At 39.9% G+C, this 118,687-nt stretch overlaps 9 protein-coding genes and 1 long non-coding RNA gene across 23 annotated transcripts; 5 read left to right on the top strand and 5 right to left on the bottom strand.

Moving 5' to 3' along the window:
- Positions 1–1,334: 1,334 nt before the first annotated feature.
- Positions 1,335–16,191, bottom strand: LOC117568951 (tyrosine-protein kinase receptor). Of its 5 annotated transcripts, none has more exons than XM_052004331.1 (9): positions 16,118–16,191; positions 7,473–8,622; positions 6,708–7,404; positions 6,146–6,638; positions 5,899–6,086; positions 5,285–5,462; positions 4,188–5,221; positions 3,916–4,123; positions 1,335–3,846 (listed from the first exon to the last, which is right to left on the bottom strand). In XM_052004331.1, exons 2-9 carry the CDS (start codon positions 8,268–8,270, stop codon positions 2,193–2,195), a joined length of 5,250 nt encoding a protein of 1,749 aa, XP_051860291.1. In that variant the 5' UTR covers positions 8,271–8,622; positions 16,118–16,191; the 3' UTR covers positions 1,335–2,192. The 5 variants fall into 5 exon arrangements, with proteins under 5 accessions (XP_051860291.1, XP_034105782.1, XP_051860290.1 ...); XM_034249891.2 differs by lacking the exon at positions 16,118–16,191 and adding an exon at positions 15,852–16,090; XM_052004330.1 differs by lacking the exon at positions 16,118–16,191 and adding an exon at positions 13,076–13,215.
- Positions 16,192–18,397: 2,206 nt separating this feature from the next.
- LOC117568686 (serine-enriched protein) lies at positions 18,398–28,931 on the top strand. Of its 5 annotated transcripts, XM_052004473.1 has the most exons (10): positions 18,398–19,246; positions 19,391–19,496; positions 20,531–20,710; positions 20,883–21,041; positions 21,516–21,554; positions 22,633–22,750; positions 22,811–23,142; positions 23,208–23,348; positions 23,525–23,575; positions 23,753–28,931. In XM_052004473.1, exons 3-10 carry the CDS (start codon positions 20,540–20,542, stop codon positions 26,696–26,698), a joined length of 3,957 nt encoding a protein of 1,318 aa, XP_051860433.1. In that variant the 5' UTR covers positions 18,398–19,246; positions 19,391–19,496; positions 20,531–20,539; the 3' UTR covers positions 26,699–28,931. The 5 variants fall into 5 exon arrangements, with proteins under 5 accessions (XP_051860433.1, XP_051860431.1, XP_034105384.1 ...); XM_052004471.1 differs by having other exon boundaries at positions 18,403–18,953; positions 23,525–23,802; XM_034249493.2 differs by lacking the exon at positions 19,391–19,496 and having other exon boundaries at positions 18,403–18,953; positions 23,525–23,802.
- Positions 28,932–29,057: 126 nt separating this feature from the next.
- Positions 29,058–31,203, bottom strand: LOC117568685 (alpha-amylase-related protein). Its single transcript, XM_034249492.2, has 2 exons — positions 30,251–31,203; positions 29,058–30,197 (listed from the first exon to the last, which is right to left on the bottom strand). The coding sequence occupies exons 1-2, from the start codon at positions 31,007–31,009 to the stop codon at positions 29,370–29,372; spliced, it is 1,587 nt and encodes a 528-aa protein (XP_034105383.1). The 5' UTR covers positions 31,010–31,203; the 3' UTR covers positions 29,058–29,369.
- A 342-nt stretch (positions 31,204–31,545) lies between these two features.
- LOC117566795 (sodium channel protein Nach) lies at positions 31,546–33,662 on the bottom strand. The gene is given in 6 exon segments (XM_034246338.2): positions 31,546–31,917; positions 31,976–32,079; positions 32,138–32,264; positions 32,321–32,774; positions 32,776–33,118; positions 33,172–33,662. Coding segments are annotated over 6 exon segments (1,626 nt in total). The 5' UTR covers positions 33,534–33,662; the 3' UTR covers positions 31,546–31,681.
- Positions 33,663–33,754: 92 nt separating this feature from the next.
- LOC117567168 (putative inorganic phosphate cotransporter) lies at positions 33,755–47,965 on the bottom strand. 2 transcript variants are annotated; one of them, XM_034246983.2, is made up of 6 exons: positions 47,798–47,965; positions 42,863–43,655; positions 35,818–35,987; positions 35,140–35,703; positions 34,547–35,071; positions 33,755–34,477 (listed from the first exon to the last, which is right to left on the bottom strand). In XM_034246983.2, exons 2-6 carry the CDS (start codon positions 42,924–42,926, stop codon positions 34,259–34,261), a joined length of 1,542 nt encoding a protein of 513 aa, XP_034102874.1. In that variant the 5' UTR covers positions 42,927–43,655; positions 47,798–47,965; the 3' UTR covers positions 33,755–34,258. The 2 variants fall into 2 exon arrangements, with proteins under 2 accessions (XP_034102874.1, XP_034102873.1); XM_034246982.2 differs by lacking the exons at positions 42,863–43,655; positions 47,798–47,965 and adding an exon at positions 37,424–37,972.
- Positions 39,101–51,244, top strand: LOC127565434 (uncharacterized). Of its 3 annotated transcripts, XR_007954724.1 has the most exons (4): positions 39,101–39,320; positions 49,793–49,937; positions 50,949–51,051; positions 51,171–51,244. It is a non-coding gene; the product is annotated as an uncharacterized LOC127565434 (long non-coding RNA). The 3 variants fall into 3 exon arrangements; XR_007954725.1 differs by lacking the exon at positions 49,793–49,937; XR_007954726.1 differs by lacking the exons at positions 39,101–39,320; positions 49,793–49,937 and adding an exon at positions 44,083–44,362.
- Positions 51,245–51,357: 113 nt separating this feature from the next.
- On the top strand, positions 51,358–52,617 carry LOC117567169 (cilia- and flagella-associated protein 161). Its single transcript, XM_034246984.2, has 4 exons — positions 51,358–51,552; positions 51,610–52,125; positions 52,184–52,288; positions 52,362–52,617. The coding sequence occupies exons 1-4, from the start codon at positions 51,457–51,459 to the stop codon at positions 52,551–52,553; spliced, it is 909 nt and encodes a 302-aa protein (XP_034102875.1). The 5' UTR covers positions 51,358–51,456; the 3' UTR covers positions 52,554–52,617.
- Positions 52,618–52,721: 104 nt separating this feature from the next.
- On the top strand, positions 52,722–53,730 carry LOC117569222 (trypsin-1). The gene has a single exon (XM_034250299.2). The coding sequence runs from the start codon at positions 52,926–52,928 to the stop codon at positions 53,685–53,687; it is 762 nt and encodes a 253-aa protein (XP_034106190.1). The 5' UTR covers positions 52,722–52,925; the 3' UTR covers positions 53,688–53,730.
- Positions 53,731–54,412: 682 nt separating this feature from the next.
- LOC117572410 (putative polypeptide N-acetylgalactosaminyltransferase 9) lies at positions 54,413–117,893 on the bottom strand. Of its 3 annotated transcripts, none has more exons than XM_034255192.2 (12): positions 117,206–117,893; positions 100,598–100,678; positions 90,096–91,170; positions 84,314–84,682; positions 84,090–84,254; positions 82,139–82,332; positions 62,279–62,497; positions 60,687–60,829; positions 60,534–60,624; positions 60,180–60,290; positions 56,532–56,639; positions 54,413–56,470 (listed from the first exon to the last, which is right to left on the bottom strand). In XM_034255192.2, exons 3-12 carry the CDS (start codon positions 90,502–90,504, stop codon positions 56,309–56,311), a joined length of 1,971 nt encoding a protein of 656 aa, XP_034111083.1. In that variant the 5' UTR covers positions 90,505–91,170; positions 100,598–100,678; positions 117,206–117,893; the 3' UTR covers positions 54,413–56,308. The 3 variants fall into 3 exon arrangements, with proteins under 3 accessions (XP_034111083.1, XP_034111085.1, XP_034111084.1); XM_034255194.2 differs by lacking the exon at positions 60,180–60,290 and adding an exon at positions 59,745–59,846; XM_034255193.2 differs by lacking the exon at positions 100,598–100,678.
- LOC117572411 (imaginal disk growth factor 6) lies at positions 74,349–76,234 on the top strand. The gene is made up of 3 exons (XM_034255195.2): positions 74,349–74,571; positions 74,854–75,429; positions 75,487–76,234. Exons 1-3 carry the CDS (start codon positions 74,436–74,438, stop codon positions 76,137–76,139), a joined length of 1,365 nt encoding a protein of 454 aa, XP_034111086.1. The 5' UTR covers positions 74,349–74,435; the 3' UTR covers positions 76,140–76,234.
- Positions 117,894–118,687: the final 794 nt, after the last annotated feature.

Raw genomic sequence — 118,687 nt, 5'->3', positions numbered from 1 at the left:
CATTATCATTATCATTATCATTATCATTATCATTATCATTATCATTATCATTATCATTATCATTATCATTATCATTATATCATTATCATTATCATTATCATTATCATTATCATTATCATTATCATTATCATTATCATTATCATTATCATTATCATTATCATTATCATTATCATTATCATTATCATTATCATTATCATTATCATTATCATTATCATTATCATTATCATTATCATTATCATTATCATTATCATTATCATTATCATTATCATTATCATTATCATTATCATTATCATTATCATCATTATCATTATCATTATCATTATCATTATCATTATCATTATCATTATCATTATCATTATCATTATCATTATCATTATCATTATCATTATCATTATCATTATCATTATCATCATTTATTATTTTTTTTGTATGCACTTATTTATGTATGTATGTATGTACACATTCATACATTTATATATATGTATGTTTATAGTATAACTCACACTGAACATGATTACATTTAGTATACGCTCATAAACATCATATACATTAAATGTTTCGTTAATATTTTTTCTAAGCTTATCCCACAAATTTGCCATGTTAAATTTACTTTTTGTGTGTATTGTATAATTTATTAATTTTTTTTTTATATTTTTTATTCTTTAACGCATACATTCTTTTCTTCTTGTTAAATATAAGTATGCGTCTTATTTGTTTTTTGTATATTTCATGCCATGTGTATATATATTTTTATAAAAATTATATAATTTAAAGCTTGTTTGTTTCGTCTGAACTAAATGTAAACATTTGAATTACGCCTCGATCATCGATATTCAATCGGCAACCTTTGACCTTTGGATGCATCGCAATTTAACACATACAGCAACAACAGTATATTCCTTAATTATTTAAACAAATGCGAGTTGCATAATTAAAGCTTCGGCTTCGGTTGCTCGCTTTGGTATTGTTTTATCTTTTGTTGGTCAACGCAAAAAATTTGAAATTATTTTTCAACAATTTTCTCGCACACGCTATAATATATAATTTTTTGGTTTCAAATTTCTTCATTTTGTGTGTGGCTTTAATTTAAAAATTATGGATCCCAACTAAAGAAAGACAAAATATTGTTTTTTCTGGTTTTCTAAATTGTTAATACTAATTTGTTTTCGTTTTTTAAACATACAACTGAATTTTTATAAAAATCACCCTGTAAATTGTAGTTTTGTTTTCATTTCAATATTTCAATATGGTTTATATATATATATATATATATATATATATATATATATATATATATATATATTTTATATATATATATATATATATATATTTTACATTCTAAATTAAGCTTAGACATTAAATACATAAGTTCATATACTACGACGGAAGCCTTTATTTACAGGTTAAAATGATAAATTTCAATAAAATTTCAGACTAAATAAATTAAAAATATTTAAAATTCAAATTTTGCATTTTATTGTATATGGACTATTCGTAACATTTAAAATAATACAGAAATATTTAACAAGAAATGAGAACTAAATTAAAAACTACTATGATCTGGTATATTTTGGTTTGATTGTTTGTTTTTGTTGTGTTGTGTGATGCTGTTATTAGATTGGACTGCATATGTATAAAACATGAATTTAATTGGTTGGTTTTTAGGAATATTGTTTAGCATTTCAGTCATTAGCTTAAATTAACATAAATAATAAAAAAAAAATTAAAACTAAATATGCAAATTGACAACTAATCTTGAAATTACAATACTTATGTACAACCTCTGGCAATTGTTAAACTAATCGTTTTTAAAACTAAAATAATTTTAAAATTGTATAATTAATAGCAATGCGCATAGAAATTTAGATTAATTTTAGAGTACATTACAATTTTTGTGAACTTCTCACTCGATTTTGTATTGTTTTGTTTTTGTGATCTCGTTTTTGTTTATTTTCGCATTTCCAATAAACATTATTATTATTATATTAAACTGCGCTTTTTAACGCCAAAAACAAATCATGACTGGGACGAAGCCCTGAAGCCTAATGTACACATCACTATCTCACAAGCGTTGAACTGTTTCGACAATTCAAGACTTGTATTCATGGATTCATTTCGGGATTCAGCAAACTTTGAGTTTGCGGCCGAAAAGGACACACAAAATGCTGCACAATGACCTTGGCTGATGGACACTAACAACTAATTTCGGAATGATTATTGTTGTCCTTATAGCGTTCCGCGTATCCTTGGATGGTGAAAGGTGAATCATTTGCCGATATCTTGCCGCCTGCAGTCTCTCCATTGAGAATGATTCCATTGCCTGTAGGTAAACCACCGTTAAGCTTGTTGTTGCATTCTCTGTCCGGATCAGACTTCATTTGAACCTGCACATTGGCGTAGGACTGCTTGACGCTTCCATTGGGTGTGCTTCCATTGGTCAGACTCTTTGATAACGCTGCTGGATCGAGTGTAATGCCATCCAGTTGGGAGGCAAACGACAACGGCGGTTGTATGGTCGTCGGCGTCGGCTGCGGTGTATCCAAACTAATCAGTTTGGCCTCATCGCTATGCGTGGGCGACCGCAATATGGGGGTAGCATGGGCTGAGGCCGCAGCCATAGCGGCCGCGGCTTGCAGATTTCGCTGGGAATCGCCATTGGCCATAGTGGTGATGGCACTGGCACTGAGCAGCGGCTGGTCGCTCTTCGAGTTTGGTAATATGAACGAAGTTTCCCAGCAATCGCCGCCGACTAGACCAGCTGCGGCTGCAGCATCCTCCAAAGTGTCCGGCATTGTTGGCTTTGGTGCGGCGGGTGAGGTAACAGCTGGGGGAGTGCATGTGTTTTGCTGTCTCTGAGCGGTTGGTGCATATGCTACGCCACCGGGAGCATGTGGTGCTCCATTGCCGGGCAGCGGCACCAGATAATCAGGCACGGCTAGACAGAACTCCTCGCCGTTGGGTGGCCGGATGACAGTTTCATCGCGTTCCGATGCCGTGGGTCCCAGTATATTGGGCAACGGTGCATTCATAATGCTGGCATCCTGCGTGCATGTGGTTAAATGCTCCAACAGGCTTGTGAAAGTTGGCCGATCCTCGGGCGTGGGATTCCAGCAGTCGGCCATAATCTTGTATATGGACACAGGGCATTCGGTGGGCGAACCAAGACGACCGCCACGCACCACCAGCTCCATTACCTGGGTATTATGCTGGCCGGGATAGGGCGAGCGACCCAGACTGAACACTTCCCAGAGCAGTATGCCAAACGACCAGACGTCCGTCTTGGATGTAAAAATACCATCGAGGAACGCCTCTGGAGGCATCCATTTAATCGGCAACATTGCCTTGCCACCCTTGCGATAATAGTCTGATCTGTAGATGTCACGAGACATACCAAAGTCCGCAATCTTCACCACACGTCCCGGTCCCTTGCTGCTCAGGAGACAATTACGCGCGGCAATATCGCGATGAATAAAGCGCTTGCTTTCCATGTAGCGACAGCCTTTGGCCACGTCTAGAGCGCAGAAAAGTAGATCCTTCATGGTCAGTAGAGAAGGACGCTCCGGTGTGTTACGATTCTCGCGCAGAAACTTTTGCAGATCTCCGCCAGCCAGCAGTTCGAGGACAATGTAGTAGGGCTGACGATCGAAGCAGACGCCAATGAGATGCACCATATTTGGATGATTGAATTTAGCCATTATAGCGGCCTCCTTCAAGAAATCCTCCTCCTTCTCACGCTTGGGATCCTCGCGTAAGGTTTTCACAGCCACTGGCATTTCGACCGCATCACCATCGCGATGTCGGTATAACGCCAGATAGACCTCACCAAAGGCACCCTTGCCCAGTGCACTGTGTGTTGAGAAAAGGAATGTTAATTATCCCGTGAAGGTTAAAAGTAAATTCAAGAGAGGTGCTTACTTGACAAGCTGGAGACTTTCGCGTGCCACCTGCGGCAAACTGTTGACATCAATGTGGCCATTGAGTATGCCATCACAGCCATAGTTGGGATTGAAGTTATTCAGATTAGAGTCATCAATATTATGACGAAGTCGACTAAGCTGCAGATCCTGCTCCGCCAGCATCTTATGCCGCAGCTTTGCCTGCTTTTTGCGTTGATAACGATTATCTGAAATGATAGTAAGGAATTAGAGCTCGAATGGTATTATAATGCAAGGAATTTCACAACTTACATAGCATAAATATAAGTGCCGCAATGCTGATGAAGAGCACGGCAAGCGAAAACATGAGGCCGGATACCAAATACTGATAGGAGGATTTGCCCGCCTCTTCCTGCCGTTCGCAGGCCGTGTTATTGTCCCGCTTTAGACTCCAACCCTCTGGGCAAATGCAACGCACCTTGGACCTAAACTCATCCAAAGCTACACAACGATAGTCACAGCCACAGCCCTCAATAGCTGGAATGATGATGATGGCACCTGCACCGCTGCTTGCTCCAGCATGAACTTCACTGGTGTCTCTCAGGCTGCGGCTGCTGCTTATGTAGGAGCTGCCGCCTTCGCCATTGGACTCATTAAGGTAGACATCGCCGCCAGCATAACCGCCACCACCGCCTCCAGTATTGCAACCACCGCCGCCACCACCAAATCCGCCTTGTCCATGCCTGTGAACAGACGTGCCATTGTCGGCCAGCTCTACATAGCAGGAGTGACCACCACGTCCGCCTTGGAGCAGCGCTGCTCCATAGGTCGGGCTAAGGGCCTGATCTTCCTTGGCACGCCACCCACCTCCAGGGCCAGCGGTCTTTTTGTTGAGTGGTTCGCCATTGATCTGACCGCTTTCGGGTGCCTGCAGTGGCTTGGCTTTCTGGCCGTGTTGGAAATCCTCGTCAATGTACTGCCCAATACCCAGACCACCGCCTCCACCGGCAACCAGCAATGGCACGGCCTCGTTCTTGGCCTGGTTTAGAAGGAAAACAAAGGATCCTCCGCCACCGCCGCCAGCGCCATTTTCAATATATATGTTTTTCACCATGTCCTGCTTGGAGCGAAAACTATACTGCCCCAAATCCAGATTGTGCTCTGTGCCACAGCCGGCTTCCTTATGAATGCTCATTGATTTGATGCAGGCGTTCTCGCCCTGCTGTCCCACCAGAAAATAGAGCTCTTCATTCTTGTGGAGCTCTAGTACAGCGACGGCAACAGAACCGCGAGAGCTGCCCACCCCACCGGATCCAAGACCACCGCTCGCGCCTTTGGCAATGATTCTACAAACAGGAATAAACTCATGTTAATTGAAGTGTTTGTAGGCATTAGGAAGTGTTACTCACGTGTAGTGACCCTCGTTGGGCACCTTCCACTTTTGCATGCCTTTGTAGGTGCTTTGATCCTCGACGACATGAACCTCGCGAAGCACATGCGACTGATTCTGCTCTCTGTAGGCGCTTTCGCATTGCGATTGTGTCGGTCCTATCATACCTCTAGTATCGCAGCTTGTGAGCTCTAAGTCTGGAAGAGAAAAGTTTGAGAAGAGCTTAATATTTAGCTAGCTAATAAAGAACAAAATATTTTGGGGTAATGAAATTTGCTGTTAAGTATAAAAGTATAAACTCGGTCTATTAAGAGGACACTATAGACTGAGAGGATAATTCACAGATTAGGTACATTGCCACTTTTGTAATAATGAGACCCTATGAACATATGTAAAGTACCAGAATGCCTTGCTTGGACTAGGAAATGAAGAAAGATCTAAGGGACATGAAAATAAAATAACTTTATTCTTATACGAAGTATGGATTTTTGAAGAGCTGTAGACTCAGTAGGGGTACAATGATCTTTTTGGTTTTATAATTTTTTTATCTCCAAAAAATAATAAATTTAAGAACTGAATAAAGTGTGGCTATTAAGTTTAAATTACAAAATTAATTGTAGTTAAGGTACTTACAGTTCGTGTGATCAAAGTCATGATGCGTAGGACTTTTTTGATTGTATCTGACGTCCCAATAATTGTAGCCATTAAGATGTTCTTCTGGTATGTTTAGACCAAAGCATTCGGGACTGAGCGAAAAGTCATCCACAGCCACGTCCGAAAAGATGCGCATGCCCATGCGGGCTTCAAACTGTAGATAGTATCTGAAAGAATATGCATGGAATCATTTGGAATTCCAGAGAAGTAGTGCAAGACTACTTACTTCGAGGTAATGTTGGGTAGCACGTACTCGGCGCGTAGCCAATCACTGCCCTGGTTCTTGGTGCTCCACCAGAGAGTAGTTGTAATATTCTCCTTCTCCTTCATCTCCACAACAGATAGATTAATGCTGCCCGGATTTTTGCCGAATTGATGAATATAAAAACGCACCACACATGAATTCCGGTAGGGTGAGTCGGGATTACCATGAACCGAAGGTGGCGGGTTAAATGTTTTGCTTAACATTATGGCATTGCTGGCAAAGCCAATGATAGAGTTCTTCTCCGAGTTGTTGATATGCTGATTCATGTTGACAAGCATGTAGTAGCCACCAGTGGCGTTGAGCAGATGTTGCTGTGTGTGATCGCCATCGGGGCCAGTGTCATGGGTGGGAGAAGAACCCGTGTGACGGGACCAAGTCAGTGTTGTCTTGCCAGAGTCCCGCCAGCCGCACCAATCCTCCTCAAAGTCACAGCGTCCGCCAAAGGGTATCTTGTCTGTATATAAGAATTTATTATTATTTGTAGATACGAACAGAGCATGAGAAGAAAGTCAAAAGAGCATACCGCATGACTGCAACTCGTCTTCGGCATCGTCGCAATCGCGAGTGATGTCACAGATACGCGGCAATGGAATACAGACGGGCACTTTGTTCATCATGCACTTGACCTGCGAGGTGCTGCACTTTTCCGATTTGGTGCCCTCGGGAAAACAGTTAACCATGCGTAGATTATCGAGCGCCACATGCGCTTTCTGACCCTGCTTAAGATCCGGCACAATCTCGAACACAATTCGAAAGTCTCGCGAAATACGACCAAGACGAAATAATCGATGTGTCCAGGAGCGAAAGTTGTCGCCTTGAATTTCCGCAGGCACCCAGCTGCTCTCCTGCGGATGTAGTGGCTCCACAACCACCCGAGACAGTCCGTGACTCATGTCGCTCTGGTGCATATACACCTCCAAGATGCATTTCTCTAGTGTGGTGCTAAACCAGGGTGAAGTCAGGTTCAACTGCTTCGTTGCGGGCTGTACTCGAGCATAAAGAAAGTGACCATTGGCATCGTCAATGCTATCGGCCACGGGTCCAGGCATCAGACCAGTCATATTCTTCTTCGCGAGCTCTGTGCCGCTAATCACTTGGAAACCATCCATCAGATTCTTTGTCCAGACCCAGGCGCAAGAGGTCTCGAAATTACACTTGACGCCTAGCAAATCTTCCATTTCCGACGAAGGTGTCGACTCCGTATGCGGTGCGTAGGTGTTCTAGTTAAAAAAGTGAGAGGAATTAAGTGAGGAGCAATGGTGGGAGATTATGGGAGTTGACTACTTACGGGCTTGGGCGCTGTATCTCGTATGCGTTCCTTAATCTGCTGTATGGGATCGATTTGGTCGCCATCAATGTCAGTATCACCTTCCATATTGCCGTGTGTGACGCCACCAGCCGGCTCATCAGCCTGATTGAAGCTCTTCTTTAGTTTACGCAATTCGTTAAGGGGATTCTTGCGCGGATACGAGCGAATGGGCAGATTATCGGAGCCCGCTGTCGGCTGACGTAATTTTTCGCCATAACGATCCGCTGAGCCAATAGCGCCCTGGCCATCGATCTTGCCGATGGACGAGGTGCCCGAATAGGAGGCATAGCCGGCGCTGCTGCCGGATATGCCGCCGCCGGGGCCACCCACTGAAGGTTTTAGCAGCTCCTTACGCAGCGACTCAATACCCCGCTGTCCATTGCCACGTTCAGGTCGTGGTATACCGCCTGCGCCTACTTGTGACAAGTTCTGGCGACGTCTTGTATCCCGTCGACTACCCGGCGGTGGACGCGAGCCAAAGGTGCCCTGACTGCCCTCGCCCTCGTAGTCATCATAGACATGCACGGGCTGCGCCAGGCCGGGCAAAGTGGGCAGCGGCAACGGTTGGGGCTGCTCATGGAGGCGGCCGTTGCGCAGCTGCTTGTTTGGGCCCTGATAGTTGTAGTTGTTGTAGCTGTTGCTCTGATGCTGCGACATCGGCAGCGAGTTGAAGGTATGGTTCAGAAGTGGACGCTGTGCCAGCACCAGACCGCCCAGCACGCTGAGCAGGCTGAACAGCAGCAGCGGCAGCGGCGGTAGTGGGCGTGGGCGTGGCATGCTGCCCCTAACAGCGCGATGACTTAAAGTGAGTGCGTGGTGAGAGTGTTAAGATGTATGAGTCGATACTCTGTGTATGTTTTTACTGAAATTAGTAGACTGGGTTTTCAAGCCCTTCAATTGATTTGCTGCCTAATTTAACTCTTGTGGCACGTGGACAAAGTGTTCACTGACCGCTCGGTGGGCACACGAATCGCGCATTTAAAGTTCTTCAGATGCAGGCAGCACATTACTGTAGCCGTTGCAATATCGTATGTGAGTTTGTGGATGTGTGTGGGTGTATGTTTGTGTGGGTTTGCACTGTTGCTTTGTTTGAATAATCGTTGATGTTCTTGTTATTATTGTTGACAATCTGAAAGAATAAGAGAGGAACAGAATATGCAAATTAATAATGCTCTTTGACTTTTGACTTTTAATATGCCAATGGAAACACTCATGAATCGAAGCGGCCCACGTAATGGCATTTCATTCATGTAATTGCCATGCATTTATTAACCCATCTAACATCCTGTTGCCTATTCAATATCTACGCAAACATCAGAATTGAAAGATTTTGAAACCATTTCACTGCATTGCATTGCCAAAAACTACTTTGAGCCTCTGAACCTCAAGCAAAATTTGTGTGCAATTTTCACATTGTGCTACACGAAACTGCAATAAGGGAAGCTAAATTCCAGAAGATGAAGAAGATGGGCCACCAGCCCAGCCCATGGGTAAATACTATCAATGTTGTTCCCCAAAAAATCGATGTCTACTTTGCTTGTCTGACATTTATACGAGTGCAGTTTTCGATTTGTCCTTTACAACTGTTGCCAGAATTGCTGATGGCACAGCTTACACACAAATGGGTCAATTGTCGGATGTAATTTATTAGAGTGAATGAAAAATCGAGTGGAATAAATTAATTAATTACTCAGAACTTAAGTACAGACTCCGTAAAGAATATTCATATCGAAAAGTTATGTTCGACTGGAAGTAATTGAACAAATAAATATATAAGTAAACTTTAATTTATAATCATCTTTCTTTATAGCATTCTTTATAAACATTTACTGACGTTTCTAAATACATACATATATGCATTGTCCATCGTATAACTATAAGACTTCATCCATTTTATCGTTTTAAGTATGCTTTAGTTTTTGGTCCGTCAGTACACAAAAAGAATAATAAGTGTAATTTTGAGGTTAAATTCTTAAATTTTGAATATACAATATTATGAACATTTTTAATGATTCCTGAGAATTTGATGATGATCAGAGAAAAAACAGAAAAACTTTTGTATGGGCATTAGTTATATTCAAATATAGTTTCTTTATTTTTATCGCAATCTAACTGTGCATTCAATATTTTTAGCTCTAAAGTATGATACTTTGAATGTAATCATACAGCGTTATATCAAATAAACTTTTTGGTACTATATTACAATAGTTTCAGTATATTTGTGTTTAGTTTTTCCTTGTCGAGTCAATTTTTTATATATAATATCTTTCTATACAAATATTTAGTTCCAGTGATCACAATATTCAAAGAAAGCCATATCGAAATGCCTAAGATTGCTGTCGCGTTTCCTTAAAGTCTTCGGTATTTATTTATTATTTTTCTGTTACTTCTTAATAATAATAATATAATTTTAACTCTGATAATCAATAACGAATTTGGTTTTTGTTCAAAAGCAGACTTGAGTGTAGCATTTTCACAGGTTTTAAATCAACTTTTTGCGCTTTTATAATTGATGGAAATAATAATTGCCGGAAAATATTTCTTAAGCTCGTGGATAAATTAGGTAAATACGATTTCTAAAAATCGAATCCATTTATTGTCTAATTAAATATGAAGGCATGTGTGTTCTATGTATATGCAAATTAACTCAATATTGAAATAATATATACGCATTTGTCTATAATTGGCAATTTGATTGTTTGCCAACAATTTCTGAGAAATTTCTGTTCTTGTGGTAAGCACTGCATCTGGCGTAAAAAGAAATATACTTGGAAATAGGACTGTACAATTACAATTATTATTTTTTTTTATTTTGAGAAACTATTCCGCTGCTATATTGAAATTCTGTGAATACTCGATCATACATAGAATATATTACGGATTCGTAGAATGAATTAATCCAAATTTATTCAAGTTGAGTATCAGCAGCTACTCGCTACAAATATTATATACGAGTGTGTATGTTTTCTAAGGCGTCGCACAATTTCACTTTTAGTACTTCGTTTTTTTGGACATGTACTAAGTCGCACACACAGGAGCACTATAATATTGAATTTTACTACAACGCCATTTTCTCGCGTTTTCGATATACAAGAGCTTGTTGACAGTTTGGAAGGAGAGGGAGGGAGCTAAGAGACAGAAATGCATTTGTGGATGGAATTGAAATTTTGGCCATCATCTTAGTGCGGTTCTTTATGAATTCAGCTATGGTTGTTGTTGCTGTATGTATTGGCTAACTGTTGTCGTTCGTCCTTTGACATTCGTTGCTTTTGGCAAGGGAAGCCAGAACCAGCAGAAAAAAAAAACTGGGAAATTCTATGCCAGAATTTTTGCCAAAAAAAATGAGAAAAACAATATTGCAAACAGCGAATCGCACACACACAAACTCACTTTCCATTCTACGTGTGTGTGTGTGTGTAGCTTCATAGTACGTTAGGTATGATATACAAAATGGCTGCCGCAGTTGTACTACCAGCAGCGCAACGAAAACAACAACAAAACAGAATCGTAAATATACACACATAGCGAGTTAGTTGTCTAGTAAAATCTAAATATGGGAAGGGGGAGAGAGAAAATACAGAGAGAATGTAGGGGCTCTGTGAGAGGTAATGTAAAAATCAGCGAGTTGAGCACCAGACTCTCGACTCAACTCAACTTAACTCGACTCGACTCGACTCGACTCGGTTGCACATCGCGTATACGCAACTCGCAAAGACTATAGCGAGTGCAAAACGGAAACGCAATTGAAGCTGAAAGTTATACGAGTAGCAGAGTTGGGAGCAGTAAAATGACCTGCCATGACAAAAATGTAGCTAACTGGCCAAACCGAAGCTGGCAATAAACTACATACATTTGAATATACATACATATATACTCGTATGCATGTCAAACATGGTCGTGGTACAAGTGGAGACTGAGACGGATGCAGAAAGATAAAGAGGGAGATAGACTGGGAGGCACACACTGGGTTCAAAATACGTAGAAGTGCATACGACTAGAGACATGATGTTGTTGCCTCATGCTGACGCTCTGAAGTGGAACAGGAGATCATCAACCAGGCCACAGGAACTGCGGGAAATATGTCAATTTTCGGCCGAAAACTGAGGGAAACAATATTAGTTGCATTAAAGGAATATTGGGGAGCGTCCAAGGAGTGCAACGTCAGTTTATCCGAAGTTGCTACTTGGCGCAGATTGTGAGAGAAATTTTTATAGCTCATATTAATTAAACTTTCTATGAAAATCAAGTCGATTGCTAGCAAGCAATTTAATGACTTTATATGTCCATATTGTTTAATCAATTGCTGTTGAAAAGGACTTAAATTTGACTACTAAATAGGGACATTTCTAGGGTACATATCTATTTGTAATATAAATATTCATTAAATATGCTATTCGATACTATTCAGTAATTGCTCTAATAGTTGATGATACAGATAGCGTCATTAAATTGTAAACACAACTTTAAAAAGTCTTGCGGAATATTTTCTATACATTACTACATATTTGTAGAAAATCATTGGCGTTCTTCTAGTCCTGTGAAGTTGTGTGTATTGGCAAATTTCCACATTTATAAACATCTAACTAAATCATATATTTTATCTAATGGAAAGCTTCTCACCCTTTTAACTTTCGAATGCAATTCAAAGTTCAGAATTTTAATTATTGCAATTCGTTGCAATTTAATTTGAAGCAAATAATAACTGTAGCCAAAAATTCAACGAGCTTAGATATATTGCTATCAGTATTTGTGAGCGTATTTTGCAGATACACACACAGCGTGAACAATAACAACAACAACAGCAGCAACAGCAGCAGCGACGAGTTGAAGCTGCGTCAACGCCGCAAATGTTGCGCTACTGCCTGCTCTAGCTACTGTTGTTGCTGCGGCTGCTGTTGTTTGTGGTGGTGATGGGGGTGGTGTTGAGGGTGGTGCTGCTAGTACTAGTGTCGGTGGTGTCTCCTGTAGGGCTCCAAGGCTGTCGACCATCACCAGCCCCAATGCGAAAAGGCATCTACAGCTTCGTCAGCGTCGTCTGCTGTGCGCAGGATATACACATACACATACTCTCACAAACACACTTACATTAGCACGCATATGTGTGTGCGAAAGTGAAGAGGAACGTTCGCTACTAATGGCGCAGACAAATTGTTTTACGTATCTCACAGATACATAGATACAGAGGCGCACAAAAGATACTACACACAAAAACACACCATATACCATATACCACACACAAATATGCACGCACACACACACGCGCGTAGGCAAAGTAATGAAATTTTTCTAGGAGAATTTGCACAATTTTTCATCGTTTTCAACATTTTGAGGATCTTATTTACGCACAATTTTCGTAGCAACATTTTATTGTATTGGTTTTTTCAATTAATTTTCATTTCATTACATGTATCACAAATAATTTTCGATTACCATAACGTTCACTTTTTTGCCAGTTTCTCAGTTGAGTCTTAACATATTTCTAGCATTATCTTTTTCGTTTCGAGTTGTATATTTGAAAACACTTGCAGCTTTCACATTTCTTGGCATTTTCACAATTCATATTTTTCACTGAACCAACATACAGAATTTTTTTTCTCTTACAGCTGAAAAACTTGCTCGTTGTTGTTGCAGTTTTTGTGTGTAAAATGCTGCGCTGTAGCAGTCGATGTATCCGTATCTGTTGGATACTTGTGCGCACGACACTCGGCAAACGAAGACTGAAATTGGGAAATTCTCGTACAGCAGCCCGCACAGCATCCAGAAGCAGCCCAGAGGCGACATCGGCATCGGCATCGGCATCGTCATCGGCATCAACATCGGCGTCGTCGCGACTTCGACAGCAAACAGCAACAGCAACTTCGACATCGTCTGCGTCTCTCGCTCTCGTCGCTCAAAGTTGGGGCGCAGGTTAAACGAATATCCTGCGCTGAAATCGAGCTGCGTAGCACGACGCCGGACATAGAGCAATATACAGAGACACAGAGCCACAGACACACACGAAAGGAAATTTTTTACTCGTTGCGAAAGTCTCGCTACTGCTAAAGTAATGGCGGCAAAAGCTGTTGCTGTTGCTGATGCCATTTCTGTTTTCTGCGCTCTATAGCTGGTGCCACTGATTGGATATGCTGGTGTCTAAGGTTAGGGAAGCAGTTCGAGGAGGAGGCCAAGTATGGGGCTCAGTGGCGCGCTCTGTCGGTCGGCATTTGGAAAATTAATGCAAACTGTCTGGAAATTTCATTTAGCTGCCTATGCATAGGTTAAGGGGAGCTGCTGTTGCATTCGCTGTTGCTGCTGCTGCTGCTGCCTCAGACTTTGGCATGCTGTGCGTTTCCTTTTTCAATTTTCCCGGCGAATGCGCTCAAGTGCAAGTGGAGTCCTGGCAATAGACCCTGCTCATGGCTGCCTCAGCCATAATGTTGACAGTATTGGATTTATGCTTATGTCCTCGCTTCTTCAGCGGAGGCGCGTGCGTCTGTAATTTCATCTAATCAGTTGCACGGATGTGGCACAAATGCATTTATCATGCTCCTCTTGTCGAGGATGCCCGATAAACGCAAGGATTATCAGCGACCGCAGCTCAGCAGCTGTTATATCCTGTTCCTTGAATTTGATTGATTTAGCAATGAGTTGATCTGAGTTTGTCATAAATATGCTATATGCTATGTTAAGCCTAACTTTACTACATATCACAGTATTCATTTCAAAATTGTTTAGCATATCAATAGCATATTTCAAGTTGAACTTATTTGTCCTTACTGAATGCCACATTCAATGACTGAATTATTACGACTAGCCAAAACTGTAGCAACTAGGAAGCTGTTGTTATTATACAAGATTGTTTACATACATTGATCGAACCATCACTAACTTAAATCACTCACTATAATTAGTATGTAAAGCTCTTACGTTTAACTTTCGTTTTGATATTTTATTTAAGTACGCAGCAGATATTATTTGTTGTTATCAGAACTGCTCAATGTATCACTAAGTGGCTAAAGCCAAGTTTATAAGCCGACGGTAACTAAACTATCAATTTTTGTTCATATGTATCTTGTAATTGCACAGGTACATGTATATAATACCATAACATCATATTATAGAAAACTTGTAATTTTGTAAAACCTATTAATCAACAGAAAAATAGGATTGCTGTAAATTGCAATGCAAAATTAATAATTATTTCAGCACGAACTATTTAAAATTGATTCATATTTAAGCCTATGATATCTTTGTAATAAATTAAGTGAACTCATGTCTGTATTATAAGTAAAGAATATGTAAACTAAAAAGAAAATTGCGATTGATTAGAGACTTTAAGTTTAATGAACAGGACGAATTGATTACCTAATCTACAAGCGGATATATTAGTAATTTTCAGATTGTGTTTGTTCTATTCGACAGACATATGAACGAAACCTTATCGAACTTTAGTGGAATATAAATATAAATTACCATAATTTTGAATTGAGAAAAGCTCAAATATATTTTATTCTTCGTAATTTAAATAATTTGATAGAATTCATAATAAAACATGTATCTGTTATATCACTGCTTATGGTAAAACAAAATATATAAATCACTTAAAATTTTTATCCTAAAATAAGTACAGACGAAAAGACATAAAGTAAGAGCACTCTTTGGGGGATCCGCAAAAACCATTCGAGTATTTCATATTGCTAATAAAAGCAAACCCCAATCCAACACAATTTCAAATGGCAAATGGCAATAAGTCAAAATGCGAAAACAATAAAAGCAAAAACAACATCATCAACAAGAAGAACGATCTCAACAAACGGAAATGAGGGGCCCACATACAAGCATACTTAGATAAGTTCGTGTACGAGGAGAATATTTATATAGAATCGCGTGTATATGCAACGTACTATATCTATGTATAATACCCACATACGTAAATATACTTATTTAGAGACCGCGACAGTCGCAACAAGACAAGAAAAGCGGCTACAGCAAGATCAACAAGAATAACGTCAAGTTGACGACGTCAAAGACCGATCACAAGGGAACTTTGCTTGTACTCTTAAGATACATTTTCTGTGTGTCGTCTTCGTTTTGTTATTTTGTCAAAAGATTTTCATATTTATAAATTTGTGTTTTGATTTTGGTTTCTGGTCTGGCCCAACAAGAATTGCGACAGTAAACGGGGCGTAAAATGTTTAGAGCTGCGCAAATTGCGAATATATGAAAATTGCACATAAAAGCATCACTAGATTCAGTTTGTTGCCGTTGCCGTTGCGGTGTCGTGTATTTCATGGATACAACATTTGGCACTTGCAGCATTCGTCGCCAAAAATAAAACACAGTCTTCTTGTTTTCGAGATTATTTATAAACACACTCACACTCGAATGGGTTGAGATGTTAACTCTCTCTCTCTCTCTCTCTCTCTCTCTCTCTCTCTCTCTCTCTCTCTCTCTCTCTCTGTATGCCACACAGCGGCATGCGACGCGTGCCTGCCACGCGTGCCCTTCAATCGGAGTGGAGTCTAGAGTCTATTGCAAATCCAAAGCAGCTGCGCTATATCTATGTATAGTATATGTATCTCTTGCTATATTCGTAAATGTATCTTGCACTTTTCATTCAATTATAGTCACTTAAATTCGCGTACGCAGTCAATGGCTCTCGATAAGAACTTTTTTTATATAGTTTGTTGACGATAAACGTTGAGAAAAAAACGCGACCGTCCACTGGCGACTGGCGGCGGGCAACTGACGAGCCGAACACATCGCGATCGACCCAAGACGACCGACAAAACAATTTGGTGTTTCAGACTTCGTCGGCATATTGCTTTTCGTTTGTCGCTTTTCTCATGGCGTTGCACCAGAGGATCCTTGTCTTCGGTTTGGCCTGTTGTTGTTGTATCAACATTACGACCCGACAGATTTGTTTGTTTGTTTTTTTTGGTTTCACAGGCGTCGCCTCAAGTGGATTCAACGCAATTGACTTGCGTGTGCCCCTGTCGCACACACAGCGGGTGAGCGGGGTTGTTGTTGTGCGGCAGCCTTAATAACTGTCTGTTCTGTGGAATACCGTATATCCTGGCTACCTGACAGACTTGGCTACGATTTGAGACATTCAATTGCATTCCTCCTGTCTGTCCGATCAAAGCAATCCCCCAAAAGATTTATGTGCAGTTGCAACTGTCGGGCCACTGATAGTCACAGGCTCAGCCTCTGCTCTGAGTTATTTTTAGTCACATGTTGCGGCGAGTTTGCGACCTTATTTCTTGGGGTAGCTACAAACAAAATTAATGAGCTGTTGCATCAGCATCGTCACAGTGATTACTGCGACTTCATTGACTTTAACTCCTAAAGCGGAAGTGAATTCAAACTGAAGATCAACAAGAGAGAGCAATCGCCTCTAAGCTGTTGAAATAAAATTGTAATAAGGGCTATTGGATATTTTTGCTTATCTAAAATTGTATGTTATGTATAATAAGGTAAGATAGAAGACCAGATAGAAATTTTAGAAATTATTTAAGAAATAATTTAGCCTTCGGTATATTTTAGTATGTTGCATTTCTTACTTGTTTTTAATAAGTTAATCTGTTTAAATAGAAAATTCAAAATCGGAATATAGTCCTTTAAAAAAGTGCATATGAAAACATCAATACACATTTTCTAATAAAAGTGTTCGAACAATAAATAAATACAATATTTTACATGTTTTTTGAGTATTATATTTATGCTGGTGCAATTTGTATTTTGAAAGGTATTTTATACTACGTCAAAAAGTAAAAGTGGAGATCAAGCTGAAGATCAACAAGAGACAGACATGTAAAAATAAATTATTAATATTTAATAGTTCTTTATTTTAATATAAGTATTATAAATATTTTATTTATTTGTCTATTTAAAAATTAATTAATTTAGTACAAATATAATATATTAAAGTACAAATATAATATTTGTAAATATAATATGAAACAAAATATAATTATATAGTAAATAAATTGTATAATGAAATAGGATTAAGAATTAAATTAAAAGATTAACCAAACCCAGCATTCACTGCTGGATTTGATTTGATTATTAAGAAAATAACAGATTTGTTTATACTCCTAATTACTCGTATACTTTTTGTGAAGTTTATTTTTAATTTATTGTTTGTTTTATGTGAGTTTTATTCCTTCATTAGTGGCACATTATTTGTAATTGTTGGCCTATATAATTATTTAAGTATTTTCCAGCAATTAGCGACCACTGTGCCAGCAGATCGCTGGCTAATGTTTCCTTTTGTGTGGTCTGTCTCGCTTTGACTCTGTGGGACTTTTCCGTTTCCGTCTGCAACCTACGACCCATTTCAAGTAGCCGCTATCTCAAGAGTTTGTCAGAGTTGTCACCACAATTTGTTTGTTTACTTTTCGAGCCCTGGTTATGAGGTTATCGTAATTCGATGAGGCGCCACCGAATGCTGAAAATGAGATGCGCAGGGCGCATGTCAAGTAGTCAATGGTAACGTGAACATCGTCTGTATCCTTGGTGCCATCAACAACAACCGAGCAACGGCACACTTTCGTCTGTCATCTGTCAAAATGTGCTTTGTTTACGTTTTGCGGTATCTCGCTCCTGCGCAGTGAGCACATAAACAAGCCGAGCAGTCGAGTTGTCGAGAGTCGAGCTGTTGAGCAGCAGGCTGTACCAAACACTGCGAATGCTAACAAGTGGCTGCTGTGTTTTTGGGACCGAGAAGCGCCAATGTGCCACGAAAGGAACACGCGACAAACTGTTGCCGGAATTGGCGTCGGGGATGTCAGGATATATCGATTGGTGTTGGACATGCGCAATGCCAACGCTGCGAATGCTGCTGACTGCTGCCTTCTGCTGCTGCTGCTGCTGGCTGACATATCGAAGGAAACTCCTTTTGATGTAGACACAATAATTACGAGTACAGCATGAACGGGGCATGCGAATGAAAAAGTATCTGCTGCGTCTGCAGAACGTTCCCGTGCCTTGTGCGAAACGGTTCATTAAATTTCATCGCGTTCCACCAAAAAAGCACTGTGTGTGTGTGTGCCTGTTACTGTAAATGTGATTGCGTGTGTGTGTGTGTCAATTTCAGCTGAATAGTTAGAAATTGTTTGATTTCATCATTTGTAGTTGCTTTTTGAAATCGAGCGAGCACACAACATACTTACGAGTAGTGATTATTGCTTTGGCTTTTTGCATTTTCAAATTTGATTTGGGAGCCTTCTCCCAGTTTGATGCGAGTGTGTGTTTGCGTGTGTGCGTTGCTTTCTTTGCTTCTTTCGTTGTTTAGCAAATACCCACGTACACGTTACGTATACGCTACGTACACGGACACGTCCACGTACACAAACACAAATACATACACGCGCATTGTGAAAAGTGAAAGTGACGCCCCAAACAGCGTTTGGAGCATTTCAGAAGAGAACAAGAAGAACTTTCGCATTTTTTACATATCGCTCGCAACGCTTTAGCAAAGTAATTTTCCTTTTACTTCGTATACAAAAGTTTTATCCACAAAATTTTGCGCAACTTGCTAAAATCGTTTTTCTAATTTAATTTTGATGCCAACCAGGCCAACCTTCACCCCACATCACGTTCTCTCCCCCTCTCTTTCTCACTCTGTCTCCTCTCTCTTTCTCTCTCGATGTCTATCGTATTTCTCTCTTTCCTCTGCTCGGCGTCTTCTAATTTATGCGTAGCACATACCAATTTTGCACACACTTATACACAGCACATTTTGGAACGTCTCCCCTTGCCCCTCGCATGCTGTAAATTCAATAGCTAAATGTTTTCTTACATTTCCGTGACTCATTTTGTACAATTGTTTTTATCGAGAATTAATAATTTATCTCGAACTTTTATTCCGAACTTTCCTTTTTGATATTATAATAATTTTAATACCGATTTGACAGTCAACATGATTTAATATTAAGCTGAAAAACGGATTTCGAAATCCGTTTCAAAAACTTAATAGCCATTTTTGTACTGAGGCCAGAACATATATTAACTTTGCAACAGGTAAGTAAAGTGCATTTTTCATGTTTATTCATTTATTCTTTAAATTTTCTGTGAGTCAGCGAGTTTGCTCCCAATTCGCATGGTTTGAGACATAATAACGAAAGTCATTTCTTAATAGTCACAAACTTGGTAAAATTGAAGTTCAATACAGAATATTTATGTAATTCAATAAGGTTTCTGAACAAAATTTCTTAAATCTGAAATCAGGTAACATTTGCAATATTTTGAAAGTAATTCCTTTTTTATTTCCAAGTTTTCTAATTGTATTCAAAGTAATTTTCGATTTGGTCCTTAATTCTGCATGCTTTACCTTGGTTAATAACTCGATTTCGTAACCTCCCTAAAGGAATATACTCGAATTGCTGACCCGTGGCCAGACTCGTATAATGAAAGTCAACCCAGCATCCAATCACAGACTGACTGTACATATTTTGAACGTATTATTGTTGTTTTATTTCGTTTCATTTTTTTGCTGTTTCCATGTGGTTACTGTTCTGTAATATTACTGTTGTTGTGGTCCTTGTCTCGTGGCATTTCTCGCCATTGTAATTGTAATTTATATGCTCCATGCTCCGCTCTATTCAAGGCCATATCCAATGCAGGTGCTACACGCACGGCTACCCACAGACTGTTGCACAGACAGTCACAGCCACCGACACAGACAGTGAGTGTGTGTGCGTGTGTGTGTGAGTGTCTGCGAGTGTGAATGTATGGGTGTATTTATGTGTGTTTGCGAGTGGGAACTGGAAAGTGTTTGTTGGCATTGTTCTTTCTGTGCGCCAGAATTACAATTTAATTACTTGGGAGTCCTTGCAGTATTAAAGGATCAACACACAAGCGAGCAGCATCAATGCGTATATTTATAGCACTTTTCAATTAAGTTCCGTTGGCTCAACCAAAGCTGCTGACATCCTAAAGTATCCCCTCCCTTACTCTATCTCTCTTCTACGTGTATACGCGACAAGCGACACTCTCTCTTCCCCAATTAGTCGGACAAACAATGCTTAAATGTCAAGTTGCGCGTATCGTTACAGTAAACCCACATGCCCGAGGCATTGATACTACCCGGCATGGCTGACGCAGAGCCGGACCTATCAACGTTCGAGAATAAAACTGGACTTGCCGAGGATATGAAGTTCCTGGCGTCCATGCCCGAGCTATGCGACGTTACCTTCCTCGTCGGTGACACCCGCGAGCCAGTTTGCGCCGTCAAGGTAGGCAATGTGTGTGCGTTTGCCTGTGTGTTACTGTGTGTCACAGGGCATAACGCCCATGTGTGTGCTAAAATCAGGTCACTGCGTAATCGACGCAGCATCAAACCAAACCCTCAATCAACTCTCCCTCTCTTACTCTCTCTTTCTTTCTCTCGGTCTGTTTGTTTCTCAGGCTGTGCTTGCGTCGCGTTCCCGCGTGTTTGCCAAAATGCTCTATGCTGCCCCATCGCCGCAGCGGAAGAGGGAGACCACCACCAAGGAGAATAAGCTGCGACTCTTCCTCAAACGCTCCTCGGAACCCCTGCTGAATCTACAGAATGCTGCACAACAGGTTCGTATTTATAATCGATTAATAGGGTAGAGGCCTTTCGATACTACAATATGGAAATATCAATATGTGGATATCTGTATGTGGAAGTGGTCAAAAGGGACTGGCAATGGGAATGGGAATGTGTATGCGTATGTGTGTATCTGTGTGCGTTTCGATGTGCGTATTCGGGCAGCGTGTATGTGTATTGGTACGAGTGTATAAGTATTGGGGAATACTACTATGTTATGTATTTCTTTCAGTTTCTTCTTAATCAATACCTTTGTTTTCTTTTCTGTTTTCATTTCCAGCATACTGTTTTTTTTTTTTGTAAATTTTTTGTAAATATTTCAATGACAAAATAAAGATATCGATATACTTGAAATACATTTTAATAATATCAATGTTACTTTTTGTGTATTCTCCGTTCTCTGTTGTGACTTCATTCCCAAACCATCCAATATATATCAATAAATTTCATAAAAACTAAACAAATAGAGAACCGGTTTCACCCAACAATTAGCTCCGATACCCGAGGTAAACGCTTAGTACCCAAGCGACTAATGTTGTGTATGTGTATGTTGTGTACGTGTGTGCGTGTGTGTATCCGCCTCTCTATGCGGCAATGTAATTAGTTATAGCTATGTAATGTTGTGTGTCCTAGTTAATCTAATAATAAATACTACTAACCTATATGTTGTACGAGAATGTGTGAAGTTGCATTCAAGGGAACAATTTTTGCCAATGGCGAAAGTCTGTGCTTCGAAGCTGCATCAAAAACAAGATATTTCCCTCCAACTGAATGCCTTTCTGAATATTACACTTTTCTAATTTTATGCTTTCCTATTCGACTTAATTGAATGCATACCGTAAAGCTATATCTATAAACTTAATGTACTTTTGGTTCAGTTAAGCAAGAATAAACTTTAGCAGAATCATCTTCCGACAAGACGGCAACATTCATGACAATGATACTCTTATCATATTGTAACTACCACTTATAAATCTTAAGAGCATCATTTCAATATCTTTAACAAAAATGAAGTTCTTTAAATAATCATTTCGGACTGATTTTGCCAATACATGTTATATTATATATTTAATTCAGCATTATGGTGTTTAGACTATCTATTTCTAAATTTAATACAACAGTCTTTGTCCGATCTAACCAATTCCTACCTAAGAACGATGAACGACAACTTGATTAATTTTGCTAAAATTAGGTTGCGACATAATATCAATACTGTTTGCTTGAATGTGTATTTCATCTAAGATGTGGCTTTTACCCCTTTTCCTATTTCAAAATTAAATTTGACTTTTGTCTGCCCAACTATAATACTCTACTGGAATGTATATTTTAATTGGCTTTATTCTTCCACTTTCGCTAAGTGTGCGTTAAATCCCTATACGTTTATTTTTGTAATTAATACTCGTAATCTTCTTATAATTAATATTTTCATGTATGCATCTCATTACTGTCTTATTAAAGCTCGAATTTGGAATATGTTATTTCATTGTTATGATCGTGCTAGCTGTCTTATAAGTATTTAGTTAGCTGTAGTTAATATTCAATTACCTTCTACAACATTTACTAATTCGATTGTTTTATTTATAGCCCTCAGGTCAACAGCACCAAACGTTGATCATTGAAGAGTTCGAACCGGATGTCTTCCGCCAACTCATTGAGTACATCCACACGGGCTGTGTGACCCTACAACCTCGCACCCTTTTGGGTAAGAACTGGTCTAACTTAATTGAGAGCACCTTATTCTAATTAGCTCTTAATCGATCAGGTGTCATGAATGCTGCTGATTACTATGGCCTGGAGGAACTGCGACGTGCCTGTGCTGGCTTTGTGCAGTGTTGCATCAATGTGGACACTGTGTGCGCTCTACTTGCCTCCGCAGAGAGATACATTCAGTACAAGTGCACCAAAACCTTGGTGCAGAAGGTGCTCGAGTTTGTAGACGAACATGGCAATGAGGTACTGAATCTGGGCAGTTTCACGCTCTTGCCGCAGCATGTCGTGCGCCTGATACTGGCGAGGGAGGAGCTGAGAGCCGATGAGTTCACCAAGTTTCAAGCGGCTCTTATGTGGAGTAAAAAGTACTATGATAACAATCCAGTAAGTTTAATTGTTCAATTGTTCCTCTTAGTTTTCTAATTGCTTACCCCATTTGTTTCTTTCAGAACATTGACATTAAAGAAATATTGGGCACTTTTCTGGAGTACATTCAATTCCACAAGATACCCGCCAATGTGCTAATGCGAGAGATTCATCCATTGAATCTCGTGCCTTACGCCATCATCATGAATGCGCTGGCCTACCAGGTGGGTTGTGTGTGCTTTGATTGCCTAAATGTTGTTTGGCTTCTTTGGTGTTTAACTCAGTATCATTCATGCCACATCACCCATCTATATCTGTCTATCTATTTATCCATCTGTCGTCCATCGTCCATGCTATCCATCCTGTTGTCCCCCTTTATGTCTGATTCTACAACTTGCAGGCAGACCCAGAAAGCATCGACCCCGGAAAGCTGTCTCCCAACTCTAGCCGAGTAAGACGTGCCCGCCAGAATCAGGGCAGATCGATGTCCGTGCAAAGCTCCCTGGATCCTTATGGCTCCAACACCACGCTCAGTTCCAGCGGCAGCAGCGACCCCACCAGTGGTGCCCATCATAGCAACTAACATAAGTTGAACGGCCCCTCCTCCTCCTCCTCGTCCCATAACCAGCAGAACCGCCATCGCCACCACCACCAATCCCTCCCCAAGATACGCAAGGCCAAGTCACAATCCTTCCGTACTCGCCGCAGTCCCTCCGAGCGACGCAGTCCCAATGCTCCCGCTCTCACCCTCAACACTAGTGCTGCCAATGGCGAGAAAAAGCGTAGTCCGTTGACACCCAAGAGCCCAGTGCTCCCGCAACCCGAATCAAAGAGTCCCGGCAGCAGCTCCCAGAAGACGCCCACATCGCTGTCACGCCAGGGCACGCTACGTACCTCCAGTCGACGCAAGAACAGCGGCCAGTTGACCATATCACTGAGTGCCCAGAACCAAGGTCGTCGCAGTCCAGTGGGACTCAATGATCGCAGTCCGCAGGGACGACGTAGTCCACTGTTTCCCAGTAGCGGCCTGAGATCGCCCAATGATCAGCCTAGTCCAACGGCCAGAAGTCCAACGGGTGATTCACAGCGTCGCAGTCCAACATTCAGTATTCAGCTCCAGGAACGCCGCTCGCCGCTGGGTTCAGTGGCGCCATCGGACTTTAGTTGCCAGGCGGGCACATCCGGAACAAGACGCAGTCCCACTTCCACGGTGCATGTGCAGGACATGGCCACCGAGCCCGAAGAGGCTGGATTCGTAGGCCTGAAGCGGCCATCGATTAATCTCTTCACGCCCATCTATTTCGCCAGTGAGAAGCGCAGTCCCATGGGTCCCATACCACCCATAACTGTATCCAATCCCGCCGAGACGTACAAGAGCGCCGAGCGTGAACGCGAGGCAGCAGAGGCAGCGGCTCGGGAGCGGGAGAAAGAAGCAGCTCAGTCACAGCCGCCGCAAGAGAAGAAGAGTGTGATGCGGGAGATTCTGGCGTTTGTGCGAAAGCCTTCCAAGCACATATCCACACGTACCAATCGCTTTGCAAATGCATTTACAAGAGCCGAGTCAGGATCCTCCAGCGGTCCTCTGATACGTCAGAGCACGTTCTCCGCTAGTCCGGCAGCTTCGTCGACGGCCGCCAAAAGTGCTGTACAAAAACAAATGTCTGAGGTCGGATTTGAACCAAAGATGTCGCTGAAATTTGCACACTACACGAAGATGTCGTTAAAGCTACGCCGCTCGGCACGACGGGAGGAGGAGGAGAAACAGCAACAGCAGCAGCAGAGGGCATCAGCAGTGAACTCAGCGGCAGGCTCTAAACGAGCTAGCGCGGACTCGAATGCAGGCATACAGGATCAGGTAGGTGGATCCGGAGCTGAGGAGAATCTGCCATTCGAGCTGGCGAATGTGCACTTTGAGAAGGTAGGTGAGTCCTATATCAAGCATGAGCGACTTCGCGAATTGGTCGAACCCGAACCGGAACCGGATACCCCAGCGGAGACACCAGCAGACAATGAACCCGAGCCAGCAGATGCAGCTATGGCACAGTTCGTTGAGGAAGTCACCAACTCCCTTAAAGTGGTGGCACTCAATGGAGAGTCAGGTGTGCCGGCCGTGCATCATTTCACCCGACGTTCGGAAAGTCGGGAGCCGATTGAGCCGCGAATTAGTGAGGAGCGTGAATCGGACTCCAATGATCTGATAATACCCGAAGAGCTGCGGGCGGAGCTTGTAGAGATTTTGAAAGCCTATGCACCAGAGCCAGTTTATGTTAATCTGCAGGCGTTGCGGCGCGAAACGGAGGAGGCGGAGGCGGTGGCACGTGCCGTTGCGGAGGCAGCTGCTGCTGTTGCTGCCGCCGCCGCTGCCACAGCAGTGTTACCGCCACCGCCGGAGAAGCTACCGCTGCAGTGTCCTACTATTGAGTTTGAGCCGCCCTCACGTCGCTCGTCCTTTGATCCGCCGCGTTCACCGTTCCTGGAGCAGCTGCGCAGCCCGGGCGTCGATACCGACACCGATCTTATCAATCTGCAGCGCCTGGACTCGGGTGGCGACAGTTTTGAGATGGTCGATGGTGATCGCAAATCTAGTCGGGCCGAATCCAGCTTCGATTGTCCCTATTCCTCGCGTGACACCAGCTTCGATGTATCGATCTCACGCTATCAGTCCACCAGCTATGAGGATCAAACCTCTAGTTTTGAGATCGTCGACACTGATGATCGTCGTCGGCACATTGATCTTCGCAAGAGCTCTATTGAGTTGGTCGATGCGGAGACCTTTCAACGCTCCGGCTCTTCATGTGGCCGCAAATCGTCGCTTGAGACGCACTTTGACTACACGCCTTCGGAGACGAGCGGTATGACACCCGCCCGTTCCCCCAATTTCCCAATGACCAAGAAGCAGAAAGCAGAACACTTTCGGCAGCTGCACATATCGCCCTTCAGTGCCTTTTCGCGGGCACGCAGCCCGCTCTCCCAGCAGACCTCCTCGAATTACAGCTCGCGCGATAGCTACGACTCCAGCTCATCCTATCCGCATGGCCATGAGCCGCAGCGTAGTCCATATGCTGATCCCAGCAAAAAGCATTTCCCGCTCACCATTAAGCAACGCGAGGAGGAGGTCAAAACCTTTTTGTGTACCGATCTGCGCTGTGCATCGATATTTGAGCCACGGCCCAGCTCGGTGCTTACCCAACAGCTATCCACGGGCTCTATGTCAACGCCCTCGGCATCGGGTTACAGTGCACCCCGCGTTCCTGGCAGCATGGGGAGTGCTGTTGCCATGCCCAGTGGCGGCGGCATTGGAGTTGGCATCACTGTCAGTGCTGGCCCAGCACATGCAAATGCTTCGCTTGGCTCCTGCGGCTTCTCCAGTGGCAGTGAGTTTGAGCCGCCATCACCGAGACGTGCTGCCAGCGCCTCGCCTAAGCACACCTTTACATTTCGCATAGTTATGAAAAAGGTGGATAGCTCACCGGAAGCATTGTGCCCGGAACGGCATCGATCGCGCATTATCGATCGTTATCGTCGTCGGGACAGTCGACGCAAACGCATCCACGATGCGGGCAAAAGTTTCTAGGTGTCAGTTGAAGGCATGGATGCAGACAGCAGTCCACGCACAGGCAGAGGCCAAATCAAGCAACAACCGCGACTATCTTTAGGAAAGCAATCTATAATACTAGTTTAGCGCAGGTAAACAAATTAATTGTTCCAACCTCACATGTATCTTATGATCATCTATTTAAATCCCAATAAGGATTGATGATATTTTTTCAAAAAGGAATACAATTTTTGACAATCTATGTGTTTATTCAATCCAAAGTTTTGCTATGTACATCTCTATACAAACTCTAATGAAATAATATCCCCAGTTTTATACAAAAACTTCCAGCAAACTAATTGTAACTTAAGAAAACATCTGAGGAACTCAATGCGAATATCAAACTTTATAAAATGGTTCTGGTTTTAGGCCGTTTCAAAGCTCTATATGATAGGTCACAATTGTAATATATACATATATTCTTGAATTTCTATAATATAGAATAAGACAGACGAATTCCACATTATAGATAATAAATCATACATAACATAGATGGGTATCTCATACAGTAAACTTGGGTCATGCTTGCAAGGTACAAACTAAAATTTACATGGAAATAAATCACAAAAAATTGTTTTTCAAACATACGAAAAAATAAGATAAATGCAAAAAAGGTACTCGTAAATGAAATATTCTAAAGATCTACAAATATATGTGAAACAATAATTCCTCCCACGATTTACCTGATTACTAATTAAACAATAGAGCGTAAACGATGTACTTATATACTTATACATGAATATACACAGATGTATGTAACATATGTATGTATAAGCCTACATTAATGTTATTATTATATTATAACTAAATGTTGTAATATTTGTTTGCAATAAAAAACAAATATTACGAGTGTGTACGCATTTTACGTGGTTCCTGTTATATACATATTTACATATATTACGTATTACAAATTTTTGATGGACTAGCGTAATATGTTACATACCTAATAATAACATTACTTGAACGAAACGATTAATTTATATTGTTCAAAGACACAAATCATACGCATAAAAATGATCAATTCTAAATGTAAAATGATGATATTGCTAGGGACTCCGTTTTGCTTACTTTTAAGACTCGATAACTAGTATAATTCGGACAAAATTATTCTTAGTCATAACTTATACTTATATTTGTATATCGCATTATACTCGTATGTATTTATGTAAATATGAATATGATGTGTATGTACATATAAAGCTGGATTTGGGGCCGTACTTAAATCTTAAATTAAAACTTTTGTGCCGAAAATTATTAAGAAGATAAACTGTACTTAAAAAACGAAAAAAACCATATATTCATAAAAAAAAACAAACAAATTAAACTAATAACTAATGTTTAATGTTGTTCGAACAGTTTTTTGGACTCTGTGTTTGTTTGTTAAATGAAAATCTTAATTTTAAGCAATCTATGTGGTGTCTATAGATCATTAGTTCTTAACTATTGTCATCTGTCATAATGATTTATGAAAGCATTAAGAGAACTTACAAAGAAAAAAGAAAGAAAATCTAAAAATATCAACATTTTACAGGTATTTACGCATATTAAGCATTTAATTATATATAGTTATTACCATTACATTGATATAGATATATGTATGTACGTATTTACACGATATTTCACAATATTGACAACTCCTGACACAACCCAAACAAAAAAAAGAAAGAAACATAAACAACAACAGCCATAACAGAACAAGAGCCACAGATGTATGTATGATGAACTACCTATATACGGTTGCATCGATTGTGAACGGATCTTAGAATAATTTGTATAACTAACATGAATGCAAGTAGTTGAGACGTTGCTATTTTGATTTGTAGTTGCTTGTTTTTCACAACTAAAAAAAAAAAAAAAGAAAACTAATCAAAAACAATAATTTGAATTCAAACCGCTTGATAATTAGTAGTAATCAAGAGCGATCGATATCGGATTTTGATTTGCCTGTGAATGCTTGAAAGGATTAGCCAAAAGCTGAAGGTAGCTCGAAACACTCAACTACAATTTCACAAATGCGACTTTCTTCTATTTCCAGACATGTTTTCTAGCGGACTCGTTGAAGACGCTTTTTTTGATCTACCCTCTCTAATCACAAGATCTATCAATCGGATGTGGGATATAACTTTCGTACACATGTGGCCAACGGCATTTTAATCAAACAAATAATAATCAAATTGACATTTGTATATCGATTTATAAAGGCACATACACATATTCATATATATATATATATATATATATATATATATATATATATATATATATATATATATATATATATATATATATATATATATATATATATATATATATAAATATATATATATATTGAATTGGTTTGGCATAGAGACTATTTGTTAGAAAAACCAAATCCACACTTCCAGTTTGCAGTTAGAATCAAGTTTAAAAGAAAATGTGTATACTTTCCATTTGTATCGTTTTTGTCGTTATCGTTATCGTTGCAGTTATCGATCTATCGAACTATAATAAGTATGTATGTGTATTTGAGGGCGATGAATTCGTTTTAGCCAAATTATTATATTACTTTATGTGCGATTTATTGTAATTTGTGAAATAAAAGCAAAATCAATGTCGTTGTTTGAAATTATTCCGACTACGACTATCGATTCTCGATTCCTAGTCTTCCATTCTACAATCGGGCGTTTGAGTGCAGTGCCAGCACACCATCGAACTCATCAGAACCAATGCTAATGTAGCCATAGCCAAAGTTATCTACGGTCACAGACTTTCCAGTGCACTGACCATCAATCAGGTTACCAGAGATTACATCACAGTACACGCCAGCTGCCAAACAAGTTTGCAGATTCTCGGATAGATTGTACTGATTATTGTTGAAGGCGACGAAACCCTTGTTTCCACGACAGAAAGCGATCTGATTGTCGCCGTTGTCCCACCAGTTAGACAGCTCAGTGCCACGCACGGCATTCTTAAAGCCAACCATGTTGTATATTTGGCGCCAGCGATGCTCACAGATCCAGCCGTTAGTGCATCCGCCATCGGCATCAAAAATGGGTGAAATGATGCGCTCCTGGGCATCTTGTGGAGGCGCCTGGTCACGATCTTCAAAGCCAAATGAGCTCATCACCTGACTGATGCCGTAGGGGTAGGCCAAATGGAAGGCAGTGGCCATTTTGTATTGTTTAGCTGACTTGTAGTTCAATTCCTGACCACCATCACGCTGGTTATCATGGTTGTCTACAAAGGTCAACGCCTGCTCGGAGGGCAGGAAACCCCATGCAGTGCCCCAGCTTTGCAGCCACTTCAATGCATTGTTGCCACGGAAGGCCTTGCCGATTTCCTCAGAGAAGCGGAACTCTGTGACAGCGCCAAGACTTGTGTACTCGTCACGGGAGACAGTTTCGTGGCCATGATCGATGACCTCCTGGTAGATAAAAGGCCTAGCGTTGTGGGGGAAGCCGTGGTCAGTGTTGAGATCTCGCATATTGCTGAAAATATACTGGCAGAACAACATTAGGACTGCGCGTAGATGAAAATAATCGATTCACTTACATCAAGATCATCAGCGGCCATGTGCTTGGCGGCATCCACACGAAATCCAGCAACACCCAATGTGATTAAATGATCCAGGACTTCAATGAGTTGTGTGCGCACATAGTCGCTGCTTTGATCCAAATCTTTAAGACCCACCAGCTCGCACTCCTGCACTTGGAAACGATCGTTCCAATCGTAGATCTCGCAGCTGGGATGGAAGTCCTGGGCTGTGTATGGCACAGCTGGGAAGGATTTGGAACGGGGTTCGGCCACAGAGCCACCAGTGCCGCTGGCCGTGCCATCAAAGTCGCCAGACATGTGATTCAGCAGGACATCAACATAAATGCGAACGCCCACATCGTTGCAGCGGCGTACCATGGATGCGAACTCTAACTCATTGCCAGAGCGTGTTATCAACTTGTAGGAGATGGGCTGATAACGTTCCCACCATGGACGCCCCTCCGAAATGATGTTCTCAGCCACAGGGCTCACCTGCACGCCTGCATAGCCTCGGGGAGCTAGGAAATCCTCACATTCCTGTGCAATATCGTCCCATTTCCATTCAAACAAATGCACAATCGTATTGCGATTTCCCCACCAATGTGGATTGTGCTGCGCCAGCGCCGTGCCCAGCAAACAGAGTAACGTCAACTTGAACATTTCAAAGAACTGTGGGAATATACCATGCCACACTCCACTTTTATATGAACGTCCTAATCTAATCGTTGCTTGACGTGGGATTTGCGAGCTTCGCGTGGTGCCAAAATTTACAGCCATCCCGATGGCGATTTTGTGGTGCGAATTTATGGTGGCATCGCTTAACTGACGTGTTGACCTATGGTAACAGCTATGACCAGATATCAAGATTCTTGAGTTCCGTATAAAAACAATACTCTAGCATGAAGAAGACGGTAATATTTGTTTGACTACAAATTGATACAAACATTGAATTGTGCGCTATACGATTTGCTTGGAATTTTATCGATATTTTCGGGTAGTCGATGTTTTTTACACGCAGCCGTACGATATTCAGTGATTTATTTCGCGATACTATGATAACAATTGACTTATGTTTCCTAAAAATCAATGTTATATATTTAATATAATTTTTAATAATAAAATAGGATACATCAATTTAAATGTAAGAGTAGAATTTAATTTTTAAGATACTTTCATTGCTTACGAAAGTGTGGCCGTTGTGCACAAAAAAAAAGCAGAGAGCTACAAATGTTGATGAGTTAAAATGTTGCCAAGCCGAAATGTTGATGAGCAAAGTAGAATGTTGCTGTGTTCAATTAAATGTGTTGCTAATGTATTATGGACGATGAACAAATAATTGTATTGAAGTGTATTTAAACTTCGCAGCAATTGAAATTGCTTTAATTCGTTATTTATTTGTCTATTACAATTTATGACAGTATTTCAAACTTGTTATCACCAAACAACTGATTAGTTATGACCTGCGATATAGAAAACAGATTTCTGCTGATTGCTGTTCTTGTCACCTGCGCGCTTAGCTGGCGGCCAGGCAAAGTTCGGGCGTCGGTGTGACATTTGAAGTTTCTGTCGGGCCCGACATTCCTGAACGTAATTTCGGCGCAGTATTATAGAAAAATAGTAGAATATCTCCACTAGAGACAACATGCTCATGCCCACAAACAGACTGAAGGCACTTCCAAGATTTGCTATCAAATGGTTAATCAAAATAATTAAAGTCAAACCAAGTCAACAACTTTTACTTACAGACCAAAGTAACCATATTGGAAAGCAGATCCACACGCACCCGTCGATAAACCTGAGAGTTGACAAAGATATGGACGATGGCATCATTCTCTTCGATACCATTGCTATCGAATTAAAGATTACGATATAGTTTTCTTGACATGGATTTATCTTTGAACTTACTAGAATGGATCAATGACAGGCATGTTTAGTTGTAACCCAGAGTTCGAGATCTGCACATCGTAATCGTAGTGTTCACAGGTCAAAGGACAGTTACACTGCGTCTTCCTTTGACGTGTGATGATGGCAGCTGTGAGTGAGATGCTTGTACTCGCAGTACACAAAAGAAATGTTAAGGATACCTACGAAAGTTATCCACAAGGCATGGAATATCACGAAAGGAGCAAATGCGTTCCCTGGTGCGATTAAAGTCAAAGAAATAGGTGTGACAGCCACAGAATTTGATCATGTTGCTGACCCGACAGTTCAGCTCACAGTTGGGATACACATAATCCGAAAAGTAGCGCATTTGAAACTCATCCCGGAAAATGCAATTCCGTTGTTCAATCGATAATGCCTTGACCGCCTCTGAGCAGAAAGTCTGCTCGATGCGAAGAGTGGCAAATGATTCAGTATTGAGACCGAGAAACTTGCAGATGGCATGTGCACTGGGAAAGGCATCAGTCTCTTGAATCAGAAGCTTGAAGCCATGTGAATAGGATTTAAGTGCATCGTAGTTCTCGTCCTTGTAACGCAGTATCAACGACAAGCCATTGTCTAGACCACCAGCCGCTTGTTGGGCAGTGAAATTGATGCTGAAATAAAGTTATACTATAATATATATAGACTTGATTATACCCGGCTCTAGTCCACCCGCGTTGACGAAGGTTGAAGGAGCAGCAGTGGCCGAAGAAGGTCTTCGACAGCTGAAAGAGTTGATTGCAATTAATAATATCGCCGTGAAAGCGACAGCGATAAAGCAACTCATCGCAGTCCCAACGCAGACGATCCACAAATTGATGCATGGTCAGATTGTTATGCAGCAGTAAGGACTCCATAATCTCGATCTCCTCCTGCGAGAAACGTTCATCGTCCAGCATGAAGCCATAGAATATGTGCAAGTGCTGCAACACATCAGCGACTTGAACGTCATCGGTCATGTTCCTGAAAGTACAGATGTGAAATTAAGCTATCCCAGCGCCAAGTTCTGCTCTCACAGTGTTTCAATGAATGCCTTGGACTTGGCCATGTTGAACAACACCTCGGGGCAGATGGTAACGGGCGGAAAGAAGAGTTTGCTCACGGGCGTGTGGTCGCTTTCCACATTCATGCGCGTCGGGCTTCGTCGATAGTCCGCGTAGAAGGTCTGCGCCATGACAAAGGCGCAGATGAACATTACCACCGAGATGAGTATCCAGACAAAGTGCACCATGCGATTAGTGTCCTTGTCTCGGGTATACTTGAGGCCATGTATGCTGCTTGTGGCACAGAAATCGTTCCAAGTGCGTTCGACAGCGCCGCGTAATGCTGACTTTTTTGGATCGATTTCCTCGGGATTCAGCTCCTCCTCGTGACCCATTGTCAAGACTACAACTCGAATTGGAATGTGTTCAGCCTGCTCGGTTGTTCGTTCTTTTATAAGGACATCAATGGGTGTGGCTGATGTGCGATTGGCAGGCGTACAACTAATTATTAATATTCACTTAAATCAGACCCGTTTCCTCCTCCAAAGGCATGTTCAATTACTTACATATTTTATTATTAATATCCCCACAATTATAGAAGTAAAAGAGGCGAAGCTTGGCTTTTAGCAGGTATAAAATTTATTTGCAAACTTTTTGTGTCTTTTGAGTTCAATTTTAAATTGTTTGCATTCAATCATGGTTCGTTTTATACAGAGTTACTTCTAATTGATTTCAATTGTATTGATAAACTATAAAGAAAACTAAACTCTTGGCTATCACAATAGGAAACTACACATTTTAAATGGTAGATACTTGATTATATCTCATTTTTCTTTCTTACTAGAAGTGTTTGACAATGTTTTTGCGAAATGTGACTTTTAATTTGTGCTCTTGCTTACAGGAAAACAATGGAGGTCTTGAGTGTACCGGACTTGTACAACGATTTATCTACGATTATTGTCTTTTATTCTGATTGGGATTGGTCTGGTTTTTTTTCGGAGGCACTAATAACAACTTTTGGTTTAACTTATAATAAACTAAAATAATAACTTAAACTATCTTGTGTGTAGTAGTAGTAGTATTACGTAGTTATGGTTAATAATAACAGCAAGCGGAAGTGTTACTGCCTTGACTCGCTGGCGGTAATGGCCAACGGAGGTGAACTGCCATTGCTCAGACTTGCAGGTGTGTTGTTCCCCAGACTTGGCTTCTGCTCGTCGTTCTCGGGATTGTCCCAGAACTGGCGCTCTCCAGAGCCGAAGATGTTGTAGAATGTGCCGCAAATGATGTACACAAATGCGGCAATGAAGAACACAATCTGCCACTGACCCATCGAAGGCTAAAAGAGAAAAAAATAAAATTAGTATGCTAGGCATATTTCTGATATAAGAATTTGTTGCCAACTTACGTTATCGTTGATCAAATTGCCCGCGGCGATGGGAGCAAGCAGACCAGCCAAATTCGCCAAGCAGTTCGTGATGGCCATAAGGAAGCCAGCGAAACGAGGAGTCAGATCCAAGTGATTGATCTTAAAGCCCGAGTAGATGCCACCATTGAGGCCGACGCCAATGGTGAGAATAGCTAAGGTCAAAGCACGATCACAGCCAGTGTAGGAGGCGGCAATGAGAGCCAGGCCAGGACCATACTGGCCAATACTGTTGATGATCTTCCTGGTGACTGTCAGTGAGAAACGCTTCGAGGTAATCATCCAATCGGCCACCACCGAAATGAACATGGAGAACAGCCACATCGCCAGGTAGGGTAGCGAGCTGAGCAGACCATTGGACTTTAGGGAGAAGCGGAGCACCTGCTTCATGTAAGTGGGCAACTCTGTCATCAGTGTTTCATAGCCATAGTTGTGACCCATGTGAGCGAACAGAATGGCATAGAAGGGCAGCGATTTCAAGATGGACTTGAAAGGAATTGGAGGGCTCTAAAAGAAATTAAATATAAAGAGAGATTAGCATTCAGAATTGCTGAAGCGAAACTTCCACTGCTTACCTTGACAACATCAGTGCCCCAGAGCGAGTCGTTAATGTAACGCTTCTCACGCTCATCAATGCGAGGATGCACCGAGGGATCCTCAAAGACCAGAATGAGGAAGGCAATCGACCACAGTGTTCCGACAATGCCAAACACATAGAAGATTGATGGCCAACCACCAGAGAAACCATATTCAGCCAGCAGTCCGGAGAGCGGCATAGAGATGATAGTGCCAAACTGTGCTCCAGCATAGACGGCGGCACCCATACGTGAACGTTCATTGGGCGGAATCCATTTGGCCAGCAGCGCATGGGTGCAGGGCACAATGGGTCCTTCGCCAAGTCCCTGAATGAAACGGATGGCACACAGACCATAGACGCCACCCTCGCGGGCTGCGATGGGCACCAGGAAGGCAAACACCGAGTTGATGAGCATGCCCCAGCCCAGGAAGCGCATGGCACCGTATTTCTTGGCCAATATTCCGAATGGAATCTGGGTGATCACATAGCCATAGAAGAAGGACGAGAGAATGTAGCCTTGCAGACTGGAGTTCCAAGCAAACTCGCCATCCTCGCCATTGTCCTGTGGAGAAATTAAATTTAAAACGCATTATAGATAGTCCGATTTAATTAAGTCACCAGTATCTCACTTTAAAGCAAGGCATATGAGAATTTAAATGCATTAAAATATACTTACAACTTCAAGCTCTCGATCACCGCACTCGTCGTCCAATATCTCCTCCGTTTGAATTGCCGTATGGTTGACCATGGCCACAATTGCCACCGACATGTTGGTGCGCATCACATAGGCATTGGCCATGCCCAAAAAGAGCATGAACGTGACAAAGTAGCGGGTGGTTGCCCAGCCTGCAAAGAGTAATGCAAATAAGAGCGTGTTTAGAGCACATTTCAAAAGAGAGACAGAATGGGAAAGAGAGAACAAGATTGGATCATCGTTTAATTACATCTAATTAATGTGCAAAATCTGTTGGCACTAATTTGCGAGAAGGTTTTTTGCGACACATCTCGCCGATCAAAACGAATGTGAATGTCTGCGGAAATGACTAAAGAGACCAAATAAAATAGTAGAATATGTATAAGCGCAACGAGGTCAAATCTGTGACGCGATAAGACACAGAATAGTTGGCTAAAGGTTTACATGGTATTCAGATAAGATTATAGCGATGACTCAATGCCGAGCAGCAGACAGACTCCCTCCACATTTAACTGCAGTGAATTGCCTCACGCTGAAGTCATTTGATTCATCTCTAGCGATCTAATTCGAGACATTTCATTCGGTATTATTCGCTACTGTTGTTATTATTAGTGCTGTTTTCTCATTTTTTGCTAATTGTTTATTTTGACATGTCATTCGACAACGCAACGCACGGGCGAACAACACGTGATGTGTCAGGCAATTCATTGCACGATTGTGGAAACTTTCATGTATACAGACAGTTTGCGGCGACTTTAATGGCTCTCGCTTTGGGCATGGCCCAGAGGCTTAGAAGCAAAATGGGTGACACATGTGGTCAAGGGGTGAGGGCAGAGCTCGAGGGAAGGCAGCTCCTCTGAATGAGCTAACGCTTATTGCGTTGAACATTGACCAGTCTGGGTACAGTCGACTCTTCAAATTGCCTTTGGGCACTTTAGAGAACACAAACAGAAAACAAAACATGAGGCGGCAGTCCCATTTGGAATTTGAACTTAAAACTGTTTCATTCTTTCCCCTTGTTCGATTCAGCAGACCGGCAAATTTTGCTTAATTTTCGAAATGTTCTTTTGGTTTGTTTTTTTTTTACAAAATATGACACAAAGTTCGGCGTAAAAACCAAAGCAGAAACAGAGTCATAGAATTGCAGAGTTGAAATAATTACGTACCGGGAGGAAAATAAACATAATATAAGTATAAAACTGAAAGCAGAAAACCAAAAACGAAAAAAAGAAAAGAATTTGTGAACGTTGGCTTTTTATTTGTGCGCACGCAGCGTTAAATCGTGCGATTCACTCGCACAGCCGACGCCCCTTTCACCACGCCCCTCTAACCAAGAGAGTCTGTTGTACAATTGCTGATGGTGGCACGTGTATATCGTGTGTAAGCAAACACACCACAGACGTTGACTCGTGCATGTCGTCGATGACTATTTCTGCACTATGAACGAATCTTGCTATTAATATTACGTATACGCAATGGCTGCTGCTAGCAGCTGTACAGTCCGCTACCCACTCATTGCATTGCTAGACCTAATTGATTAAGTGATCAGCTATTGGAATAGTTTAGTAATTGTGTGGTTGCTGCTTACCCCTTGGCCTGTCCTGGAGATTGTTTTGCTCCCACACCAGGACATGACCATCACGATGGCGATGATTAATCTTGCTGCGTCGAAAGGGCATTATGAATGCTTATATGAACCTTTCTTGAGGTTTCGCGTTGTATAAATAAACTAGAGTAATTTAAACTATATATTCGAATCGGATTTGCACTCTCTGCATGCGGCTTGTTGGCTTGTGAAATTCTGAAGTTCTGCTTTCGCATACAGTAAACAAATTGTTGATGTGTTTGGTGTTTCACTTTAACTTTTTGCGCACTCGTTTAAACCATTTCATTGTCTATCTGTAGAGTGGGCCGGGCCAGAACATGTCGCGGGTCAAGATATTACAGTTGCGCTTCGAAAATACGGAATATAGCGTAACAAAGCTCTACTATAGTTGAGGAGGTCGATGCGACGACGACTATGACTGCGACTGTGACTGCCGACTACCGACTGAGCTGATGCCCGAATAGGTCTCTCTCAGTGGGGCTCGGTCGGTTTAATGTTCAGCTGTTGCTCTTGGCTCTGTGGGCACCTCTGCCACAACTGAGCGCCAACTGTTGCGCTATGTGGCTATATAAACTGGGCGAAATCGCTGGATGTACTCGAGGCGTCTGCGCCGTCGCTGGCGACATAAGCGCAGCAGGGTGCAAGAGAGACAGACATAGGGAGAGTGAGCAAGAATGAGAAAGAGAGAGCGAAATATAGAAATGCTGAGTGCTCACATGTGATTACATCAACATTTGGGAACGTGCCTGCAAGTGGTCAGTGATTTGGTCAAGGCATATGCTTGCCACAAAACTTAGACATCAAGTGTGGCTGAACTAATGCCGATTGATGTCAATTGGTGTCTTATATTAGAGTATACACTGATCTATTTATAGCTCTCGTTAGACGCACATCGAACATCTCGTGACCAAACAGCAAATGGATTATTCTGCGAACACAAAAAAAAATAGAAACTCATGTTCTAAACACAATTGAAATGTTCAAACAAATGGTATTGAACAAATGCGTTGCCAGGCCGTGAAGCTTGCGTAAAATTATTGAGAAAAATGTTTAGAACACGCCGAAACCATAGAAATGTGAGACGTTCGTCGTGGCAGTGCAAAAAGAAGCATATTCGACTGGCGCCATAAGCGAGGAGAGTTAGCTGATGGAGGTTTGAGGGTGTTCGCTAAGTGCTGCTAAGTGGACCGCACTACTATTGCTGTACCTTAGCTCCCTCTCATATAATTAGCAATTAGGCACAGAATTCGGAGCATTATAAAAGCAATTCATTCCATGTCGGCCACTGTAATGTTCGCGAAATTTGTGGAAGGCATTAAATATTCGCAACGCAAAAACATGAACATGTTGAACACAATTTCTAAATACCCTTTATGTCAGTCGAGGGTATCATTATTGTGTATGTATATGTCTCCCTTATGTAAGATAAAAAAAAGTTAATTTCTTTAAAGGCTCTTCATTTTTTAATTTATTTCCATTGTTCGTAATCAAACAAAATCTTGTTCTGTATTACGGTTCTGCTTAAGTTTCATAGCAAATATATCTTCAGTTAGTGTATGCAAAGCGTAACTTTACACGCACATACACACTCGCATACATAAAAATCATGCAGTCATAAATTCACAGCCACATGTCGAAGTCTCGAGTCTCGAGTTGGCCTTAGGCTACTGTGAAAGAATCGTTTGCCGGCAAGCGGCAGTTGCACGTGTTTCTCGCCTGATTTTCGTTCATTTTAAATTCGCTCGCGAATTAAACAAGTTTCTGAAAGAGAGCAGCACGAGCTGACTGACAGCGAGAGAGGCGTTCTATTGTTCTCTAAGCTTTGTCTTTGAGGAATGAAACCATTCGATTTTTGAATTCACCGAAAGTGCCGACAACTGTAATTGTTATTGTTATTGTGGTTTTTGCAAGCAAAACGCGACAAAAAAATTCAATAAAACGGGGAATTCGCGTGTTTCTTACGGAGAAGGGGGAAACATGACGTATTGTCGTGTTATGAGTTTCTTATTATTTTTTTGGCAAACCCTCAATGGAAATTTTTTCTTTTCAGACGGTACAGTCTTGCACGAGTTGAATATATGAATGCGGTGAAATTTGTGGAATAAGTATTATTAGTAAAAATCTCACGAGTGACTAATCCGCCTAAAATTACCTAGAACTTCAACAGTACAGTACTAACAATTGCCTATTTGCATTAAGTCTACATTTGTTCTATTTCCGTTCATTAAGTTGACATGTAAAACCAAACAACAATAGAACAAAAACTACGCTGTCATTGTTATTATTTAATAACTCTCATTAGCAGCAGCACGTGAATCATAAAAGCTTATGCATAAACTTCGCGAAAGCTTTAATGTGCAGCTTTTGTCTGGTTTAAGTGCTGGCTAAAAAGTGCTGCCTACTTTCGGGCTGCGCTTTAAAAGCCCGCAAGCCAAGGGCTTACGAAAAACGTAATAAATGCCAGTGACATAACGTAACAGCGTAACGCATTGTGCTTTTGCTATTGCAATAATCTATGTGTTATCTGCGAAATTGCTATATGTTTATTGTATGAGAGTGAGGCGAGGCCCATTGATATTGATATTCTCAGATAATTAAACAACTATCTGTTCAGATTTAATTTTCATTCGCATGTATGGGAATATGAGAAACACCATTCAAAGCATACTAAGAAAATGTTGTGATTATTATAATTGTAATTCTATGCTATTCACTGTCTACAGCGACTAGTAAAGGATTTCCCAGTGTACGCCTCATGTCAGACAACAACTGGACCTTTTGTTTATCTAATTTTAATAAAGACATCAACAGGGGATTTACGGGCTAGTTTGTACTTGGGACTCATAATTTCTGCGAAGTCGATATGGAGCATTGACAGGTGCAAAAGAGTTGAGTAAATAGTATTTGCAAATACTAAAGACGTTGATTACACCCCAACTGATATGTGTGATGCTCTTTTGTGGGCCAAACAAAAGCGTTAAAGTTGAGGTGGGTTGACTGGCAATGATGTCATATGACAACGTCGGTATAATGATTAGTGGAATGTTCATACCACGAATCAGACAAGTGCTCAGGGACGATACTATATATGCTTTTCGATTTACCCATCATATCTGAGCTACAGTTTGCCTCTGCTCTGTTTACAGTGGGCGCAATTAAATTGTTCTAAAAACGTTGTGTATCTCATCCTCATCAGGTGAATTGTTCATTCATTTGACTGACGCTGTCGCAGTTGCCGATATTCATTGAATTTGTTTTGCTTTTTTTTTTTAACAGAGGGAACGCTTTGTGCTATTTAAGGTTGTCAAATTGTGCACGCGTACAATGAATAAAAATAACATGTGCTTTTTAGAGAGAAATGAGTAATTTGACAAAATTTGTGAGCAATGTTATGTATTCAACCGTCAATGAATGAAAAATTCAACTGTCAAAGGAATTTTGACAATAACATAGTTTGATAGGTGCCCCGTAATCTGTTACTGTTTGTTCGTCTTTCTGAGAACAGCACGTAGTTCTGTATTACTCACTCAATTTACCATAACTTAAGTAGAAGCCCGGCAATTTTCTAATTTAACTGGTGCAACTGTCTGGCCTGTAAATTGCATTACACATATGACACAACGTTGAGAATAGCAAGTACTCTGAGCAAATATAGTGCTTACGATCTCTTTACAAAAGCCATTTAAGAGGGCGTTGAGCAATAAATACATTCGTTAATGTTTCGTTTCGGGTGAAAGCGAAAAGGAATTCGTGTGAAAATTAACGCGCATTTGCGAACGCAAGCTGTGGCGCACATCTTTCTATTCAATAATCATGTAATATAAGTTGACATGCCAAAAGAAAATTGATCAAAATCAGACTGAAAATGCAATGTCAATGTCGAGGCCAAAAGCCTGTGACATCAATTTTTTTTTTTCTAAATTGTCAAACTGCCAAAAGACAAATAAGTATTATGCGAATAAAGTGTAAGCTAATAGGCTGCACAAGCCAAGTCAAGGCTAAAAATATATTTCATATAAATTCTTATAAATTTAATATTTATATCTACTCAATTAATAATTTAATAGAACATTTCACTCTCTCTCACAAGCGAAAGTAAAAGATTTACAATTAACTCTTTAGTATGTTTGGAATTCCAAGGTTCTTGACACTGCCGCCAATGCAAGTTTATTCATCGTTCTTGACCTTAACACTGAGAGTGTAACGAAAGTCAGTGGCAAGCCTCAGACTTGCACGAAAACTAGTTTTGTTTTATTGTTATTGTTGAATTGTTAATTTGCATAGCCATAACATGTATGTATGTATGTATCATATGTATGTTCAATTGCCTTCTTCGGTTTCTGTTTTTGGCTTTTGCTCGTATTGCCGGTGACCGGTTTTAACTGCACATGAAGCCGTTCCCCAAAAATGGCCAAAATGAAAGACCGCAAAAAAATTGACGGGGAACTGGCCCATAAACTGTGTCATTCGATCGCAGATCATCGTTCTCAAGCTATGGCAAAGTAGGAAGACAAAGCGACAGCCAAAAACAGTCAATTGAGGCAAATAATATATCAGTTGTTGTCACATTACGAGGTAAGATTCACAGTTGTGTGTGTTGCTGTGCGTATACGTATTTTTTGTGTCAACAAACTATTCACGGATTCAATTCGGATCCAAACTGATCATCGGTTGCACCGTTTCATGATGTTTGTGAATTTGCCTCACGCGTTGGCGACAATAAAGGCGTCTGTCTCTCTTTTATGTTTTATTTTTGTTTATTAATGAAATTTTCGAGACATCGCATAACAAATAACTTCCGTTTTGCGGTTCGCCGTAAAAGCGCCTGGAGAGGTCGCCCGATTCAAATCAAATCAAATCGAATTAGTTGAAGTAGAAGCTACCTAATTGAATCAGTGCCAAGAGACCCTCCATTTGCTGTAATTTCATATATTGTTGACTTTCGTAACTTAAGACAGTTGCGAAATGAGATGGGGGATTCACAAGATGGGGAGAGGAAATGGGACGCCAAATGAGAAGGCGGAGTCGAAGCGTTTGCTAATTTATTATTATTAGTAATTTCACTCAATTATCTGTATGACTGTCGTTTTTTCTATTTTAAATTACGTAGTTTCATTATAAAAAAAAAAAAAATAAAAAAATAAATAAATGCTTTTGCAATTCGAATCAAAATCTATATCTATTGCACTTGGAGAAAATTGGTAGCAACTATTCGAAGCTGAATGTCAGCTACATTTTCTTTACGAGCTATTAGCTTAATTTCAAGTTTTAGAGATAAGCTTGAAGGTTTGAAATGCCGTGCTAATAATCATATTAATACTTAATTCAATAATAATTTGCATTAGCTTAATACGCTTAAAGTATGCAAGCATTTCATTAATGAAACGAATTACAATTTACAAATGTTGGAAGTTTGCTTACCTAATTGTGGCTTCTCGGGCTCCTTTTCGGAAGTGGAGCAAATCGCTTCCTTAGATGCTGACATTTTGTTTGTATTGGTTTTTGGTTATATTAGGTTAATAATTTACGGTTATAGGTTTTAAGTTGTAATCTTTATAGATTACACACGTTGGCTCTGACTGAGTGTTGTTTGCGATTACAACAACAGGGCGGATTGCATAAGAAGAAGTCAAAAGCAGGGCGAGGATTTTGCAAGGTTCGTGTGACGAATCGAAATAAAAATAAATGTAAGAATACGAAATTCTTTTGAACAGAGGGCAAGCACGTCGCTTGGCGCTTTAACACATTTTCGACAATCACTTTTATTATTATTTGGCTGTTATTGTTTAATTTTAACTTTTGCGGTTTTGTGTATTGTGATCACTCGCGTTGCTACACGCTGGGCAGCTTAAAGTGTTCTGAACGATTAACAGCAAGACGCGTTGCCTTTAAATAAGCTGCAACTTGAACTGAGAAGCTGAGAGCTGAGGCGCTGAGCTGCTGCTGCGTTTGCTGAGTTGCTGAGTTGTTATTTACACGATTTATTTAGTTGTGTTTAGTTTATTGGATTGAGTTGTTGACTTGATCTCGGCAGATCTGCGCAAGCGTCTCGCTTCCGATTCTCCGCCTCGGATTGCACGTCAGGGGTTTTGCACGTTCCGCCGCCTTTACTTTGCCTTTGCCGGTTTGCCGCTTTGCTGCTTGCTTCTTGCTGCTGTCGTGCTGCCGTTTTACCGCTCGGCCGATCCAGTTGACGGGGGCCAGACACGATAATCTGTAAGGAGAGTATAGCAAATTAGTACGATAAATTTAGCAAGTCAATCAATACGATAGATGCGCTAGGGGTCTAAATTGATCTGGCAAACGCGAAAAGTAAACCCAAACCGATTTGAAACTGGCTCACGAGTTTGTCTCTCCCTACACACGTTTCCATAGTTAACGCCGATCGGCGATCGACGATCGACGACGGCAAATATTTGTGACAAGTGTTTGCGATGAATTGCCAAATTTTGGTCGAAAATTTGTGTGGGCGCTTTGATTTTCTATAATTATAACAAACATTGATCTCATACGCGTATTTTCATAATAATTATATCAAAATGAAATAGTCTCGTTTCTTTGGGTACAGTTTTGTCTAGTTTACTTAGTCGGTTCCGTCACCTGTGTGCTTGCTTGTCACAAGAACAAGTTAATTACGTATCAATTGTATATACAAATCAGTCCATAATAAATTTACATAATTATCAATAGTCGTGGCTTTGGCTCTGGCTCTGGCTCAATGCGATTTGGCTCTAACATTTGCAAACTCAGCTGTTTTTATTTTCTTGTTGTAATTTTTCTACACTTTTCGAAAGTGTTTGTAATTTTCGGGCTACGTCGATGATGTAATTTGTTTACCGCTTTAAAGCGATTACAAAGCATTTCTTTGTTGTAAAGTTGCCCAAAAATAAACCCAAACTGGTCACAAACGAATTCGCACAGGTAAATCAATTATAATTCAGCTTCTGTTTACGCGTAATTCTATTGAAACACTTTAAAAATATGTGTTTTTATTTGTATTTATTTTTTACTACGTTGTGAGTGGAATTTCAATAAGTGGTTGGCTGCGTCAGAGCCCCCAAAATTTATTTAGAAAGTATCGTAAGCACCACTTAAGGTTGAGATTCAATCGGATTCGTATTCGAATTCGGATTCGGACTCGGAGTTTCAGTGCCCTCTGGAAACCTGAATTCTTTGTTTTGTTTGTTTGTTTGTTGTGGGTGTTGGCAATTTCTAAGAATTTTTATTTTTATCGCAAACATTTTAGCAGACTCAATTAATTGACTTTCAGCATTCGCAATTAAACTCCACAATGATCAGGAACGGGTTTTATATAATAAGATTAATAAAAGAAATAATCAATTTATATTATTAACAAGTTCCGGACAATTTGTTACTAACTGATCGTTAGGCTTAATACTCTGCTCCTCCAATTGTAGAGCATTTTTGTCAACAGTTTTGTTATCGGCTCATGCAATTAGCGAGTTTTTCATTTAGTATCAATACTAAATGGTGGTGACAAGCACTTTGCCAAAAGTAAAAATTTTCAAAATGATTTTGCATTTTGAAGTTGCTAAACCAGAGTAGCACGTTTCAGTCTGAAGATGTCGATCAGGTGCTTCGGAAGGCCAACTCATGTTCATAGCATGCATAACATTGCCAGAGTAAGCTAATGATTGTTAATTTTGTTAACCAAAAATCTATTAATAGGCATTCGAAATATGCAGAAAAATGTCAAATGCTTATAAAGTTATTATTCTGATCCCTAAATTTGTTGAAGTAAAATAAAACAAATTATTCACACTTTCTGTCAGCTACTAAATCATGGAGGTCAACTTGCTTCATCATTAACCGCTTTGATAATTGCTACTGGTTTTTGAGCAACGACCAGTCCAATTATTAACTTGAATTTCAAATTAATTTCGGTTTATATTTCGCAAATAAAATAATGTCGTGAGTAGCCAATAGATTGCGAGCAAACAGTTTAGCTTTCGGATTTTCCTATGAAAAAGTTTCGCATATTTGTAGGCTAGTGTGATTCGGTTGTCGGTAAGTTATATAAACCCGGCGAACGGCTGAAAAAGCACCGACAACCTAATGATTATACAAGCCCTTGCTTTGCATCTGTGTAAATAGAATATAAAAATGCTTGAATTAATATATTGTATAAAGAATATACGCAGAAGCCTTTAATCTGGGAATTACAAAAATAGTTATAAATACTAAATGTAGTTTCAATTGCGGAACCAGTTTCCATTTATGGCGCAATTGTGAAATGTATTATATGATGATTAAAAGAACAATAAGCGGACTTGGCTTATTTGTTCATTTATCATGCATTAAATCTTCATTTTCTAATTTATGGAACCTTAACTTGGCTAATACCGGAGTGTAAATATATATATATATATATATATTAGAGGAAATTGTTAAAATAAATTTATGGCCAATATCAGACAAAGTCTATGGCTGAAGCGTGTGTCCAGCGAAAATTTAAGTGTTTTGATATAGCATCATAAACATTTACGACTGTTTGCAGCTATTTATTGTCAACAATCACCATTGCTTAATTTCATTTTTCGATAATTTCAGGACGTGCGCTATTCTTGGCAGCCAACAGATTTACAAACAATTCACAAGATCTATGAAACACATCCAAGTAAATAACAACTTGTTAGTTACCGCTGACAATAATAGTAATTGAAGTTGTCAAGGAGGCTTTTTTGGCGGGCTTATCGAAAACCCATAAATCAAGCACACTTATCTAGCCGAGAGTTACGGATTGACGTACTGTACTTATGTGCTAGTTAGTACCCGTGCCCAACGATAGATTAAACCCCCCAACAACCAACAACTACACGGATGTACAAATTCCAGCATTTCCTATGCGCCACGACTTTTGCCTAATGTGTTGGCAGCAATTCGAGTGATTATTATAATTTTTACATATCATCTTAGATTATATAGTTCGTCTCGATTTTTATGGATCTGTATTTCTGCAGTCACAGCTAACCATTTAACAAAAATATGACTGCTAAGTGTCTGCAATAAACGATATATGGAGGTCGTGTTAGCTTAATTATAAAACCATCAAGTTTATCGCAGACTCGTAAAAGTCGGGCCCTCCGGTTCTGGTTTTTTTTGTTTTGGCTGGCCGAAGTCGTCATCTACAATATACGTCAGACTGTCATTAACCGTTAACACTTATGGTCCCAGTAATACTTCAAAAATTTTCCACATGTGCTTCACAATAAATTTCGCATCAACAAGCGTTTCACGTGCAACAATTCCTCTCTATTCGTGTGTCGCACAGTGTTTTGAGACTGTCGTTGTATGCGGCGAATTTCTATTTCATTTAAATACCCGCAATTTATTTTAATTTTATTCGCACGATAATTGCAGTATCATTTTATTTTTTTCAGCTAGATTTTAATTGAATTTCGCATTGTGACGATTTTAATGGCGCCTGTTTTGAAGTTCAAGTGCAGATGCGGGCCTCTGCGATATACGCGTAGTACCTATTCATAGAGAGACCACAATGCATCGCAGCGAACCGCGCACATGATTCGATTCGATTCGAATCGCTTTGGTATCGTTTCGGCCGAGTGGCTCTTGATGCTCTATTGTCGATTGTGATTGCAGGGTATGTGTTTGTTGGAGTGTTGATTATATTATTTGGTGAATTGCTTGACTTTGACAAGTATTAGCTTATCGACCGGAATCGTCTTGTTAACATTACTCGGCGCATTTTTGCACTCGAAACCAGCTTTAATGATCTCAGTTGTGTTAAACTGTTTCGATTGTGCCCTCTTCAGTGGGTAGCCATGCGCTTATGCTGAAGCTTACTTTCACGACCATGGAGTTACACTGTTGTACAATCGATTAATTGAAATCTATCATTATACAGCGAGAAGTGTGCAAGAAGCTAATGACACTCAACAGCAGTAGAAGGGTAAGGGAAGGGCAGCACTTTAACATGACTAATAGAGATAAAATTCGTAAGGCTGCCCTCCTAAAATCATTTGCATAAAGTACGCAACTAATTAATTGCAATTCAGGCGAGTTTCATATGAAACTCACTCACCTTTGCGAAACGAAACAAAAATGAATGGAAACGAAGCAACAAATTGAAACAGACTCGCATCAGCTGTTTTCAATTTTCAGTTTTAAGTTTTGTTTTTTTTTTTCACTCGAATTCAATTCATTGCCGTCAACATCAGACATAAACAGAGAGCGGACTGAAACTCGTTAAACAGAAGCAACGATAACCGATTGCAACGTTGCAGAAATTCGCTTGTGTAATTTAAATTAACTACTTGCTTATGATAAGAAGTCTTTAGACATACTATACTCCGAAACGTATAAGCAGACACTCACGAGCTAGATTTTCCAATTTGTAAGCACTTCTTTTGTTCGCGATCAATTTTCACCACGCGCACACTGTAACTTTCTTATTTGCCAGGGAGTTGATGTTGCTGTCGCTGCTGCTGCGGCTGCTGCTCCGTCTTCGTCGTCGCTGTCGTCGTCGTCTTTAGTGGCAGAGAAGCGGCCTGGCCGAACGCTGGCGCTGTAATGACTTACTACCTGAGCTAATTGAACGTTTTTATAATTCTGTTTCTGTTTGTGTTTCAGTCGCGTTGAAACAAAGCCGCAGGTGGGAGGCAGTAATCAAAAAACAAAAAAACAAAAACAAAAAACCGACAGCACTCAACTTGATTCATCAGTTGAGCCGAATAAACCCGAACACTCTTCGTCTTGTTACTCTGTGTGTTAGCTGCTGATAGTGATAATGACAACGTTTATTGCTCAAGTTGTAAACTATTAAATGATGTTTTTATTGCTATTTTAGCCTGCGGCAATTGCAGCCTAATATACAAAGCTTTTACTGTCACTATTCACTATTTCTCTGACTGCAAGCTCAGCACGTGAGCTTAGGTCGTACTCTATGGGCTTGTTTTTTTTCTTTTGTTTTTTGTTGTGCTTTCGTTTGTCGGCTCACTTGCTTATGAGCGAAGCTTATGAGCAAATCAAGTGGTAGAGCAACAACAACAATAACAACAACAGAGTGAACCGGTTACTGCTCTCTCAGCAAAATTGCAGACTGCAGCTTGCGAACTTCAAGAGCCGTTATTCCACACTCTACTCGATATGTCTCTTTCGCTTTCGCTCATTTTCGCTCTCTACTGCCCCTGACATTCACGTGCTCACGAGCACATTCTGGAGCCAGCTGCATTGTGCAGTGTTGTTGTGGACTGCGTGAGGAACTCGTGTGGGACATAATAAAAGCATTGGCCTGCGGTGCACTTGAGTGATAAGTTGGCATTGAGCAATTGAAGCATCTTTTACAATATTGACATCGCACAGTTAACACATTTATATAAAGTTATTGACGTGGGCTCAGAGCGGACGTTGCCAACTTATCAGAAATGCAAATTTATCATTCGGTGCAACGACTTGGCGGCCCTAGGAATACGTGTAATATTTTGACATTCTCAGTTAACGAGCACTGAATATGAATTCAATGTGATTATAGAAATATGAGCACAACTTCTTTTAATTTTCAAAAGAGGAAATGAGAAGAGCGAATGAGAGAGAGAGAGAGAGAGATAAAGAGAGCTTTTGGGCGATATCAAAGCAAAAATTTTGCACCATAAAAAAGCCGACGAACAGTAGCACTTGAACTCTAGATTTGGCCTTTATGAATGGAAGCTAGTGTAAAATTAAGCTGTCACATGATTCGAATTACGACTTTAATCGTCTACAATAGTACATATTGAAGATATAGCTAAGCAACAAGGTTCTCTTGATCGCGATGCTTATCGGCCCGATTATTTGACAACTTCAAGTGTGTTATACAATTTGGAATAACCAACGCAATTAGATTATTTGTAGCTCTTATAGCGCCAGCTTAAGACCCAATTTAATGCTTAACTAAATCAATGTTGACACTATCATTTCGGATAATCATATACGATTTTTATTTAACATCCAATTTCCATGACTTATGATGGTCCTTCTGAAAGAGCAAAAACCAGGTCATAAATATTTCATCCCAAGTGAATTAAACAGCAGTAAACTCAATTTAGAACGATATCTTGAGATGATATCATTTCAATTGTGAATGCTTTATAAATCAAGGGCCACCAAATATTTATGTCAATCTAATTGACGATAAGTTAATAAGTATTTATGTAGCTCACGTCTCGGATAAGGGCAACATTTCCAATGACGCCATCAATATTTAATGGAGTCACTGTGGCACCTTCTAATCATCTGTGGGGTCTATCTTTTATCATTTACGCAAGTCCATCAAGTGCTTGGCGCGTGCTGATGGTCAATAATACATTGAGATACTTTTTGTTATTTTCGCAGTCTGGAATATATTGGATTAAACATTGCCAGATAATTGCAGCGCCATTTAATCATCGTTTGACGCAATTTACTGATTGATGTCTCTGCTACATGGGTAGATAAAGTAATTCGGCCACTTGATCAATACAAAAAACATATGGATAAGGTAATTCTTCGAAGAGTCTTAAGCGTTATCAAGGCAGACTTCAATTCAACTTATCAAGAGTACCGAGACTCAACAAAGAAAAGTTCCTAGATACAATCACGCAATAGAAAGTGGGTGTGTTTCAATAACAATCGCATAAAAGTTATTAGATGTTTATGGATAGTCTGTTACGTAGCTTAAATATTGCATCACGCCCTTTAATGCCCTTATTTCATTGCGTTTTTAGTTTGGGTAATCTCATTTACAAGTTAAATTGCTAAACAATGATATAATCTATTGCTTTTTAAGTTCTCGAAATTGTAATGTCATTTTTCTGCACTTACAAATCTATCTGTAAAAGTTTATGAAGCTTTGTTTACTTCAAAAACCTACTTCAGGACGTCGATTAAAAAAAAATTCAGTCAAGCGGATGGAATTTTATTGTGAAAATCAAAATTAATCGGCGGACTATTATTAGTCATTTAGCGGTGTAGATTTACGGTTTGGATTAGAAAGTGGAGTTTTTTCCATTGATAAAGTGAAAATTATGGAAGCTATAAATGTTTAGAGTGCAAACTAATTGAAATAAATCAGTGCCGCTCTCTGATAACCGATTATGATAATGGCAGGCAAATATTATAGCAAACGAGCCTGGCAAATATGTGTATGTCCCATATAACCGGCAAATGCCTCCGCCCATCGTAAAAGTCCCCCCGTCTAATTGAGTGACATTCGTTTTAGTCAACGATAGGTTTTGATAAGGAACGTGCTGTGGATCGGCCGAGTGAGGCGATCACGTTCACGTGAAGTGCACGCCGCGTTCCAGATAGCCGATAGAAGAGCAATGGGCCAACAACTCAAATGCCAACAGAGCGCCAACGCTGGCAATTAAGTCATGTTGATACAAAGTGCTTATCTGACTAATGAATAATATCTAGGCAGGCAACAAGCACAGCGGCCACCTCTCGTACCTTGCCGCTTCCTGCGAATCGCTGCTGCTGCTGATCACATTGTTGTTATTTGCTATTTCAGGCACACCCATCGTATTACACACTCCAACGTTGTCATATAAATGCCTAACGGTATAATCCACTTGACAACATGACGAAAACTGAGCCAGACACTCGAAATAAATGTGAGTAGATGTAAATAACAAACAGTTTAATATAAATAAAAAGATTTCAAATGTACATATTTAAATTTGTATTGCATTACACATACGACGTGTGGTCAACAACTAATTTCAAATGACAGCCAAAAGTATGCAACGGATTTATGTGGATTCATATCATGGCAGCCAAAAGTATGCAATAGTTTTGAACCAAAGCAATAAATGCAGTGAACAGCGTTAGTTTAACGCTATAAAGTGGGCTTGGATTACGGAAGATTAACAATGTCAACACAAATAATATAATATGTTTATCTATTCGTGCTTTGCCATACTATTCAAAGGTGTATAATTCAGAGTCAAATAAATTTTGAGAGCAACAATAATACCCGAGAGTCATTTCAACACACATTCATTAACAAATCCTTCGCCATGCCTTGCTCAGTCTCAAATTTTGAATCGGGCTCAAACCGTTATCGTTCCAATGTGCGCATTGGCAATTGGTTCGAAGACCATTGCTTGGAGGAGGTAAGTCTATCACGTTTTCCGGGAAAAACTCACAACTGAAAAATTAATTCAATTTAGGATAAGATGAGCAGCTTCAGAAAGATGCGTGACCGTGGAGAGCTGCTGGTCGAGAAGGCACGCACACTCTTCGACAATTTTCAGAAAGAGGTTCAGCTGGCAGCTCCCAAGCATGACATTATGATTGGCGCTGTGATTCAGCTGATGCCCATCTACATGAATATTGCAGATATGGATACGTCCGAGTTGCATCCCGCTTTATCCGTGGTCATTAACGAGCATGCCATACGATCCAGCCAAACCATTAACGAGAATTGCGAACTTACCGTTGCTCCCTCGGAGCGTCCTTGTGTGCGCAACTCTTTTCGCATCGTTAGCGGCGATGAGCAGGATCGCACAGGGGAGAGACTAAAGTATGGTCAGCGCTTTCGATTGGAGTGTGTGGAGTCACCCGATGATCCCATTTTGTTGTACAGCGCTCCCAAGCTGACCAATCTGTCTCAATCTATTTCGACATCATTCAACTCGCAAAAGTATGGCGAACTCAACTTGCCGCTAGGTCTTGTACATCGCAGCGTAAGTACATGTTGAAAATCATTCACATTCAACATTTCTGACAGTAAATTCCATTTAGAAAATCATGTGTCCGGATGGAGATATACCCAAGGCATTTACCAACTGGTTTTGCATGCACGTCGACCCCAACAAACGCTTCGAAAGCGAGGGCGAAACTCTGCCAGTGAGTATGATTGCACATTTGTTTAGCACTTTATATGAATTTGACATAATTTTTATTTACGCTGCTCATGAAGAGCAATTCTCCGTTGGTGATTGTACATGCGGCAACTAATCGGAATTTGGCTGCCGAGAATGTTGTTATTCAAACTTTGTTTGGTCCCGAGTTTTTGGTTTCTGTGCAGAACTATCGTAATGTTTTCAAGCGGGAGATCTGGAAGAATGTCTGGATGATTAGCAATGGCCATCACACACGTACTGACCACTAAACATGCATTGCAATAACAAATTGTCTGTTTTTGGTGTTGACAAATATATAAAAAGCCATGTTAATTATTTGATAATGAACTTGATTTGAAGTCGGCAAAAATTTGAATTTTGCACAGGAAATAAGGTCAGGTGGAGCCCCTACAGTGCTGTGTCGATTGTGTGGCTCATTAAGCACGATTCGCTAGTTAGTTCTCATATCTTTTAGATCGTAAAGTTCCTCTTCGGGTAAGCATAAGAATTGGAACTGGGTCAGCAAAGCGCCTGCTGTTTAACTGATAAGCCGCAATTTTCATTGTTTGCGAATTCACTGACTATATAAAGCCTGTCGGCGACAGCAACTTCAATACAGCTCCAGTACACTTCTTCGAACAATGTCTTCGGCATACAACGTTATCGTCCTCTTGCTGCTAGCAGCATTTGGAAATGTGGTTTGCGGCGTGGATGAATCTCGCATCATTGGCGGACAGTTTGCCTCTCAGGGACAATTTCCCCATCAGGTGTCGCTACAGCTGAATGGGCGTCATCATTGCGGCGGCTCTTTGATATCGGATACGATGATTGTGACAGCAGCACACTGCACCAAGGGTCAGAGTCCCAGTCAAATGATGGCTGTGGTGGGCACCAATGATCTGAATGCTGGCAACGGTCAGACCATGGGCATTGCTCAATTCATCATTCATCCGCAATATAATTCTCAAAGTCAGGACTTTGACATGTCGCTTATTCGCCTGAGCAGCCCCGTCATGATGGGCGGTGCAGTGAAAACGATCCAGTTGGCGGATGCTGATGCGAACTACGAAGCTGATACAATGGCAACCATCAGCGGTTTCGGAGCCATTAACCAGAATTTGCAGTTGCCCAACCGTCTTAAGTTCGCCAAGGTTCAGCTCTGGAGTCGCGACTTTTGCAATGCTCAGAATATTCCTGGACTCACGGACCGTATGATTTGTGCTGGTCATCCCAGTGGTCAAGTGAGCTCCTGCCAGGGCGATTCTGGTGGCCCACTGACAGTTGATGGCAAACTATTCGGTGTTGTGTCCTGGGGCTTTGGCTGCGGCGCCAAGGGACGTCCTGCCATGTACACATATGTGGGTGCTCTGAGGTCCTGGATTAAACAAAATGCAAATGTCTAGCGAAGCCCTAAAAACTTTTAGCCTTGTTGATAAAATTCCAAATGTGCAATAAAATATATAAAAAAAGTAGTTTTTCAAATTGTTTATTTTTAGAGCTAATCCAATATTAAGTATTCGAAACCCCATTGGAACCTTAAACCTCTAGGTGAATTCAAACATGTAAGAAAGATATAATTGATTGTGCTCGACTCTAAGATACCCGCCATCCATTTTCAACAAAATATAAATATACCAAATTAATATACCGAAAAATATTAAAATACCGAAGTTTATATTTGCTATATCGATATATTGTAGTACTATGTTAAAAAATTATAGCACGAGTACAAAATATACCGTTTTTTGGATACACAATTATTTCTTCCTAATAACTTCCACAATTTTATTTGATCGCAACCAAATTTGCAGCAGTCATAAATATTATAGTTAGTACTAAAATTAGTAATAAGTGAAGTGACAGTGGCAAAAGTCTAAAACAAACTTCATACGCATGCAAAAACAGCAAGTGCTGTCGAAAATGATGTCTCTATTTCTTATTGTCTTTGAGATCTAGGTGCTCATACGGAAGAACAGACCGACGGACAGACACACGGACAGGCGACCAGTTGTTGACGCTGGTCAAGAATATATCTTCATGGGGTCGGAGATGCCTCCTTCTGCCTATTATAAACACGAAATTATAATACCCTTCTATCTTAAAACCAAAAAGAAATTCAACAAATCAGTACACGAAGTGTTTTTTTTTATTTGTAACGTGATCTGTGTTCTTGTACAACTTGTGTAATGTTCTTACGTACTAGACATTCACTACGAGCTTAGGTTATTATTGTATCATTATCAAAAATTTCTTGACCACTTTTATGGCTTTTGGTTTTGTACGCTAAATGATAAATGTCGCTTAGGTTGAAGCCTAACATCGCAAATCAAACATGTGTATGTATGTTACTTACATAGTCATTAACTTGATGTCCTAATAAAATATTTACTTTAGTTAGAGGAATTATGACCATGTTTGATTATTTACATTTACGATATTCAATTGTACAGTTTATTGTATTTACAGTCGATATTTGTTTTGTGACCTAAAGTAGACCCATTTGAGCTGGTTAATTTGTTTAATTTTGTTGAGCTAAATGGGATAAGCAATTATGTCTGTGTGTGTTTTATGGTTTTGTTGTCGTATCAGTAAAAAGTTGAAGGCACTATTGCATACTTGCTTCTTAGATTTAGATTTAGTTAAGTTTAAGTGATATCGATAAGTCTGTCAGAACTGATGATACGATAGTAAGAGATAAATACAAAATTCATCTTCTACAAGCTGGCGTTGTTTAACAAACGGGATATGTTGTCCTCTTTCTGAGTTCATAACAAAATGCAAAACGATACGCGATCGAGTAATTAAGAACATACTCAATATTATAAATTATAATTCTAATTTCTAAACATAATTTGGCATATATTTGCAGGAGCAGAGAAGTACTTACAAAATTTCTCAATCTGGCGGTTGTGTTTTGGATTGAATTTAGGAATGATTAAATGGTCAAATATGCCGATTCACACAATTGCCATTAGAATATGCACTTCAATACTTCTGTGATTAATTTTTACTTGTTTTTCTTCCGAATTTGTGAAAAATAGATATATTAAAACAAAATAAATAAAACGAAAAGAATGTGTTGTATTAAGTACATATACTCTGAGGTACTTAATTTGGAATGATTAATGGATGGGATAGTAAGAGAAGGGAATGTGGGATTGGAAGTTAAGGGAGGGGTAATAAAAATCACCAAACGCTTTCCATTTTACAATAACAATACATCGACTTACAGCAAAGCTTACAGACTAAACATATTTGGAACGCGACTTTTGCAAAGTCATTTGATGTCAGGAGAATTCATAAATATTATAAGTACTTAGATGTATGTATGCGTATGTGTCAGTGTGTTAGTGTCTTTATGCACTGCACAACAAACATAACATCAGTTATTGGCCTGTCAAATACACATTCGCCACATGCACACACAAAAAAAAGTTTGCCACGAAAAATTGTGCTAAAAGTTTATAACATGTAAATGCAAAAATTGCGCTACGAATTTGCCAGTTGAACCCAATTGGGTTAACTACATAAACTATACAATTACTTATACTATATATGTATGTATGTGTGTGTGTCTGTGTTTACATTTTGTAATGCTTCTAATGTACTAGATGTAACTGTTAACGGTTGTTGCGCTTCCGCTCCGTATCCGTTTGGCTTAGATAACTTATGTTCTACTGTACAACAGTCCTTCATTTTCCTTCGAATTATAATTGAAAATAAAATTTTAAAAATAGTACGCTATCCTAATATATTTGTTTTTTCTTTTTTTTTAGTATTTATGTATGTGTGCATGTGTGTGTTTTAAACGCATTTCAATGCTTCAGTTAAAAGCCATGGCAAATACTTTAACTACTGCCTATTGCACAACGCTCGCGGGGCTTACAAACTAACACATCCTTTCTCTGTTCCGTCTCTCTCTATATAAACTCTTTCAACTCCTGCGTCCTTCTTAGTGTCTGTGCTATGCGCGCTGACTCTGCGATGTGGCCACCAGTAGAGTGCCCTTCGCAAAGAAGTAGCCTCACAATTTCGAACTGTCGTAGTTCTCCATCAGCCACTGCTGGCGCACAAATCGTGGATCGCACTCCTCCATGATCAGCTTATCCTTGCTCTCGTTGATGGCCAGGCACTTGCCCGAGGAGCCGTGATGCAGCTGCTTTGTGCCCTCACGATATGTCCAGAACTGCACAATTAAATTAGATTAGATTCACTTTGTATAATTAGAAAACACATCAAAGACTCACCTGATTGCCCTTAGAGCCATGGCAACCGAAGAGTATCACATCTTTACCAGCATAGTCTAGGCAGGCAGTGTCACGTCGAATTTCACCCGATTTGCTAAGCATCCAGTACTGCGTGTGGGGAGCAGGAAGAAAGGGTATTAATACTAATTGTAGTGGAAGGCTTGAAAAATTGCTGCACAACGTTTTCGCCAAGCAGCCGCATTACTTATTATTAGATATTTAATATTAAATTAAATGCCAAGCAGCTACCAGTCTGTGTCATCGTTGCATGAGTGTGTGTGTGTTTGTGTGTGTGTCTGGGTTTTGTCTGCGGCCTGGCCCTGATTATTTATAATTTATCCACGTTGCCAACGCCAGCTGGCTTTGCCTTTTGTTTTCCAGGGCCAGCAGTCAGCATCCAACAGCCAGCAGCCAGCAGCCAGGGCCATGGCTGTCCGGCCGCCATTTTGTTTGTGTTACCATTTTCATTTCCGCTTCCGTCCGGCATAACTCGCCAACAACGGTTCGTTCAACATGATGGGCATTTAAATGCTGTTTCTAATGTTGTACGTCTGGCCTCTGATGTTATTGTTTTTATAATGTTGCAACATTACTAATTCAACTGCAACCGAAATACCATTTGGGAAATTGGAAAAATGTCAGAAACTGCTGCAGACACGGCAGAGTTATTAACATATTTCAACGTTTCCATTGCATAAATAACAAGTTGCGCTGTATTTACATTTAACAATTTTACTCGCGTTTACATCTTTACTGCGACTCTTTACGCTTCGCCTTCGCCCCTCGCCCTTTGCACTTTGTTTTTTTCCACTCGGTATTGCCGCCGTCAGCCTCATTTCAGTGCTGTGTGGCCTTCATTTTCACGGTTTGCATTTGCATTTCTCTCTTCAGTGAAAGCCTTTTGCGAGACTTTTCCTAGATGGCACGGCGTATTTTTTTCCGTGATGCATGATACGTTTTTAATTATGTATGTATCTTTTTCTTTTACTTTAACAGTCTGTACACTTTTGAGTTTTTTTTTTTTTGCTGTTTTGCTTTGCTGCCCCATTTTGGTCTGGTTTTTGGTTTTTGTATCTCTTGCACAATTTTTTAATATGCATGCGAAAGTTTTTCCGTTTTATCAGCACAGTCCATAGTTTTTTCTGCATCTCTCTTTTTCATCCAAGTTTTTTCTAGACTCGCGCGTTTATGAGAAAATTAAAATTTTTTTATTATATTGCGTCGCTTTTTTTCGAGCTGTTGTTTTTTGTTGTTAACCGTCAGCGCAAAGCGCTGGCAGAACTACTGAGCGAATCCTTTGACGTGATGTTAGTCAAAAGAATTGAGCACACTTTACTCTGGATAGTCAGAGGTAAAAGGGGATTCCTCTTTTTTTGCGAGAGTGTAAGAATTTACATTTTCCACGCCCACATCTGGCATGCTGAAAGTTAGCAAATGTTGATTATTTTATGCAACGTTGCTTCCACACATCAGAGTGACTATTTTATACCCCTTACTACAGAAGTTCAAGATGGGGAAGTTTAATGTATCGATAGGACTGAGTATCCCTTAGTCTTTTTCTATGCAATTCAAACGGATTTTCTTTCATTTACAACTTGGCAAACGCATTACAACAGTTTGGGGCGTGGCAGGAGGAGTCGTCTGGCGATTTTCAAAGCGTTACGTCACGTGTGCGCTGCAAGCGGAACGAGGTCAACACTTTCCATTTAATGTTGAATGTGTCTCTGCCTGTCTATATATGTATATGTGTGTATTTGTGTGTGTGTCTGTTGTTTATCCCTGTGTTTTAAATAGTGTTTTCCGTTTTCTTGTTGTCTGTTTCAGTTCATTTGTATGCAGTTTTGTTATGCGTTCTTGTTGTCGAAATAGTTGTTATTAAATGTTGGGAAAATTGTCACAGTTTTTGCTTCTGTGTTTATTGCTGGCGTTGTTATGGCTGTTATTGTATTTTGATGTATTATTGTTGTTGGTTGTCTGGTTGGTTGGTTGGTTGGTTTGCAAATAAAAACCAGCACAGCACGATGCCGGACGGGTAAAGCCATGGAAATGATTTATCATTTTTGTCATTTAATTTATGATTGCAATTTAATTAATTTTGCAACATTGCATAAATCTCAATTTACAAAACTTGTGTTTGTGTACGAGTCTCTGTCATATTTGTGTATTTGTGTTTGTTCTGTAATGTCAATGAGTTTTACTCTGTCCATGGCAATTAAACGAAAAAACAAAATTTTTAATATTTTTCTCTGATAAATACTTTCATTTTGCGAGCATGTTAAATATGGTAATTGCGAAAAAGTATTTGCAAATACATTTCATAGACCACAAACTCCGTGAAATTAGTGCTCAAAACCGCAGGATTTTCAAAAAAGAATTTATTAATTATTTTTTTATTTTAGTTTTTTTTTTATTTTTGGGCCATTGGTAAATACGACTACGAGTTGGATTGGGGGGAATTTCTACTTGTTGTCCATCTCAAAAACGTATCAAAAATCCCACAAGACCTGCGGCCAGAATCAATACTACGAGCGCAACCAGAGCAAAAATCAAATTCAAGTGATTCACAAGATTGTAAAAGAATTACAAGTTGTTAGTAGTAAGAAACACAATATTAAAAAAAAAGTGAGGTAACTGCGAGAGTGAAATAATTAAAGAAAAGAAACTTAGTCGATTAAAACGTAGAAACGAAGAAACGAGAATGCAAAAAGTAAGAACGAGAAAAGTTCAATTAATCTAGAAAAGATTGTTTTAAATTATGTAAACTAAAAAAAGAATCCTTGGTTAATAGTTGTTTTCCACTTTGATTTTCATATAAAAGGCAAGAATTTATATTACGTAACATAGTTAAAATAGAATCCATTGTTAATAGTTGTTGCTAATTTGTTTGCCCTTAATATAGGAAGTAAGGTCAAGATAAAAAGTTTAGAGTATTACGAATTTATATATACAGTTTAGTTCTCTGTTTCCAGTTGAGAGTCGTATAGTCAATTGGTTAATTAAGCAAGCAGGAAACTAAGTATGTTACAGTTTTATTACAGGCGACAACTGAAAGCGAAGCCATTAGAAAGCATTCGTTTTTCACCCGAAGCCAATGAAGCCGAAACCAAATGCAAAATACGATGAGGAGCCCAAGCAAAAAAATCAGCTCAGAATTAACATCCGGGGGACAAACGATGGAATTTTGAGTTTTTATTTGGATTTGGAATTGGATACCTGATGTCCTCCTTGGCCATGGCAGCCGTAGACACCGACAGGCGACTCGTCCTCATTCTTTCCATCAACATCGAGGCACATGTTGGTGTTAATGTTTTTGATCTGCAAATTAAGGTTGATGCATCATATGAAGAGCGAAACGACTCACAGACCAAACGTAAACATGGAACGCATTATCGACAACTATTCTTATTATTGTTTTCGCTGTAGACTTTTTACAAATAGGGAAATTAGAGAAAAATGTTTCGCACCGTGCGCCAAATTAGTGAAATTAGTAAATTGGGAGATAGAGAGAAAACTGTACACAGGGTCGTAATCATTAGATAAGATATGTTATATAGTAAGTACATATTGGACTGGGAATCTTAACGGTTTTGTGCTTCAACGGAGTTTGTGGCGGTCGCAGTGCTGCTTGCTTTTGTGGTGGTAACAAACCTGATTGCCACCCTGCTTGTGGCAAGGATACAAGCCAACAGCCTTCTTCAAGTTGCGTCTGCCAGATGGCGAGTCCAAGCAGGTGCGACCGCCGTAACCTAAGTTTCTTATCTGTAGAAAGAATAGAGGGGGGAAATTCGTATGTGCTTATGTGTCTTGTTACTTTTCCATAAATGGCACATTAATGGGTTAGTATTGCTTCAGCAAGGAGCCAGAAGACAAGAGACAAGAGCCAGGAGTCAGGAGCCAGGAACTGGAACCGGGTACGGATTGCCACATCTCAAGGGTAATCGCTTGCCACATGCTGTAAAAGCTACGTGCTCGCACGGACAAAACACAGAACGGAAAACTTACCTCGCCATTGGCCACAGCATCGCCGGGTATGAAGAGCTCGGGGTAGATGTTATCCAAATACCATTTGAAACTTTTGCACTCTAGATCCTCACTAATAATGTAGCAGAATATTAAAAGTATCTGAATGAATATGAATATGAATATTGTAATTACCGAAGCTTGACGCGATCGCTGATATCGCCATAATCGCCTTTATCGTTGCCAATGCGCTGATAGTAATACTTGGAGTAATCGTCCATCCAGACCTCAGCCAAGCGTACGGAATTCTTCTTCAGCACATTCACGCCCGTGCGCCACTAGAAAAGACGATGATAGGGAGTTGTCTTTAGAGAGTTTTGGCAACATTACCTGGCTGCCAATTGCCACAATACTATGCAACGAGGCGGCGGCAAAAGCCAGTGAGCATATTTGGCAAACAAACAGAGCAAAGCAGACCAGAGGAAAGCGGAGCACAGCTTTTACAATGCACTTGCAACTTGAAAACAGAAGAAGGGCCGACCGAGAGACATTGGTGGTGTACTAGTCCAGCCTAATTACCTGAATGAGTCGGTTAACGTCATGTGTATCTACTATACTCGTAGTTCTGCTGGTTGTCCACTTGCTGCAACCAGCTGCAGTTACAAGCTGCAAGCTACAAGCTGCTGCTCCTGATGCTACTGCTGATGGTGGTTCTATTGTGGTCGTTTCTCTGGCTATCTATCTTTGTCTACATTCCCTCTCCAAGCCATGTTTGCCCCTCCTCTTCGTGTGTTTGCTTACTGTGTATTGTTCTTGTTTATGCGTTAACCACCCTGCACGTGTGTGGGTGTCTGTCTGTCAAAGTATACGTGCGAGTGTATTGGTGTGTGTGTATGTGCCTGCCCTTTGTGTGGCTGTTTGGCTTGTGGCAAGCTAATGCAAAGGAGAGTAAGCCAGCACCAAGTCGATTGTACTCTACAGACAACAAGCTACGCATGGAACAATTTACGATATATTCTAGAAATTGTGTTTTAATGAATATCTTCTCAAGTTTTCTAAGCTGTCTAAAAATAGTAGTAATAATATTTATGTTAATATACTAATATACGAATATACTAATATACTAATATGCGTATATATTAATATACTAATATGCCAATATACTTATACTCTAAATATACTTAAAATATGGGTCCCCATGGAAATTGGCATCATTAGAAACTTTCTTTAATATCTCTATCCAACTTTAATTGCCAAGAGTGTGCCCAGTTATAAGCCTTAGCTGGTCTCATTTTGCATCCTCGCAGTATCCATTACATGCCATGCAGGAGTCACTTGCATGAGGCAGGTATCTATTTAGTTCGTTGCAGCTTAATGTCTTTTCCCCGAGGCCGCAGTTGGTGTTGCTGGAATTGAAGCAGCTACGGCACTGACAACACAACAGTTGCCAAACTTTTGTCAAGCGTAAACCGTTGATAATTGAGGCAGTGTCCCAAAGACAGTGGCATAGCCGCAGACCCTGCACGTGTTGTGCTATGTGGCATGTGGCATGTGCGGCAAGTACACACACTTGCAACGAGAGAGAGCCGCACAGGGGCACTATTGACCAAACACGACCTCTGGCCTTACTCTGGTGCATGCAACAAACACAAATGTACTCTACTATATGTGCCACACTGTGTGGCTGCATGTTTGCAAGTTCTAAATTCACCAATGATTTGCAATCGCTTTGGTCGGTCATTAATGAGCTTTGAGCCTGTGAATACCAAAGACTCTGAAGAACTTACCTTGTATGGAGAACGTTTGCGGAAGATGTGACCCACATGGGAGCAGGGCACAATTTCGAGAGTACCGCCGCACATCCACGTCTTGAATGACAGCTCGAGATTCTCGCCACCCCAGATATCGAAGCCGGAATCGTAGGTGCCCAGACGCTCAAAGAACTCGCGGTCGATGGAAAAGAGACCCCCGGCCATTGTGGGTGAATAAACAGGCTCCGATGTGCTCTGCAACAAATAGAAAGAATAAACAAATTTAATACCAGCTGGTGAATAGAGAAATAGCAAATAGCCTGGACAAATATTGTGTTGTCGTTCAGTGCAAGGTTAAGAGAGACGGCCTCGGCTTTAAGTCGAATGGAATCTCGTAAGGACATTTAATTTTCCTAATTGAAACTCAAGCGAATGTGTCATTCGTTTGGTCTCTCAAGTGGCTCACACCTAAGCAAATTCCCATCCCCAGTAAAGTGTTGAGAGCGAACGTTGCAGCTGGCTTCATACAATATGCCACAGGCCGACCATTTGAAGTGTAAGTTGCCCCGTCTGGCAGCAACTTTGTCTGCCTCACTCTGCTGTCTGTCTTTTTCGGATACTTTCAACAGCTTCAAAACACCCGAGGCTACATTTTATTTAGTACACATTTTCGTTTGGCTCTTCGCACTTCCAACTAACTTATTTTCCTCATCCTCTCACATTTTCTGCTCTTTCTCTAGCTGTCTTTGCCTTTTTGCCTGGCTCTCCACAAATTTTGGTTGTAATTGAATATTTTGTGCTGCGTATTTGCTTTGCTCTTGTTGCTGCTGTTCCTGCTTCAGCTCAATTCTAGCTGACGTTGGCCAGCTGGACTCTTGCACATAACGACTTTAACTCCATATCTGGCTGCATCTTGCATCCCTTTCATTCTATCGTCGTTTCACTCGCTCTCTCTCTCTCATTGTGGCACAGGGAACAGATTTTGCATTTAATTGGAGAATTGCATTTCATTTTCATTGCAATTTAATTACAATTTTTGCTTGTTTTGCCCATTCTGCCACAGAAGTTGCAGTTTCCAAGTAATGGACATCATACAGAATAATTAAAAATAAATAAAACTTTTTTCCCCATTACTTATTTATTTGCTACGAGCGAGAATCAACAAAAGCATCGAGGAAAATAACACGAATTAATTGCAAAATGTTAATAGACTTAATAAATTTAAGGCAATCTTTTTGCTTGGCTTTGTTAAGACAATTTCTAATTCAACGTTGACAGCAATTCATTGATGTTGACATCAAAAATATGCAAATCTGAAGCCATATTACGTATACGCACAAACAGCTTTTAGGATTTTGAAGTAAATCAAGAAAAACTTGTGGCAAAAAATTCCAATGCTAATAAGAAAGAAATCCTACACAAAGGGAAGAGATACAACAACCAGCAGATACTCTGCGAAATGTGTACAGCACGCCATTAATAGGAAGACTAAATACTCTTAAAACGAATGTGACAAGGAAATTATGTAGATTTTCACAAGGAAAATAAAATTACAAAGGTTATTTGCCGATGCGTGGGGAGGAGCTGCGCAAACATTATGGGAAATTCGAGCATGTTTTTCCTTTTTAAAAGGCAGCAAACGGAAGCACAAAATAAATGAAATTGTCACTGGCTGATACTCGGGGGAGCTGTCATCAGTGCTGGCAACAGGAGACACGGAGGAAAGGGAACCCAGAGGGCGGATGGATGGATTGCTTTGCAAAGCAACTAAAAATATGTAACTTAAAGTCAACAACAAAAGAAAGTGCCAAGACGTAAAAACAAAAGCAAGACAACAGAGGCGGCAGCAACAAAAACGAAGGCGAATAAAAAAAACGAAGAAACAAAAAACAACAAACGTGAAGGCAGCGAGTGAAATCTCCAAACACGACAAGTGCCTTTGTGTTTTGGGAGAGAGAGCGTCATGGCCAAGCCAGACTGCCAGACGGATGTCAGATAGCACAGGGATGCAGGAGATCGGGGGATGTGGATGGCTAAAGCATCAGCTATGGCCGTTGGCAAATTCGCAGTGTGACATTTAATAAACGCTGCTGGCACAAGACAACAATGAGTGTGGCATAGTCATGGCAAGAACAAGGAGAAGGGGGAACGGGGTAAAACCGGCAGCAACATCAACAGCAACAGCAACAATATCAACAACAACAATGCACAACAATGATGTTGTAGGCAAATGTATGCGCGTGGCGAGGCGGAAGCTGCATGCGGGCGGCCATTTTTCTGTTACTTTTTTTCTTCATCTTTGTTGTTTTTTACGCCGCCGGAAGTGACAGAACAAATAGCAAAAGTGAAAAGCAGTAACAAAAACGCAGCCTTCATTTGTGTGATACATCTGTGTGACTTTGTGTGTGTGTGTGGGTGTGTAATGTATGCATGTGTGTGTAAAAGGATTTTATTGTTATAGTTGCTATAGTTGCATTTTTGTAGTTGTTGTTCTCGTTGTTGTTCGCCCAACATCCTTTCCCTATATATGCATGATCCTTTTTTTGTGAAATTCTCTGCTTTTTTTTTTGGTTTTTCCTGCACAACGGAAATGGAAGTAAAAACGAAAATAAGTTTCTTGTGCAAATAAACTGAAATGAAATAAAATTCAGCGCTGAATAAATAAATAAACACCGAAAGATGAGGAAAGTTGCCGCTCGCAGTTGACGGAACAGTTGCAGTTGCAGTTCCAGTTGCAGTTGCTGTTGCAGATTTCATTTTGTACAAACAACTTCGCATAACTTTTCGCTTTTGCCATCTGGCGACATCAGCGTCAACAGCGTACTCATATAATGCGGCTTAAATGATTCAACAAGGGATAAATATGTACATTCACACAGCGGTGCCAAGCAAATCATTGAGTATGCTGCATGCCAAATAAGTTGGTTTGTCAGCTCGATAAGTTCACGCTCCTTCACGAAGGAGTCGCGACGTCTCAAAGGCTCAAGTTGCCTTTCAGCACTTGCTGCGAAATCCCGCTTGATTTATAAACCAATCAATCAATTCAATTTGCTGTAGCTATATGTAGCTAGCTACTAAACAAAAACCAACCCAAACGCAATCAAGAAAAGCTCTAACTTAAGCAGTAGCAAGGAAAGCAGAGCTGCCTCCAAATACCCTTTCAACAGTGTATGTGAAGAAACTTGAGAACATGAAGATTAAATTAGTCTTTGAAAAAAAAATATTGCATTAATTATAGCCATAGTTTAAAGTTTAAAATACGAGTATGATTAATTTGAAGGAAGACAGTAATTTAACTGTTTTTCATAAAATATTCTTTCATAAATGGCATTAGGGAAAGTTACGTTACATTAAGTATGAAGTGAAAACAAAAGTTAACAAGTTACTCTCTAAAATTATCTTTATATTATTCTAGAGACCATATCGATATTTTTGAAGACTTCTGGAACTTCATTATATTAAATGCAGAGAGAAAAAGAAATCTATACAAAAAATCTTGATCTAAGATTTTTCAATCTTCGTATTTGAGTCATAATCAATCTTATATCAAGTATATCCAACCTAAATTTAATCTAAAATGTTTGATCTTCATTTCAGATTTTGCAATCTTGATTCACTTTTAAGATTTTTCCATTCTTGACAAAAGAAGATTAGGCAATCTAAATTTTGTGTAGATATTCGATTTTGATTTAGGAAACTTCTTGGTTCAATTTTGACTTACGAACATTCTTGATTCAAGATTTCATTCTTGATTTTAGCACGTTTTTTCTTTTTGTGTACTAAATACTAGTCAGCAATTTAATCAAACAAATCATTAGTGTGGTTTTTTCTTGAATATAATCTAGCTAGGAATAAAGAGTACAAACTCAACGATTAACATTTAATGTACTTCCATGAATTTATATATGTATATTCCAAAAAAAATTTAAATTTACAGTGATTTTTTTTTTTTATTTCTTGTACTATTTTACTATTAATATTGAGAGCACTATACATTGAGCTTCTACGAAGTCTGCTACCTCGCTGTTCCTTAGTTACAGGGTATCGTAATTGCCTCGTATTTCTCACATGGCTTCAATGGTGAAACGGCAAAACGACGGCCTATTTAGATATCAAATAAATCTAACGGCATTTATTATGTTAGTCTCTGCGTGTGTGTGTGTGTGCTGCGGTTGACACAATTTATGCTGGAAAAAATGATGGGTCCTTTGGCCGCCAAAGCCATTCGTCAAGTGTAAAGCAGTGAGTAGAGTGCTTAGCACAGGATCTCACAGAATCTGGCCGTTCCCCTGTTTCCCCTCCTCGCTCTTCGTGATGGCCGCAAATTAAGCAGGCAAAAGGCGAGGCGCCACGAGAAGCGGCAAGCGATGCGCATCCGAATGTGTGTGCTATGCAAATAATGTGCTAACCTGCGGGCTGCCAGACAGCAACGCCAAAGGCAACAGCAATAGCAACAGCCACAGCCACAGCAGCAACAACCACATTAATATCAAATAAAACAGTAACAAAACGCAGCAGGAGGGCGCGAGTCTATAGGAGCATGTTTATATAGTATATGTACGGGAATACCGTTAATGTCAGCATCGTAATGTTTTCGGGGGAGGGGGTAGGGTAGGGTAGCTCCCTCCTGGAGGCGAGGCGTGGCAGGCAGGCACGCATACACAAGGGCAGAAAGTGCCTGCGGCTCGTCTGCTGTTGGCTGTTGGGTTTGCCCCTACTCCTTCAAAGGGAAAATGCGAAAGAAATTCAAAGGACACGTCGAAGGAAGGGCGGACGGAAGGAAGGAAAAAACGCTGCTTGACATAATGTGAAGTTGACTTTTGACAAGTGCGCGCTGACACGCCTATATTCCCACAGATACAAACACACACACACACTAACTTGCCCCATATGTATGCTGTGTATTTTTGTGTATCTGCGGGGGAAAAGCAGTTGAGAGAGATGGTGAAGAAAACTTGAAGAGTTTTCATGCCTCTTCGCATCGCATTTGCATGAGTCAAGCGCTAAAAAGTCGCTACGCTACTCAAAGTAAATAGTTGCATAAGTTTTAAGTAATACTTAAGATCTTCTTTGAGGAAACAGAGCAAGCATGACTGCTAAAGGAAGCCGTGTGCTTAAACCACGCTTTTGGGCCAGGTGCCTGCAAAACCAAATGCAGAAGTCCTGCTTAACCTGCTTAAATGAAACTTCAAGAGTGCCTTCTCAGGAGCTTATTAAAATGTTTAATGTACCAGACAGACACACCTACACAGATATCCACTCACTCACTCACACACACATACACACACGCAACCACATGCGAAGGTGAAGTGTTGAAGATGCTGCTGGTTGGAAGGCAAAATTGTACATGAAACGCAGGCAAATTAGCATAAAAAGTTGTTCGTTGCTTAGCTGATTTTGCTTTGATTACCGGTTCACTGGACCGTTAGCGAGTGCTTAACGTTGGCCAGCATCCTCAGCGAATGAAACGAAACGACACGAAAGCGAAAGCAAAAGCACCCCCAGATAGACAGCCCAGCATAAGCCGGAGCAGAACCCAAGGGCCGGCATACTTATCTGGACTATCTGCTTCTAACTCAACGCATGGCTGTAGTCAGGGCAACTTCGCAGAGGGGAGCACAGCTGAAATTATATATCCGTATTTTTCAATGTAAATGGCCTGCGGCTATTTAAGTAAAATGCAACGAGTGATTAGTGGTCGCTATGCCAACTTGCATATAAAATATTATTTAAAACATTATCATTTTTATTTTAGCAAACATGGCTTAATATAAGAGACTAACTGTTTGTTTCCATGGCAATTTCATGAAGCTGCAATCTTGATGAAAGTTGACACATTACACAGCAATTTTGTTGCACACAACACATGCAAAAGAAGCGTTCGAATCAAATTACATTCATGCCTTAATACAAATAGCTTTGTATCATTACTTTGACGTATACGTAATGTGTGTTACACTATTGCGTTTCAAACAACGTATACGTACAAAACCGCCCCTCCTTGAGCACACGCCTCTGTTGGGCACATAAAACGCAGCAGAGATTTGCGCGCGTGGAAAACTTTGCTCGTTTTTACACGCCGCGCGTCGCGTTCTGAAAGTGCAATAAAAGTAAAGTGCAACGCTGCGTATTAAGCAGTAAAATGCGCGCACGTGCAAAGAGCCCAAAAGAAACGCAGGAAATAAAACAACAACGAAATGCGGGAGAAATTTTATGAAAATTAAAAGAAAACGGCACGCGTTTTCTTCTTCCTTCCTCCACCCCATTCTGCTTGTCCTTTGCGCAATATGATACTTTATAACGTCGTCAGAATGCGCCTCCCTTTGCAGCATTTTCCCCAAAATTCCACTCGCAGAAGGTCGTGGCAACTTAGCCGCTTATTTAATTTGGCCAACAGTTCTTCAACTTAAGATGGAGGCGTAGTCTCACTGGACATAACATAATTACCATCAAACAGCGCGACACTTTGGCAAGAGGAACGCAAAGTTTATCGCCGGAAGCAACACGCCGCTGTCTCTGCCTCAGGCTGTGTCCTCATCCCTGTCCCTGGGTAAATGCCACGTCGTAACGTGGTACACAGCCCCATCTGTGGCTATCAAAATTTCCATTCAGAACGTGCCTCGCGTGTGGTCGGTTCCTTGTACTGCAATCGCAATGCCTATTCAAACTGCTGAAAATTAAGTTTTTGGTTATGCGAAACGCGCACTCAATTTGCATGCCAGATGCAGCGAACCGGGCCGGAGAGTTACGGAAACCGGCTCTAAGTACGTGCTTATATCCAAGTTTATGGGCGAATATGATGGCTGACAACGACGTCCTGCTCCTGCAACCTATGCCCATAAGCAGCCCATCAATTATAACAGTTTAGCTTGCGTTGAAAAGCTTCACTTCCCGTTTCTCCCAAAGATTGAGTGAAATCGTAAACGTAATTGGACCCCACTCGTAACTGTATGGACAACTTTAAGTATTACTCTTACTCTAGGGTTAATCCTAGAAATTTTTAAATTTAGCTTAAGTTCTCTCTAAAGTTGATCATAGAAAATTCTTTTCTTAGTTTAAATTTTTCAACTTTATTAAACTTTAGCTCTGTCGCTTTAATTGCAAATGTTTCTCCTAATAGTCTCATATATGATCCTTTAATCAGGATGCTGCGGGACATTTTGGTTTATGCCGAAATTTCGATTGCAGTATACTTGCATATTAAGTAGAGTGCCTTAACTAAGGATTTGTATGCCGCAAAATAGCCCGGAAAATGCAGAGAATGAGGGAGAGCGAGCGGCGCCTCGACTCTTGAAAACATGCATATAGCTGGCCAATTAATAATGCCGACCTGCAGGCAGACGCGTCCAGGCGAGTGCAAGCCAAACAGTTGCAGTACATTTCACTGCAATCCTGATGCCCGTCTGGTCTGCACGATTATGATCATTATAATGTTGCTGTCGGATGAAAACGGTGATGATGATGATGATGATGATGGTTATGTGCTTTGGCAAGCGTAGAGGCAACACAACTTTGACTTTGCATTGGCATGCAAAAAATCGACTTTAGCAGGTTGCATATATACATATAGTAGCAGACATACATATATAGCCATCTATCTGCATGTTATGGTTGAGCGAGAGAAAAAAGAAAGAGAGAGAGAGGGGCAACTGACGCCATAATGTTGTCTCCCATGCACAAAATATCGGTTGCGAAAATTGCTTAAAAATGAACCAAACTGCTGGCAGTTGATGGATGGGCTTGCAAAGTGGGGCCAGTTGCCAGTTGCCTGCAGTTTCGTCCCCATCCCTCACTTCTTTGCCCTTAGTGCATCATATAAGGCTAAGCGTCAGCCGTATGCAGCAAGGGGAAGGTATCAAATTTTGTCCGTTTGAAGTGCACGCAGTGGGAAAGACGAGGCTTTAAAAGTTTCATATCTGCTTTTAGTAGATGCTGCTTCTGCTGTCGCTGTTGGTGTTGCTGTTGCTGTTGCAGCAGCTTATTTCCATAGCTATTTCTCATGCATTCTTGCTGCGATCTCACAGAAGCATGCTGGCATAAGAGTTGTTGTTGATAGTCGTAGTACAAAGAATGTGACAGGACGAGAAAAGCATTTGTAGAAGGTTCGTATATTAGAGTGGACTGTCTGCTGCAAACTTTAAGGCCGATGATGCACAAAATATATACCTGAGTGTGCTGAATGTTAGAGATAAGCTCTATATAAAAGCATTTTCATAAAGAATTAGAATGAACTGACTACTGGAAAAATTAAAAATATGTATGCCCAGGGTGTTAGAGAATACTTTCTAGTAGATTTCTCGAATGTTCTGTTTACTCTATATAAGGGAATTTGATTTAAATTAATTCCCCTTTATTATAAGAAACGCGTCTTCAGAAGGTTCGTGTATTAGAGTAAATTCTTAAATAGAGAAGAGCTTAAGGATATTTACTATTTCTTATGATCTGCTTACCTAATTGCTCATAACCTAATTTAAATATTATATATTCCCACTTAACATAAGAATATATTTTATGCCGGCGATGCTGAAAATATACATATACCCGAATGTGCTGAGTTAACGGACAATTACAATTTTATAACTTCTGCTGTTCTGTTTACTCTGAACAACACAATTCTATTTTATTATGTTCCTAATTTATATAAAACTGTAGAATAAGGTAAGAGATTAATACGATGATTTTATGCGATACTGAAGTTCTCATCTCTAACGTGTTAGTTGCATGTTTTGGGGGTTTGTTGCGTTCCACTTTTTCTGTTTTTTTTTTTTTTGTAGAGTGTGTTGTGCATTTTTACGAGTCCTTTTTAATAAACCATGCGCCACGTAAGCTGACTTTCATATACAGCCAAAGTAGTGTGTGTGTGTGTGTTTGTGTGCACAAGTGTGGGAGAGAGTTGGTGTTGGGTGTTTTTGGCTTGCATACTCTTCGCGCTTGAGTGAGTGATTTGCATATGTTGCTGTTGATGCTGCTGTTGTTGCTGCAGCTGCAAAAAATGGGCGAGCCCACAAATCACTTTCCTGGAGGAGGGGGGAGAATGGTGGCTGCGCCACGCCTACGCCCACAGCCGCAGTACACATTGTCCAACAGCCGACTGAAGTGGTCGTTAGTCTCGGTTATCATACGCCCATAGCCCACCAAAATATTGTTCACAGCCTCGTTCTGGCTGTTTGTTGGCTCGTTGTGTTTCCTCATCGTCGTCGTCGTGCATTGGGTGCAAATTAATACACTTGCGAGTTGTTTGCGATTGCAGCCTGATCTTGTTATTGTTAGCCTCCCTCCCACACGCCAACAACAGTGTTGCTGTGGTTGCAAGTGGAGCAACAGCAGCTGAGACTGCCAAACTTTCGAGTGTTTTTTTTATCCCCCTCTATATGGCTTAATATGCAAAGTTATGAGTGAGGTTGCGCTCTGTCTCTTTTCTTCTCGCTCTCTGACGTCGCTTATCATTGCCATGCAATGCAATGATGGTGTGGTCAGCTCCCGTCATCCACAATAAGACCACCTTCTGTTTGAAATTGTTCACTCTGTGGTCAGTTTGTTTGACTACGAGTTGCAGTCAAAACTATCGCACGAGCAACCCTCGTTGCGGGTCACGTTGCCAGAGCTGTGGGCGACCGTCAAGTGCCAGTTAAGCGCATTAAACTGGCGGCCATTTTATAATTTGCAAATAACATAATTTTGCCATTATTCATGGCTCGCTCAAAAGCAGGCAACACAAAACACCAGGCGCAGCACTTGTGCTTTTTATGCGAATATACGAGTATAGCATACTTTCAGGCGGGTGTAAAATATCGCCACTGATTTCCAGCGCTTGCAGCACGTTTAATTAAACAGAGCCACAAAATACATACAATATACTATACACACACATGTGTGCGTGTGTATATACATACTTATATGTAAATACGATACGTATATAAAGCGGGAAGTAGAAGGGAAAGCTCTCAGTGCATTGCCATGGCAGCAGCTGATGAGCATGAGAATGTTGCGAAAGAGTGTGAGGAAAAGAAGACCGGAGGACTTTGGCTTTGTTGGGGTTTATGTTGGTTGCCTCGTTGCTTCCCCACTTGTTACAACATTTCAATTAAAAGTTAAACTGCATGTAATTTTCAGAAAATGTGTAAGTAATAACGTTGCCTGCTGTGCGCTCTACTTGAGCAAAATTAATTTGCAAAATACAACAAAAATTAAAAAAAAGCGAGAAAACCACAAAAGCAGAAAAGGCAAAAAGGGCGGCCGAAAGGATTTCGTTTAGACCCAAATGGCTTGCCATTAATTAATAAAAAAAAAGTGTATACATCTGAGGAAAAAGCGAAACGAAAACTCTAAGGCAAAAAGCAGTTCAAAAGCACAACTGCGGGTTGGGCTTGAAGCGGTCTTTCTGAAAGCGGGTTGTATTCCGTGCCGAGACTAAATTCAATTTTATGTGCGCACACACACAAAAACGCTGGTGGCCCTTGGCCAATTTAAGCCGGATTTTTTTTGTGGGTTAGTCGTGCGTATGATTGACTTAATCATAAACTTACAAGCGCTGTGGCGAAAGTGGGGATAAATGTTTGACCCATTGTGCGGTCCGGTCCGGTTCGCACACACATTTTGCACTTTTCACTTATGCAAATGTTGAGCCAACAGCAATTTCAATTATCTGCCACATCGTCTGCTAACGCTCCCACATACACATGCAAATGGTTTTAATTTTTTACAATAAATGCGACACGCCATAAAGAGTGATAATTGCTTTTGAACTGAATTAAAGCAACGCAAAGAAATGGAACACATCGAATATAAAAGATGAAAGAAAAGAAGTTCAAACAACAATAGTAACACAAAAATATTTTGAAATGTAAAATAAAAAACAAACAACAATCAAGCCAAACCAAACCCAAACACAAACACAATAAAATTGTGAGTAGCTTGCCTCCTCTAAAGCAATGACTTCTTGTCGCAAAGCAATCGGCAAACAATTTATGCAAATAAGTCGGATAACTCAAAACTGGCAACTGGCAGTTGGCTGTTTTTGGATTCCTCAACTCGTATATTGTTCCATTACCTTCCGGTGCTCATATGGCTGATTGTGCGTGCAACTGTCAGTGAGATAAGGGTCAAACTATGGGGGCATGTTCTATCTATCCATCTATCTACTACCTTTATCTCTCTCTCTCTCTCTCTCTCTCTCTCTCTCTCTCTCTCTCTCTCTCTCTCTCTCTCTCTCTCTTCACTCTCAGGCAATCGATGGCCATGTCCATGAATTTCAAAATAGCTAACGCACAACTGTCTCAATGTGTTTGTGTGTCTGTTTGTGTGGGCAGTCGTGATCAGAGCGGGCAGCTGTTAGTAAGTAAATGGAATTGGTGTGAGATGTGAGCTGTGAGCGTAGGCAGAGACGAATGAAATATGAGACACGTTAGAGCAAGATACAGACAAAGGGAGACAGAAACAAACAGAGAGAGACTGAGGTGGATTAGGACGTAAAGTGGATCGAAAGGGGATTATGCAAAAATATAACATCGGGTCCAGTTTGATAACAAAAGCTTTTAGGCTTCGGCTTTAAGCTAAGTGCGAAACTAGACACGTATCAAAACAAGAAATCATCATTTAAATGGACCGCGAGATGTAGACAAATTGTAAACGAGTGTTCGTGTTCACTGTATTAATTTCTAGGCGCCGAGAAATTAATACAGTGAACACTAACTAAAAAGAATTCACTGAATTAAATGACATATTTCTTTATGTAATGATTAAATAAATAGTAAATAGTACCCGAAAACTATTATTATTTACTTAAATAAATATCATATTCGCAAATGGTAACAAATGAATTTTTAGTAGTTGAATTAAAAATCTTAACTGCGTTTTAATTGATATTTTCAATTAACACGTATTTACAATTATCAGTCAAGTCAAATGATCACTGTATTTACTCTAACACATATTATAGAGCTTTTTAGTGGCTCGCTAACTCAGCTTTGTCTCGTTTATCAATTCACGCTTTACTCAGCGCACAAAAACAAAAAGAACATCAACATCAACCTTCGTCAAAAGCTGCTTCGATCTCTGTTCAGAGAGCCTCCGATCCACACACAAAGTCTGAGACAGCGTCAGAGCGTCAACTCAAGTTTCAGTTTCAAGTCGTCGGCCAAGCAGCAAACAACTTGTGAAACAATTAAATCGAACGGGAGGAAATTCTTCTAAGATGATGAAATCTTTGGCATTGCTGGTACTGACTCTGTGCCTGGCCAGCGGCGCATGGGCTGGCAAGGTGGGACAACAGCAGGGTCCACAGCGTCACCTGGTCTGCTTCTATGACTCGTCAAGTTTTGTCAAGGAAGGTGAGTACATAAAAGTAGCCCAAGCCCAAGCTTACGTAATCGGCAACAAAGCGATAATAACATGGTGTACAATGAGTAAATAAACGCAAACACAAATGAAAATGAAATCTTACAAAAAAAAAAGTGAATAGCTTAGAAACAAAGTGAGGCTTATCAGCTGACACTTCGAAGATTTGGGTTTATGTATTTGTCATTGTCCAATGCGGGGAGATAAGCGAAATTTATTTAAATCCCCAACTACATGAAGAGAATATAAAAATGTAAAAATACATCTTTGTATAGGTCTCGGCAAAATGGTGATCGATGACCTGGAACCAGCTCTACAGTTCTGTGACTATCTGATCTATGGCTACGCCGGACTCGAACGTGATTCGCATAAGGCTGTGAGTCTCAACGAGCAACTCGATTTGGATCTGGGCAAGGGTCTGTTCCGCACCGTGACCCGCTTGAAGCGCAAGTATCCCAATTTGCGCATTCTGCTGAGCATTGGCGGTGACAAGGATATAGAGAAGAGCGAGAACGCCAAGGATTTGCCCAACAAATACCTCGAGCTGCTGGAGAATCCAACTGGTCGCACCCGTTTCGTGAACACCGTGTACTCGCTGGTTAAGACCTATGGCTTCGATGGCTTGGATATCGCTTGGCAATTCCCCAAAAACAAACCCAAGAAGGTGCACAGTGGACTGGGAAGTCTCTGGAAGGGTTTCAAGAAGGTCTTCAGCGGCGACTTCATTGTCGATGAACGCTCCGAGGAGCACAAGGAACAATTTACGGCCTTGTTGCGTGACGTGAAAAACGCCTTCCGTCCGGACAATCTGCTGCTGTCAACTACAGTATTGCCCAATGTGAACTCATCCCGTAGGTTAATCCCATGCAATATGTAGATATTTGCTAATCAATTGTCTTCAAATTCAGTGTTCTTCGATGTGCCCGCTGTAATCAACTATCTGGACTTTGTAAACATCGGCGCCTTTGACTTCTACACCCCCGAGCGCAATCCGGAAGTGGCTGACTATACGGCGCCACTCTACGAGCTGAGCGACCGCAATCCCGAGTTCAATGTGGATGCCCAGGTCAAGTATTGGCTGCGTAACAGCTGCCCGGCCAGCAAGATTAATGTGGGAGTCGCCACTTATGGTCGCCCCTGGAAATTGACAGACGATTCCGGTGACACCGGAGTGCCCCCTGTGGCCAAGGTGGTCGACGAAGCACCCGTGGGCGCCAACACACAACAGCATGGCATCTACAGCTGGCCCGAGGTCTGTGCTCTGCTCCCCAATCAGAATAATGCCTACGCTAAGGGCGCCAATGCACCGCTGACTAAGGTCCGGGATTCCGCCAAGAGATTTGGCACCTATGCTTACCGTGCTGCCGATAAGAAGGGTGACAATGGCATCTGGGTGAGCTTCGAGGATCCTGACAGCGCTGCTGATAAGGCGGGTTATGTGCGCACCAACAATTTGGGTGGCATCGCCCTGTTCGACTTGTCCTTCGACGATTTCCGTGGTCTCTGCACCAACGAGAAGTATCCCATACTGAGGGCTATCAAATACCGTCTGGTTAACTAAAGTTGCCAGCCAGCTAAGCTATTCTAATACTGTTCTTGTCTGACGCAAGTGTTTTTAACTAAAATAACGAACAATAAATGTTTTATATTGCAAAATACGCGAGATTATTGAATTACCGATTAGCAGTCAGTTGTGAAAAAGTATGTCTTATATATCACTCAATAAGTCGTGTGAGGAACCCAGAAATTATTTGATAAATCGATGCGATTCTTCGGACTTTTCGATATACAGCAACAATGTTCTCGAAACTACTTTTGAGGTTAGACTTTTAAAATGTCTATATATGTATGTATAGTTTCATGACTTATTGATAGGCTGCATTAAAGTTATCGAAATACAAGTAAAACTATTGTTGAGGTTACATTGAAAATTAATTCAACACAATTTCTGATGTTGTTTCACGAATGATTTTTATTGCAGAATCAGAGAAATTCTTCAGATATTGTAGATTGAAGAATTGAAGATTAACAGTCTATTGTAAGAAAGTATACATATAAGACATCACTCAATATGTCGAAAAAATTTAATCCTTTTCAATAAATCGATGTGATTCTTCAGAAGACGACTAATAACGTTTGAATACTTCAAAGAAGTTCCATTTGAATTTGCATAAGTCTTGAAATAAAATTGATATAAAGCATTTTCAAAAATGTTTCATATTGCAGAAACAGTGAAAATCTTTAAATATTGCAGATTATTAAAATAAAAATTTGTTAAATTTATGTGTTATTTCTTTCACCATGTTATTGGACAGATTTAAATGAAGCACCGATAACTTTTCTTTGCCTAAGTATGCTTGGTTAAGTATGCTATTTATTTAGACATATGCTTTTCGCCATGTGCGCTGATGAATGCTCAAATCCAATTGACTTTGATATAAAAGCGTAATCGGCTTTAACATTAAAGAAGCGGCAGTGAGCACTCCACAACAGCCTCAATATCCTGCATGCCCTCTTTGAAACGAGTTCTCTGTGAATTGACTGCTCAACATTTGTCAAGGCAGAAAATTTCGCATACGCAGCGTATTACAGAACTCAGAAACCACTCGACGCAACGAGGCAAAAATACTCTAGCCTCGTGTTCTGCACGATTTCACAACAACAACAACAACAAGAACACAAATAACATAACACAACAACAACAAAAACAAATGGGAAATAGGAGCCGAAAAAAAGAGAAAAAGTTTTCTCAAAAAACGCACGCATAGGCAATCAGAATGGCATAAACGTAAAGCGCAAGAAATGAAATGAAACGTGCAATGTATGTGTGAGTATAAATGCGCGTATTTGTGTGTGTTTTCTTTCTGCGTGTGCGTATGTGTGTGCGTAGGGTATTAGAAAGCATTTACCTATTCACACAGCCCCATTACACATGCACATAAGGATAAGAGACGACGACAGCCAAACAATTTTTATAGGTAAACTTTACCTTTTTCTCTGTCTCTGTGTAACGAGAAGTGAGGAAAACAGGACGAAACAGGAGAGCGACAACACTTTTCGTAAATATATGTATGAGTGTGTGGGGTGTACTCAAATTGCTGTGCGTGTACGTATGGTGTAGACGAGTGGCACTTCGTTCCCTTTGTTTCTGTTATGTCACTGCCATAAAGTCGATGGTCTATGGTCGATGCTTCTATGGTCAATGGATCTATGTATGAGACTAGGGTCTAGAGTCTGGTCTAGGTGCCTATCAAAAAACAGAGCATATGAGTTTTATCACTACACCTAGGATATATCAGTAATTGGATTAGTATTTGTCTAAAAAAAACCAACAAAACTAAAGCAAACTAGAAGCTATCTTTGCCTAACACCGAGTACACGATATTTCTGGTATTTTTATGAAATTGTTCTAGTTGTTATTGTATGTATAGTACGAGTAGTTTTGTTTTATGTGTTTCGGGTTATTTGAGATTTTAGTTGTATACATATGTATATATCTGTGTGTTTTATTTTTTGCATTTTTTCTCTCGTTTGCTAGTTGTGGTTTTTGGCCTGGCTTTGAGCTAACAAACGCTTGCGGATTAGTTGGCAGCTCCAACGTTTTCATTATTTTTAGTTAGTTGCCGGAAGCCAATGGGGAATTAGTTTTTATGTGTGTGTCCTGCTAGATTTTCGTACATATTTTTTTCTATACTGTAGCTGAAACTGAAGCAATAGGTTAAGCTAAATTCGTTTGCTTGGAAATTTTCGTGTGCACTAGCTTTAGCTTTTTCCCCATGCATAATTTAAACTCCCCAAGTACGGCGCATTGTGCTGCAGATGTATACTTCAAGCACAAAATAAACGAGATTTAGCAAACAAGAAGTAATCAGCTTGAGTTGAAATGATGAAATACAATATCATCAAAAATGAAGAAATAAAATCTCAGCTACTAAATGTATTTTCCAAATGAAAAGTAATAGCAAAAATCAAATGGATTTATTTTGCAACTAGATTTAGTTTTAAAACTAAAATAATCACTTTAAAATGCTTGCAAGCTGATCTCTTCGATTTACCAGCTCAATGCTCTGGCAGAAGCAAAAAGAGGAAAATTCGAAAACAATCTCTTGAAAAGGTATAAAATAGCAGTTAACTTGAACCAGCACAAAAACAAAAAAACTGACTGTTCGAAATACATGTAGAATGGCTGCCGCCTGGTGGCATGTGGCAGGTAAGCAGCTGCCACAAATGTTCCGTCAGGCAAGTTGAAATGCGACAGGTGAAAGAATGGCAATAAAAATGTTACAGCAAACTGGAAAAAGTTCCTTCAGATGCTGTCATAAAATGCGCAAGACTTGAAACTTGAAACGGAACAAAAACACATAGACAGAATTATAAAGAGAGATGGAGAAAGTAAAGAAGAAAAGAAAGAAAACATCTTCTTTCAATGTTGAAATATTATTTACGATGCAGCTTTAAATTCGCCCCAACGGCTTTCGCAATTTGCCTAACGAGTGATTTACGGGTAGTCAACAAACTTCTCCCCCTACTCCCTCTCTCTATTCTATTAACTAGCCCTAAACAGGCAAATTCATTGGCAATGCCAAAAGTTGAGCATTTTGCCAAATTCGCTGATGAGAACAGCAGCCACAGCTTAGGCTTGGGAGATGGGCAGCCAAGCGAATGGCAGCTGCCAAGTTAATGCCAAATCCATTAGCCGATGGCGCTAGCGACGCCACTCACGTGTAATCAGCCCCCTCGCCACTCTCCCAGCTATCGGCTCACAGCTCAGTTCCTGGACCATTTCCAGTCAGTCTTCATACCTTCTACACACACGTACACACACAACTTCACGCACATGTGCGCTTTCCAAATATATCGATTATAAAGAAACAACAACATACACAAAACACAAACAGACGAAACTTTTGCTGCGGCCAGAGACTGTGGAGAGCGGGTAGAGCTGGAGGACGCAGCACGTCATGGTCTCCGACTATGTATTTTTGATTCCCCGTGGTTATCATTGTTATTGTTATACCCGATATCTCTAATAAGGGAAAAAGGTGTAATAACTTCGTGCAGAAGATAGAATAAAGCGTCAAAAACTATATATGTTTTTGATCGATAAGATTTCCAGTCTGCCCCTCTCAATGTTTATGTTCAGTTTGGATGAGATAAATTTACTAAACTTCGTAATAATACTCGAGAGAAATATATCAAGCTTGGTAATAATACTCATATAAAATAAATTGTATAAACACTGCAAAATTACAAATTGTATTTTTTATCATTAGTATATTACATGGATTTGTAATTCCAGATTTCATTTTTGGTAAATTGGATAACAGGTATTTCTTAGTCGCTGTACTCTGCACTTTAACTTTTACTTGTTTTCAGTTCTTGTTATTGTCGGTGTTGCTAGCAACTCGTAACAATTTGAGCAACTTTTCTGGACACACGGCAAAAGTTGCGAGCAGGCTTTAAGACTGTCAACAGTCTGAAGCGATGAGAAGGTGTGCTGAAAGTACTCTCCTCTTGGCTTCTGTTGTGGAAGTGCTTAGTGTACATATTTTATATACACACATACATTTATTCGAAAAAGGCTTTTCAATTTTCCGTCGGAAACTTTCGACTGTCATTTATTGCGATTTGTCGCAGCACATGCGAAAATGCCATTTATGTGTGTGTGTGAACTTCCTATTCTTTCCATCTTATTTTTGCGTTCTCTGCCCCTTTTTTCTTCACCACATTTTCCGCCATTATCATTGTCGATGGCACATGTGACAGACAACATTTATGGCTCATTCCCATTCCCGCAGTCGGCAAATTGCCAATGTGGTGCTCAGGAAATGCTTTACTTGATTTAGCTGCTAAGTGCAGCTTCAGGCGCAAGTGGCAACAACGACTACAACAACAACTACAGCAGCAAGAACAACAGAAGTGCCATTTCCTCCTGCCTTGGATATTCGGCAACAATGTTCGCATAAATTCTCTTGGCGCTTGTAAAAACAATTATGCCAGATATTTACGCCGCAAGAAGCGGCGGCAGCTGCAGCTCCATGATTCTGGCGTTTGCTGTTCTTTCAACTGCAACTGCAGCAACAGCAATAGCAACAGCAACAGTAGCTGCAACAACAGCAGCAGCAGCAGGCGAGAATTTGCTGTTAACATTTTTGGCTTTTAATTGCAGTTACGCTATCTGTCTCTACCTCTTTCTACTCGCCCATCTTCAGTTGTAATTACGGCGTATTATTTCTGTAGGGTTAACACGACGTATACGCAATATCGCTTACATATTGCTGAGAGTGTTGTGTGTCTGCCATTGCGATTGTGGCTAGAACTGTGGCTGCGGCTGTCGTTACAATTTATGCTCATTTTCCGCTCTCGAAAGTCAAATGTTGTAATTAAGAACTCGGCGCGAATTGTTTAATTAAAACATTAAGGCAGCTCACAACTCATGGAAGACAACAAAATTGTGGCAAACAATAATAACAGCAGCAGGAGAGGCAGCATGAGATGGTTGTGGAGGTAGCGAATGCCAATTTTTGGGTTTAAATTGTGACACACAAAATGCATATTCGGTGCTACTTGGCCAGTGCCACTGCCAAGAGCCATTCAATGTTGAAGTTGAAGTGAGACTGAGTGGAGTGTGTGTGTTATGCATGAAACTAGCAACTAAATTTTCATTTCGAGTGTTTGCCAATCCATTCACAAGGTACACAAAAGCATCACCAGCAATACACGAGATGTGTGCGTGCTTCTCCTGCAGTGTGTATATAAATCATGTATTTTCTAATGTATCTTGCCTGACATATGAATTGCTAATACAGATTTATGCAAATATATACGGGCAAACAAGATGATTAAAAATTGAAAATGTGCTTTATGTCTCCTTATCAAATGCAATTTCTCTTAGAAAGAATATTCAAAATTATGCAAAAAAGTTGAGAATTCTTAAACTAAAAATAAATTTAAGTTGAAGTTCTACTTGAAACATTTTGCTATAAATGCAATTCGTAACACTAAAACACTATTATTCAAATATTTTCATAGTATCTTTCGTAAAAGTTAATGAGTCAATGTAATTGCCACACGAAAGTCTCATATCGTAACAAAAACACATATATAGTATCTGAGCGTGGATTACGCTTCATGTTGGTGCGTGCGTAGGTGGGTCACATTTAGTTTGCGGCAAACACTCGTGTTTTCTAACCACGTTCCAGGGGCTTAAAGCGGCTTCATGTGTTCCGATGTGTGCGATGCGTGTATTTTGCAAACGGATTTTTGGTATTTTCCGTATGGAGCTTTGGGGTTAGTTCGTTTAACCTAGCCATGGCTAAACCAACACACACAATACAAACATTCAAGCACACATACAGACACATTCTTGCATATAAAGATAATAGAATGCGCTTAAACAAACAACAGAAACACACCGCAGAAACAGAAGCCTTCCTATTTGAAGTGTTTGAAAATTTCAATGTGGTTGCTGCTTTCAGGGTGGCAAACACGTCTGTCAGCACTTCGTGTCAGAGGAGATGGCGGCAGAGAAGGGGGCGTATTTAATAAGCTTGGACTTACGTTATGGCGCTTTTTCTCACGTTCCGGCACCGCATGCCAACTAAACTGCAAATTCCAATCGAAGCCACCCACATTGACGCCACTGGAGTCGCGATAGTGGAACTCGAGGGTCGTATCGTCGATAACATCAATAACTGGACAGACAACGGTCGTTGAGTTGCGTGCAATGCGATCCAATAATGGTTCCAACCAACCTAGAAATGATTAGAGAAAAGAAAGTGTAAGTTTGGGATAGCTAATGTTTTGAGCTGTCACAAAATGAAATATGATTATTGCAAAATGTATAACAAATAAATGTGACAATATTTAAATTTATAGTTTAGAATTCTTCCTAAAGAATATAACAAAATTCCAACAAAAGAACCCAAATTAAATTAAATTAAAATTTAACTTGGAATTTTTTGTTGATTGTATTGTATAAGTAATTATAATTTATGTATATACTTAATAAAATATGACAATTGCACAATGTATAAAAACTAAATGTGATAATATTTGTATTTATAGCTATGTATATAATTTCTACTTGAAGCATTTCAGTGAAATGTTTCAATTTTTAGTTAGAATTTGATGCTCATAAATCTATATCCATAGCAGCACTGCTGGCATATGTTTCATTGCAACTTAAAAATACTTTAGTTAAATTGAGTTAGAATTTTTTTGTTGTTATTTACATAAGTAATATCAATAATAATATATACGACTGTTCATTTGCTAATTTTTTGTTGATCATAATTCGATATACGTTGAGTTAACTTTGTTTTCTGTGGCCTATATTTCGTAAAGAATACATTATTTAGTTAAATTCAAGTTGCTTTTTTTGTTCATATATATAAAATTGGTATTTTTACTTTAAATTTATTCAATTGGATATATTGAATAATTTTCATGCGGTATTCCAGTTAAAAATATTGTTTGTGGCTGATTTAATTGGTTTATCAAAATGCGCAACGTGCTTGGCTTTTTCACCGTTGCTCTTGTCATTCATCATCGACATTGGCGGTGTTGACAACAGCGTCCAAGTAAAATATAGACCAAAAATTGGTTTCTTTCAACGAAAACTTTCACATGTACAGCCATGTACAGGCTTCCATGGTTGTATATAGATACAACACACTGACGCACAACGTTCTCGTAATCCATGTTCTTTGGCTCGAAAGTTTTTCTGGATAATATTTTTTGGCAGAAAGTTTCCGTTGGGTTAGTTTTCTGTGCAGTAGTTGTTAGGCTGCATCGATTTTGGTGAACAATAAACAAAATTGATTGTGTTTTCCCTTGCATCATTTTCCTCAATGGTCGTCACACAAAATGAAAAGCTGTGGCTGGTCCAAAGATACGACGAGGACGAGGACGAGTACAAAGCAATCTGCGCTATCACCGCTCTTCGAGTGGCAAGCAACAAAACTGAAGATTAAGTGATTTACTAGTTGGCTTTGTTTTATTGCCAACATTTTCGTTCCGTTTGCTGTTGCCGTTGTTTTTCTTTTCGGTTGTGTTTTTGTTTTTATTTGTCGTTATCGACGTTGTCGATGGCCAGCGGATTTCATCTTTGAGCTATCAAATGTAACAGGAAAATTGATGGGCACGTTTAGAGCACGTTGGGGATTTGTGAAATGCGCCTAAAGCGACCCTCTAAAATAAGATAGATTCTACAAAATTGTTTCTCTGGTTTTCCCTCCTTTTTTTGTATTTTCTTGATTCTATTATTTTCTATTTTTCTGTTTTGTTTTTTCGCCACCACCACTTTTATCGGCTTAAATTAGCATATGGTATTTAAACCCGCATATTAAATGGCAATTTGGAATTGGTTGTATAATTGAATATTTAACAGCCTTGGCAATTGCAGTCAACAATTTGGCAGTCAATTTAGTGTGTAAATATTTAAAATATTGCAATGCAATGCAAAATACAAAATAACCGCTGCATACTTTTAGGCATTTTCAATAATTACCTTCGGCGCACTCGCAATGTGAGTCGAGATATGTGATTACTGCGGACTTGGCATATTTGGCACCTAACAAGCGGGCACGAATCAATCCCTCGCGCTGCGGACCTCGCACAATTTCCACCTTCGGATAGGCAACAAAATAATCTTCCAGTTGTTTCTTCAGGTGAGCTGCGAGCGAGAAAGTGTTAATTGAATGATTTTTAATTCTATTTTAAATCAAAACTTACGCATATCGCTGTAGTCATCGACCAGAATGATCTTGCCAATGAGCTCAGGTGGCGATCTGTCCAGCACGGAGTGAACTGTTCGCAATAACACGGACCACGCCTCATTGTGGAAGCAAATGATGACATCCGTTTTAGGTAAATTGCTCAGATAGCGAGCCGAATCCTTGCACCAGGCATCGCGGGGATCGGGCAGAGTGCGATGCACCGATATCAGATCCGAAACATATTGGTTGAATGCGTTCTTTGTCCAGCCGTCATCCACAGCCTTCTTCATCTCAGGAGACATTTGTTTTGGCAGCACAACGGGTTTGCCCAATTCGCCAGGACTATCATCCGGATTGGGTGCTGGGGCATCCAACACATTTTTGTCTAGAAGTCAACAGAAATGCGAGATAGAGAATGATAAGTGACGGGTTAAAGTTGCTGCTTGATTTGGCTGAAAATTGCCACGACATGTGAGTGTGTGTGTGAATGTGCGGGGAGTGTTGAAGGAGAAGAAGCTCTCACGCAAAAGGATTCGGTTTGCTGCTCTGCTTTGTTGTGCATGAAATTTACGACTGGCACAACATGTGACACGCTGCGAAGATAAATCGCAATGCATTTGACATGAAAAACTGTCATCATCAGCGTCGTGCATGAAAAATGCTTCGCCTTGCATATTTACAAACACTGGCACAAAACTGATATAATTTGGTTCTCTCCATTTGTAACCAGTCATGAGTATTTAGGAATCCCACCGACGACAGTATCAAGTACATAGAGAAAGTTACTTTACGTTTTCTTTGCTTTTGCACCAGTGTACGACGGTGCGTATGCGTACTGTCTATGGCATCTTCCCCATGCTCAATGGGTTAAAGTTGTGCTTGTGTGTTCGTTCGGTCTCTGCATTATATTATCTTGTTATTTGCATTTGCATGGAAATATGATTCTGTTCCGGGTGCCAGTTGCTGCTTTTTATGAGATTTGTCAGCCAGAAGTGACACTTATTGGCGTTGCTAGTGTGTGTTGCATTCTTTCTTTCTTTTTTTGCCCCTCTCTCACTCACATTCATTTTCTTTATAAAAAAAAAACATTTCAATTACCACAATCATTTCAATAAACATAAAAATCTAACTCAAAAATAAAAACCATAAAAAGACCAGACCAGACCGCATAATGCTGCAGAATGTTGGTTGCTACAAACGAACAGACCAATCAGCAAGCGATAAATTTTTGGTCGCACAACAAAAACCATTAAAAGAAAATGGGCATAGTACCAGGCCAGGAATAAAAGAATGAAAAAAGGGCCCAGCATATAAATTTTATGATTTGTCGTAGTTACAACTTCATTGCGGGATATTCACGCGTGTGCCAAGTGGCACAGTTGAGGTACAGCTGAGAGAGCGAAGAGGAAGAGGAAGAGAAAGAGGGGCACAAGGAGTACGCAAGGACTTAGCAGCACTCGGCCGGATTCGTAATGAACTTTTTTGCATGCTGTGCGCGCACACGCATCATAATAAAAAACAATAAAAGTGGCACACGGAATCATGGAGGAGGCGAAGGAGAAGCACAAAAAAAACAGGAGAGTTTTTGTAGCAATGGCATACGTTGGGGCTGGTTAAAAGAAGCGGGACTTTTATGTGTTTTATTGATTCACTTATTTATGGCACACAGCATTGGCATATTATAGTCCACGACTCTATGCAACGGAAACCACCTGAGCTCAATCCAATTATAGAATATATCGAGACATAGAAATTCCTAGGAACAAAAGATAATAATATGAAAAGCATTTCCCAGAATGTACGTTGTATGGTTGTGACTCGAAAAGAAATATCACAAATTTAAATGTGAAATTTGATATTTTGCTAATGAATTTAATTATGATAATTCAAGAAATTGAAATTTTCAATTCAAAATGCAAATTTTAATTTTTTAAGAATGGCTAATTTTGTCATCTTATGTCCTCTTTAAACTTAAATGCAATTTTTTTTATGTATTCAGATATTATGCTTACATGCTAAAAAGTTTTAAAGTTGTTTAACATTTCATTTGATTTCCGCATTTGGTTACCAATTTGCCAGTGTATACTGTATAGGCAAATTGGGATGCGACGGCGCGCCGCATGCGATTTTCATCTATATAATTTTCATATCTATCGGCAGTTTATGGACACAGGCATGAGGAGAATACTATACCATGGCATGTAGCGCTCGAGGGACACGCCTGAGCGTGACAGGAAGCTATAAAGCGTCCGTTATGTGCAAGAGCTGTAGACAAAGAGGGAGCGCCAGAGCTGGGAATGGTAGTTAGAGGATTCGAGGTAGGAGTATGTAGGAACCAAAGCGAATGCGAATGTGTGTGGCACAGAGACAAATGCCTGGGAGGCGGGCGACGGGAGACGGGAGGCTGCCTCTCCTGTAGCCCAAAGTACAACAATCTGCCCCGGCATGTTCCGACATAACGCATAAAAGGAACATAATATGGCAAAGTAGCGTTATTTGCAAAATGAATGGCAGCAGGGCGGGGCTTGAAAGAGGCAGAGGCGCAGAGGAGTGTCTACGTTGCCTGGGGGAGCTGAAACAAGGACAATAGACGGGACAAACCACGTCACAGACAAACACACACACACACATACGCTCACTCGAAATCAGCGTTATGTTATTAACATGGCGAGGGATTAACATTGATTAAAAGTGGGGGGAACACAGGGACGTGGACGAGGGCGGCAATCAATCTGCTGCGGCAGCATCTGGTCCCAGCGGCGTTTGCTGCCTTTTTCATCTGGGGGCGCGGCATTTGCATTGTATGTACAAAATCATTATCGCTGCTAAATTGTAAAAAAAAACTGATACGAGGAGGCAACAGAGCAGAGAAAAGGGGGCAACATCCATGCCAGACCGGACCAGGCCAAGATCAAGATAGGGAACGTATTAAAGACATGGCCAGCAGGCAGGCAGTTTGGCTGACTGAGTGACTGACTGACTGGTTGGTTGGTTGGTTTTGCCTGGCCTATCCTGGACCGACATCAGCTTGATGCGTGCGCGCGATAAACGTCGTGTTGGCCACGTCTTTTGGTGGTAAGCGCCCCAAGGCCAGGCCAATAAGTACAACAACACTAATTACCAGCTATGAACAGGCACACAGCACGGACAAAGCCCAGCACAGACAATGAGCAATGAGTATGAAGTTCTGGAACTGCTCTCAGATCTGGGATCAGGCAAAAGGTAACAGGTAACAGGTAACTGGTAACTGGTAACAGACACAGCTCATGTGCGTGCTCGAGTGTTGGTAAACGTTGTAGGCTTGCACACAATTTTGACGCCACGGGGCGGCTGCTGCACGACAGGATCAGCAAATAGGCAAGCGCATATACAAGCAGCAACTACACAACAGCAACAACAACAACAACAACTTGTAGCTTTGCCACCTCGATGTTGATGAGGCTGCGGCAAAGAGATGCAAACATGATATGCGAAATTGCAAATACGTGCATTGTGTGCGGATCTGAAGAAGGTAGCCAGTGTCAGAGTTGGAGTTGTAGTTGAAGTTGCAGTTGGAGACAACGTTATCGTCAGAGTCAGCCAGCTATAAACGAACGAACCCCTAAGCATGTAGAACCTTTAACAGCCACCTTGGTGAGATGCAATCTTAAATACTTGTTCCACATGCAACGGCGTCTTAGCTCGATAGACACAACGCAACACAACACAGATGCCTTGCCCAAGTTGCGGAGTTACGACTGACTGCTTCATTGATTCGGCCCCCAGTCAGCCAGTCAGTCACTCAGTCATTCAGTCCATTGAGTAAAACCCAATGTCGAGGGACCGACGACGACGATTGAAGCTTGTGTCTGATTAGTAAAAGATTCTTCTTCGCTTTACTCTTTTCTTTTCTTTTATTTTCTTTTCTTTTTTTAATATGCTTAATGCGAATGCCTCGCTTGACAGCGGCATGAGTCAAGTTTGGTCTCTCTATTTACCCTCCTTTCCCCCCTCCTGCTCTGAGCCTGTCCCTAACTATGCCACATGGTGTTCTGCATCTGCTGCCCCTGTTGCCTTTACGTGCCATTGAAAATGCTGTTCGGCCACAATTGCAAGTTGTGTTAAGTGCTTCGACTCTCGGCTGCATGCATGTTGTCGCCGTTGGCATCTTTAACATTGTTGAAAAACTTGTTAGAAATTTTCTTAAAGACTGCATAAAGGGGAGAGCAGCATCAGCAACTCCTCCTCCTCTCTGTGGAGTCCACATTTAGCAAACAGGAAAGGAAAGCGATATGTGTTATTATCCGTGTGTTTAGTTCGATTTATCTGGCTGGTGACCCAAAATGTAAAAACTGCACAAAAGCGAGAGAGAGAGAGAGAGAAAACGGAGAGAAAGAAGGAAAGATAGAGAGTTGCGTGTGCATTCGCTCGATGGGAATTAGTTGGAAGAGATTGCGTGAAAATGAAGTGCGAATCGCCTGAATGGGAACACTGCATTGCGCTGCGATTCGCAAAAACTGATTACAGGAATCCGAGTGCGAAGTAAAACAAGAGCCATAAAAAACAGGTTGAATAGTTGTGAATCTGCCACGCGGTGTCTGCGGGGCAAAGAACAAACGCTGATTGATGGACCGAGAAGTGTGGATTATGTGGAACTGATTTCAATAAAAATATTAATGCAGCACATTTGTTATGGGAATGCCAGAAGGTAAGGAATAGCTTTAATGTTCTATTCAAGCGGATAAACTTAACTAGCTGTATTTCATGTGCTTAAATTAAAGCCAAGACTAAATTATCTGAACCATCTTTTTTAGATGAACAATAATAGGTTTTTAAAAAAATGTATTGAGAGTAGAAAAATGAGAAAGATATTCATATTACTTCAAACAACTTTAGTTGAATTGCATCCAATTCAATTATAATCGTTTTAAAATCTGCCTTAAATTTAAAGTTAAATTTTAAATTAAATTTTTATGTGAAAATAGAAATTAGTATTGAGCAAATTACTTATCAAATCTATAAATTGCAATATTCAAATTGTTTCCATTAAACTAAAATAATATAATTTCCGCTGTATTTTCATCAAACAGCAAATAATTGGTTTGAAATGAGGTAAATAGACACAACTGTTTTGCACACTCACATTTATTGCAAGCCTTAATTTATTGATATGGAAATGATACTGTTGTGTAATTAAAATGTTAGATAGTAAAGCGAAAAGTCTGACTTAATTGACATTGGGAAAAAACAATATTTGAACGAACAGATGGAAATATGTTTTACCATCTGATTAGTGACCAGACAATAAGCAAACATTGATGGAATTATATGGTTTAATAGAATCTCTATGACTATAGTTGCCACTATATACTAACTATGGTTTAATTCAACGGACAACTGCAAATTAGAATCTATCAAGTGTTGAGTGACAATTAACGAACAATAATGATTGATTGAATAGAGAGAAAGAGACTTCTCTATATCAGTAGAATCCAATGCGAATAGATTCCTTTACATATCAGTTTCGAAGAAAATACTAAATAAAAAATACTAAATACTAAAACTTATAAGTAGTATATCTGAAAGTCGTGCACTTTTAAATGCCTATGCTTTCATCGGTGATTGCGGTTCTTTAATGCGCCATCTCCAATAATGAAATTCAATAATTAACGCAAAAATCAGGGATTAAATGATAATCATTGCAATCCTTTGCAACCCAACCCAACAAGTCCTCCAACTCCAACGAGCCTCCTACTTAATGTGTAATATTAAACGTGGAAATGACATTAAATATTAATTAAAAACGCAGGCGCACTCACCATCCTCCTTGGCCCCCTGCTTGTTGACGACCTTCTCCTCCGGATGCACCACGACGTTATGGTGGACGGACTTTGACTTGGGCTTGGCCGTTGGCGGCACATCCGCCTCTTGTGGAGCATCGCGATCTGCGCCAACAATGGCATTGCCATTAATAGCAAAGCCATCACCAGCTAGCTGTTCGCCCGAGTCTGGACCATTTTTCAGGGCCAATGCAATTGGATCCCCGCCGCTGGAGCCACCAACTCCCGCTCCGACGCCGGCTCCGGCACCGAATCCGCTGGTTTCCTGCGCTGCTCGCCGGCGTGTATCGTCCGTATAGATGAGAAAGGCAATGCAAAACCAAATGGCCAGCATCAACGCCACCAGCTTGACAATTGTTGTGGAACGTCGACGCCAAATAAATACCATGATGAGTTTGTAGTCGGTTCTTTTGTGCTCTGGTTAATGTTTGTTGCGAGACCCTTTGTTGTGGGTCGGAAGGGGGGCCTTTTGTTATTGTTGTGCAGCGCGTGTGGTTTAATGGCCTGTGGAAGTTGCTGAGTGCTTCAATTATAGTGCGCCGCCTCGTGGTTGGGCCACGTTGCGTATACGTAACATTAATCAATGTGCGCTAGGATCTCCATTTGATTTATGTGCCACGATATGTGCTCAGACTCAGAGAGGTTCGGCTGATTTGCTTTTCAATTCAGATGCTGAGAAGCTGATATGCTTTTGATTCTTCGTATTTTCGCAATTGTTCCTGCTGCTCCTGCTGCTGCTGTTGCTGTTGCACATTCCACACGTCTTCACAAGAGACACGAATTTCAATTTGTTGGTATTTCACTTGAATTGCTTGCTGGCTTTTGCTCTATTTTATATGCTCAAGTTTTTCTCTATCTCTCTGTTTCTCTGTAGTTTTGTGTGCAATTTGGCCTGCAGTCAGTGAGTGAGTAAATCAGTCTGAAGTTACGATATGAAGGAAGCGAGTCGTCGTCGTCGTCGTCGTTGACGTCGTTGTTGTTGATGTCCTTTTGTGTTGTGGGTGCCACACGTTTTGTTAAGTCAATTTAACAGTGTCCTCCTTGTGCACTCAGCCTGCAAAGAGAGAGGAGGAGGAGAAAGAGTTGGATTAGAATCGAGTTTATGTTTGATTGCGTCCTCTTGCCTTCGTTTAATCTAATCTGCACACGTTTAAGCCTAAGCTCTAGATTCTGGCTCGACCTCGGCGTCAGCATTTAGCTCTAATTGAGATGGCATTAAGCCATTAAATTGAAACGTAAATCAAATGATTGCAGCATTAAGAGGCAATATTGATTTTTGATCTTTGCCTTGCACTGTAATTAAATCCATCTGCCTGGCACTGTCGGGGCAGCGCGGTTCAACTTGACCATAAAACGACAGACAACATGCAACTAATGTCAATATTATATAATTGCAGCAAAAACCGCACAACTTGCAGAATCTGGCCCTGCTGCAGCCGTCTTTCCGCTCCCCGTTCTCATTGCAACTTGCGGCTGCCAAGGTAAATGACACGCTACTTCAGCTACAGCCATGGTGCACTTCAAGCCTCGGTCTTAGCCAGTCTTGAGTCTCCACTCCCCATGCTGCAGTCAGCCATCAGCAGTCAAGTGGTTAGTTGCCCCACAGCGTGATGTTGCGTGCCAGGTTGGTGCATCAGACCAAACGATAATAACAACAGCCATAAGAAACTATCTCGAGCTCAGACAAGCAAGCAATACACTCAAAGAAATAAATGTTAAAATATAAATAAATTCCTTCAATGAAATACGAAAATTCCGCTATATAATTTTATTTTTATTTTTTATTTAATGAATAATAAAATAAAACAGCATTCGTTTGAATAAAGTAAAACAATTTTCTGTTGATATTTCAATTTAGTAATTGAGTTTTCAACCAGCAAACTTCATTAAACAGCTTTAATGCACAAATGCAAAATAAAACGCATTCAACATAGCGTAATAAGGCCAAGAGTCTGGGCATGATAAGTTGCACTTACTACCAACTTAATGGCTAGGTCTTAGCTCTTGCCCATGACTGGGCAACATCACAGCCAGAGTTCAGGGCAAGTAGTAATTGAATGCACATGCAAACCCGGGACCACAACCACCGATCTCCCCCCGCCGGCTTATCAATTAGAAAAGGCAGCCATGCCAGCCAGCTTCCCCATAGGGAATGAGGATAAGGAGAAGGGAACGCTGCTCCTCCCTTTGCCCCTCCAAACACAGCAAGTTACCAACGTGCCACTGTCAGCTTTGCCAACTATGTGTGCATACAATAAATACAAGTTAATTACTTCGTGTGCCTTTTGTTATGGCTCGTTGGGTTCAAGTGCCATCGCCAACCTGGCATTCATTCAGGGCTGCCCCAAACCCGAACCCAAGCTCAAACCAAAACCCTCTGTCTCTGTTGGCAATTTCCGTAGTGTGTGCTTATAAATTGAAAAGAAGAGCATGGGAAGAGGGGTGCGGGGATGTGGGGCATGTGAGACTATTCCGCAACATGTCATGTCCTCACTCAGCTGTAAAATGCTGCACTGACAAAATAGAGCGATTAAAGTTGCCAACCAGCTGGCAATGCTCATTGTACACTCCGCGAAGTTTGGGTCGCAATTTCGTGTCAATTAATAAATTACTTGTTTAACAACAATCGACAAAACAAAAAAAAAAGAAATAATAACTACGAACATGGTGACAAATTGAATGCTGATAAAAACCTAGAGGAAATGTCATTGAAGAGGTTTTTATTCGGATCGGTGATCTAATTAGGGCGACAGTTGTCAGTTGTCAGTTGAACAATCTCTCGACAGTTGAGCGCATCGAAAAGGGCCAAATTGTTTTACTAACTACTCCAATAGCAATCACATAAAATCGCTTGCTCCACGCACCCAAATGCATAATTGATGAGAGGCGCATTTCCCGAACTCGTTTGGCATTTTCGGCGGGCTGCTAAAAGCCATATAACAACATCCGGCTTTTCATATGCATCTGTTTTGGCCATTATTGCTTTTCAATCTTTTTTGCTGAAATTTTATTGAAATTGTTCGGTAATTCAAATTCTCATCTCGTCGATGGTTACGTGTAGTATACGCAATTTTATTTGGCACTTTTATCATACGGGTTTTATGAGAATCTCGAAGGTCGAACCACAAAGTTGATGACAACATTTGTCATTATTTTTTATTAATTTGCAGATAACCGCGAGACTGCAGACAAACTCAAGAGTGCCTTTTTTTAATTATGTCATAGCAGATATGATATGTGAGATTTCGCTTATCTCTTTAATTGCGAAAAGAAAACAAACAAATGTAATCATAGCTGTCATTAATGACACAATTTTAAATTCTCACTAAAACAAATATTAATTTTGTATAGCAAAACTTACATTGAAATCGATTTTTTTTTTAACATTTTCATTGAACTTGAATTCCACGCGACGCGCACTCAGCCGAAATATTTATTTTAGAATTTAGCACAAAACTCGCTCGTTGCATAAATTTTCATATCCTAAATGAGCGACAGCCATGGGGCCACAATTCAGAATAATAATTGAAAAGTGATGTGGGGGAAATAAACGCACGTGTACGAGTATTTGCTGAACAGCTGAAACACCTGCCACAACCAGCGAAACTAACTATCAAAAATGAGTCGATTGTAACTTAGATGAATGCCATTAGAGTGAAGGCGCCCTCTCACAACAGATCCAAAAAACGACCTAGTTACGTGCTTCGCTTACGTGGGCTTATCACAACCTGAGCAAATGAAGCAGGGGAATAGCTTGGAAGACAGACAGAATTGGAGTAGGAAGACACTTGAAATTGAAAGATATGTGATGACAAGGCGGCTCGTAACTCGCTCGATAAGCAACGAGGCAATAGCAACGAAGGCATTGTGTGTTACCTTCACGTCTTCAGCCAAAACAAACGCAAGCTGCTCTCACCCAGTTCCCCCGCTGTTCGTGTCCCTAACTCTGTCTCTTCGTATTGTTGCCACTCATTTGCGCTATGTTCGAGTTGCTTGTTTGCCTTATCGCGCAGCTAATTGACTGATAAGCGGCACAGCAATTTGTGCGTTTCTAGTCGACTTTTATGCTTTGGTTTTTCTTTCGTGAATTGCTTCGCGTAGATAAGATAAACATTAATTGAATTGAAGGCACAAAACTTGAAAATGCCATCGGCATGCAAATGTTCTCTGTCTGGATGATCTTCCTTTTCGAGAACATGGTTTCCATTTCCGGTCGGAATATATTGTGTTCTCTTTTACAGCGGTAGTAGGTCAGGCATTTATCAAATTCCAAATATAATTGCTGGCATAATTAGACGCACATTTAACTGCGGATTAAACCCCAGTGAAACCCCAGACCAAACTATTTGAAAGAAAAGCAAAAAATGCGAGCATCGCTTGCCATTTAAGTCAAATGAAATATTGCAAAAGATGCGAAAGAAAACGAAAGAAAAAGAACGTAAATTGCGCGCAACAAAGTCCAAGAATTTTCCCCTCAACAGCAAAAACTTCATTGTCGCGATTTTTCCTTTCCCTCTTCTGTCCACCTCTGCTGTCTGCTACTTTTGCATACTTTTCCGGCACGACTTGAAGCTGATACTCGAACCACCCAGCAACCTCCGTTGATCATTTGTCATTTTCTTATGCAAAAAGTTGTTCCTAAGATGCCAAGCAAATGGAAAGCAGGGGGACAAACGAGGGAAGATGAAGATGAGAACTGGGTAGTTAGAGGCGTATCTGCTACGGGCTGATGCGCATTTTCATGGCTGTGGCTGAGAGTTTATTATGATTATTATTTATGCAGACTTAATCCGCAGTTATTAAAACGCAGCCTCAAGTCTGCGTTTAATATTCATTTGCATTTCGCCAAAAAGTTTTCAAGAAATCCCGCAAAATGTACACTTCTAATGAGTTGCGTGCGCCTTCTGAACTCAACTTTTCTTCTAGGCAATTATAATTTCAGGCAATTATGGCTAAAGGCAACCTGAGAATGAATCTTATGTCAATCTCACTTTAATATTTGTAATTGGCCTTAATCAAATGGGGGTCAGAAACTCTTGCATTTAATTCACGATTAATAAACCGAAAGTTGCAAAGAACACACTCAAATGATGCTTCAGTTGATACCTGAAAATTTTACTCAAAAGTTAACCGAAAATGCTTGGCAAAAGTTTCATGAAACACAAAAATATTCTACTCACTGTAAAAACAGACAAAAGCATTTTAAAAGTGTATCTAAATTATTCGCCAATCTGGAATTTAATAGAGAAAACTTTTCGGCCTTGAAATGCTAAAATTCCTTTTCGCAAATAAAAACAGATAAAGGCATTCTAAAAATATTTTTAAATTATTCACAATTCAGCAATTGCATAGAGAAGATTTATGTGCTGTGTAAGTGATTAAATTGGAAATTATGTTGGCTCTGATTTCAAATTATGCGGCGTGTCAGCAAAGGTCACCGCAACTGGGAAAATACTTGCAGCAAAGTGAAGCCACAGTTAATAATGACGATGCTCATGATGATGATGATGATGATGATGATGATGATGATGATGATGATGATGATGATGAGTTGGTGGCTGAGAAAACGTGTTTTATGCAGAAGCAGGAAATGTATTGGCTGGCTGCTGCAAAACCGGCAGCTGCACACGCACATACTGAAAGAACACAGGAGCTGCTGTTGTGGCTGCTGAGTGCAGAGTGCTGTTGCTGGATGCTGTGCTATGGATGCCACTTTGGTGCAAAGAAAGTTGCCATGGAGAAAATTTAATCAAAATATTTGCACATCCGCCAAGCGAGAAGCTGGCAAGGCGACTAGAATTACCAGTACCACCACGTCCAGATATCCATGACGACAGACAACAGGTCTTCCCAGTCTCATGGTCTTTGTCTCAGTCTCATTCGCCGTCTTTGTCTCCGTCTCCAGTCTTAGACTCAAGCTACAGTTGCAGCTCCTTTTGGGTATTTGGTGCATGAAACCAGTCAAACATCATTCGAGGCACGGCCACATCTTCTCCAAAGCGCATTTTGGAGCAGCTTTCATCAGGCAACTTCAATTGCAACTCCAACTCCATCTCCATCTCCAGCTTCGATGTTGCTTTTGTTGTTGTTGTCTTTAGACAATTATTTACCGTTGGCGCTTAACTGTTAATTTGCCAGGCCAACAAGCAGTGCGAATAGCAGCAAAGCCCCCGATTCGAATTTAATTCAAGTATAGTATACAAGTTGAGTGCACGTAGTTGCAGCTGTTGGCTGCATCCTCAGCAATTGCAGCATGCCACGCATTTTTTATAGCTCTTAATTTGACAACGTAGTAAAAATGTTTGCTACACAAGTTGTTCTCTCTCACACACACTCCACTTCTATTTCGCAATTTCTTTCCATCACCATCCTTAACTATCGCTAGTTGTATATAGTATATCTCAAGAGTATGGCGAGTCATGTATCTGTGGCAAAACACCGCAGAAATGTAATTAAATGTTTTTCTGCACGTTCGTTCGGCTCCTGTTTGAACAGTTGTTGTACCATTTCATTTTCATCTTTATCTATGTTTTTGTTTTTTTTTTTTGTTGTGAGCTTCACATTTCTTATTATTAGAAAATAAATTACAGGATGAGCGCGCTATTAAACTGCAATTAAATGATTGTAAAAAAATGACTGGCAGAAATATGTTGTGCTTTTTCTTTTCAGTCCTCAAATGATTAATTGCCATAACCCGGCCTTCGATTTTCTTTTGGTTGATGGAAAAAAATCTTTTTGCAACGCACTCACCGCCTGCAACTGCAGCTGGCATTTTTCCACGTTCATTTGATTAGCTATGCGAATGATAAAAACTTTTGGAAAACTCGTTAAAAGTTGAAGACTTAATTGAGTCGCATCCACTTACTTTTCGAATGTGTTTAATTGAAATCAGACTGAACTGTCAAGATAAAAAGTGCAGATTGTTTAACTAATTAATATGGTAGCTAATGTGTTTTTTAATACAGTTAAAACACACTTACGAGCTTATGGCAAGATGCGATCGATTTAGAGGATACTTTTCACAATTATATCATGACAAAGGGATTAAGAAAGCGTACTCTTAAGAAAGTTGTGTTCTTAAGTTTTTAAGAGGAATTCCTTACGAAGTCAATAGTCCAAGAAGTTGATAATTGAAAAAGTGTTCGCTTAACAGAAGTACTTTTCATGCAGAATTGTTCCATTTATTATTCCCTTATCTGAATAAACTATACAACACTTAAGATAAGTTACTACGCAATACTTAACACTTAATTTTAATGTAATCATTAAATTAAGTAATCATCGTTTTCTTCTCAACACTTAAAATAAGAAAGTATCGATAAATGGGGAAGAAGGAATTCGATAATAAAGCTCCAATTGTGTGGCGTAAAATTGTGAAAAAAGCATATAGTAAACTTAAAAATTGACAAAAACTCAATATAATGGGAATAGTGATAATGTCACCCTACTTAAATACGTATATTTAAGCCCAAACAAACTCTAATCTCATCTATTTCTTACATGTCTGCTTTAATCTTGCAGCAATTATTCAAACCGAAGGTCAGACAAACTGTGCAAACTAATTTCAGTGTCAAGTGTGAGCAGCGCAATGGGGAAACAACGAAATATTGCAGCACTTGTATAGTATAGTAAAACAACGGCGAGTAGGCCACAAGAAATCAATTGTTCATTTGCATATGCATGACTTTTGCAGAGCAAAACAACGCGACACAAGAAGGATCCGAAAATGGCCATCAGATTGGCTCAAACAACTCTCAGAGTTGGTTTGGTTGCTTTATAGCGGCGACCTCAATATTTATTTGTTTTGCCTGTTTGTGCATTTATTCGAGTATTCGAGTATCCATTCAGGCATTCAGGCAACAGAAGCTATTCGAATATTCAGACAACTGTTACCAGTAGTTGACCATTTTGGCCCACAATTTCTGATTCAGCTGCATCTTCTAGTTAACAGTTTTTCCGCGCATTTTTCATGATTTTTCGCTTTCGGATTTCTCGGCATCGAGTTAAAGTTTGTGTTTGCCTGATTCTGGACCTTGGCCAACTGGCTGCCAACTTTGGCAAATTGAATAAAAAACTAATTCTCCAAACTATTTGCGGAACAAGGAAAAGATGAAATTGAAAAATTGAAGAAATACAAGCACACAAAAAAAACAAAAACAAAAGTTATCAGCGTTAATTTTGTTTATTCAGCCAGGGCTGGTGCGTCTCAAAAATTAATAAATGCCTGCAAAAGTTGGGATCATAAACAGATTTAGATTTAATCAAATGATTGCCCGCCGCCGGCTGGATAATAACATCAATATATTTCAATGTGGCAACTCGATTAAATGTGCCAAAGAGAGCCCGAGAAAAGCAAGCTGCGGCACAGGATATCGACATGGATACCATGGATAGCGGCATTATAGCATGATACGATGAGAGGGCAATGGAAAAATGTTGCTGCCACATGAGAAATGGCAACAGATTTTTGCCGCATTCATGTGAAAATGTGCAGAGGTTTGGAAAAATGCTTTTAGCTCTGCATAGTATAAACTATCATCATCAGATTTTTTGGTCTCTCTCTGCTATCCAACATTTTATGGGCACAACACATTCTGTGGGTACAACTGACAGCCCTGAACTTATACTATAATATACATACGCAGCACACACGCTACCCTCATAACTATCCCATGTGAGAGGACCACAAATTGTGGGGAATGAGACAGAGTCAGGGAGACAAGTGAGGGGAGCAAAATCGAAAACGTAACGCTCGAAAATTGCCTGTCAAATGACAAAAATGGTTTCATTTTTGTGCCCTAATGGCAGTTGGTCACTTTTTATGACCAGCTACAAAACATTTTGTGTTACCCAACTTTTACCCATTTTTTTTTCTTTTTTGGTTGACCAAGAGATTAGGCTTAGACCCGATCAGCCCAGAATACATACTAAGTGTACATATATGTATTTATTCAACGTATCAACACATTTGGGGGTCAGCTCCATGTTTGCGGTCATAACACAGTTGGAACACAGACAAGGCACATGCCACATGCCACACGGCAAATGGCTTTGTTTCCCTCTGGTAGAGGGTTAACAATTTGTTTGAATCTCTAGGGTGAAAAAGGTCAAACTTATTGTTGCCAGAGAGACTTTGAATAATTAAGTCAGCGCTTGAACTTCAACTGGGAATTGATTAAAGGCCATTGTGTTTGCTCCGACTCGATTGATCTGCCGATACAGACCCGGGGAGGAGGGCATAAAAGTAAGAAAAAAGTAATTGAAGTCTTACAATTGATTATCTCAGATTCCTTTTCGCAGCAAGCTTTGACTTGCATTTAAAAACTGCAGTTAGCTGCTGCAATTGCAAAAGATATATCCATGGCATAAATCGCTTCCAGCCAATTGAATTGATTGGCTGCAGGGTTCGAAGATAACGAGGTCCTTTTGCTAGTGAAATATAAACATTGCCTGGCTATTTAATGAGGCATAAAGATTTCAGGCAGTTGGTCTTCAGCTCGTTATCCTCAATCGGCACCTTGTAGCAGCCAAAGACATAAAACTGTCAAAAAGTCGCCTATATAAATCGCTGAACTAAATGCCTTTCATAGTTTAATGTCACCTCAGGGGATTTGAGTCGCACACACGCACAACTACCCAGGAACAGAGGGGGAGAGAGAGGGGTATGTACTAGTAGTTGGTCGGCCAAAAGAGCAGACAACGTGTCTCTATCGTGAAGCAGCAGCAGCAGCACCAACAACAACTGGAAAACTGGTAACTTGTACTTGGCATTGGTTTTGTGTTTAGCTTTAGGTTCGGCTCTGGCTTTGGTGAAGTGTCCTCCGTCTGGTTGTCATTATAGTCGGTCGCATGAATTATGCAGTAGCCCAAGTGAACTAGTTGTAGTATCTCTGGACTGGGCTTTGTTTGTTGTTTTAATTAACTAATTAAGATTTTTCTATGTCGCTTCTTGTCGCTGTGGCAAGCTGCAGAGGTACGTGTGGAATGCCTGCATTATTTGTTGCAGCCAAGTTACTAAGGACCCAATTAACCTTTTATGGCCATTTGGCACAATAACGACGACAAAGAGAAGCAGAAGCAGAAGCAGAACCTGAACGAAATGATGGAACGAGACCGAAACGAAGACAATGAATGCCACAGAAACACTAAGACTGCATTGGCTTTGGCTTTGTAAGCATCTTAGGAGGCAGCAACCAAAGTTGCAATTGGAGCTGCCACTGCCACTGCCACAAGCCGCTTCAGTTAGCCAGTTAACAGCGCACACAACTAAATTGCAGCACCATACTTGGCGCTTATTAGTTTTGGCCACAGCCCGGGGCAAACAATGATCTTGTTTTGTGGCCAACAATGGATATCATAAATTCCCACTACAAATTGACATTGGGAAAATGGTTGCACACCAAAAATGGTTGACTTCGCGGTTTTCCTATTTTCATCTTTCTACTTCTTTTCATATTTTTGCTTGCTATTCGGGTACTTACCTCAATGCGGCGACCTTATCAATTATTTATTTATTTTTTGTACATGTAGCTTGAACGTTATTTCCAGGAGTTCTTATCGCACTGCAACGAGAAGCGAATGAAATATAAATTACCAACTGTGCAGCTCTTTTATATAGGTAAAAGCAGATAAGCACTTATTATCGACTGATAATAGCTGCTTGATAATAGTGTTTCTACTTAATTAACTGTACGGTCGCACATTCGCTGCTAGCGACAATTTATGACTCTGACAGCATATGGATATGACAAAGAAACGCATTATGACTTCCTGTTTCCAACAACAGGCCTATAGCATAATTAAACAACATTAATTGTGTATCGCCTGCGAAAACAACAAATGCATTTAACGACATTTGCATAACTTTATTTATTTCCACTTTTCCTTTCTACTGACCACAATATACAATGTTTTGGCAACTCTAATGAATTTACCATAATTATTATTCTATTTTTTTTTAATGATTAACAAATATTCAAATGATTTAGATTGTTTATTTAACCGTCGAGCAAAAAACCACATGACCAAAAAGAAAACTAAAGTGATCATCAATTAATCCATATAAGCAAAATATGCTTTTATCTATTATAAAAATAAATTTGACACAATTGAGAGACAAGCGAGTCGAGTGTGCTGTATGAAGTGCGAAGTCAAAATATTCCAAAAAATAATCAAAAATTCCTTCTTTTGCTTGTCTCATAAGTATGTAGATTTCCTATTGGTATACAGTAAATATTCTATATTATATTTAGTGCATACATAATCCCCGCTAAATAAAAAGTTTTCTAGTTATTAATAAACTTTCGTTTTTCATTTTGGCAGAAGGTTAGATTAAAGTATTTCAACTTATCGCTAACGCAATTTTCCTAAGAATATCTCTTAGTAAATAAAACTGTTGATCGAATAAATAGCAAATACTTCAATTCTTGTAACTTTGAACAATACTTAGTAATAAGCATTTAAGATATTAAAAACCTTTTTTTTAATTAAGAAGACTAGAATTAAGTATGTTATTTACACTTATCGCAAAGTCAATTCATTTTAAGAATATCTAAGAATTTGTTGTTTACGTTGACACGAACTTGCCATTTACAAACTAACTGATTTTAATGTGAAATGACAAAACGCTACGAACAACAATTACAAAAATAAATAACATTGCTGGTGCCAAGAGACCGGAAAAGAAAATCGCATGACGATATCAACTTGAAATGACCATTGGGAATTCTATGTCATGTGTGTTGTGTATTGACTGTGTGTGTATGTGTTGTGTGGGTGTCGTTGAGCACGTTGATTATCGCATGCGTGGTGAACAAGTCAGTCAAGAGCACTTTTTTAATAACTAATTAGAAGCGCCTTGGGTAGCTTGATTGAAAACAATAGAGGCCTGCAAATGACTTCCAAAATACGAATAATATAATTAATAAATGTGCCCAAGCATTGCTAATCAAACTAATTAATTAATTCGATTTCGAGCACCATGTGCTACAAAGGAAAACTAATTAATGATGCCTGTACATTTCTGTTGCCAGGACTAAGGCAATAAATTATTTCATTTCTAATGTATTGATGAAGTGAATGTGTATGTACATATGTATATGTATCTGTGTGTGTATGTGTGTGTGTGTGAATTTGTGTATGCGCCATTGGGCCGAAAACAGAAGCTTTGCTGCTTCTGTGCCAAACACTCAGATCTATTTAAGAGGCTTAAAAACTTGACAACAAATTTCGCACGCTTTGCGGCGCCCACCAACAGTGACAACAACAACAATAACAATGTTGAATGATTTGCGAGTTAACAGTTCATTAAATAAATGTTCGACCAATAAGCTAAAGCAAAAGCCGCTTATAAGAGCGATCCGCCAAAAGGGTTCTTATTCGGTTTGTGTTTGTGCTCTGTTTTTGCTTTTGACAGTATACTCTACAAAATCTGAATTGTTTCAACATGCAGATTAAATTTCACATATTTCACATTTTTGGTATTCAGTTATTAATTTGATGAAACTAAACATGTATTTCAACAACGTAATATAACTATTCATCTATGTGCATTTGGTAATTGCAATTGCACGAATATATTTATGCATCTCAGCTCTCACAGTATCATTTAGTTGTGAATTTTCTCGCATTGCTGCAGTTTTAAAAGTTTCATTATTACTTTTGGTTTACTCATAATATATTTTTGTTTTTACTCATTATATATTTATGGCATCAAAAGTTCAAAAATGTTTATCTTATCTTGTAGTGTATTTAAAATTCTCATCAACTCAGAATGTTCATGTTCGATTTGCTGTAAATGGCATAAATTATTTGCTAATGATCGCAAAATGTTGCTTGCTATAAACACTCTTAAATATACATAAACAAAGTGCCCTTAGGTTATTGTTTGGATAATATTTTTTGCTTTTTGCTATGACCAGAGGCGAGGTTTCATTCTGTTTTATGCTCTCGCACGAAGCCCATTAAAATTTGCTTCGATTCAATTCGAACAGTCGGCATAAAATGACTTTCTGTTTTGATTCCCTTTTTCTCTGGCACTTCTTCTTCTGGCCATGCGGTTTCTGGTTGAACGTCTTGATTAAGCGCAATTAATTGCTGCAATTGCTGATTGTAAATCCAATTTATGCCCTTTTGCAAACTGATTGGCCAACACATTCGACACGGTAACAATCTCCCTGAATGTTTCTCTGTTCGGATGTCCATCATCCGCAACGAAGGTCATATGCATATTTATAGTTCTCTCCGATGTTGTTGTTGTTGTTGTTGTTGTTATTGAACACGCAATCGTTTCTTTTGAATATTAATAAAAATTTACATAGTCGGTCAACCAGTGTGCTATGACGATCGTCTCTTTATCTCTATCTATCTATCTCTCTCTCTCTCTCTCTGACTCCGTCTTCATAGTCGTCATCGATTTGAATATAACTTGGCCCATACAAGCGTGTAATTTGTGCGAGCTTTATGTTTATTGAATTTAGCTAGCGCCATGAAATGTGGACTAGGATTTAACGACTGTCTGGATTGGATAAGCAGCCTGGCACTTGAGACGCAGAGCTTTTCCATTAAATGAACTGTGGGATTAAAACACGTTTAATTCAAGCTAAAAGCTTTTAGGCATCACAAGATGCTTAAGGGAAAATCAAATTGAAGAATGAATGAAATAAACACAACACCTCATGCTGAGCTATATCACATTTCTGTATATTACTTTCGAATATATTTGGCAAAGAATCTATCGATTTTGCACACTGCTTGTTGTGCATTTTATGGCCGAAGATTAACTGCGGCAATTTGTCTTGCATTGAGACAACACTCGTAGGAAATGGAGATTGAGAAACATTATCGGATTGTGCATTACGTGCTTTTTGTGCGATTTTTGGGAATGTATCTTTGCATTTGTTACTGTGTTTGTTGCTGCTGCCGAAATATTTAATTACAAAACAATAACGATGGAAGAAGAAAAGAACATATTGTCAGACAGGACAATGGGCGGAAAATGGCAACAATAAAAAGCAAATAAAAATGCCAAGCAATAATTTTATTTAAGTTGCTTGCAACTTACAACTTGCAGCAAAAATGCGAATTATTTGCACAAGTACAACGTGAGGTCTTTGCCAGCCCAGTCATCGGAGGGAATGAGTCGACTCTGAGGAAGGTCTGAACACTGAACACTGAGTACTGAACAGTGGACACGGGACACTAGGACAGGCATAAGGTCTCTAAAGTAGTCGTTGCAGTCGTGTCAGCATCCGGGGAATGCAACAGAAATTGCAAATCATGCAATTTGTGCGCACTTCGAATGCAATCAGCAAACTGTTTGATTTATGATCATTTGCAGTTTTCAGCTCAGTTCAATGCAGCTTGTACTAATTTTTCAAATCATACAAAAGCCTGACTCGACACAAAAATTAATCTCCCCCTCCTCGCTCTCTTTCTCTCTTTCGATCTGCAAAAAGACGTTACAATCAATAACTCAAATCAATTGCAGGACTGCAGTTGTTAACTCTCCAGAGTCCAGACAACGTCGTCTCAAGGCGCTGCATAAAACCAGTAATTATACAGACCCCAAATGGGGGCTGGTCCGGGTCTCTCGGCTTCTGCCATCCTCCCAGCCCCAAACATTGTGATAAACGAGGCATCGTTGCATTGTGCGAGGACTCGTACTGAGGTACAACAAAACAACTTCATTATGAATTATGCTGCTTTATCACTATTACAGCATGTTGCAACTAATTGCATGAAGTGATACGTGCGATACGAACAACTCACGTTGTAATTATATTTGTTACAACTTGAAATTAGCATGCATTTACTAATTAACTGCCATTGTAAGAGTTGCCAGTCTCGAGTTCCTAGTAGACGCCATGCCGCGACCTCAACAGCCTATCTCCAGTTTTTCAAGTTCTCTCTGTACTTCCTCCCATTCCATTCTCATGGTTGTCACATATGAACCACTCTCGGAAAGTCAGAAAGTCAGAAGTATGCAGCACTACCCACTCACTCGTTCCAAAGTCAGTTTCAAACTCGTATCTCAAGAATGCGTATCTGTATATGCATATCCATGCATGCACTCATGTGTGTGTGTTGAATATGTATCTGTTAGATAGATATTTTGTTTAAAGGCAGCAAAGAGTCTGCGACTCAGTTTTAATGCAGTCTATTCAAATGCATTAAAATGACCAAAAACAATCGATAAAGTAAAATGAGTTTTATTGAAACAAAAGTCGCAATGAGCTCATAGATAACTTTACCATCACCATTATATGCAACCAGAAATGAAATCCCATTTTAGCCTGAATATTGCCAATTTATTTTGCTTGTCTGGTTTTTGTGCGTATCTCGTTATGAGAGAATATGCACAGGAAGATAACTCGATTTAGTTTAGTTTGCTGTGAAATTTAATCGTTTTTATTAGACGTTGCCATAGATTATGCTATCAACATTTAACGAGAATTTTCTGTTTTTCACAGAAAAGTTAAAAATATTTATTAAATTGAAACTCTCAGCAGATAACGAAAGATATGAGTGCTGAATTATTCAGTACATATTAAATGTGACTAACTTTTTGCCACGTAACATCTAAATAACCACAAGCCAGCAAACTATCAACATCATTAATTCATACAAATATTTAAGTAAATATGTATATTAAAACCACATACATGAATAATCAACAAATTGCTGTTCAATATTGAACGCAGTTGTATAAAAATGTGAACGAGTTTATTTATTAAATACATTTTCGTTTGTCTTGCCCGCGGATGGTTTTGTGCGCAGCTTGTGCTGCAGCTTGTTGACATTTTTGCATTATTATTTATATATTTTGTTAACAAATATTTGCCCTTTTGAGTGCTATAAATAGAGCTCCCTCTGCTGATGCGACATGATATTACATCTCAGTTTTGTAAATACCCTGTACTTTCAATCTGTGAATGAACCGGGTATAAACGACTTTTCAAGAAAAGAAAGTATCATATACTCTTTGATTCTCTAAAAACTGTCTGCTGTATATGTAATAGTATATCGATATACCAAATATAGTCTTCGGTATTTTTGGTTTATTTGTATAATATGGTTTTATTGAAAATAGGTAGCGAGTGTCTCACAGTCAATCACAATCGGCTGAAAATTTCTTACTTGTTTTAAGTTGAATACGAAAGTACTCTAAGTTTAACATCTACAGCGTATCTTCTAGTTGAGAAGTTCCAATTTAAATATTTTTGCTTTTTATGGCGATGCGTGACATTTAGCGTGCTAACAAAATCAAAATCAAACAAATGAAACTCCAAGCTGATGGGCAAAATAAACGAATATAATTTCTACATATGTACAGACACATGTATCTACACATATGCGCATGTATCTACATACATCTATCTACACATACATACAGTATGAACAAATGAATTTCCGCTGCAGATAACAAAATATAAAAAATAATAATGAGAAAATATAAATAAAATATAAATGTGGAGCATTGTAAACGCTTTGAGCGCAACAAATACAAATATGTAAACAGTTTTTGTTTTTTATTCATTGATGATATCAACCATCATTCATATACATACACATATATATGTATATATGCCTGTACCGTTACAATTCGTTTTATGTCTCTTTGCATAATATTTCACAATAAGAAGCACTAAAAAAATGGCAAAAGTCCCAAGCGACCTGAGGCTAGATAGTGAAAGTTACAGCTAATATTCGAGAAGTTGATGATCATGACGATGATAATGATAATGATGATGTTGTTGTCTAATGGCAAACATTTGTAAAAATCACACGAAACTCATTCATTCATTGATGAAGACATTGGCATTGCATAAGCCGTTAAATTGCCAAAAGTCAGAGATTTATTTTTGTGCAAAAGTTTCGCAAACATTTCTTTTTCCTCCGTCCCTCTCTCAAAATGCTTGATTATGATGGAAAAACGTTCACAAAAAGTTAAGGGACATTATCTGGTATCCTTGGTTATGTAAGGAAGAAATTAACCTTTGGAAAAATCTTTCGCTTTTCCCATGGCGACGAAGTTCGCAACAGTTAAGCGAAAGGAATGTCTTAGGAATTCGGAATACAAATTAAAAGAGCAATTGGTCCTTGGCCCTTTTTATTTTTACACTTGCATTAAGGATGCTAATTGTATCCTCTTCACTTATCGCAGTGAACTAAGGAAGTCTTTTTGAAGCTTCTTGCTTTGCTTTCATCCTTTTTTTCATGCTCACAAATTTAGCCATTTGCATTTAGTCCTTCATGCAGCAATTTGTCAAACGCTTCTTCTTCATTTTGTTTTTGTTGTTCGTTTTTGTTTATAAACAAAAATTGCTCAAATATAATTAGAGTACTCGTCAGCGGCCGCCTGGAAAGCAAAGCAGGTGTCGGTAACAAGCGAAGAGCAAACAAACGAAAGAGACAGCCAACTGACTCACAGACAGAAAGAGAAAGAGAAAGAGAGAGAGTGCGAGTGCGAGTGCGAGAAAGAACGAGAGGCAGAACGGACTATGGGCTTGAGTAAATAAATAGCTGTAAAAATCTTTAAAAGGCCATCAGACGGTTGTTCACCTGCGACTCTTTCGACGCGCTCCACCTCGTTTCTTGGTCAACCTTTTGGGCCGAGCCCAGTCAGAGTTGTTGTTGTTATTATTCTTGTCGTCGCTTTATTGTTGTTGATGTTGTTGTGCCTGTCATTTCAGTTGCCTCAGCTAAGTTTTTTTTTGGTTAATTTTTAACGTGCCAAGAATTTCATCCGCCCATTTCCATGTCAATTGGCTGCGCACGTTGCGTTCTGATTTGGTAGCTCGTTTTCGTTTTTTAGCATTTTTTTTATAGACAGTTTTGTTTTTTTTTTATGTATTTCGCGCTTTCTGTTACAATTTTCAGGGTGTTAACTTTCTTGACGACCCACATAGGCAGTGAAGTTAAGCAAGTGTTGGCCAAGTTAGCCACGGTGCCTCTTCTAATCTTCTGATCAACTTGGCAGTTTCACTTGCTAGGAGAGTTAACTCAACTCTGAAGCGAATCTCAACTCATTACGACGCCTAATTACGGCTCAATCAACTGACTGACTTCAACATCTCCAGCTGCAGTTTCAGTTGCTGCTGCAGCTGTAGGGCTGTAGGACTGTGTTGCTTCAACTGACTGTCTGACTGCCTGGCTGGTTACCTAACAGCAACTTAATGACTTACTGAAAGTAAAGACAGTTGCAACGGAACCAACGACAAGAGCGCGCGAGCAAAGTTTGTGGCATGCCTTAAATATTTGGCGGCACCTGAATGCATTTTACAAATTTTTATGTTGCCATTGCTGCGGCTGTGTAGTTGTGGCTGCCGTTGCAGCAACATGTGATAAATTGCAGGCATCAACAGCAAAGAGCAACAACAACAACAACAGCAACAGTACAACCACAACTGCCTACACTTGGAAGACGAAGTTACTTGAGCTGCTGACATTTTTGGATAGCTGACTCATTGCCCCGAGCACTGCACCTAGGTGCAGGGCATGGCTTACACTTTTGTACTCTCAGTTAAAGGAACGAATCTGAGAAATTAACCATTAACATTTGAGTACAAAGTATATGTATAGAAAAAAGCGAGGATGAAAAATGCCAAGGCATCCAAAGGTGAGTCTTCGTCTGTGGCTGTGTGGCAAATGTTGATGAATTTGCATTGAATTCGCTTTCAAACTGCCAACTGCAGGCATCGAAAGTGCCAAAGCCATCTCTCAGATGCGTTTCTATTGAACGACTCCAACTCGACATCAACACAATGTTTCATTATGTGTGCGTCCATCTATGTGTACCTCCATCTCCATCGCCATCTCCATCTGTGTGCGTCGCTGTTAATGATGATGCAACATTTGCCACAATTGTACAAAAAGCGCCCGGGGTGATGAGGCATAAGTTTAATGCTCGAAGGCCAAAAGCGCTCTCATAGTACTCTCTATGTGTGTGTTTGTATATTTAGTGTTCGATGATGTTTTCTTATTTCTTACGGAGATGCCTCCTCACATTGAGGGTATAATGAATATGTCATGATGTTGCCACACATACAACTGGAACTTGTCATTTACATTCGATTTAGCGAGATTACGTGAACTATAAAGTAGAGCTTTGATTTCTTCGATCAATCTTAGTTCATTGAACTAAACTAAAATGAATTTAAAAGCAACAAATCGTACGTCTGAGGTTTGTTCTTTGAAGTTTGCTTCATGTTTATATGCATCTTCGATATTGCCTTTTTCAGAAGTCTGTAGCAAAATGTCACCGCTCTGCAGTCAACTATGACCATTTGCATTGGCATTTCCCGTGGCACAGTTGGAAATGTTGGCACTGTGGTTACGGTTTAATAACCATTCATTGCTGGTGCCTTGCCGGCAACATAGATATATTCATAGTTATGGCCACTGTTGTAGCCACATTACATATAATAAATAAAAACTAGTCAAGTGAGCACAGAGCCAAAAACATTGCAACAGGTTTATTTACTAGCCTTTTGCCTTATTAAATCTTCTGCTTTGCCATTGTAGTTGTTCTTGTTGTTATTTTTGTTGTTGTTAGTTTTACTAGTTAGATGTTGGTGTCTGTCTGTCTATGGGTCTGTTGTATTTATCGTGTGCTTTTTTCTGACAACGATGATTTGCGACTGAAGGTTAGTCCGCGTCATTAGAGTTGTCTAGAGTTTTCATAATTTTACTGCGGCAACTGGCAACTGCCATTTTTAACTGCGGGCGAGGGAACTAATTGAAAATAATGAGAAAAACAAGTTAAAAAACGATTAAAAACTAAAAATAAATTGTTGCAGAATGTTGCGGACTAACAAATGTATCTTTAAGATGTGCTCTTCCGAGCATTCGCACGCACAAATCCGAATCCGAGTACATTTCACATAACAAAGTTCACACAATGCTCTCAACTCTGAGTAACAAACCAAGAACGAGCAGCGAACAATGAACAACAAACAACCAAAGAAGAGGGCAATGCGTCCCATTGTCGAAACTTGTGCTTGTGCTTTAGAATTTTGCTTTCTTCTTCCCTTCATCTCATCTTCCGAGGCTGATAACAACAAATTCGAGAACAATGCTAAAAACTTTTTTGGCTGTCTTTGATATGGTCGGACTCGTACTTAGACTCTCTCTCTCTCTCTCTCTGTCTCTCTCTGGATATTCTATATCTCGAGCGCGTATATTTTTGGCAAAAAATCTCCTAAGTTCTTCAACTGGGCACGCTGGCCCCTCACGTAATTCATTACTTGTTAAAATTCTTCTTATTCAGTCACTGGCTATTGTGTGCTAAAAGGAAAACAGAAACATGAAACATCGCAAACAGAAAACACAGCAGCAGTCGCATAGGAGGAAGTCGCTTCTCGCCTAGCTGCGTGTGTATCCGTCAGATATCGCTTCAACTATTTGTATTTGCCGAGTTGCTTATATTTTATGGCCCCTTCTCGCGTAAACAATACAAGAGTACTACAACAACAACTACAAAGTATTCAGCAAGATAAGCATTTTTTATTCTCCTGCGTCTTCCTCTTCTTATTTATATAAATACGCGGACCAAGCTGCCACTCAAAAATGACCAGAAAAGGCGCAGCACACACTTTACACATTTTCCCCGATGGCTATCTACCAACAATGAATGACCAAGTGAAATCCATGCAATGCGACAATAGAGAACACGTTGTGGTTGCATGTTAAACATAAATTCTAATTAACTGTGTTAAGATATAAGGCTTGTTAAAGGAAGTTGTATCTTTAGTGTGCCTCTAACTATAATCACTCATAGAAGTTGATATGAAAAGTGTAAAAAGAATTTATGTAGTAAGTAAATTTCACATGAATATGTACAAATATTCCTTCTAATGTTTTAAGCTTGTCCATTTTCTTAGTTATTATTTATTCCAAAATTAAAAAAAAAAAACCATAAAGAAAGCTACAGTCAAATATGCTCGATACCCGGTTCCCATTTTTAATAAAAACAATATAGTTAGAAGACGGTTTTATCGATAAAATATATAAAATTAATATTCCGGAAAAATACAAAAACATACCAAAAGTTATACACATGTGGTATAGCATTGCATTTAAAATAAACCACAGAGAACAAGATATACTGAAAACTTTTAAGTTTTTTATCAGACATTTTCGATAGTAAGAAAAAATAGATATTGTCTATACCAAAACTTGAGACTCTACTTTTTATATTAAATCTATTACTAGGCAACGTGTTTAATCAAATGTTATTAAATTTCTGTTCGTAGTTCTCCTGGTGATCCTTCGAACTAACCGATCACTCTTTGCCTTTTTGGCCAACATTCTCGTGGGCTGGCTGACATGTGCCAGGCGCTCCAATTTATGGCTGTTACGAGCAGTATAAATTGCGGCTAGCTATTGATTTGCTGTTTATTGTTGTCTTTGTTGTTGCGTGTTGTTATTGTTGCGTGTGTTGACAGTTGACAGTTGAGTTACAAGGTCATTATGTGGTTGTTTGTGGCTATTTGCAGCTGATATGTTGCTTGTTGACCAGCATTGGGCGTGCACACAACGAGTTTGTGCGTCATGAGATACAAAATGTATCTGTGTATCTATATCCGTATATCTGCGAGCGTAATTACAGTTAACGCTGAGCAGTCAAAAGCTCAACTTCATTTCCGCCAGCGCCGTGAATCCAAACAAAACCCTCGCATAACAAATCCGAACTCATCGCTTAAGTCATAGAAACTGAAATTTTTGATTGATGTCTAGGCTGCTCAAACATCATGCCAAGTATCTATCTTGTGTTTGACAGGTAACGCGATAAAAAAGAGAAGAGAATCAACACTCACACAAAAAAAAGAAGTAAAGCGTGAGCATCGATGATCCCTTGCCTTGCCTCAATTGAGTTGTCTTTTTCCATTTCGGGCCAGTGGCTCAGCTGCAGACACAGATTCAGATACGTATCTTTTGTTTAATATTTTTCTCTTTTTTGTCTTTTTTTTGCCATTGTCTGGCTCAACGTCTCATCTCATTTCGTCTCAATGTCTGGCTTTGGTTTTAGTAGCTGCTATGTGCGTGTGTGTTGGTGTGCTTGTGTGATAGATTTCCATATTTGTTTTGGACCCACAGTGATTAGGAGGAGCTGAGCTCAAGCCTGGCGATGATGGGGCCCAATTAGTAGCTTGTAACTGTCCAAATATTTGAGCTACTTGGATGCCGTGTTGTGTTGCTTGGACACAATGAGAGAGACAAAACACAAGCAGGCATTGGATGCGATCTGATAAGGCAGCTGGTTCTTAAATTGAAAACTGGATGTTGAAGTGGGTCGTCGTTGGTTCGAATTTGTCGTGAAAGATGTGAAGAGGCAACTTTATGAGCAAAAGCTGTTATCTCAATGCGATGCGCTTTCACCAAACTGCACCCAAAGTAACGTGATGCAGTCTGACAGACACAGAGACACAGAGAGTCTGCATGTGACAAATGCAGATACAAGATACAAATGCTGACAGCTACTTAATCGAAGTAGCCGCAACGAATCGCAGAGAGAAGAGACCAAAGTGAAACGCCAAAGCAGATGATATTATGCACTTGCAAAGCAAAACCATCTCCATGACGACTCCTCTTGGCCGGCTTTTTGTAACTACCAACAAAAGCCAAAAGGCAAAGATGAGTTTCAATTTCAGTTTCAGTAAGAGTTTCAGTAAGAGTTTCAGTTGAGCTTGAGCTCGAGTTGGAGTTGGAGTTGAAGTTGGAGTTCGAGTTTGTGTTTGTGATGATGATGACTGCCGCATTCCATGCAATGCAGGGCCCAAAAAATAAAAATACAAAACCAAAAAAAATGAAAACAGAAACAAAAAAACCAAAAACACAGAGACCCAAAGACTATATGGCTGTGGTCTTGTATAAATCGCTGTTAATGCTGTTGTTGTTGTTGATGTTCTTGTTGTTGTTGTTGTTGTTGTTATTGTTGTTGTTGGTCTTGTTGTTCTTGATGTTGTTTGTGCTGGGGCTGCAGGAACCAGTTTGGTTTGAATTTTATGTGTATTTGGTTGAAAATTTACGAGTTTGGCGAATAAAGCAGCAAAGAATTCAATGAACTCGTCTTCACAGACTTCTAAGCCAGCAGCAACTCTCCTAAATACTACAGACCAGTACATACTACAATATACATACATGGACATATGTATCTTAAACGTTTACACTGCCAATGTGTATGTAGTACATGCATCACACACACACACTCACATACACCACATATACATAATTGCAAATGTGGATGTGTATCTGCCGCAGGCTCCTAGTTATGCAAATGTCTGTTCTGCCCACCCGCTGCAAAGGCTCTAAGCAGAAATTGCTTTCGAATTGGTTTGGGCTACAAATTTTTATGCCTGCCGCCAAGAACAACAACTTGAGCTTGCGCTGCATGCCTCCAATTGTTGTTGCTGCTGTTGCAGTCGTGTTGTTGCTGTTTACTTGTATCTACAGGTTGTGCCAACATTTGTCTTGTCATTGAAGTTGTAGATTCTTCTGCGACTGCGTGCCTCATACTCCCCCCCTCACATCAACTCATACGCCTCGGCAATTAGCTGCAGCCGTTGGCTAACATCCACTTGGCTCATTGGCTACATTGCCTAGAAATGCATTTTGTCTGTGGATAGCTCCATTTGATGGTCTTCTTCTCTTAATTTTCAGTCGTTCGTCAACACACACATTTTTAATAGTCTGCCACGCAGAATTTTGTTCGACTCACTTTAGTTGGCGAACGTTGTAATTAAAATGCAGCCAACAAATATAATATATGGCTAAGAGCCAAGCATTTAAGTATTAATTGCCATCATTTGGGGCCTTTTAAATGCTGAAATGGCATAAAAAAATATACCACAATTAGACAGACAGTTGTTGCGGCTAAGATTCATCTCACTCTGAGTTTCAACTGAGAAAGTCAAACATTTGGATTGGCAAGCACATTAAGATAAGCTATTATTAATGGTTAAATGGTTAATATCTTATGTACTTAAATAAATATTTTATGAATTATGGATTATTTGTAGAGCAGCATATTTTTGGTATATAATTAATACACAAAAATACCAAAAGAGTTTTGGAATATAATTAATATACACAATAACACAAAAAATAATAAGAAGTAAACTTGTTCAGTTACTCAATTGATAGTTAAGAATAATAGATTGCCACTCACATAAGAAGAAACAAAACAAATAATTATCTACGTTCACATACTTTAGTATTCTACTGTGAAACACGAGACCGCGACTTAAGTTACCTAATGCTCTTTCACAACTAGACACAGGTTGAGGTTAAGTCTAGCATAAAGAACTTGAAACAGCATCGCAATCGGACACTACGTGCCCCTTACTCGGTTGCCCCCTTATCCAAATGCCAGTGCCATTTGGCCATTTGGCTATTTGCATCTTCCGCTTTCAGCTTCATTCCAAGTGAATCAGTTATCCAGCGTTAACTACAGTTATACACAAACGTGCTCACTGTTTTGGGACGACATTAGATTACAGTAGACATGTAGAACATGGCACAGTTGATATCTACCCTTGAGATTACAGTGCTCATATATGTAAGTAAATTCTTCGATCATATTACAATCTGTCGCTTGCGGAACGTGAAGAAGCCCCAAAATACTGGACTGACCTACGACCAAGCTAATGTTTTTTGTGTTGTGTGCAGTTGGTAAAAAACATATCCAAATTTGATGAGAATTGTTCGTCAAGAACGTGACGACGTGCGAAATGAATGAAAGATTAAGGGACCCATCTCGTGTTTTTCACACCTGGCCACATTGTGAGGTCAACGTGAGCAGAACATAAATCAAGAGTGTGAGAGACGGTAGACTGTAGACGATGTGATGTAAGCTGAGGCATAATATGTTTGTGATTAATTTATTGAAATTAACATAAATGGCAACAGCTTTAACTTTTACTCGCTTCCCTCCGACTTCTTCATGTCACTGCTCCACCGAACGACCCCCCGCAGATGCCTCTTACCCCCGTCCCATCCACCGATCTGGCCCAAGCATGGCCGACATTAATAATTAAATTTAATTGCCATTGCTGCTTCTTAATGATGCAGTCCGAAAAAACGTAAAAAACATAAGAAAAAACGGCAGTCAGGTCGAGCACAGAGCCGGGTCCCGAGACCCCTAGCTAAGGCCGAGAAAGAAACCCGTTTTCAAATGGACATGGAAATTAAACGTATACTGAGTTTTATTAAATAAATAAAACTGAATGAAAGAGCTTTTGATGTATACGCGTAGACGCTAAGGAAAGAGACATAACAAACTTGGACGGAGCGACGGCACTTTTACTTATTGGCTCATTGCGAATATGAAATGGCCGAGACAGGTTTTAGCAGGTGTCAGTCGAGTCCGCTAACTCGACGAACGAATAATTTACAAAAAAATGTTTAGGGTATAATACAAGTGAAGGGAGGAAGGCTTGTCACATGGCATTTTAACAAAAGTTAGGGGAGTTCCATTTGCATAATATTCAAGTTCACTCTATTATACAGGTTGGAAATGAACAATAAGCAGTCTTTTCAAATATTTTAAATGACCTTTAAAACTGGGAGTGCTCTTCTTCAACAAAGAATGCGAAGAAATGAAACGAAATGATTGGAACCCATTAAAAGTTATCTGCCCAAAAATCATGCTTTAATTTGAATTATATCACACAACTCAACTCACAACATCAAATCTCAAAGCTCAACATAATAAATTAGATAGTTAATCTACCAGGTGAAACATAGCTATTTAAACCTATAGCATTTTAAAACATAAAAACATAAATTATATCTAAACACATTTAAATAATCAATCAAGAGTTTATGGTGATGGAAACTTCAAAGAACGTTGAACGAACTTTATTGAAGTGAACATCTAACATACTGGTCGATATTCCAGTTTCAAATTTAATTATGCAAATTAATAAAACAAACTCTAATTAACGGGTTTTTAATAGTCAGAGTCAACAAATTACTATCTTACGTATCAATCTAAGTGGAGTTAACTCGCAGTGAGCTCCCAAATGTCTCAATATCTATATTCATACTATCTGTCAAGTTGGTACGCTCCCCTGCGAAAGTGTGTCATCTAACGGCCTGTGGCTCTCTCATGAATTGCCCCGCGATAATTAATAAATTTGGCCCGTTTCTAGGCCATAACTAAGCAGAGTTCAGAGAGGTAGAAAACCCAACGAACAATGTAAACCCAAACAAACAAACCAAACATATATACGCCGACACAGGGTTGTATGGAGAGTTGGGGTAGCTCGCTGCCATGGCAAAGTGGCAAAGGCAAAAACAAAAGGTTTAAGGAAAAAAATGGCAGCACTTTCCAACGAGTATGGGACGGTTGGAGGAGGCGGCTGGAGTGGAGAACAAAGTCACAGCTGCGACAAGGCATGAAAATCAAATAAAAATTTATTGATTTTTCTATGCCGGCGAAAAACAAAGCAAAGGACGTAGCCAATAAAAGTAATTTGCAAGCAAACACAAGCAAAATAAAATGAAAAGAAACAAAATAAAATGAAATGAAAGCGACGAAGAAAGACGAACAACAAACATGCAAAAACAAAAACCAATGTGTGCTGGCAAAGTCAATGCACGCCAAAACGAAGAACAATCGGCCAAATACAAAAAGCAAAGAAAAGACGAAGAAGAGCATGAGCACGCAAAGACCCAAGCTATGGTTTTAGGGCCCTATAAGGGTGGGCCGGGAAGGGGGCAACGGCAGTGACAACGCGTCGTTGGCAGTGTTGTTAAATGTCAGCTCGAGTTAACGGAGCCACGCGGAACACACGCAACAAAAAGAAATGTTTTGTTGTGGAGCGCCAGGCAACAGCAAACAGCAGCAACAGCAACAGCAACAACAAAATCAACGGCAACAGACAGCAGCAGGTGCCGCGAGTAAAGCAAGGTTCTTTTTATGTTCTATGCGGTTCCAACCGTTTCGTTCGCTGCGACTGTCTGTCTCCCTTGTTGGTTGCTGTTATCGTTGTTGTTGTTGCTGTTGTTGTTGTGTTTGCTTTGCTCCTGGTCGCGTGGCAGAGGCACTTGACGTTCAATGCTCAGCTGGTTGGAGTTGGACTCACCCCTCTATCCACAAGTTCGAATGCTGCTCCTCCTCCGACTGCTGTTGGTGATGTGACCGCTACACAGCACTTCGGTTGGCGCAGTGCTTTGATTTTGCTGTCAAAACGTATACTGAGGATTATGGCAGAACCTGAACGGACACTTCAGGCACTCTTGTGGCACAACAATACTCCCAAGCACGGATAGAACGGAACACACTATAAATACTGCACTCGCGATTGTTGTTTCGTTGTTGATGTTGTTGTTATTATTGTTGTAGGGAGCAAGCGTTGAATTTGTTTGCGCACTTTTATTTGTTTGGCTCAACTGAAAATATTCACGCTAATAATTTGTAATTTATGCTTATTATATTTATAATTTGCATTTATATTTCACACATTTCTCTGCCGTCGAAGAATACAAAACAAAACGCACAGCTGACTGTGATTATTATTACTGTGTGTGGGGAACTTAACTAACTGCTGCTTCTGCTTTAAATTTGGCCTCAGCTTTTGTTGCTGTATCTTCGCGCGCCCTCACACACACTCTCATGCAAACGCACACCGCACGCGAGCACACAAATACATGCACCAAGAAAACAAACACTGCACCTGTGTGTGAGAGTTTATCGTGTGCAAGTGGTGAAAGAGAAATGCAACGATTCGTTTAACACGCACCCCACTTCCAACTGTTTCAACGGCTAAAAATCGACTGAATTAACGAAGCGTCTGAATGACTTGCCTCAGCTTGTCTGAACCAAAATGGTTCGCACTCGTCGCAAAGATGACCGGCAAGCGGTTGGTTGGCAACGCGAATGCAACCGCAACATGTTCGATGTGGGAATGAGTGTGAGTACCTAGTTCTGGTGATAACTTCCTAACGTTAACTTTCAACTACTCTGCGGGTGTTTTGTACAATCTTTTGCAAGTCAAATTATTTGAAGTGCACCCGCATATATCACATGATATTTAGGCTCAAGTCTTTGTATCCCAAAAAGTGAAACCTCCACGCTATTTCAAATGTATATATGTACTTTGAGAGTTACATAAATAAATATTGGAACCTTTTTTATCAGCAACTTTTTGTATAAAAAAACTTTTGTAGTTGAGGTTTAAGTAGTTAGTGTTATCTTAAGGAAATAACAATAAACTCAATATACGTTGATATTGCCAAATTCCTTTAAACAAATCTCTTAAGTACTCTGGACAACTACATGCCGAACACCGACTGAGTCATAGAAGTAATAAATATCATTGATAGCAATTACAAAAATCATTTAACCATTGATATTATATATATAATGTTTGACTCACTCATTAACTCTCTGTCAATGCATATTCCTAACGGCTAGGCGGCTGTAATTTTGTAATAATATTTTAGCAAATTATGTAGTAATATAACCGTTATTAAGTTATGAAAGCAAAATTGTGAATGCACTTGTGTTGTATCGGTCAAATAAAACACTACAAGGTGAAGAATTGCTGAAATTTCTATCTAAATCA

This window comes from Drosophila albomicans, chromosome 3 (genome assembly GCF_009650485.2).
Source record: "Drosophila albomicans strain 15112-1751.03 chromosome 3, ASM965048v2, whole genome shotgun sequence".
Taxonomy (NCBI): domain Eukaryota; kingdom Metazoa; phylum Arthropoda; class Insecta; order Diptera; family Drosophilidae; genus Drosophila; species Drosophila albomicans.
This window is presented reverse-complemented; position numbering and strand designations above follow the sequence as displayed.

Excerpts from the sequence above, each read along its gene's own strand:
- LOC117568951 (XM_052004331.1), bottom strand. The coding sequence starts at position 8,270 with ATGCCACGCCCACGCCCACTACCGCCGCTGCCGCTGCTGCTGTTCAGC. Across the intron at positions 7,405-7,472 it reads GAGATACAGCGCCCAAGCCC|AACACCTACGCACCGCATAC; the intron begins GTAAGTAGTCAA and ends TTTTTTAACTAG. Across the intron at positions 5,463-5,898 it reads TGACTTTGATCACACGAACT|ACTTAGAGCTCACAAGCTGC; the intron begins GTAAGTACCTTA and ends TTTCTCTTCCAG.
- LOC117568686 (XM_052004473.1), top strand. The coding sequence starts at position 20,540 with ATGCCCGAGGCATTGATACTACCCGGCATGGCTGACGCAGAGCCGGAC. Across the intron at positions 23,143-23,207 it reads AGTACTATGATAACAATCCA|AACATTGACATTAAAGAAAT; the intron begins GTAAGTTTAATT and ends TGTTTCTTTCAG. Across the intron at positions 23,576-23,752 it reads TGTCTCCCAACTCTAGCCGA|CAGAACCGCCATCGCCACCA; the intron begins GTAAGACGTGCC and ends TCCCATAACCAG.
- LOC117568685 (XM_034249492.2), bottom strand. The coding sequence starts at position 31,009 with ATGGCTGTAAATTTTGGCACCACGCGAAGCTCGCAAATCCCACGTCAA. Across the intron at positions 30,198-30,250 it reads TGGCCGCTGATGATCTTGAT|TATATTTTCAGCAATATGCG; the intron begins GTAAGTGAATCG and ends TTGTTCTGCCAG.
- LOC117567168 (XM_034246982.2), bottom strand. The coding sequence starts at position 37,514 with ATGCCCTTTCGACGCAGCAAGATTAATCATCGCCATCGTGATGGTCAT. Across the intron at positions 35,988-37,423 it reads TCTCCAGGACAGGCCAAGGG|GCTGGGCAACCACCCGCTAC; the intron begins GTAAGCAGCAAC and ends TACTCTTTGCAG. Across the intron at positions 35,072-35,139 it reads GGGGCACTGATGTTGTCAAG|AGCCCTCCAATTCCTTTCAA; the intron begins GTAAGCAGTGGA and ends AATTTCTTTTAG.
- LOC117567169 (XM_034246984.2), top strand. The coding sequence starts at position 51,457 with ATGCCTTGCTCAGTCTCAAATTTTGAATCGGGCTCAAACCGTTATCGT. Across the intron at positions 52,126-52,183 it reads TAGGTCTTGTACATCGCAGC|AAAATCATGTGTCCGGATGG; the intron begins GTAAGTACATGT and ends AATTCCATTTAG. Across the intron at positions 52,289-52,361 it reads GCGAGGGCGAAACTCTGCCA|AGCAATTCTCCGTTGGTGAT; the intron begins GTGAGTATGATT and ends CTGCTCATGAAG.
- LOC117569222 (XM_034250299.2), top strand. The coding sequence starts at position 52,926 with ATGTCTTCGGCATACAACGTTATCGTCCTCTTGCTGCTAGCAGCATTT.
- LOC117572411 (XM_034255195.2), top strand. The coding sequence starts at position 74,436 with ATGATGAAATCTTTGGCATTGCTGGTACTGACTCTGTGCCTGGCCAGC. Across the intron at positions 74,572-74,853 it reads GTCAAGTTTTGTCAAGGAAG|GTCTCGGCAAAATGGTGATC; the intron begins GTGAGTACATAA and ends ATCTTTGTATAG. Across the intron at positions 75,430-75,486 it reads GCCCAATGTGAACTCATCCC|TGTTCTTCGATGTGCCCGCT; the intron begins GTAGGTTAATCC and ends CTTCAAATTCAG.
- LOC117572410 (XM_034255192.2), bottom strand. The coding sequence starts at position 90,504 with ATGGTATTTATTTGGCGTCGACGTTCCACAACAATTGTCAAGCTGGTG. Across the intron at positions 84,683-90,095 it reads GCAGGGGGCCAAGGAGGATG|ACAAAAATGTGTTGGATGCC; the intron begins GTGAGTGCGCCT and ends GTTGACTTCTAG. Across the intron at positions 56,471-56,531 it reads ATGGCTCTAAGGGCAATCAG|TTCTGGACATATCGTGAGGG; the intron begins GTGAGTCTTTGA and ends TTAATTGTGCAG.